Source organism: Hyaena hyaena, unplaced genomic scaffold (assembly GCF_003009895.1).
Source record: "Hyaena hyaena isolate Hyena2069 unplaced genomic scaffold, ASM300989v1 scaffold_53, whole genome shotgun sequence".
Taxonomy (NCBI): domain Eukaryota; kingdom Metazoa; phylum Chordata; class Mammalia; order Carnivora; family Hyaenidae; genus Hyaena; species Hyaena hyaena.
Window position 1 is genome coordinate 1,714,275 of NW_024080686.1, and position 120,441 is coordinate 1,834,715.

Genomic DNA, 120,441 nt, shown 5'->3' on the forward strand with positions numbered 1-120,441 from the left:
AATTTTGAGCAAAAGAATGATGTGATCAAGCCTATGTCCTAGAAAGCCCACTTCGCCCTGGGGTGACCAGACTGCGCAGGGGAAGAGGCCTCATTAGGACTACTGTGCTGGTCCGGGCCAGGGAGGCCGTTGGGACTGCAGAGATTGTGGTGGAAGTGGTGGGAAGGGATTAGGTCCCGGGTACAGTTTAAGTATAAAATAATAAGCGTATCATGATAGCTTGGTTGTGGGTGTGTGAAATCAACAAAATACCCCAATTTTTTTCCCTGAGTAGCTAATTAAGGTATCATTTATCAAGATGGGGCTCCTTTAATTTCCTGCTATTCACCCTATTTGTGAGGGAAGTTAACCGCTGGGTTACAGGGTTGTGGACCTAGCCAGACACACAGTACCGGACGTGGAGTAGATGAGATTGACAGCACGATGTAGCTCACACCAGAGGGCCTAGGGGGTCACACTCAGGAACAGTGAACAACCAGGGACCGTGGGAGGCAGGCTCCGCAGTATCGGGGGAAGGAGTGACCCCTGGTCCCTGCAGGCGGCTGTGATTGGCTTATTTGAATAATCCGATGGGCAGCGGGGAACTCAGACCGGGTACTCCGCAGGCAGCAGCGCCTCGGTCCTCTTAATAAGGTGTTTGGGGGCGCCTGGGCACCCCAGTCGGTTAAGCATCCGACTTCGGCTCAGGTTATGATCTCACAGTTTGTGAGTTCGAGCCCCACATCAGCCTCTGTGCTGACAGCTCAGAGCCTGGAGCCTGCTTTGGATTCTGTGTGTGTGTGTCTCTCTCTCTCTGCCCCTCCCCTGCTCATGCTGTCTCTTTCTCTCTCTCTCTCTCAGAAATAAATAAAACATTAAAAAAAAAAATTAAGGTGTGTTTGGTTAGGGGACCCAATCCGTGGGAGCAGAGTGGGGTGGGGAAGTCGCAGTCAGGCCCCTTGGGGCCCTCCCAGTTTCACTATATGTCCGGACACCGCATGGTGTTTCAGGCCGCGTACCACAGGAGAACTCAGGAGAGTGCGGGTTGGGAAATCCGTTCTGTCTGGAGCATGTTGGGCTTGTTAGACATGGGAGGCATGTCAAAGTATGAGGTTGGGGGGCGGTCTGTAGTTCAGAAGTCTGGGGTCATGTAAATGTAGGAAACATCAGAATCTAAGTAATATTTAAAAATTGAGGCCAGGTGGGATCTCCGAGAGGGCTTGTATAGATAGACAAGCTCTCCATGGATGCTGTCTTCAGTCCAACGAGTTCCCTTCTACTCCTAGATTGCGGAGGTGGTGGGTTTGTTTTTTTTTTTTAAATCAGGAATTAATGTTGGTCGGTTTTTTTCAGATGCTTTTCCTGCATCTATGAGATAATGGTACATTTTCTCTTTTTTTTTTATTCTTGTTTTTTTTTGTCTACTTGATTCTTTTTTTTTTTCTTTTAGTTTTATTTGTTGGGGGATGGTGGGAGAGAGAGAGAGAGAGAGAGAGAGAGAGAATCCCAAGCAGGCTCCACACTGTAAGCACAGAGCCTGATATGGAGCTTGAACCCACCAACTATGAGATCATGACCTGAGCCAAAGTTGGACGCTTAACCAACTGAGCCCCCCAGGCGTCTCCACGTTCTTTCTTAGCCAGTTGATGTGGTTTAATGTTTGAAATTCAATTGAGTTTCAAATGTGAAACCAACCTTGCATTCCCAGGATAAACCCCACTTGGTCATGATCTATCATCCGTTTTACACTATTGTTAAACTTATTTTGCTAAAATATTCCGAGTTTTTGCATCTGTGTTCATAAGAAATGCTGTTCAGTAGCTTTCTTTTCTCCACTGCCAGGAGGAAGATTTGCGGCAATTTCAGTAAATTTATTTCAATAAAAATGTCTTTGATTATCTACCACAGTGGTTCTCAAAGTGGGATCCTTGGACCAACAACATTGACGTCACCTGGAAACTTACTAGAAATGCAGAATTCCCTATCCCTGACCTGCCGATTTGGACACTCAGCATGGGGCTCGGCCATCCATGGCTCAGCAAGCCCTCCAGGTGATTCTGTGCACACTAATGTGAGAACCACGGGTGTATCACATATCAGTCAAGCTCAGAAATAAATGACATGGAATGGGAGGTAGCAAATGCTTTTAAGCTGCAATTAACAAAAACCGTAACTATTAAATCAGAGGTTATTTTATTTTTTTTACACATCACGAAAGCTCTGGAAGTAAGTCATTCGAGATTTGGTTCAGGGGCCCAGCAATCCAATCAGGGACCCACCCAGACTGTTTTCACCCTGTGGTTCGAAGCATGTTGGCCTTTGGTCCTTCAGCTTGCTACTTCAGGGTCACAAGATGGACACTACAATTCCACACAGACGAATCTTGGTACAAAAAGCAAATATGACTAATCACTTTCTCAAGAGTCTCTCTGGGGAGAAAACCTTTTCTAGAAGCCTGCTGGTAGAGTGTTCTTTTTTTCTTTTTTTCTTTTTTATTTATTTATTTTTTTCTATTTTTATTTATTTCTAGGAGAGAGAGAGAGACAGCATGAGCAGCGGAGGGTCAGAGAGAGAGGGAGACACAGACTCTGAAACAGGCTCCAGGCTCTGAGCTGGCAGTCAGCACGGAGCCCGACGTGGGGCTCGAACCCACAACCGCGAGATCATGACCTAAGCGAAAGTCGGACGCTTAACCGACTAAGCCACCCAGGCGCCCCGGTAGAGTGTTCTTTACATCCAGACCGCACCATAGCTAGCAAAGGGGAACAGGATTACCATGACTGGTTTAGATTAGCATGATGCATTCCTACCTTCCCTAGGATTAAAGGGCTTTCTCTAATATTTGAGCAAAATTAGGGTACTAGTCACAGGGAAAGCGGGGGGGGGAGGGGGAGATTGTCTGTTGACAGGCAATGAGCAATATCTCATTGGGGTATTTTCTCTCAAGTTCAAAGTCTTCACTTCTTATATGTGCAAACTATGACACTAGGGTATTATGAGTAAACTAATTCCTAACATCTGTTGATCATCTACCACCAGGACATTCTGTGAGATACTTTATAACTATTGGCATCCGGCTTTGTTCTAGTCTTACGGAATGATGTAGTAGTAAATGCTTGCATAATGTCGAGCATGTGCCACACATTGTTCTAAGTGCTCCGTATTTTTATCATTTATATTAATGGGGTTAAATTAATAAATGAGTTATTAATTTATCCTCACAACAACTGCATGATGTAAGTACTATTATTCCATTTTACAGATGGGGAACCTAAGACATGGGGGGGGGGGTTGAACACCTGCCCAAAGCCACACAGCCAGTCCAAGAGCAAATCGCTGAACTACACTGTCTCTCCTGAGCTTTTTTTCCCAAAAAGCTTACAGCATTAGCAGAGTCTGATTTTTTTTTTTTTTAAGATTTTTAGTATTAAGTCATCTCTATGCCCAACATGGAACTCGAAGTCACCACCCTGAGATGAAAAGTTGCGTGCCCCACCGACTGAGACAGCCAGACGCCCCAGCAGAGTCCAAGTGTATTTGGTCACATCCAGTATACAAAAATTATGCCACTTGATTTTATTATCTGTAACTTTCCCCTTGTCTCCATCCTGTTGGGTAGGGGTGGAGGGCAGCAAAGATACTGCTTTGAACCTTTAATCTGACCAATTAAAGAAATCTTAGTCTCTTCAGGGTTAAAACAGCCACTTTGGAATAAATATTTAGTAAAGTGAAAGTTCAGCTCCCTATTAGGGCTGTTTTACCAATCTGTCTCCTTCCCCAAATGGCTTCTGGGTTCAAGGGTGAGATGGAGAAAGAGCCCCCGCCCTGCACGTGTCCTCAAGGTCCTTGCCAGGCTCCCTGATGCAGATGGCCGTGGGTGCTGATCGCTCCACTCGGCTCCCCCAGACCCGGGTTGTCCATTCCTTCTCTGCTGTAGTCACCCCGCCAGGGCCCCGGACACCCTGCAAGTGGACTCCTCGAGGCCTCGCCCTGTTTGAATACTCGCCTTATCTATTTCTAAACTAAAACGGTACGCGGTTATGAAATGAGGCAGACGTAGGGGACGTGACATTATGGACGTACAAATACAGTCCAGGAGGGGCGTAGAGGGGGGAGAGGGAAGTCACAGGGCAGGGGTGGCGAGGAGGAGCTGGCTTCCCGGGGAGGTGCACCCAGTTCCCAGGACCCCTGCCCGGAGCAGGAGTCAGATTTTCCGTCTCCTTTGTGGGGAAGCAATAAAGTATTTGCCAGGTGACAGACTTGTGATATTTGTTGATTTTGGTGGAAGCTCTTCTATGAACAAAACTTATTTTATGGTTTTTTTAAAAATTAAATACCTTACCACTATAGTGAACTATAATTTTGCAAGTCAGGTGACCACCCTAAAGGGAAATAAAACCAAGTAATATTTCACGTGGTCTCAGCTCCAGTAACTATGGCGATAGTGTGATATCAGATACTTCCAGGGGGTGAAAACAGAATGCAATAGGTTCTTCTAGAAAAAAAAAAAGTCTTTAAATTGTTTCATCTGTCAGTGATCAGTCTAAGCTCATAGCCATGCAAATATAGCACATATGTGCTGGAGTGGAGGGAATTTCATGTTCTTCGTTGCCTTAGCATCAAATATGGGTCCTCAGAACATCATGGAAAACAGCTGTGAAATATATTTATTCCTCACCTAGCTACCTATTGAACATTTAACCTGTTTTCTCATTTACTATGTCTAGATAAACCTGTCTATCCATATCTGTGGCAATTAAGAGTCTGCTCATAGTAGATGAACATAAAACCTCTAAGTTTTTTTATTTAAAAAATTAAATCAGGGAGGTACAATGAGAATCTTTTCTCCTGAGAATATAGAACATTGACCTAACTATTTTGTTAACCTACAAGGATATCATAAATTTTGGATATACATTTTTGGTTTGGGTATTTAAAAAAATTTTTTTTAATGTTTATTTAATTTTGAGAGAGAGAGTGCTAGCAAGGGCAGGGCAGAGAGAGACACACACACACACACACACACACACACACACATATAGAATCCGAAGCAGGCTCCAGGCTCCAAGCTGTGAGCACAGAGCTCGACGGAGGGGCTCAAACCCATGAACCGTGAGATCATGACCTGAGCTGAAGTCAGAGGCTTAAACGACTGAGCTACCCAGGTGCCCCAGGGGGTTTTTTGGGGTGCGGTTTTTTTTTAAACCTTTCAATAAATGTGGATTTCTTCAGGCAATTTGAGGTTCTGGGCTAGACTTGAAAGGAGAAGGGGACTCTTCCCAGCTGCCAGCTCTGGCCCCTCTTACATTGGGTAAATCGACATCATCATGGGAAAGTAATGTTGTTTAACAGGGTGAAGAGCTGCTATGTGCTTCATCTCACCAAAGGGTAGTATTTCTGGGGGGGGGGGGTGGATGGGGGGGAGCCACAACAGGTGTGTCAGTGCCACACAGACGTGGATGGAGCCTCCTATAGCCCGGAGGAAGGAAGGGGGAGAGCCCAGGGCCAGGGCAGCAGGGGCGGCGCATGTACCCAGAGAGTGTCTGTACTTCTTTGTTAGCTCTTCGGATTTTGTTTTTTTTTCTTCCCTCCACTGGCACAAAGCCTGGGGGGGGGGGGAAAGCACTATTAATTCAACCCTGTATTTACACAGAAAGCTCTATTGCTTAGGGGAGAAGGCACATTATTTCCAAGACTTAAGGACAACTTTGAGTAGAATTTCCAACGTTCTGTGAATTATTATATACGGCAGCGAGTTAAAAGTGTGTGTTTTTATGTTGGGCATATAGCCAGTGACTTTTTTTTTTTTTCCATCTAAAATGCCTCTGTATTCTTGAAAGCTGAGAAAGTTCACACAGTGTGAAGTCTCTTGCAGAATGTTTTCAAGAAGCTCTCAGTGTACATTCCCTTGTTCAGTGTCCTTGTGAAGTATTTCAGCATAAAGTGATGTTAGTGCCAGACTTCCCTGATAATACGCTATGGCTTGAGAAGGACTTACCAAAGAGCACTTTTATTGACTTTATAAATTAAGAACCTGGTATTTTTCAGCTCACTTGGCCTTTTGCCCTTCTGCTACAATTATTTCCTTCTGGAACAATTAGTACATGTTTTATGGATATTTGCGTTGAACTGGGTGACTCACAGATATTTCCAAAAAGAATTTTTAAGTTAGAATTCCACTTAAATGTAATCACCCTCTGTCACCATTGTTGTCTGCATTCGTTCAGATTAAGTGACGAAGTTAAACATTACCTAAAATAAAAAAGGTGGTCTCAGAATTGAACTCAACGGCTAGAAAGTAGGAAGAACGTGTTCTTTACCATGTTGGAGGAGAAGAAAATATCACAAACATGTTCACTTAGTTTTACCTTTCTCTCCTTAGAGATTCGCACCAGGACAAAAGTCTCCCTGGAAAGGCCTCCTCCGCCTGGGGTCCCTCGTCACCTTACTTGGATCCTCTCTCCCCCGATTCAGTGCTTGGCATGCTGCCAATGGTGTGCACACATCAACCCCTTTCCACGCCACGCTGTCTTTCCACCGAGTTGGTCCAAGGGCAGCCCGGGGATCTGCACCTGATCATGGTGGTGCTTGTGGGGGCCCCTCCTGACTCCCCTGCCTGCCCCCCTCCTCGCTACAGCCTGAGGGTCAGAGCAGATGGCGTGGCCCCAGAGCCTGCATTTCACCACCTGGCACCCCCTCCCCCCCCGCCCGCTCCCACGCGCCCGGCAATTCTGCTGTCTGTTCTCCCACCTGGTCCCCGCCTCCCAGCCACCCCCCTTCGCTCTGCCCCTCAGACTGACTTCTTCCTCCCTCCATCTGAAAGGGCCCTCAGGTCCTTCCACAGCATCAGGGAGAGGGACTGCTGTTCCCCAGCACCCACAGCCCATCCTACGTGTGAAACTTACTTCTGCACGTGTCCCGTTGTCCTAGCCAGGCGGCAAGCCTCGGGGACGGGGGGGCCGTTCCTCGTGCTCCGTGCGGAACCCCACATTCCACAGCTGCTCACTGATGCGAGTGGTGATGGTGGAAAGGGAAGAGATTGCGAAAACCTTCCTACTTTCTTATCAGCTCTGCGCTGCAAGGATCGCTGCCTGACGATTGCCCCCGGTTGCCTGCCTTGCACATGTCGGCTTGGAATCAAACTGAAGTGTCTTCATTTTTTATTTTTTTAGAAGTTTAGTTATTTATTTTGAGAGAGAGAGAGAGAGCACAGGAGGGGCAGAGAGAGAGAGGGAGAGAATCCCAAGCAGAGCCCAACACGGGGCTCAAACCCATGAACCCTGAGATCATAACCTGAGCCGAAATCAAGAGTCTGACCCTTAGCCACCCAGGCGCCCCTGAAGCATTTTGAAAACAGAAAGGGGAAAAATGGGCATCTCTTTTGCACAAGATATAGGTGTGGCAATACCACAGATAGCGCCTCTTTCTGGAGTGCTTGGAATACGCCTGTGGTCTCAGCAATTTACACGGACCACCTCTTCTAATCCCCCGACCAATCCCACGATGCAGGACTGTGTTATTCGACAAATAAGGACATTGAGAATTTGTTTTGCTTTTTAATATTTATTCATTTTTGAGAGAGAGAGAGAGAGAGACCCAGCATGAGTGGGGGAGGGGCAGAGAGAGAGGGAGACACAGAACTCAAAGCAGGCTCCAGTCTCTGAGCTGTCATCACAGAGCCCAACACGGGGCTCGAACCCATGAACCGTGAGATCATGACCTGAGCCGAAGTCTGACACTTAACCAACCGAGCCACTCAGGCGCCCCAAAGTCATCGAGAAGTTCTGATGCCAGGCACTCTAGCTCCAGAATCGGTGGGCTTCTCCAACTTCCAGCCCTGCCTCGCCAAGCTCCAAGCCCTGGTGATGTCAGTGTGGAATCAGAGCGGCCCAAGTGCTACCACGAAGACGAAAACATTAGTTTATGACTGGTGTTTCCTCACCACCCCCTCTTCCAAACCTCCGCCCCAAACCTGTTTGGCGTCCATGCTCCCCGGCTCAGTGACAGCACCACTCACCTAATCACGGAAGCTATACATCGCCGACCCCTCCCAGTCTGTCACCCAACATCTCTGTCACTCAGCCCTGGTGGTTTCACCACCAAGGACGTCCCTGGCCAGTCTCCAACCCTCTGACGACATAGTCACTGCCCAGCCCAGGCCCTCATCATCACCCTCCTCCTGGTGAGCGCAAAACCACTCTCCTTTCCAAGCACCTGGCCTGGCCTGGCCAGTTATTTCTGCCCAAGCAGATCTAATGACACCCTGAGACTCAGCGCCCTTCGATGGCTTCTTGTTGCCAACAGCCCAATAGCTTGGGCCCGGAGGGCCGGGAGAGTGTGGCGCCCTCCACTGCAGGAGAGGGGTCCCCAAGCGGCCATGACACCCCCCACCTCAGGGCCTTTGCCCGTGCTGTGTTCCCTATCAGAAATGCCCTCCCTTGTCTCAGAAGACCCCTTATTCTTCCTTTAGGACCCTGCTCAAACGCCACAGCCTCGCCTCTCCCCACCTCAGCTCTCCCAGGCAGAGCCCACCATCCCCCAAAGCGGACGGCCGTTTGCAGCATCTGTGCTGGCCTGCCGGGGTCTGCAGATGGAGCGACCCGGGCACCCGACCGCGAGTGGGCCGTGCGCACAGGCACCCGCGGGCGGGGCAGGAGACGGACGGTAAGAAACTACGGCTCTCGCGGGACGGGTAGAGTCACAAGGATTGAAATCTACAGGCGACGCGCCAAAGGAGCCGCGCTTAGGAGACTTCGCGCTTCTGATGTGTGACCTCCACTCGCCTCCCCCGGAAACTCGGTAGGACCGCATTTCTTCGGCGTTTGCAGTGCGGTGCCAGTCCGTTTGTTTTGCTTCATTAAGGATCGCGTGCCTTTTAAGAAGCCCTTTTTGTGCTTCGCTCGCTCCGTGTATGTGTTAAAAGCCAGCCCTCGGATTTCCCGTCTCAGAGTTAGCGTCCCCATCCGCTGATCCCCACGATGGCCCCAGAGTAGGGCCACTTGGGGGGTTTGTGATGCCCGGAGGAGCTTTCCCGAGAGCAGAGGATGGAGGAAGGGACGCCCGCGGGGTAACGCCCACGGCCGCCCGATCCCAGAGTGACGTGACCAGCGCCGTGCTCACAGCGTTCAGACCCAGCACACGCAGCCCGGTCGCTTCTCGAAAAGCCATCCCGCAGCTCCAGACCCCACTGCCGCGCCCTTTCTCCTTCCTGACGCCTGTCGCGCCATTCTCCGATTTTCTTCCTCTTCCCTTCTTCATCCCCTAGTTCTGCCTTTATTCTAACGCTCACCATCCAGAGCAACTCAACGTTCCAGATCCTGGAATTGGCGGGGTCAGGGTTTAGGAAAGATATTCAAAAGTCAGCCGCAAAATACTCGAATTCCAAGTCAAAGAAAAGGAAAGAATTTCCGGGGGAAGAATTCCTGGAAAAATCTGAGCTGACGAAACGTCAGCTTTGGGCAAGGAACTTAATTCCTTCTTTCCGTGCCATCGAGGGAGGACAATCTTTCTCTTGCATCAGAAGGTAGTGAGATGCTACCATTTTAAAAGGATGGTTTATGAGGAAGACGTTTTACCACTGATGACCTTTTCTTCAGAGAGTAAAGTATGCATATGTGAGCAGGCAAGCCGAGCCCGGGCCTTCCACTCCCGAGCCTGGAGCGCTTTCTGGAGAAGGCCGCAAAGCATGATGGCCCCCGCCCCCCCAACCCTCAGCATTAGTCACAGCAAGGGAGGTTTACCGAAAGGGAAGGCCAGTGCTTCTAAGCCGACGGCTTTCTGGCAGCTGTGTTGCAACGTCAAGCCTTCACTGGAATGATCGATCTCCATGAAGCCATAGGAAAAGAATGTGAGATATCTGGGTTCCAGATGCCAGCAAGAGGGTGACACCCAACTTGACATAGTTCTTCTGCCTCCATTCAGAAATGGGGTGAGAGTCTGGATCCAGTCCCAGGTATTTACCGAGACTCACCTGAGACTGCAGTCACCCTGGCACACCAGGCAGGCATGGAAGGGAAGGGGCGAAACCTCCTTGAACAAGCACGTTGAGGACGATGTCACTAAGGACCTCTGAAATCAGAGCGTCGGATACCGAAAAATGGAGAGAGAGTTCCGTGAGTCACCATGTTGTCTTAAGTTTGAGAATCAATTTAGGGAATTATCAAACCCCATCCTGAAAGCCAGAGGCTGTCACCAGAAGCCCCAGCCATGGCTCTGCCGCCTTTCAAGTGTCCAGACTGCTTTATAGTGGGGCCACGGGCTGCACCCAGACTACACGGCAGAAGTACTCTCACACTGGCACCACCTGGAAGGGAAAGTGCGGGATTTGGAAACAAGGGTCTGGGTTCGAGTCCCAAATTTCCTGACTAGGAGACTCTGAAAACATCATTTGATCTCTCTGGACCTTGTTTCTCCATCGACAAGGTGGGCGTAACCCTGTCTACCTCAAAGGCGTCTCTTAAGAGTGAAAGGAGCTCAGGTGTGCGATCTCTGATCAATGAGTACTCCCCCAAAGAAGGCTAACGTCATCACCATCCTGAATAACAATTATCGACACTATATAATATGCTTATTGCTCTGCTAGATGATGAGGTTTTTAAAATATATGAGATATAGTTGTGTCCATTAAGCAGCTTATACGATACAGTGAGGGAAAATGGGAAGTTGTAACTTTTAGTATTTATTGAATTCCAAAAGGTCTGGCATTGTTTGAGACACTTTTCACAAAACAAACAAATCCCTAGGTGATAGGAATTAGAATCTCCTATTCCCCAGTTGTGGAAACTGAGGCTCAGGGTCAAGTAAGTTTCCAAAGTCCCAGAGCTGGGAGGCAAAGGGTGGGGATTCCATTCTCTCCCTTCCATACCCCCACCTCCAAAGTGGAAGACGTTCATCTCACAGCAGACACACAATGGCTCGGCGACACTGGGCGGGACTAACGCCCGGAAGCCAGGCACGAAGGCCCTTCCATTGCAACTACCTGAGATGTCTCTTCAATATGGGCCGTTTCATCAGAGCGAGGACCCTGCAAATGGCTCGTCAGGAGACGGTGAGGTGCGGCACAGCCAACAAGCACCTGCAGGAACTAGACTAGGCTCCTGACCACCTCATCTCTAAAGAAGACGGAGGCCCGCTGCCAGGTGTCTTTACTCCGGACATTGTGTGAGATTCTTTACCTACGTGATGTTGCTTAACTCCACAGAGCTTGATATCGTCTTCATCGTTTTGCAGATGAGAAAACTGAGGACTGGCAGGGAGATAGGCTGCTGAAGGTAAAACTATGAAGCAGATCTGAGATTCGAACCCAGATCTGACTGGCTTGAAGCCATTCTCTCGACCTCATGCAGAGCTGAATTAACCGAAAGGCAGAGTAGCTGTGATGAGCCGTGTAACAAAGGGACAGCGGAGGCCCTGCAGGAGTAGTTGCAGTAGGATGGGCAGGATGCTTGAAGGAGATGGCATTGGAGGTGGCCTTGAAAACAGAGGTAGGGTGGGGGAAGTGAGGTAGAGAGAAAGAAAGACCTAGCAGGGGCAACCAAGGGCCTGAAATTGCAGGACATATTCAGGGAACACGGCGACAGGGTTCAGGTCAGGGGGCTCTTAGCTGGGACAAGATTTAGAATGTATGTCGGGGCCAGATGGATAAGGAATTGAAATGCCAGGCTACGAGGTTTGGACTGCAGTTCTGTAAACTGTCGGTAGCTAAGATCAGAACTCTTAGCAACCGTTCTTCCGGTCATGAGCCCCTGGCGCTGGAAGGGGCCAGATGACCAGCCCAACCTCTTCCTTGTTCTGAGGCCCAGAAGGCAGGAACTCCACTGAGCTTAGTAGAGCCTGGGCTAGAACTCTCCTTACCTCCACAACTACTCGGAAGCCCACGACTTGAGAAAGTGACTTCTCTTAAAAAAAAAAAAAAAAAACCCATCCGTTAGCTAAAAACAAATGATTGCCAAACAAATAAAAAGATGCTAAACCTCACTCGTACTTTTAAAAAATGCAAATCAAAACAGTGGGATGCTATTTTTCATCTAACAGAACTGGCAAAGCTAAGTTTGATAATGCCGCCCATCGTCGTTGGTGAGGGTGTGGCTCTTCAGGCTGTCCTGATAACCCATTGGTTGGAGTCTAACTGGGCCAACCTTTTGGAAAACAATTTGGGAAGGTCCGTAAAGATCGCAACTGTGCGAATGCCTTTTTCATAGAAGCCCAATTCTAAGGATTCAGCCTAAGCTAAATGGGAAGGGGGGTGGGGGAGACAGACACAAACAGAAAATCGAGTATTACAGACAGGATGTGGTAAACGTGGTAACGAGGAGATACAGAAGGGACTGTGGGTATGCACAGGACACTTAGCCCAGCCTAGGTCAGGGAAGCCCCTCCCCACCCCTGGAGCAATGTGGAGTCCTGGCTGAGTCTGGAAGGTTCGGTGAAGTTGGTCAAGTAGGAAGCAGAGGGGCAGGGAATTGGGGGCAGGAGGTGGCTCTTTACTGAGCAACATTGTGAGAAGCAGAATAGCCAATGGTCGGATTGAGCTATTCATCTACACTCCCTGCTAAGGAGTTTGAACTTATCTGGAGTGTACTCAAGTGACTTGACACACTCAAATGTGTGCTTGATAAGGTTCACTCTGGCCACCTCTGGAAACGCAGCAGAGGAAGAAAAGTTGAGGCAGAGGCAATTCCCACTTTGAGTTCCTTCAAGCAGTACAACTCTGACGATTTCCACCCATACCGCTTTTCCTTGATATTTTTCTTAAATTGGCTCATTAAAAAAAAATACAGTTTATTTAAACAGGAGGCTCGTGAGGAAGTAGAAAGGACAGGCTCCAAGATCTGGTGTTGTACCCAGGATTAGGGGATGGAAACGGAAAATGGCGGAAAGGGGACAGGGAGGAGTGTCTGTGGATGCTGATTTACTTATTTTTAATGTTTATTTATTTTTGAGAGAGAGAGAGAGAGAGAGAGAGAGAGAGCACGAGCAAGGTAGGAACAGAGAGAGAGAGAGGGAGACACAGAATCTGAAGCAGTCTCCAGGCTCGGAGCGGTCAGCACAGAGCCTGACGCGGGGCTCGAACTCACGAACTGTGAGATCATGACCTGAGCTGAAGAAGGAAGCTTAACCGACTGAGCCACCCAGGCGCCCCTGTGGATGCTGATTTGGGGCCCGTGGGGTCTGGAGAACAGGGAGAAGGAAAGTGGTGGGAACAGACGCCGGACAGCTGGTGCTAAAGACCCGGGCAGCCTCCATGTTTCTCAGTCTTCATTGCTCGTGGCCTCCTGGCAGCACTTGACCCAGTTGGCCACACCTTCCTCCTGTCTCACTTTCTGCACCCAGTCCCCATGCGTCCGTTTCCCTCCCCCCTCAGTGATCTCCCTCTTCCACCCCACCCCCCACCCCCTACCCCGTGTCAGTCCTGTTCTGTCCTCACTCACTGCAGTGGAGATTCGTCTCCTCCGCAGGCTTTCAAGCCCATCTCTCGGCTGATGACTCCGAGATGTCCACTCAGCCCCTTCTTCCCCGGACCCGCACTCCCATCCAACCTACTCATACATCTGTCTGCGTCTCTAATAAAAGTCTTGAATTTGTGTCTGAAACGGGACTCCTGACCTACCCCAGCGTTATGCGCACAGTCTTCCCCATTCTCGGCGAGGGATCCCTTCCGGCCTCTACCTGAAAACCTTCTAGTGTCTTCGACTCTCTTTTTCTCATACTTTACATCCGGTTTTCAGGGAATCCTGCTCGTTCGACCTTCGGAAGAGATCCAGGCACTTTCCCGCCCCTCCGCTCTCCCACCCAGATTAAAGACATGAGTGAGAGCAGGTCACTGCTCGGCTGCGAGGCCTCTGTCTTACTCAGTGAGAGCCGCCGTCCACACGAGCCCAAGCCTCCCCCGCCTGCTGCTTTGCCCCTCTGGATGTACCGGTGCCGATGTCCACGGTCCGCACCTTTTGCAAAGCTGTGCCTGAGTCTGGACCGCTCCTCCTCCACTTCCCGGAAGGCCTTTCCTCCGCGCGCCTTGCGACCTCAGCTCCGCCCCATGCCCTCCAGCTGCCTGCTTTTTCTCCCACAGAACCTGCCAGTCTCACGAGCAGGGCTTCCAACACACCTTGCTCGTACTGTTTATTGTCTGTTCCCCCCTAGATGCCGAGGGAAGGCAGGGAAATGTACTGTCTGCCGCATCTAGAACAATGCCTGGCATACAGTTGTCCCTGTATGAGCGGACCCTGGAGGAGAAGGGAGCTTCGGCTCCGGACGACTGGGCTGGGGCAGGGGCGGACATGCCGGAAACGGTGGAAAGGTCAGCAGTGGGTTAGGGACGGGGCCCCACGAAGGCGCTCAGCGGGGAGGGGAATGAAGGAGGAAGTGGCTGAAGCCCCGATGAGGGTTCTGAGAGGGCTCAGGGGTGCGCAGGGACTGGAGGTGAGAGGGGCCCGCAGTGAGGTGGGGGCGCAGGGGAGGGGGAGGGGCGGGCCCTTGGCACCAGGCGGCTCGGATGAGGCCGATGCCACCGCTCAGCAGGTCCTCACCCAGGCCTCGTGTGGGGAAACCATTAGGAGACTGGCAGCTGCCCAGCGACGGTCACCTAGAAGAGGGACAATAGAAGACGGATGCACGAGACGCATGCGCAGGAGGTCCGAAAGCCAGGCGGCCGCCGTGGGCACGACGAGGCCGGAGCCCTCGGACCTTTCTCGGGCCAAACCCACAGGCCTCAGAAACCAGTGACCGCGGACTGAGAGGCGGCACGACGGCGGGGCGCTTCACAGACCCGGAGAGGGAAGGGGCCGCGGCAGGCGAGGCGGACCGCCGGCGGGGAGGCTCCATCACTGCAGCCGCGGGGGGCTTCGGTGGCCCAGCGGGGAAGCGAAGACCCCCAGGCCCGAGATGGCGTTGCCAAGGCTCGGCCGCGCCCTCCGGTGAGCCGCCGAGGGCGGCGACCTAGGCGCCGGGCGGTGGGCGCGCGGAGGGCCGCGGGGGGTCGGGAGGTGCGCGCCTGGGGCCGCGCGGCCACGCCAGTCCCCTGCCGCCGGCAGGCCGAGAGCGCGGGGCGCGCCGCACCTACGCGGCCACGCGGAGCGGCGGCCCCCCCCCCCCCGCCCCGGCGGCCCGCGCGCTGGCCAATCAGGCGGCGCCGCCGGCCGCCCGGCCCCGAGGCCCCGCCCCGTGCGGGCGCGCCGCCAGCCAATGGGCGGTCGAGCCCGGGCGCCCAGAGCGCGCAGCCCGCGCGGAGCCGGCTCAGAGCGAGAAAAGCGAACCCAACCCGTCGGGGCCGCCGCTCCGGACCCGCCGCCGCCGCCGCCGCCGCCGCCTCCTCCCCCCGTATCGGGTGTACTGTCCCAACCCGAAAGTCCAGTTCGGCGGCCCGGCAGCGGCGAGCAAGCGCGATGACACAGGAGTACGATAAGTAAGTGAGGCGCCGGCGCGCGAGTCCGGCCGTGCGGCTCCAGGCCGCCGCCGCCGCCGCCGCCCGTCCGGCCGGCCGGCCGGCCGCACCTGCCGCGGGGCCCGGCGAGGCGACGCGAGGCCGGCGGGGCAGCGGCCGGATGGGGGGGGGGGCGAGGCCCCGCGGGCGGGGGCGCGAAGCCGGGCGGGCGGGGGGCGCGTCTCGCCGTCCGCTTTCGTCTCCGCCGCGGCCTCTGCCCTCAGCCCCCCCTCCCCCGCGCCTTTGTTCCACCGAAGCCCCCGGGGAGACCCTTGCCTTGGGGACTCGATTCCGGAGACGCGACCTCCGCCCGCGGCTCCCCCTCCGCCTCGGCGGCACCGCCCGGCGGGCGCGCCCGCATCTGCGCTCGGCTGGTGGCCCGGGTGCGGGGAGGGAGATTCGGGGCGCGGCGCCTCGCGGGCTGTGGCCGCGGCGCGTGGACGCCCCCGTACCTCGCCCCCCCGCCCCCACCAGGGTCGCGTTTGCCCCGTGGAGCCAGCGGAGCTCTTTGGGACTCGCTCCCCCGCTGAACGGTAGATGTCCCGGGTAATCGATCCCCAGTGGCCCGGCCCAGCCGCGTCCCGCAGTCCGCCTGCCAGAACTTCCGAAAGGAGAGATTTAGGGAAAAGTGGAAGTGCTCTGATGTCCTGGCATTTTTCTTCCCCTTGGCCGGCTGTGTGAGTGAGAAAATTGTAGGAGTTATTTTGCCACTTGCATCACTGATGGTAATTACAGATTGCTGTAATTAAAAATCCTCAGAAAAGAAATCAGGCGGACGAAATCTTCGAAATCAAGGGGATACACAGAAACTGCTGTACTAATGTGCCTTTTGGAGTTTGTGGTGAAAGAAATTATCGTTGAGTGATGTAAGGTGGTGCAATGTAAAGATGTGAACACCGAGGGACACCGGGTGAGGGAGATTTCTGTATTTTCTTTGCAGCTTTTGTGTACATATAAAATTGTTCCGGAATTTTTTAAAAAAATTATTAGGAAAAAAAGTGAGTCGCACCAAACGAATAAGTATATTTCAGGTCAGTAAGTCCAGATCAGACGTCTGCCTTCCGGTTTTCCCTTCAGTGCCGCCTTTTTCTGGTTGAGAGGGTTGGATATCGTGTCTGGGGCATCTTGAATGGATTAACCTGGGGTCCATGAAACGATCACTTGAAAAAGATTTCAGAAGCCTTGGCGAGATTACTGGCGAGGGGTTGAAGACTCACCCCGAGGCAGAGATGGGCCTTTAGGGACCAGCGCCTGGCCCCACTGTGCTAGGGGGAAGTAGATGGAGGCGGCCACTGGTTACTGTTTATTTCTCGACTTAGGGTTTAGATAAGGCAAATTTCCAAAGCTAAAATTTTGGCCTCCGGCGCACCTTGGAAACGTAAGGCACCTTCAGGGTGATCAGAGAAAACCATTTGCAAAGAAATATTTTCTATTGCCTGTACACATTTGGGATGGGGGAGGCGGGTGAAGAAGGGAAGCTGAAAAACTAGCATTACGGGAATTGAATGAGCCAAGCGCTGTCATAATCTTCTGTGAGTAGCTATTATGCTATTAATAATAGCTTCACAGGGCACCGGTTAAACACCTCAGGAGAGCCCTGATTCAGGAGCCCTTCCACTCAGCTCCAAAGGGTGTAGGGAGTGCCCTTATTTATTTACTGTGAATGTGGGATATATATACACACGCTTTCGTTTCTAAGTGGACTGCCTCATCAAGTTTGATTCGTGTTAAAATAGTACCCCACCTCAAGACTTCTTTCCCTACGGAATGTGAGCTCCTTGGATTTTATGCTGAGCCCGTGAGTTTAAACCATTGACTTTGACATAAGACCTAATTGTGAGGATACGTGAAGCTGTTGGGCCATGTCCCCACCCCTTTCCAAAGATGTGCTCCTTTTTAAAAATCCATATCTGCTTTTAAAGGGCCTGGGTGACTGCCAAACCCTAACCTTTGCTGATTACTTGAGAAGATAATCAGTCTTTCTACATTCACTTTTAGAGTAGATAGGTCACCTTTAGGCCATTTACATATTTCATTTGTGTGTTGCAATGAGAGCTGATCCTTAAATTTGCTTGTTAGAATAGTGATAATTCAGAGTCGTTTTGAACATTAACAGGTTTTTTGTTCCCCCCTTAAACTTCATTTTGCTGGAGTGACTGTTCCGTTTTCTCTCTTTATTGACTTACTAAATAGCACCAATTGAACAGTGTGGAGACTATTTACATTTCGGGGTTTTGGAATCAGTAGTGTTTGTTTTCATCTTTAAAATGAACTCTCCTGTAAGACTTTACCAAGATCTCCGTTGATTTTTCTGGATTTGTCCCACCAAACTGCAGTGTTCCAATGAAACCATTTTTGCTCAGTGTGAAAAACTAGGAAACGTTTTTAAAAACGAGATTTCCCACCTGTTTTTTTCCTTTAAAAAGCTCTTTTTGTTCAGTGGTTTTATTTATTGTTGTAGATTCTTAAGTGTTTATCTCTAAGATAAACAGTTAACTCCCATGCCAGAAAATTATGCCTCCTTATTGATTTACAGTCCCCTTTGGCCACATTCCAGGCTCAATCTGCTGGTAATCAGTAGAATATTCTAACTCTCTCATATACCCCGGAGGATTAAACCAAGTATCCCTTTTTCTTTCCGCCCCCTCCTCCTCTCCCCCTCATCTGTGGGTAGGAAAGTTTTTAAGGCCTGGTGTCAACAGAAGGAGGGAAATAACATGTAGCAGCACGATGATTGAACCATGTATATACTCCCCCTAAGAGGGGACAGCCCTGATTGGAGACGTCTGAAGAGAATGAATGTTCTGTTTTGCCTTACTCTGTCCTTGTGTTCATTTACTTAAGTGCTTGAATAGCCCGGCATTTTCTTAGAGTATCTTTTTGTTTTGTTTTGTTTTGTTTTGCCAAATACTGTATCCTGCCTTACATGTATAGGTACACCATAGGCCCCCTGGCTGCCCAAATGCCTTACGCCTTGCGGGGTGACCCATTGGTGTGCATTTCGATGGTTTGTCTCCTGGTCTTGTCTTGATTTTCTTTGCCAGGGCGGTTCGTTGATGAAACAATAAAAAAGCTATTTTATTGGAACATCAAGGAATCGGTTATTTGGTTCTTAAAAAAAAAAAAATGAGTGCCTTGCGGTAAAAAGTGTGATATACATATGTGTGTTTTTAATTTTCTCCAAAGCAAACGGCCGGTGTTGGTTCTTCAGAACGAAGCGCTTTATCCGCAGCGGCGCTCCTACACGAGCGAGGATGAAGCCTGGAAATCCTTCCTGGAAAACCCTCTCACCGCGGCCACCAAAGCCATGATGAGCATCAACGGGGATGAAGACAGTGCGGCCGCGCTGGGCCTGCTCTATGACTATTACAAGGTGGATTTGCCTCCTCTTTTACAAACCTAACAACAGTCCAAGATGCACTTGACTCCACAGCGTATAAAACAGTAATTTGCTGGTAGAGTGTAATGCAAGTTGCTTCTTTAGTGACTATAAATAGTGTAATGAGTACTTTGACTTAACTGTGGTTCAAAGCTGAAAATGTACCATCATAGGATCAAAGGGTTGTTTTTAAAGTACATGAAGTAGCCAGCTGTCCTAGCTCGGTCTGAAAGATGGAGCTCCCGTAGCAGAAAATGGTAAGATGTGTCTTCGCGAGACTGAACATTTTACCGAAGGTGCTTCTTCGCGCGCTCAGGAAGGGACAGTGGTTCGTTTTCTGCGCTCCCGCCTTCCTGCCGAGGTGGTCAGAGCGATGGCCTTCTCCCTACACGATATTACAGAGCTTTTGATGCGACGGTAGAATTCATGAAGGAACAAAAGCTGTTTTCTAGTCTCGGACTTTCTTGTTCTAAGATCAGGATGTAGTCTGTTGCCTTTTTCTGTCGAATGATCCTAACTCAGTATCACTTCTTCTCCGCCGGGACTTTTATGTGGCCTTCCTGTCTGGAGACGTGTGTCCTCCTCCCTGTCCCAGTGACGCTGGCCTCCGCTTGCTGATTGCCTGTGGCCTGCCAGACGGCACGTGCCTTATTTCCGGCCCCTCCAGAAAGCCTGCACAATATGCGGTATCGTCCCTGTTTTGCAGATGGGAAAAATATAGTTCTCAGGTCGCACGGCTAGGATGGGCGGCAGCCAGGATTTCAGGCCCGGTCTGGGCTGTGCCCGAGTCACCCCCTTCAGGGTGCCGTCTCCTCTGGGACTTGCTTTGCTTCCTGTATTTACTTTGGCTTCCTTTTCTCTGCCCAGTGATGGTATGTGGAGACGCCTGTATACCGCAGTCTGCTTGTGCCATATTTTTTGTTTTTAAAACTTCCAGACCCATAGAAAACTTGCATTTAATCGGACAAGTAACACCCAGATACTTCCACCTAGATCCACCAGTTGCTTGCCTTCTCTTCCCTCTGGCACTGTACTCTTTCCCGAATACAAGCAATGTGGAAGGGGACAAAAAGCGAAGAAGAGAGTTGGGTGATGGTTCCCAAATAGGGTGGCGCCTAAATAAAGATTTAAGGATTTTCCAATGTGAGGCTGTATACCCGGCATGTTGTGTTTGAGAGGCTGAGGTAAGTTTTGTTTTCCTTTGAATATGAAGGGAAACTTGTACCTCATGATGCTGGAAGATTCCTTTGCCTATAGCCGAAGAGTGCCTTTGAAGCGGAGCTTATGATATATCTGTTCTCCTTACGGCTGTTTTATTGTCTCGATCAGTATAAAAATTAGAAGTTCCTAAGTATTAATTACGAAGTTTGAGATTACATATTTAAAAATTTTTTTTTTAATTTATCTTGAGAGAGAGAGTGCACGCACACGCGAGTGGGGGAGGTGTAGAGAGAGAAGGAGTATAAAAATTAGAAGTTCCTGAGTATTAATTATGAAGTTTGAGATTACATATTTTTTAATTCCTTTAAAATTTATTTTGAGGTAGAGAGCACGCACGCGAGTGGGGGAGATGTAGAGAGAGAGGGAGAAAGAACACCAAGCAGGCTCCGCACTGTCAGCACAGAGCCCCATGTGGGACTTGATCTAACAAACCATGAGATCATGACCTGAGCTGACACCAAGAGTCAAACGCTTAACTGACTGACCCACCCAGGCGCCCCACGAGGTTACGTATTTTTAACTGAAGTTTTGAGAATGGGAGAAAACTAACAAGTTTAGTGCCAGGAAGACTGATGTAATAATACTGATTGCAGTGCTTGTATATGTGTAAGCTTTCAATGTAAGGTCCTGAAAGTATTTTACATCTTAGGGGGAGATAAGTCATCACCTCTGTCCGTTAAGGGTGACAATCTTCACGCTTAAGATGTCATACTTCTTACGATAGGTGTAGGGAGATTTTCTTTTGTACATGACCTGATTTGTTTGAGGTCTCTGGATATAACCTTCCGTCATTTTTACATAGTAACTTCATTGACGCTTTTAAAGCACGTTGTTAACACATGAAACAATTTAATTTGTGTTTAAAAGTAATTATACTCCTAGGCTCACACTGAAAAGCGCTTTCAAACATGTAGCAGGTTTGGAGCGCAGGTTTGGAATGATGGCTGCAGCGCACCTGTAGTGTTAGCCTGCTTTCACCTCCTTTGTAAAGAAGAGCAGAATCAAAAAGGCATAGCATAAACTGAGTTCGATTCGTCCCTTGGGTACCAGTGTGAATCCCAGAGTATCTAAAGAAACTTACCACTTGAAGCCAGCGTTTGGATCTTGGACATGGCCTGTTAGCGGGCCGATCGTTTCGATTTTGCGTTTGATCTAAAAGGAAGGGCGGTGGGAGGGGGCGGCGCCGGCACCCGGAGCCCAGTTGCGTTCTCTGTTGCTTCTTTATTCCGTAACGTGGATAAATGCGTAAAACCGAGCCAGAGGCGTTTGTTTAAGAGATCAACGCAAACTCAGTGACCGGGTAAATTTGGGATGCCCTGAGTTTATTTGGCAACTGAAGAATCGTTTGGTTTTTGCCTCTCAACCTGGCGAGCAGAATGTAAGCTCCTGAGGGCAGACGCTGGCATTCGGCGGGCCGGGCAGGTAGATCTGTGAATGGATGAACCGAGCTGGAAAATAAAACGCTGTGTCTGTACTCCGCGAAGTGAGAACTAAAGTGTCGTCTTGTGTGTTACCGCCCAAGGTTCCGAGAGAGAGGAGGTCCTCGACAGCGAAGCCGGATGCCGAGCCCCCGGAGCCCGAGCACAGCAAGAGGTAAGGTCTAATAGCATGAAGTCGTCCTCTTGAAAAAGGCCAGGTTTCTGTCAAAATAAAATGGGAGTTGGTTTACGTGAGAAAGCTCTGGTGGAAGAGAGAGGTGGTAATTCTGATTGGTTGCTCTGAAAAGTTACCAGTCTCTTTAGACAGAGTTGCCTTTTCTGGAAAACAAAGCATTAACTTTCTTGCTCTGTGGAGCAGCAATGTTCTTAGTAATAATGTAAGGCAAGTGTTTGCTTCAGGTCTTTGAGGTTCTCTTACAAAGGGTGTGGCTTAATGCAACTGCAGGACTCTTTTTAAAAACATGAAGTACCCAGTGATCTTAATAATTGCCTAATAAGTAAAACTTAATGAAGTAGCTGTTTTCCCAATTCCTGTTGGAGTTATTTTTAAAATATTTTAGGTTAAAACTTCCAGAAAATTAAGGCTTCACTACAGCCATGAAGGAAAAATTTACATATGCTTTTTACATTTCCCTGTATTCTATTAGTAATAGAGGAGTAAACATTTCTTTAAACTTTTTAATGTTTTTGTTCATTTTCGAGACCGAGACAGAGCATGAGCGGGGGAGGGGCAGAGAGCTAGGGAGACACAGAATTGGAAGCAGGCTCCGGGCTCTGAGCTGTCAGCACAGAGCCTAATGCGGGCCCCAAACCCACTAACTGTGAGGTCCTGACCTGAGCTGAAGTCAGACGCTTTACCGACTGAGCCACCCAGGTGCCCCAGGAGTAAAATAGTTTTAAAGGAAGAATGATCACTCCGAATCCCACACTCCGAATCCCACCATCTTGAGGATTTTTGTAATTTGCTATTTGGGTGTGGGTGGGTGTGCACATTTTATGTGGTTGTGATTGTATTCACAGATCGGGTTTGATAGTTTGTGTTCTACCTAATCCCTTCCACATTGCGTTCTCCACGTTGCTGTGTTAATCTGCATAATTACCCTTTGGAGAAGGGCTTATGGCTTTTGTTATGTTACTTTTTATTATGGGCATTTTCAAACAACAGAAGTAGAGAAATAATATAAACCCAGATACAACATTCCTAGCTTCAGCAGTTGCTCAGATGATTCCTCCTGTTTGATCTACTCTTCCCTCTTCTCCAGCTTTTCAGTAAACTTTGTATTTTATGTATTTTTGCTGTAGTATTTTAAAGCAAAACTTAGTATCCTAACATTCAGTCCCCATCTAATTTTTTTACTACTACAAAGCCTTACTGAACAACTTTCTAGGGGACTTTTTCCTTTTTTCTCTCTTTAGGATAAATTCTTGGGAGTGGATTCATAGTTCAAGGTTTGCACGTTTCATTGATCGTGCCCTTTTCCGTAAAGGTCCGCCTATACTGTTTGAGGGGGCCTTGAAAATTCATTAACTGTCCCCTGGACTAGAAATCATCTTCTGTTGCCCAGGATAGTTATTAAACCAAAAAGTAATTTTATGCAAGTGTATCTACCTGTACAGTGTAACCAGAGGTTTCTGTCTGATGGCAGAGAAGGCCACACAAGGGGAGGCACTAGGGAAAGTGGTGGCCGAGTAGGGACAGTTCATACTGGCCGAGCCCTTGTCCCCCAGGCATTATTACACCTGACCTGGTGTGCCGCCTCATCTCACCCGCCACAACCCTGTGAGGGTCGATGCCGTGACTATCCCAGCTTCGTGGGTGAGCATGCAGTTAACTAGGAGGTGAAACCACTTGCTAAAGGTCATGGACTTTGAGCCACGGCGGTCTGACTCTCGAATCTGTACTTGAACCGCCGTCTTCTAGGTTTGTAGCTTCAGGCTTCTAATGAAATAAGATCATTTTATTAGGATTATTGAAAATAAAGAGAACTGTGAGTTCTCCGTATTTCAAAGGAAATTCTACTTAATACTTTTGGATTTTACTTGACTGATAACTATAAAGTCTTTTTTCCTTTTCAATGGATTATCATTGGCGTTTTCCATTCATGTGGTTCCTCCCAAGTGTATTATTATTATTATTATTATTATTATTATTATTACATAGGACCCACTGCCATTAGGAGAATAAAAATTGTCAAAGAACTGTATCAGCGTTGAATTTGAAAACACAGTTTTCTTTTCTTTTCTTAAAGAAACAGCATGCCAAATGTGACCGAGCAGTCCCTGGTTTCTGCTGGAGAAAACAGAGTGCAAGTACTGAAAAATGTGCCATTTAACATTGTCCTTCCCCATGGCAACCAACTGGGCGTTGATAAGCGAGGCCATCTGACAGCTCCCGATACAACAGTCACTGTCTCCATAGCAACAATGCCTACCCACTCCATCAAGACAGAAACCCAGCCCCATTGCTTTGCTGTGGGAATCTCTCCAGCAGTGTACCATCCTGAGCCCACTGAGCGGGTGGTGGTTTTCGACCGGAACCTTAATGCTGACCAGTTCAGCTCTGGTGCTCAACCCCCAAATGCTCAAAGGCGAACTCCAGACTCTACCTTCTCAGAGACCTTCAAGGAAGGCGTTCAGGAGGTACAGGAAATGAAAGCATCTTCCTAAGACATTTGTGTGTTTGTATAAGTATTGAGTTCCACCTCTTCCTTGTTATGTAAGCTTGAAACTCAGCCTGAAATGAATGGATTAGGAACAAAAGATTTTTTTTTTTTTTTACAAGAAAAGGCCCATGAGTGTAATTTGTAAACCAAACCTACAAAACCAGAAATTATTATCAAGGGCACATGGCTAATCTTACCAGCATTTGAGTTAACAATTATGATTGCAGCTAAGTGATTTGTCGGAGAAAGAGAACCCCATGCGTAATCTTCCATCGACAACAGAGATCTCCACATAGGTCTCTTTTCAGCTTTTGTCTAGACCAAAACAAGATTCCTGCAGTTGCTCTTAATGGAAAATGATTTATCATGTACTTGCTTGGTCTCTCTTGGTTGGTGGTAATAGTCAGGGACGCAGTGGATCTTGATGACCCACGCGATGTGTGAAATTTACAAATTAACTCCAAATGCTTCTGGGGGATTTTGTGGCGATGAACATCTTTCAGGTAAAAGTTAGGGACTGAAGATGTTTGAAGCCATCTTTAAAGTCTCATGGGGGAAAGGAGCATCTATCTATGTGCTGATGGAGTTAAGGAGTAGAATAGTAGCCTTTTCAGAGAAAATGCACCTATCCATGCAGCCACGGTACAGACTTGAGACTGTATCTTCGCTTAGTATGACGATTCCTAAAAGTCACGAGATTTGGGTTGCAGATTCTAGAGTTTGAACAGAAAAAGTGGGAAAGGGAATAATGCAGCACGCTGGGGGAGGTACCCACGGAGACCGTCTTTGTTGAATTGAGTGGCATATAAAATGGGTGTTTTTCTTTCTTCTTAATTTTCTTTTTTACATTTTTTTGGTAGAGTTACAATTTTTATTTTAAAATGAATATTGAATGAGCAGTGGGTTGCTGTAAGCCACATACTTCTGTGCTGTACCAGATATAGGTCTTTAGTAAGCCTGATAACCAGTTAAATAGTTGTGGCTTATTGCATTGATATTTCAGGTTTTCTTCCCCTCGGATCTCAATCTACGGATGCCTGGCATGAATTCAGAGGACTATGTTTTTGACAGTGTTTCTGGGTAATAGTTGTCTTTTAATTTGATTTTTAACTTTCAGCTCTTACGACTTTTTTGTTAATTTGATACTGGAAAATCAGAGGTGGCTTTGGTGGGCTTTCACCTGTATCTCAACTAAAGTTACTATGGTGTTACCTTTGCTAGAGGCCATGTGCTTTAGTCCGTTTAACTTTGAAATCTGTACTGTGTTTCATGTTTCCTTAATTCTTGGTGTTGGTGCTTTTTCTTTCCTTCAGTTTCTTTATGGGATGGCTGTAAAATGGAATCTAAAAGAAGAAATGAGGGGATTAAATTAGATCTCCGAGCTCCCTGCTGTTTGCAAAAGTGTGTACTTCTGTGAGAATTTAGGAATAGCATCAGGTGGATGAAGGCTTTCATTTTTTATTAGACTCGCTGGCGGTGAAATAAACGAAGTCAGCTTTTCTCTAACCCGACAGCCTCGTCTTTTAAAACCGCAAGATTGTATCACACACTGGGAATAGGAGTATCTTCCAAGTGAATTATCAAAATGTATAAACACCTCCAGATGGTTTTTAAAAGAGTTTAGAATTTCATTTTATAATTTGGTTCTTGGCATTTCTTTTTGGTATGTTATATTTTGAAGCAAAAGCTGTTTATTGTAAAGTGTAGGATTTTGTGGGAATTGAGACTTCCCTTGAAGACCTGCCCCAAGGAGCAGGAGTCACAGGCTCTAGTACCCTGAGGATCTCAGATAGGAGTGACCACACTCTTTCTGTAAAGAATCAGATAGTATGTGGGCCTTCCAGCCTCTGGTGCAGCTGCCTAGCTCTGCCTCTCCAGCACAAAAGCAGCTATAGATAACATGTGAAGAAAGGGTGCGGTTGTGTTCCAGTAAAACTTTATTTATAAGAATAGGTGTAATTTTCGACATCCGGCCCAGGAATTTATTTAAAATTATTTAAATTGTTATTTAGAGTTGCTAACCTCAGGGAGACGCATGCGTGTTACTTTAAGGTGGTGATAAACGTAGAGAACTGTGGAATGCCCATCTAGACATTTAAATTACAAGCAGAAACAACAAAAAAGGGCTGTGCAGACCACATCGAATTTAATCCAAGGACTACACAGCCACCTGTTCGCAACCTTTGCTGGGCAGATACAAGATTGACAGCATGTCTCAGGAGATTTCCTTCCAGAATCCTTTGTGGTTATGAATATCTTTAATATCCTTTGCTTCCAAACTCTGAATTTTTAGCATTACTTCATAGAATTTCTAGGAGGCATTTTGTAGCCCCACAGCCCCACATATGAGAGATTCAAGGATTTCCATGTCGCTTGAGATTACACTTCTTGTGGAAGAAGTAGCAAAGGCTCTTTAGAACATGACACAGTCAGCTGTTTCCTGGGAGTTGCCTGTTGGCGTACATCCACCCTGAAGCATTTCAGGATTGAGCTAACGCATAAAGCAGGCTTCCCAAAGAGTAGATGAGAGATCTGTGACTTCTGTTTTATTCTTTAGGAACAACTTTGAATATACCCTAGAAGCCTCAAAATCGCTTCGACAGAAGCCAGGAGATAGCACCATGACATACCTAAACAAGGGCCAGTTCTACCCTGTCACCTTGAAGGAGGTGACCAGCAGCGAGGGGATCCACCGGCCCATCAGCAAAGTCCGAGTGAGTTCTGCTCTCAGTTCTGTCCTCTGGGGGAGCCAGGCAGACCTTACCATACCCGAGTCCAAAGAGCAGCGAAATGAAGCTCTAAAGTTGCGGCTTTGGGGCGCCTGGGTGGCTCAGATCATGACCTGATCTCACGGTTTGTGGGTTCGAGCTCCATGTCGGGCTCTGTGCCAACAGCTAGCTCAGAGCCCAGACCCTGTTTCGGATTCTGTGTCTCCATCTCTCTCTAACCTTCCCCTGCTCACGCGCTCTCTCTCTCTCAGAAATAAATAAAAACATTTAAAAAAATTAAAATAAATAAAATTGCCGCTTTAAGCCTTACCTGTAAAATACAACACTGAGTTTTCCGAAAGATACTCACCCTTTCGTGTCTTCATATTATGATGCGTTCTCTTTCATAGAGTGTGATCATGGTGGTTTTTGCAGAAGACAAAAGCAGAGAAGATCAGTTAAGGCATTGGAAATACTGGCACTCCCGGCAGCACACAGCTAAACAAAGATGCATTGACATCGGTAAGTAGCTCCGGAGCCTCCTTTTATTCCCAGAGGTGCACGCATCCAGCTTTCTGATTCCAGTTATTTTTGGCAGTGATCAGCTTCCTGCCGAAAGCATTTGAATTTTTATGCCAGCTGCTGATCAGTTCCAAAGCTTGTCCTCGGCCTCCCAGAATAAGTGCTCTTAACCTTACTTCCTTCATGAGGACATGTGGCCCATGCGGTGGCTTTCCATATGACCCTGGAACCAGACGCAACATAGCTTGCACACATAAGAGTACCCTGCTCTTTAGTCTGTAGATTTTTTGAACTGAAATGTCTTCTTTAAGAGATTCTGATTACTTACAGATGATAGCAAGGTGGACCAAAAAAACTAAACGACTAAAAGGAAATACCGCTAGCGTGCACTTGCATAACAGTCTCCCCTGGTCACATGTGGAAATGCACTGCTAGACGCTTCTGTCTTCAGAGAGACCCCGAATGCGTCACCTGGGGTATAACAGCAGACCTGTGCCAATCCACATTTAATGAAGTGGCTTTATGAGAATGCCTGTTCTCTTGCTGTGTATATAATTTTTGTATCAAACCATTCTCTGTATCACAAGATGGCTCTTAACCTTAGCATTATGTTTTTTTGGTCTTTTGTCTTTTGTAACTTTTGTGGTCTCTGTTCAGAACAGTTAAAAGAATTGAGTTCTAATCTTGGTTCCCTGGGGTAGTTTTGTGACCTTGGGACAGTTACTTAAACATTATAGTCCTAAGTATCTTAATTTGACATAAGGGGAAAAAATGAAATGCTATGTCTAAACTTAGCGCTAATTTAAGAACTCTGATTTTTTTCTTCATTTTTTGAAACTTTTTCAACCCAACAGAATGTTAATTTAAGTTTTTCAGAGGTGATAATACAAAAAACCAAATCTTACTTTGAACTGCTATAATCTCATTTTGGAACCAGAAATCACAAATTTCTCTTTTTCATCACTTATATAGCTGACTATAAAGAAAGCTTCAATACCATCAGTAACATTGAGGAGATTGCGTATAACGCCATTTCCTTCACTTGGGACATTAATGATGAAGCAAAGGTAGGTAATGGAGTCCAGCTCTGTTTCCAGCTTTGTGAGGAAAAGTAGGAGGAGCTTAATGATTTGACAGCTGATTGTTTTTCCTCTTTTTTATGGTCTTAGATGTTTTCATTCCTTTTTTTTTTTTTTTTTTTAAGTTTATTTACTTTGAGAGAGAGACAGACAGACAGACAGTATATGCATGCATGCACACACAGGGCAGAGAAAGAGAGAGACTCCCAAGCAAGCTCCACGCTGTCAGTGTGGAGTCCAGCACAGGACTCGATCTCATGAACCATGAAATCATGACCTGTGATGAAATCAGGAGTCAGATGCTTAACCAGCTCAGCCCCCCAGAGTCCCTTCATGTTTTCATTCTTTTGCTCAAGAATAGAGAGGACAAGCTGGGCTAACAAGATCGGTTCTAGCCATTAAGTCATGACGTGCATGAAAACGAGAGGACTTGGGGAGAAGAGCTAGCCATTGTCTCATGAGCTGTGCCCTTTCCTCCGATTGGTCAGAGTCCGCTGGATTGTTGACTTTCTCTTTGCAGTATTTTACATTTTGCAAAGTACAACTTCTTCCCAGATGCTGTGAAACTGTCCTTGTCCCTTCTCCTTCCTCCGAAAAGGACAATTTTTGTTGACGTGCTTTGCACCCATGGCACAGCTCGGAAGCCCACGGGGTGGGTGGGAGCCTGCCCTGCACGCTGTGCGCTGTGGAGCCTGACAACTCATTCTCTGTGCTTCGTCTCCTCGTTCGCAGAGTTCATACCTGCCTCCTCTCTCCTTCGGGCACGTCGTGTGGGTTATTCAGATGGTGCCTGTGAAGCTATTGGAGTTTCTTCAGAAAGGCCCTTAAGAACAAGTTGCTAGCAGTGCTCTCATACCGTTGCTTTCAGATCCAACTCATGTAAGGTTCTCCTCTCTCGGCGTTTTAAAGGGAAGAATTGCCTCCAATTCACAGAGTCGTTTGGAACTTTTTTTTTGATGTTTATTCATTTTTGAGAGAGAGAGCGCAAGCCAGGGAGGGGCAGAGAGGGAGACAGAATCCAAAACAGGCTCCAGGCTCTGAGCTGTCAGCACAGGGGCTCGAACCCACGAACTACAAGATCGTGACCTGAGCCAAAGTCGGGTGCTTAACTGGCTGAGCCGCCCAGACGCCCCTGGATCATTCTAATTGGAGTTTTTGGCCCTTTTAAGAAAAACTAAACATATTGTTAGTCATTTCTGCCCTCCCCACAGCATTCTTTTAGTATAATCCCTCTTTCACTAAATTATTAGAGTTTGGGTATTTGTTTTTTTTCTTTGAGTTAGTTTAAAAATTGGGAGCTGAGGCAACACAAGAGAAACATAGAATTTTTGGGCAGTTAGTGTAAATCTGACCTTTTAGTGTTTGTTGCACTTTCCTACATCAAGGTCCAGGTGTAAAGTGAGGATAACTTTCCTGTCCTTCTCAACCTTTTTTTGTTTTTGTTTTTAATTTATTCAATGAGAATTTTAGCCATTATGGAATCAGTCTGCATGAGATACTAATTATTGCAGAATTTAATTTTTTCCTGCTTACGTTTGCTTTGAAAAAATCGTAACGACTGAATTCTTGAGGACCACGTTAACGGTGTAGTAGAATTGCTTTCCTTTCTTACCATGGGGCGTCCTGTCCGAGGCAAAAGCGTGTCCTTAGTGGAGGACGTGGTGAGTTGGGTCTGCCAGTCTCGAAGGAAGTGTGGGTGATTGTAGTTGCACTGAGACCTCCCTGCTGACCACCTTGATTCTGTACAAGTGTCCTCAGGTTGCTTAGTCCAGAGTTTGGTGCTTGATTAAACCACGAAATCACTATAGCAGAACTGTTAGAAGGAAAAGTCGTCAGCTTTTCACTTCACATCATTGTTGTTCTAGTTATTTTGAAACTAAGTATGGTAGTAAGACTCCGCAGCCTATAGCAACGGTTGGCTCTGGGTGCCTCTGTTATAAAAGCAAACCAGAGATAACGCTTCCCATTCGCCGTGAGGGACTAATTGAGAAATTGTGGAAGAGGTGATTTGAGAACGTCTAAGTCTGGAGTCCACTTTCCTGACTTATCTGTGGCCTTGGATTTAGTCCCTTAGTTCACTTGCTCAGTTTTCTCCCCTTTATCCCCCTAGGAAAATAGAAAGGCTAGAGTGGCCAACTCTTATTCATTGGCACGTCATCAAGATTAATAAGCACCTGGTGCACCTGGGTGGCTCAGTCAGTTGAGTTTCTGACTTCGGCTCAAGTCATGATCTCACCGCTCGTGGGTTCGAGCCCCGTGTCGGGCTCTGTGCTGACAGCTCAGAGCTTCGGAGTCTGTGACTCCCCCTCTCTCTGCCCCTCCCCTGCTCATGTTCTGTGTGTGTCTCTCTCTCTCTCTTTCTCTATAGTAAATAAATGTTAACAACCAATAAAAAAAGATTAATAAGCACTTGTCAGAGTGCATGGAGAGCTGGGCGGAAAGCCCTGCATATGGGCAGGGTGCTTTGTTTGATGTGTTACTCTTCAGGATGGAACTGATGGAAGCCAAGGTGACGGGTTGGGATAATGGCTGCTTTTACTCCAAAGACCTTCAGCATAGTTGTATTAAAGAGAAATATTGTTGGAGGTGGGTCTTAAGCCGTCTTCATAGCTACCTGTTAATTGGCATAGGTAAGTTCGGTTTCATTTCCCCCCTTTAGACCCCCAGCGCCGACTTGATTTTTAAGCTTTTGCCTGCCATCGGAAGGGGTTCCTGCCATTTCTTAATGAGGCCGTTACCTTTTGATGCTGATATCAGACATCAGCTTCAAGCGTTTGTTGGGATTCAGTATCTAGATTTTTTTGGTTTCCCTGGCCAAGTTGATGTTTTTTGTTTTTACACTTAAAGTAATTGATGCCCCAGGGCAGCTAGAGTGAACAAGTAAGCATGCAGAATCTTGTAGAGAGTTTTTTTAGCTTCTTTTTCAAAAGCATCCACTTTCTTTGCCCACTTTCCTGTTCTAAGTTAGAATACATTCGTTGACTCTTAATTCTAGGTCCTTCTCTCCCATACACATAAGGGTTTATTGTGTATGTGTTATTATATACGTACCATATATTTAGTACACATATAATATACATGTAGTGTGTGTGTGTGTGTGTGTGTGTATATATATATATATATATATATATATATATATATGGCATTCTCCTTGTCCCTGACACATCTTTAAGACAATCTGATGCATCCTTACGGCCGTGCCAGAATGAATGAAATCAGAATTCTGGCCCAGTGTTGACATCTGATCTTCCCTGTAGCTTCTGCAGGTCGCTTTGGAGGTGACCATGTTTTTAGGACATATCAGGTCAAATCTTGAACACCTTGGCTTGTGTTCCATTTGGGGAAAAACACTGCCCCAACTAGACTCGTCTCATACTGTCCCTGTATGTACTCCATCCATCAGCGTTATCATATACCTGCTGTTACTCTAGGAATTTGAAGAAGTTATGAAACTTGTCAAAAATCATGAGTTTTCAAAGAGGCGGGTAGCAGGAAGCTGCTTTGAAAAGCCGAAATAGCATAGAAACAGTCCCCCAGGTGGCTCTGCCCTCTCTCTCTGTTGTACGGACCTGTTTATTCATTTTCCTGTCCTCCACACAGACTTACACTTGTCTGGGTAGGCAGGGATCTTTTAAAGAGGCACAAATCTCTGGACAAGGTAGACTTCCAGAAGCCATTCATATTCCCTTGTGGAATAACTTTTATCAGCTTTCTTCCCATCAGACTATGGCTGAGATCAGCTGCTTGAGGTCATCGTGGCAGAGAGAAGCCCTTACCTTTGAAACACCAAAAGGTGTATCTCTGGCGAGGCGCCCAAGTTTAGAATTGGTGGGTTCTGAGGTCACTGGTCACATGGGTCAGAGAGGACTCAGAAGTGAGGAGGGCACATGAGGAAGGTGGCGTAAGACGGGCACCTTCTTGGGATGTAGAAAGATTTTTTTTTTTTAATTTGTAATGTTTATTTGTTTTTGAGAGACAGAGAGAGACAGAGCATGAGTAGGGGAGGAGCAGAGAGAGAGAGAGAGAGAGAGACACACAGATTTGAAGCAGGCTCCAGGCTCTGAGCTGTCAACACAGAGCCTGATGTGGGGCTCGAACTCATGAGCAAGATCATGACCTGAGTTGAAGTCAGACACCCAACCGACTGAGCCACCCAGGCGCCCCGGGATGTAGAAAGATTTTACCCAGAGCCAGCAGTGTACCTCCCCCATCCCAGGGACTCGTGACGTCAGTAAGTACCCTGTGCCTGCTAGGGCCAGGGCACCGCGAGAGACCCAGGCTGATGACGCCAGCACGTGGTGGGGGAGATCGGCTTCTGCACGGTAGCCTGAGACCTGAAGTACAGCATTAAAATTTCTAAGAGAGAGGGTGGTGGTGTGTGTTGTTCATACCACGTTACAAACGGACTCTGGAGACCCAGATAAGTTATAGGTTGGGACTATATGTTTTATTCCTCAGTTGCAGTATTTCCAAAACTCAGTAGTTGATTCTGGAGAGGCGGCACATCTTGGCCTCAAGTTTTCCCTCTTGCTTGGATTGTGAATCTAAGAGTTTATAAGAGCATTGAGGTCTGGTTAGTGATAGGAGATAAGGGCCTCTCAAAGCCTGAAGATCTAAAATAAATAGAGGAAAAAGAAGTTAGGGAGAGAGAATTAACTTCTTTGAATGTCTGTTTTATGCTGGACACTGCTAGGTGCCTTATGTTCGCACTTAATGAGGCAGCCGGAGCTGCTCGGCACCAAAAAAACACACTTAGTCCTCTAGATGAGCATGTTTGCTACTTGGTTGTCACAGGGAGGCCGTCTGAGGAGGTGAGAATCTAGACCTTGAAATGGACAGAAAGTGTTTTTGATGGGGAAGACTGTTTAAAATTGCAGGGCACGTGGGGCGCCTGGGTAGCTCAGTCGGTTGAGCATTTGACTTTGATTCAGGTCGTGATCTCACAGTTCGTGGGTTCGAGCCCTGCACTGGGTTCTGTGCTGACAGCTCAGAGCCTGGAGCCTGCTTCAGATTCCGTGTCTCGCTCTGTGTCTCTCTGCCTCTCCCCCTGCTCACCCTTTGCCTGCCCCCCCTCAAAAATAGACATTTTAAAAATTAAAAAAATAATAATAATTAAAAATAAATAAGTAAAATAAAACTGTAGGGGCAGCCAGCTGGCTCAGTCGGTGAAGCGTGTGACTGTTGATCTTAGGGTCATAGGTTTGAGCCCCACATTGGGGGCAGAGAGTACATTAAAAAAAAAAAAAGAATAAAATCTTTGAAAGTGTAATAATTCTCATTAATTTTGGAGCATTATGGATTCACTAGTATAAATCCCTGTGGTGGAAGAACACTTTGCTAACAGGAGATGATTTATGTTGATTGTTGGATAAGTGATGTTTAACTGCAGAGTGATAGAAACGATAGCTGTGTTGGAATCCAGCAGCCATCGGGCCAGCCATCTCGGAGGGGGCCCTGCGACCCAGGGGAACGCTGATTGGAAGGGACCGTTGGTGACAGTATAGGAACATACCAGGCTGTAGTGACCCAGACAGTATGGCAAACGGAACAGCTATGGTGCAAAGCAAAGCTCAAGATTTCTCTGATCATCTGTACGTAGCTGTGACCCCCATGAATATTAAGCAGACCTTTTAAAGATGTGGGGCCCCAGGGAGACCAACTATCGGGCAGCTTTCTTTTCCAGCCGTGACGTCTAAGTCTCTGCGCCAGAAGGTGCGTTGGCGGCCTAGCTCCCATTCACAGGTTTCACTTTTAAACTATTAACAGCGAAGAACTTCCTGTCAGACAAGCATCAGGCTCCCGTTAGAGGAAGTCATGCCGGGGAGAGTTCGTCAAGGAGCCTGAGGGGCGTTACTGTGGTGTGCGTCCGTGGCCCCCAGCAGCCTGGGACACGGACCTTTGTCCTGCGGTGCCGTCGCGGAGCCGCATTGCTGCTTCACGTCTTCGTTTGACCTTCGGGAGGTAGCACCCCGTTTTCCATCTGTGATCGGGGTTTCTGCAGACAGATGGGACTGTGTCTTTTCCTTGGTGGCATGACCTTAATCTGCAGGGGTGACAGAACCAGTCTCTTCCCACATCTTGTTGCTTCGTGATCCGTGAGGAGGGAACGAGGGAGCGGTCCGAGATAGGTAGAACCGGAGCATCCCACCCTCTAGAAGGGAAACGCCAATCTGCGGGAGCGCTTTGTGCTTTTTACTTTTAATCTCTGGGCTCTGAGAAGGACCGAGGCCTTCTGAAGGATCTCCTCCAGAGCCAAATGCGTGGAGAGGCTTGTGTTACAGAAGAGGATTAGAGTCGAATGCACAGCCCCCCTCGGGGCCTAGAGCCCTGAGCAGCTTTACCTCGAGGGGCCTGTGTTTGGACACCGTACTTGGTTGTCTTTGCCTTTTGTCTTGTCTCAGCAGACATGGGTGGCGTTCTTGGGGAGGGGTTCGTGAGGCCTGCAGAGTTGTTCTGGCAGAGGGGTGGAGCCGTTCTGGTAACCTGAACTTCAGACTTTTTGTAGGTGCTTGTGGGATCCAGGTTTATGAGTTTAATAACAGTTTGTTGTTTTGTCTAAGCATAATATTTGGAATTCATTGTGAGAGTAACTTTTAATTTGTTTGCACTGAGCGTATTGCATACATTTACAGGGATGCCATTCTAGTGAAGCATCAATTAAATGCCCCATTAAAGGAAGGTGTTGCCATGTTTGGTTGCATTAGGCAGGGACAGACTTGGTTTGTTTCACAACTTGAAATTTCCAGTGAGAACGGGAAGGAGGAGGGAGAGAAGTGAGTCAAATATCTTACTTGCAATTGCAATTAAACGTAGGCAGGTGACTTAAAACAAAAGTGTATACTCGCTGGCCTAAATAGGAGTCAGGAAGCGTTGCTACTTTTAAAACGAAGGGTAAGAGACTGAGTGTTTAGGCAGCTGCAGGGCTGACTCCATGGACCGGGCTCCTGCCCACGTTCTGTCCCCGGAGCTCCAGGGAGATGGGCTGGGGCCCCGTGCGGCAGCCGGCTGCGCAGCCTTCTGCAGTGTCCTGCGCTTGACTCCAGGGCTTTCCTTATATGCAGGTGGAAAGTACATATTTATCAAAGTGAAAAATAAACTTTTTTGGTGCCAAGAAGATAGTCCTCTTCCTCTCTAGGGAATGAATAGTCTTTCGGGTTTTCCTTTGATGGGTTTCGGAAGTGGCGAGAAGTTTTTCTTGATTGAAACTTGCGGAGGATGCCTTCAGTTCGCTGATACGGATTAACTTCTCAGCAGTTGGAAGGTGTGCTTCGGAGAAACTGTCCTGGGTCTGACTGTGAGGAAGGCTCCTCTCTGAAACTTTCGTTTCCTTTTGTCGACTCTGGCTTGAAAGTATTTCACGTGGTGTATCCTCTTGCATCGAAGCCAGGGGCTCGTCCAAATGGAACGTCACATGCATTGGACCCTGGTGGAAATTCAGAATCCTCAGGTAACAATAGCACACATTTATTGTAGCACACGCCTGAGGGTAAGAGCCAAGTGCGTGATGTTTTTGATTGGACAAGGGAGACACTTGGCAGCTGAAGAAAGCTTTAGCTGGGCAGTGAAACCCGGACCTTGTGAAACAGGTTTGGAGCGCCATGTCTATTTAGCCACCATTTGTGCCGCCACTTGGATTTGTTTTTCATCGTGTGTGGGGTTTTTTTGTTTTTTTTTTTTTTTTGGTCCACTTTCGCCCTTTCCACCCCCCCGCCACTGTCAGGAGGCCCTGGGCGCCTCTGCAGAACTTTTCTTCTTTGACAGCTTGTCGCCTCAACCCTCCTGCGTCTTTCTTGGAAATTCCATGGTTTTATAAATCTGCCATTCAGCCAGTTTTGCTACTTGTAACTGAATCAGAGGGCTTTGACTCCGGCCGGACCTGATCAGTAGTAACTGAATTCACCTGAACCAGATTTCAAGGCCGTCAGGGGGCCCCGGACTTGGGGTTTCTCTCATCTAGCAGATCTTCACGCCAGACTCCAAATCCTTTAGTAACTATCGGTGAGCTCTCTATGTGAGTTATTCATTTAGGGACTTTAGCTTTAGCCGTTTCTGACATGGAAAATCTGATTAGGATTTTGATTGGAAGCCCGCTTGCCTGCCGAGTCTGCTCCGAGCACACACATGCCTCCCTGTCCTGTTCTGACCCCAGACGCCGGGATGCGGCCTTTGTTAGCCCTGTGTCACACCTGCATCCAGCTCTGCGTATTTCACAACAAACGTCCTACTTATTTGGGACAGCAGGTGCCAAAACACTGTGCCTGCCAAGTGTCCTTAAGTTCACCAGCTCCTGCCTAAAGGATATGACAGAGGGAGGTTCATAGGTGGGTAATGTGTGCTTAATATCTGGAATGTCTCTGTGTGTCTCTCTTCCTGTCTCCTTCTCTTCTTTCTCTGCCTCTCTTTCTCCATCTCTCTCTCTCTCTCTCCCCTCCTTTTCTCTTTGTCTTTGTGACTTTTTCCCCTCGCTCTTTACTGTCTGTGCAGAAACAAGCTGCCGCGTGGGCGGCGTGGGAAGGCAGAACTGAGGCCATAGACAGGGTGGCCTCGTGTTTTCTTCAGGGAAACACCCCACGTAGAGGTAAGAAGATTTTAGGTTAGTGTCCTGTTATTCCCAGATCCCTCTCCTCCCAACCCTCAGCCTTCCAGTTCTTTGTCTTATCTCTTGATGGTCATTTGATAGTCCGAGAACCAATGCAAATACCGGTCGCACACTGGAAGCTTATAGTACCGCGTAGAGATGTTTTAATCACCTCACACCATCAGACTAGTGGGCAAGTAGGACTTGGCTAGGCTGAGCCAGTGAGTCAGTGGCGGAACTGGATTCTGCTTCTGAGTTTCTGACTCCGCCTTTGATACCTGCTTGGGCTTCATCAATCAGGCGGCACATACGGAGTAAGTGGAGGGGCTACAAGGCAGGGCAAAGACAGCCCGGGCTTTTGGTTTTGTTTGTTTGTTCTTGGTTGGATCAGAGGGATAGCAATCAGGATTACGAGTCTGCTGCATAATGCTCAATAAATGTTCCTGTGGATGCATACTTCAGCCACGAGTTGGATCTTGATTTCTTAGTTTACACCGTTTTCCCACTCCCATTGGCTTCAGGTGACATTTATAACTTCATATCCGCGTACTGGGAAAATGGTGATTTTATTCTCATTAATTAGTGTTGTTGGCTTTAGGGTGAGAATGAACTTTGTTTTTATGGGGCGCCTGGCTGTCTCAGTCATTTGAGTGTCCAACTCCGGCTTAGGTCATGATTTCACGGTTTGTGGGTTTGAGCCCCGAGTCGGGCTCTGTGCTGACAGCTCAGAGCCTGGAGCCTGCTTTGGATTCTGTGTCTCCTCTCTCTCTCTGTCTCTCTCCCTGCTCACACCCTGTTTCTCTTGATCTCTCAAAAAATGAATAAAACCGTTAAAAAACAAAAAAATATTTAAAAAAAAATAAAAAAGTTTTTAAGTCCTCTCTACACCCAGTGTGGGCCTCAATCTCACGACCCCAAAATCAAGAGTCACATGCATGCTTTTCCGACTTGAGCCAGCCAGGAGAGCCAGGAGTAAATGCTGCCTTCACATTGTAATTTCATATGTCAGGAGGTTTCTAACTGAGAAGAGCTGGCTTTGGTATGTTCTTGGCTTTCCTGACTGATGTCGAAAAGAGTTACGTTAAAATTTGTTCTGAGGTTTCTACTTTCAATTTTGTAGATTGGTTACATTCTAGGAATAAAATTACACACGTTACATCCCTATTTGACTAAGTTGAATTTTAGTACTAGACTGGGTTAAAGTGATAAAGACTCCCAGAGGCGATGGGGACTGTACCAAGGTGGCTGTGTCTGTCACTAAGGGGACCACATTACCAACTAAATCTTGTGACCTATATGAAGTCAGTAGGAAGGTGGCACAGAGACTCCCTTTGATTTGAAATCTAGGGACCTTTAATTTCATGCCTCATGATCCAAAAACAACCTGTGCTCACAGCCACCTGGGGGTCACTTTTCCCTGTGTTTCTTCTTCCCCGGACAGTTTTTCCGTTAGATTCTTCTTCTGCCTTCTGCGCATCATTGTGGTTTCTGCCACTGTGGTTTCAAGAGCACAGAGTTTGGTCCTGGCCAGGTCTCTGTTCTCTCCCTCCTGTGTGTCTTTTAGACTCTGTATCTTCAGAACCTGAGCCTCCACCACAGCTAAACGCTGTGTCTCCTGAGTTAAGTGGCATTGAGTAGCCAGACTCCGCACCGTATAATGCTCACACTAAAGGTAAATGTTCTTAGGGTATATGACAAATAGATAAGTACATCTTTGGAACCTAAAACATTTTCCATTGTTAGTTCTTTTGATGCATCTTCCAGAGATGAATCAATCTACTTTTTTTCTTTTCTTTTCTTCTAACAGGTCTTTTCTTGCTTGTGATTGCCAGACAGTTGAAACTCACTTGAACTGTGTGCATCATAATGGACAGTATAAGATATTGACATAGATAATCAGGTTATCCGTATGCCGATACTTTTCCAAAAGTCTGCTGTGTGGAATCTGGTTTGCAGGAGCAAATAACCGTTCTGACATGAAGGATTTTTTTTGCAAGGTTTATTTATTTTGAGAGGGAGAGAGTTCATGCACGCCTGCACACGTGGGAGAGGGTCAGAGAGAGAGAGAGAGAGAAGGAATCCCAAGCAGGCTTTGCGCTCTGTTTTCAGGGCTCGATTTCATGAACCGTGAGATCATGACCTGAGCCGAAATCAAGAGTCTGAAGTTTAACCAACTAAGTCACCCAGGCGCCCCAGGATTTTTTTTATTTCAGTCATTTTTGACCAATTTATTTTTCCAACATCCTTCTAGAAAATCTGTGCAAAGTAATTAATCTGTTGCTACCGTGTGGAAGAACTGGCTTATGAAGTCACGTTGCAGGGAATTGACTTTGTTAACTATACATTCATTCATCCAGCAAATTATTTATTGTACTTTTCTACACGGGAACTGTGAGGAAATAAAGGATTCAAGCATAGAGTCTCTCCTCAAGAGATTACACTCTCTATGTAATGGCACAGGTTGTTAAGTGAGGTTAGAAAAACTGAAGATTTCTAGGGAAAAAAAAAAGAGTACTTTCAGCTAAGGGGACGGCTTTATGGAAGACAGTGTCATCGATGTGACTCTTTGAAAGCATGGACCTACAGAATATTTTTGCAGTCTATTTGATCGGACTTTTTTTTCTTTTTCCTTATTCTTTTCCCCCTCACAGATTAGCTGTTGTGACTTTCAGTGGTAATGAGGCAGCTGGAACAGTTTAGTCTCAGAGGTGCTTTGACGTATTGAGGCCCAGACATCGTGCCGTGTAGAAAACGGCATCGGGGGCTTGTCTCCTCCAACACTGGGGGCGGGGAAAGTGTAGGCAGTGCCACGCCCATCAGGATGGCGTGCAGCCTCAGGTGGACGAGTGACATAGTTATCAGAGGCAGAATTGTTAGGTGCCCGCAGTTTCCATAATGGAAAGATGGTCACCGCAGATAACATCAAGTATAAATGTGGATAGAAAATCACCTCACAGCTCGTTATGCGGCTTTATCTCTACCCTAGAATTTACCTTCTCTTTCTCTCTCCATCTCTCTCTATAGATAGAGATGTAGATACAGATACATGTCAGCGAGACACAAAATACCATAATCTTTTCCAGTCTAATTGAGGGGATGTATATAGTCGCTTTAATTATCCACTGAACAAATACTTATTTGATGTCCAGTGTGTATAGAAAGGTGTTTGGCATTCTGCTCTCTTCCAAGATGACCTAGGTGTTGAGGTCGACTTGGAGGAAAGTTATGAACATAAATAACCTGTGAACTTGGGCAACGTGTTTCTAACCTCTAAGCCTCAATTTCCTTATCTGTGAAATAGGGTCAGAATAGTACCAATTGCATGTGTTCTTTTGAGGGCCAGAGTTGGGTACGTTGTGAGAATGCACTGAATGCAGCTCAGATATCATGGCAGCGTGTAGTTTTATTTGGCTGGGGGTTAGGAAGCCGGGGTCATTCATTTAGTGAACACGTAGTTCTTATGGGCCAGGTTGTGCCAGGATGCTTTGAGAACATAGAGTCGAGTAAGATCTGATCCAGGCCTCAGAAAACTCAAAACTTAGTGGAGGAGATTGCCACCCGTGAGTCCATCGACAGAAGTAAACAGAAAGCACTAGAACTTCCCTCAGACTGGGAGGGTCAGTAGAGGCTGGTTCAGACAGCACCACTCTCGAAAGGATACTAGGGACTGGCCAGGCATTCAGAGCCCCAGATGGGCTGGCGGCCTTGGCAGGTAGGAGTACAGAACTGAGACCCCTGGACTTTGACTGAGGTGTGAGGCAAGGGGTGGGGGTGGGGTAGGGGCGTGGGGGCAGATCCCAAAGGCCCTGGTACGCCCCTGCAAGACCGGGGACTGCACCCTGTAAATGAGTTGGTATCAATATCTTGGGGTCTGTTGGCCAAGTATCCTGAGGTTAGAATTTCTTTGAGATTTTTAATACTGTGCTTTCAGTTCAGCAGTAAGATTTTTTTTTAAATCATAAGTATATGTAAAGCCATAAAGAATATATTGCCACCAGGAAGTGTCAGTGCCAGTGTTTGTGCTTGGGTGCTGGGGTTGGCCCAGAAAAAGACCAAATGGGTTCTCAGGGTGCCCTGTGATCAAGCATCTTGCAGCTGTTCGAATGAGCAGTATTTCTCAAATGAAGATGTGGATATATTTTTAGGGGTTAAGAAACTTTTCTTTCTCTTTTAAAGAGGATACACAGAGGCGCCTGGGTGGCTCAGTTGGTTGAGCGTCTGACTGCGGCTCAGGTCATGATCTCGCGGTTCAGGAGTTCAAGCCCCACATCGGGCTCTCTGCTGTCGGCGCAGAGCCTGCTTCTAATCCTCTGGCTCTGTCTGTCTCTGCCCCTGCCCCACTTGCAAGCTCTCAAAACTAAAACATTTGGAAAGGAAAGGGATACATCTATTACTGACATATGAGAAGTAGTGCAGTGGGTAATAGAAAACACGGCTGCAGAGGTCGATCACCGTCATGTCTGGCACCGTGAACTTGGAGGAGCTTAGCTGCTATTACGTAGATGGTGGTGAGCTGTAGAAAAGTTCTTAGAGTAACCATATTCAGCGATTGCCTAACGTCAATGAAGCAGTCTCTTTTTTCATTCAGGACTTGATCGGTGGCCAGTCCAAGGGTCCTCTACTAGGGAGTGGGAGAAGGGGTTAGTTTGTGTAAATTGATATTAGTTCTTTTTTATTGAGTGTTTTGGGGTTTTTTTGTTTTTTTTTTTTTTGAGGAGCACTGTTGTGTGCATTTAAAGTTTTGTGGGGATTTGAAAGTTTGCTAAATGAAGATGTGGAGATAGTGTGTTGCTTTTTGCAGACCCCTGTTTTTTCTGTCATTACCAGCCTTTAATTCAGTACCATTGTGTAAGAGGCTTTGGGAGAAATACAAAAAATGTACTAAATGCTGGAAAACATTTTGAAATATTGGGGCGGGGGAGGCACGCAAAGGGGAGGGGCTGAGGGAAGGGGAGACAGAATCCATCCCAAGCGGTCTCCATGCTGTCAACGCAGAGCCAAACACAGGGCTCAAACTCATGAACTGTAAGATCGTGACCTGAGCCGAAACCAAGAGTCCGACACTCAACTGACTGAGCCCCCCGCGTGCCCCAGACACTGGAAAACATTTTTTTTTTTTTTTTTTTTTTTTTTTTATTTCTGAGAGAGACAGCATGAGCAGGGGAGGGTCAGAGAGAGAGGGAGACACAGAATCTGAAACAGGCTCCAGGCTCTGAGCTAGCCGCCAGCACAGAGCCCGACACGGGGCTCGAACCCACTAACCGTGAGATCATGACCTGAGCCGAAGTCGGACGCTCAACCGACTGAGCCACCCAGGCGCCCCGACACTGGAAAACATCTTAAGCCTGTGTAATAATTCTGCCGTCAAGGGTCTCAGAGCACAGACACTTCTGGTGTGGCAGAGCGACCCAAGTGTTAAATAGAGGTGGCATGTTCAGGGCATCTGCTTGTTCCTTCTTCTCACCTAGGTGACGAGGGTGTAGAGAGAGATGTGACTCTTTAACCCAGACGAAAGCTCCAAGTCTGGTCTCGGGAGGGGAGCCGAACTACTCAGTACAACTTGCTAGGTAGGGGAGCCGAACTACTTAGTACAACTTGCTAGGTAGGGGAGCCGAACTACTCAGTACAACTTGCTAGGTAGGGGAGCCGAACTACTCAGTACAACTTGCTAGGTAGTAAAACGGGGCTGTAATCCTCTTTGGGTCATTAGGGAATGCTTCTCGGAGCACTTCTGTTAATTGATGCTGCCTCTTTATCGATGGGCCATGTCAGTAGAGAATGAGGTGTGAAGCTAGGGTGGGACTTTGGAGCTAGATTTTGGACGGCATTGATTGTTTGGAATGTCAGAGGGAAGTGAACCACTGAAGGTGTTGATGATTTTTCTAGCGTCTTTCATTTTCAGGGCCATCAAGGTGCTGTGACACGGATGAGTTCCTGTGACCTCTCATGTAATGAGCCTAACTCTGTGTATGATTATTTTAGTTTAAAAATCAGACCTCTTATGGGCACCTGGGAGGCTCAGTCGGTTAAGCGTCCAACGTCCGCTCAGGTCGTGATCTCGTGGTTCATGGGTTCGAGCCCCGCGTCAGGCTCTGCTGACAGCTCGGAACCCGTAGCCTGATTCAGATTCTGTGTCTCCCTCTCTCTCTGTCCCTCCCCCACTCATGCTCTGTCTCTCTCTTTCTCTCCCTCTCTCTTTCTCTCCCTCTCTCAAAAATAAACATTAAAAAAATTTTTTTTAATAACAAAAATCAGAACTCTTAAAAAGAAAACCTTATCCCAGCTGTTATAAGGGTGGTTCATATTCTTAACGAATTTAAAGGTTTACTCTTTTATTCCACTCATTGAATAAACCAAATTATAAAAGAAAATTATTTTCACAATTTAAACAGCAATGCCATAAAAATCTGCAAAATTCTACCCAAATCTCTTAGTGGGGAAAAAATTAAGAATAGATTATTTGGATGTCAGGTTCTTGTACATGAATAATAATAAATAATGAGTATTAGTGTTGTGGTAAATTTTCTAAAAGGAACAGCCTTTTTGTTCATTCATGAGAAAGAGCCTAATATAGTGTGCTTAAGTTGGCCAGTTCCATTATTTAGCTCCTGATTCAACTACTTACAATTTTTGTAACTTTTGACTGATGAATTTCAAGTGCTTTGTTAACACTTTCTATGAAATTATATTTCTGTAACCTCTCCCCACAAATTTCTCTTGTGAAAGCTCACATGTCTGAGCACTGTCTGCACACTGGACAGTCCACTTGTTCTACCAGACTTGGGCCTGGTTTATTGTGCTGATCAAGCCCAAGAAGTGAGTAGGGGGGTTTTAAACTCTGTTCTCTGCTGCTTTCACTCGGCTGGCTGGCAGTGAACCTCCACAGGCAGCCTGTGTTTCGAGCTCCCTGTTTCCGAGGATCTCTCTCTCCCCTCACCTTTTCCCTCCTGAGGGGTAAGCAGAAGCAGCAGCCAGCTCCGCGGGCAGCAGTGTGCAGCTGCCATAACGCTTCTGGAAAAATCACCGTAAATTAGTTCGAGATCTGATCTCTTGCTGGTTCTGCGGTTGTAAGCGTTTGGAGTGAACCATGGATACAAGTGAGTCCTTTGGTGATAGAAACTCTTGTTTTCTTATTTCCCTCATATTTTCAGCTGAGGTTTGAAAACAAAATTAGATCTTCAGAAAAGTCCTCAGTGAGTGAATTCTCCTCCAGGAATGAGGAACCACGTTAGAAAAACAGGCTGGACGTGCGAGAAGGAACCTTGCAGAGCATCCTTGACCTGTTTGGCAGTTTGTTTTTGTGGCTGGTTTCTTCTTTCTTCTAGTGATTTCGGTTGGGCCCTTAGATGCTTGTCCTCTAAGATTTATGTTTCATTTGTTTGAATAAAGTGGAACTTTTCCTCAAAATCAGTGACAAGGAAGTAGGAAAAGAGAGGAGAGGTTATCACGTATCCCATGGAGGAGGTGAACGTGTAACAATCCCCTTTCTTTGAACCCCTCTCCCAGCCTCTGGAGAAGATACTGCAGCTCCTCTGTAACCACGTCTTAGAAAGTATTTCTCTCCGCACAGTGACGGTGGCCTGACCATTGGCTTTATCCAGCTCTGGGTGACCTGGCCTGTTGTCCTACCTATCTGGGGTGTCGCGGGTGAGGTAGGGCCCACCCGGTGTTCGCGCCGGGAGGAACAGCCCCTCGGGCCCTGGGTGCGGGCTCTGCCCTGCGTTTCTGCACCTGCCCTCTGACCCGCTCCGGGTGCTGCTGGTTAAGGTTTGTCCCCTTCCTACGTAAGATTCCTGGAAACCACTTCTCCCTTAAAATTACACTCGTCCCTTCCGTGGGCGCGGGTTGCGTTGATAAAGAACGTGGCTCCCTGGATGAGTGACACGTCAGCAGGAGGTCCTGCTCAGGAAGTCACTTCCATAGAAAGGGAAGATGGCAAATCACACTTCCCTGCTGTTCCCTGCACCGTGATGTGAGGGAAGGGCGAATTACTGTTCGAGCGCCTTAGAGCTCGGTTTATTTGGATGAGGGCTCAGCAAACTGCGGCTCTCTGCAAACCCTGGCCAGCCAGCTGCTGTTTCTATAAATAAAGTTTTATTGAAAACAAGACCACCGCATCCACCTGTTCACTGAAATGTCTATGGCTGCTTCGCCCCGTTCCCGGGGGTCGCTGTGCTGTGTGTCACCCACAAAGGCTGAAACGCCGTGCAGCCCTTTCACACAAAGACCCCAGCTGCGCACTGGTTTGCAGAAGTAGGTGCTAGCTGTCTTTCATGTCTGCACTGGGCTCCACATTCACCCCGTGTACTCGCTGCTGCCCCTGCAGCTTCTTCTGTGGTTAAAAACATACGTGTTGCTAAGCATGTGCGGTGCGCCAGGCGCCAGAAGCATAGGGGCCGGCCCAGCACGGTCCCTGTCTCCAGGGCCTGGCGGCTCCGTGGGAATGACCCCGCAGACGTCCCCCACCTGTGAAAATCGAATGTCACTTGAGGAATAAACAGAAGCGGAGTTTGATGGATTTTTTTAAGTTTATTTCTTTATTTTGAGAGAGACAGTGAGAGGTCAAGTGGGGGAGGGGCAGACAGAGATGGGGGGGAGAGAATCCCAAGCGGGCTCCACGCTGTCCGCTCACCACCAGACATAGGGCTCAAACTCTCAAACCTGAGATCATGACCTGAGCCACAATCAAGAGCCGGACGCTTAGCCGACTGGGCCGACTAGGAGATCCAGGTTTGATAGATTTTTAATAGGTTTTTATCTGGTTACTGTTTTGTGAACTATGAGTTTTTAGGATTTGTACAACCTTCCTGGTTAGTAAGTTTAAGCAGATGCTTTAATCTTTATCTTTACATTGGTGAAATGAATATTATTATTCGATAGGGTTATACCTCTGTTAAAAAAATACTTTCAGTCCAAAAGAAAGCTTGATGGGACTCTATAAATACATGTAAGACTCTCTGAACTCTTTAAAGAGAAGAAACCCCATGTTGGGGCTTGTTTTAACCACCTCAGAGTTTTGGAGCCAGAGGAGACCTTTGGTGGATCAAAGCGTTAAGTATATAGACGATTAATCACCTGACGGTAGTGGCTTTTCTCCTGAGTGATCACTGGAATTACCTGGGGAGCACCTGAAAAAGGCCTTGAGTGGAACCCACCCCAGGCCAGTGACTGCGGAACCCCTGGCTGTGGACTCCCGTCTCCAGGAAGGGTTGACGCGCACCAGGTGATCCGGGCTGAGTCAAGGCCCTGAAGCCTCCGGGGCCCCAGGCTGTGCTCGCACCCCTGGCGCCGAGCATTATGAACCTGTGCTTCATAAGATTCTTTTTTTTTTTTTAATGTTTTATTTCTAGGAGAGAGAGAGAGAGAGACAGCATGAGGAGGGGAGGGTCAGAGAGAGAGGGAGTCACAGACTGAAACAGGCTCCAGGCTCCCAGCTGGCAGTCAGCACAGAGCCCGACGCGGGACTCGAACCCACGAACCGCGAGATCATGACCTAAGCAAAAGTCGGACGCTTAACCGACTAAGCCACCCAGGCGCCCCCTTCATAAGATTCTTAATTCTGTACGACTAGTCCATATAATTACTTGAAAAGGCAACTTTACATGGTACTTTTGAAATAATATGATTTGTAAAACACTGATAAACGTATTACACAAAAGTATTGTCACTAATAAATACATAGTAGAGAAAGTATTCATAATCTTTCAATATAAATATAATCATAGGACTCAAGAAAAGGGACCTAGACATGGGGCGCCCAGGAGGCTCAGGTGGTTAAGCGTCCGACTCTGGATTTCAGTTCAGGCCATGAGATCGCTGTTCAGGAGTTTGAGCCCTGCTTCGAGCTCTGTGCTGACCGTGCGGGTCCTGCTTGAGATTCTTCTCTCTCCCTCTGCCCCTCCCCTCCTCTCTTGCTCTCTTTCAAAATACATTAAAAAACTTGAAAAGAAGAAAAAAAGTGATCCAAACATCATCTAACTGAACCTGCACTTGGCAGGCAAGGACCTTGCCCATGGTCACAGCACTAATTCGGGAAGGAGCTAAAACTCCGATGTTTTCATTTTCCGGCCAGAAGCTTTCCTGTTGCCCCCGGTGCCCCTTGCTAGAGCATACATAGTCGTCTCACGCTCTGGCCAAGTTTTGGTTGAGGCTTAGGCAGAGCACATGTGTCCCCTTTGGCGGCGGCAGCATGTACCCAGGACGGCCCTGTTCCTTGCTCGGAGCCAGCTACAGGAGGCCCCACACACACCGCCCCCCTTTCCTGAAGGTCTTCAGCCCGTCGCCCTTCTCATACCTCACGTCCCTGGCCTGGACAGCGTTCACTGCACGTCGTGCTCGCTGTTTACCGGTGTGTTTCCGTACTTGTCTAGACAAGGTGGTGTTTTTGAATGCTGAGCTTGGAATGCCGTAGACTTTTCTTTGTTGCATTTAGAAACACTGCCAAGGTTGGAAAGAACTGATTTTAAACCTAGAAGAATGTGCGTAAGAAAGCAGTTGCCAGTAATCCCGAGTAAAAAGGGTAATGTCTCTCTGAAGGCTCCATGTTCATGCTGATCCTAGGATTTGGTTCCTGCTTATTTTTGCTTTGAATAGAAACTTGACACTGGGAAGCCAGGGGAGGTTAGGTTTTAGGTTGGATTACTGTGAAATCCTCTTGTAAATGGAATATCACTTTGGGTCAGAGCCTTCCTGGAATTGTGGAGGGTTAAGTGTAACTTTCCCAGGCTGCTGTTTTTGAGTCCTAAATTGAGCCATGTGGCTTTGAATGATAGAGAGAAATTTAGACTTTCCATTTGGTTATAAAATGAAAAAATACGGCGATTTGGTTACTCGATGGACTCAGCTGTTTGCAGGGACCATTGTCTGTCTGTCTCTTTGTCTGCCTTTCAGTTTTGTCTTTCCATAGCCTGTCTCCTCAGCTCAGATTTATAAATTGTATATGAAGGCTTTTTTAACAGCGTACAGTCGGCCATTGAACAGCAACACAGATTCCAACCGCGCAGGCCCACTTGTGTGTCCGTTTTTTCCAGTAAATATATTGGAAACGTTTTTTGAGATTTGCAACAATTTGAAAAACCTTACGATGAACTGCAGAGCCTAGAAATAACATGTACATGTACAAAATACGTGTTAATTGTTGATGTTATCAGGAAGGCTTCTGGTCAACTTTAGGCTCTTACGCAGTTAAGTTTTGGGGGAGTCAGAAGTTACACGTGGGTTTTCGACTGTTGGTAGCGGGGGGAGGTTGGCACCCCGAACCCCTGTGTTGTCCAAGGGTCAGAGACCAAGTCAAAGCACTAGGTTTCTGTAATGGATATGAAATTCACATGTACTGCTTTTTGCCTGTGTATCTAGATTTAGGAATTTTTTTTTTTTTTTTAATGAAAGCCTTTTGCTTATTTACTGAAAAGGAGTTGAATGGAAAGCAAAATCATAGCAGGCTAGAAAAGGCAACCCTAGACCAGGCACTGTGCTCCTACTGAAGTATTGAGGAAGCCGCCACGTAGAGAGTGCGGGCCTAGCCTGCTGTGTTATCTGCGGTACGTGTAAAAATGGCAGACCGTTCCAGGTAGTGAAGAAAAGCCAGGTGATTAGGGTACAAAGTTGATTTGGGAAAGCGAGGTCACAGGGTATAAAGGGGGGAGCCATGAATATGAATTCTAGTCCTTTGCTTTCCCCCTTGGGGATATACATACATACATGAATTACATATATGTATGCACATATATATGTATATATGTATGTATATATATGTGTGTATGTATATATGTGTGTATATATGTGTGTGTGTGTATATGTGTGTGTGTGTATATGTGTGTGTGTGTGTGTGTATGGGCCTCACCTGGAAAAGAAGGATTAACTGTCGCTCGGGGTCGTGAAATGCGATCGTGTGTATAAAGCAAGTGCCCCACGCAGGTTTGGGAACGTTAGGTGCTCACTGCCGTGGGCCCCGCGATACAGGTCAGGGTGAGTGGCGGCAGTCTCTGGAGGAGTCACTGGAGCCTGCAGATGTGGAGACGCGGGGAGGGGCTGTGGAGGTGGCTCAGACTGGGACTGAAGGACATAGGAGGAGGAGGGGAGACAGGGCCAGGCATGTGAGGCAAGAATAGATGTTCGAGGTGGATTTTAGGGACAGTAAATAACCTGGTCTGAGTGGAGAGCTAACAGAGGGACAGAACAAGAGACGACTCTTCAGTCTGTTAATGTGGACAAGTTCTTGGTCTTTTTCAGGTGTTTTGGTCTTTTCCTTCTTGAAAATAATGTATAGATTAGAGCAAGAATAAAACCCCTGTTCAGCATTGCAGACCTTCTAGAGAGCAGTCTTCGTCGTTACGGTTACAGTCTTCTTTCTCCTTACCCTCTCCACTCCCTTCTCTTTTGTCTGAATTCTTAGAGGCTCCCCCGCCCCCATTGTTAAACTGCTCCGTGTCTGGGTCTCCGTTCAGCCAGTGGCACCCTGAACTGCTTTTGGGAGATCCGCTCCTGGGTGTTATCAGGGCCAGGGGGTTGTTGGCCCCTGGGCTGGAAGGAGTCCAGCCCAACAGACTTGGGTCTTTGAAAGGCATGGATTTTTAAAACTGTAATTCCAGGAGTATCCACTGTGTGGTGCTCATGCATCAGAAAGTTCTGAAACTAAATGGTTGAAAGGGAGCTCGACCACCTTGTGTCCCTGTATGAGAGGTTTAAACCCGTAATCACACACAAGAGGGAAATGGAGCGTGTTCTTTTGGTGTCCACAGGTTCACTTGGGTGTCTCCTAAGTAACAGCCTCCAGTGTCACTTTAATAACGTGACTCACGGATCTCCTAAGTTCCCAAATACTAGGACATGCGTAGGGAACTACAGGCTGTCAGAGGTGGTGTAGACACAAACACGACCAGAGTTGGTACTGAGCTACAAAACAGCTGCCTAGAGAACGTGTGCCCTCGGTAATATTTAAACATGGCATCAAGAGACACATCCAGACTCTTGCACAGTGCGATGCTCGACAAATGCCTGGAAGCGAAGATTGATGGAGGTTCGGTGCTGTTTTCTCCCCTAGCGTCTGCCATTCCTCTGACCAAAAGCAGTTTTAAAATAAACCTTTTATTTTAAAAAGTTTCTTTTGAGTGAGGAGCTGGGCTCTCATCTAGAGCATATTTAAGTAATTTCAGTAATGTTAGTGTAGTTACAGGCTGTGCTAAGGTTGACTGTTGGTGCTGCTGCTTACGATACCTTTTTTGCCCTCGCAGGTTTTCATCTCTGTGAACTGCTTAAGCACGGATTTCTCTTCTCAGAAAGGCGTGAAGGGGTTGCCTCTTAACATTCAAATTGACACCTACAGTTATAACAGCCGTAGCAACAAGCCTGTGCACCGGGCGTACTGCCAGATAAAAGTCTTCTGTGACAAGGTGAGATTGTCAGATCGGGTGGGGCACTTAGAATAAAGCGTGTGACTTCTGCTCTCTCTCCCAGAAAATGACCGAGGTCTTTGTAATATTTAAGGCTGAGGCACACGTATGGCTAGTCATACTAAACAGCTTAGTTTAAAGGAGAGATTACTGTTGTAGCCATGCAAAGACACATCATGTAGGGGAGGGGGAAAATCCCCTTTTGACTGAACAACTAGAGGGCCCGGTGAGTACGTTTCGCGGAGCCGGTTGTAGAGTCGTGCGGTGCGCAGAGGACACACGTGCTCGGTCGTAGGCGGCGCCCGCTTACTGGGACCTGTCAGCAGCGGCTGCCGTGTTGCAGCTCTTGAGGCTTCGTGTCCGTGGCCTCCGTGTGGGTGACCGGAAAGGCTGTGCTTCAGCTGGCTCACCCCCTCCAGGCCCTTCGGTAAGTTGCCAGCCAGCTCGGTGAACGAGGGAAGAGGAGGTTCAGGTTCATCTCTACAGCATCAGGGAGGCAAAAAGAGAAAGCTTGGGCCTAAGTGATTTCAGCATCATTTCTTTTCTCTGGAGAGGAAATGATCACTTTTGCCAGGCGCGGAGCCGGGGCTCGGCTGGGTGAAGTCGGTGAAGTCCGGAGAGCCGCTGCGGGGCCCGCTGTGGGTTGGAGGTTGCCGATGGTGCCGTCCCCGAGAACTGGGCGGCGGCCGCAGAGAAGAGAGCGCTCCATCGGCCTAGATGACGACGACTTTGACTTTTCCCTCTCAGAAAATATCAGGCCATAGTTTTTGCCAGTCCCCTTTCTAGCCTGTAAACAAACAAACACACTCTTTCTGTTACTAAGATTTTTTAGAAGGTGGGTGCCTGGGGGGCTCAGTCAGTTGAGCGTCCGACTCTTGATTTGGCTCAGGCCGTGATCCCAGGGTCGTGGGATCGACCCCTGTGTCAGGCTCCACACTGAGCATGGAGGTTGTTCAAGATTTTCTCTCTCGCTCACGCTCTCTCTCTCAAAAAATGAAAGATTTTTAGACGGCACTTGAAAACTGGAAGTATATTTTGTTGTCAGAGGTCTGCTGTCTCGATTTTTTTAAATGTTTATTTATGTATTTTGAGAGGGAGCGGGGAGAGAGATCTCAAGCAGGGGAGGGGCAGAGGGAGAGAGAGAGAATCCCAAGCAGGCTCCCGGTTCAGTATGGAGCCTGACATGGGGCTCAATCTCATGACCATGAGATCATGACCTGAGCCGAAATCAGGAGTTAGACCCTTACCTAAGCCACCTAGGCGCCCCTGCCGTCCTGACTTTTACACTTGAGGACCAGAGCACAGCATCTGGCTGTGGTAAAGCAGCCTCAGACCCTCCAAGTTCACAGAACTTTCTCAAACACCCAGATTCAGTAACATTTATTGAGTACCTACAATGTGCCTCATAATATGCTAGGTTGTATTAGGTTTCTTTTGTTGCTGTTAACAAATTATCACAATCTTAGTGGCTCAAACAACACACATTTATGTATTTATTTATTTACTTCCTTACTTAAAGTTCATTTATTTAGTTTGAGAGATACAGCGTGAGCAGGGGAGGGGCAGAGAGAGAGGGAAAGAGAGAACCCCAAGCAGGGGCTCAACTTCACAACCAAGAGATCAGGACCTGAGCTGATATCAAGAGTCGGACCTTAACCAGCTGAGCCACCCAGGCGCCCTCGGCACACATTTGTGGTTTCATGGTTTTGTAGGCCAGAAGCCTGATGCCGATCTGGCTGGGCAAAAATTGAGCTATTAGAAGGTCGCCTCTCTTTCCGGAGCCTCTTGGGGTGAATCTGTTTCTTTGCCTTTCTGTCTTCTAGAGGCACCCGCATTCCTTGGCTGGTGGCCCCTTCCCCCTTTCAAGCCAGGAGCCTCACGTCACATCCCTCTGCCACTACTTTTGTTATCACATTTCCTTGTCTGGTTCTTCCGCTCTTAAGGACTCCCTGTAATTATACTGGGGACCCTGTGATCATGTTGGGGACCTGTGATCTTGCTGGGGACCCTGTGATCTTTCTGGGGACCCTGTGATTATGCTGGGCTGACACAGATGGCCCTGTCTCAGTATCAGCTGATTAGCAACCTGATGTCTCCTCTGCTGTGTCAGCTGACATGTCCACAGGGTCTGAGGATTTGGGTGTGGATGTCTTTGAGGAGCTGTGAGCCTACCCCCAATACCCCTTTCACACGTGCTCCATTTTACAAATGACGGGTCACATCAAGGTGGAGCTGCGATTTGTGACCCAAAGTCAAATTTCCTCCCTTCACACTATGTTCTTTTTTTTTTTTTTTTTTTTTTCTAGGAGAGAGAGAGAGAGAGCGTGAGGAGGGGAGGGTCAGAGAGAGAGGGAGTCACAGACTGAAACAGGCTCCAGGCTCTGAGCTGGCAGTCAGCAGAGAGCCCGACGCGGGGCTCGAACCCACGAACCGTGAGATCATGACCTAAGCAAAAGTCAGACGCTTAACTGACTAAGCCACCCAGGCGCCCCCACACTGTGTTCCTTTTATGAGGCGAAAGAAAACCTAAAGAGGTGTCCAAAGCCATACAGACTGTAAGCCCCAATTTTTTGTCATTTGATTCAACAGACACAAAATTATTCTGATTGTTTCCCAAGTGCTCACTCTGTTTCTGATGTATCTTTCTGGGGCTACACAGTTTGTGGACTTACCTGGGTCCGTGGGTCACACTTAGAATTTCAGCTGTGTTAGGTGATGTCAGCAGGAGTTAGTATGAGCTCGAGTTTTCCATGTTGGATGGTAAAAACATGAGTGGTTTTACAGAGAAGGAACAGTATTGATTGATGATCTTAAATGAATTTAGAGGGTTTTTTTGTTTTGTTTTTGTTTTTTCTTCCCAAAATTTTATTTAAAGTCAAGTTAGAGGCACGTGGGTGGCTCAGTTGGTTAAGCATCTGACTGGATCTCAGCTCAGATCTTGATCTCACGGTCATGAATTCAAGCATCACATTGGGCTCTGTGCTGGGTAGGAAACCCACTTAAAAAAAAAAATTCACCTCAAGTTAGTTAACATCTAGTGTAGTGTTGGTTTCAGGAGTAGAATTTAGTGGTTCATCACTTAATAGAACACCTGGAGCTCATCCCAGGGAGTACCCTCCTTATGCCTAGCACCCATGTGGCCCCTCCCCCCACCCTCTTCTCTCCAGCACCCCTCAGTTCGTTCTTTATAGTTAAGAGTCTCTTAGGGGCGCCTGGGTGGCTCAGTCGGTTAAGTGTCCGACTTTGGCTCAGGTCATGATCTCACGGTTCATGGGTTCGAGCCCTGCATCTGACTCTGTGCTGACAGAGCCTGGAGCCTGTTTCGGATTCTGTGTCTCACTCTCTCTCTGCCCCTCCCCTGCTCACTCTCTCTCTCTCTCTCTCTCTCAAAATTAAATAAATAAAGAGTCTCTTATGGCTTGCCTCCCTCTTTTTTTAAAAAAAGTTTATTTATTTTGAGAGAGAGAAAGTGAGCAAAGGAAAGTCAAAGAGAGAGGGAGAGAGAAGCTGAAGCACGCTCCATGCTGTCAGTGCAGAGCTTGACGTGGGCCGTTATCCCACCAACATGAGATTTTGACCTGAGCAGAAATCAAGGGCTGGATATTTAACCAACTGAGCCACCCAGGCTCTCTGTTTTTTATCTTATTTTCTTTTTCCTTCTCTTCCCCTGTGTTCCATCTGTTTTGTTTGCTAAATTCCCCATATGAGAGAAATCATATGGAATTTGTCTTTGACGATTTACTTTGCATATCATAATACATTCTAGTTCTATCCACGTCATTAGAAATGGCAGGATTTCATTCTTTTTGATGGCTGAGTAATATTCCTGTGTGTGTGTGTGTGTGTGTGTGTGTGTGTGTGTGTTTATGCTACATCTTCCATTCATCAGTCGTTGGACATTTGAGCTCATTCCATAGTTTGGCTATTGTTGATAACACTGCTATAAATATCGGGGTGCGCGTGCCCTTTCAAATCTGTATTTTGTATCCTGTGGGTGAATACCTAATAGTGCAATTGCTGGGTCATAGGATAGTTCTATCTTTAACTTTCTGAGGCACCTCCACACTGTTTTCCAGAGCAGCTGCACCAGTTTGCATTCCCACCAGCAGTGTAAGAGGGTGCCCCTTTCTTTGCATCCTTGCCAACTTCTGTTGTCTCCTAAGTTGTTAATTTTAGGCACTCTGACAGGTGTGAGGTGGTATCTCATTGTGGGCTTGATTTGTATTTCCCTGGTGATATGTGATATGGAGCATTTTTTCATGTGTCTGTTAGCCCTTTGTATGTATGTCTTCTTTGGAAAAAATGTCTGTTCATGTCTTCTGCCCATTTCTTAACTTTATTTATTTATTGGGTGTTGAGTTTGATAAGTTCTTTATATATTTTGGATACTAGCCCTTTATCAGAGGTGTCATTTGCAAATACCTTCTCCCATTCCATAGGTTGCCAAATTTTTAGTTTTCTTGATTGTTTCCTTTGATGTGCAGAAGCTTTTTCTCTCTGTCTTTTTTGTGTGTGTGAGAGAAAGAGATAGCAAGAGCAGAGGACGGGGCAGAGAGAGAGAGAGAATCTTAAGCAGGCTCTAAGCTGAGCATGGAGGGGCTTAGAGGGGCTTAGTCTCATGAACTGTGAGATCATGACCTGAGATCATGATGCTCAACTGATGGAGCCACCCAGGCGCCCACGTCTGCTGTTCCACGTGGTCTCATGCCGCCTCCTCTCTCTGGAATATCCCCCCTGCCTCCTCGATAACCTCCTTTCTGAGATTTTACTCACCTTTTATTTGGTGCCTGTGAATTCATTTTTCTCTGCTGGCTCTTAAAGCTCTCACATCCTATGAATCTGGTCTACATCTGCAGCGAGAAACTACAAATCAGATCCGTTTCGGTGTTCTGCAGAGGCGTTTACATTGTTTTTCTCCCCTAAGAAGAAGGTTTTATTAGTACCCTATTATGAATTGCTCAGCTGGTTTGATAAATGGAATTTTCTCTTATTTCAGAAGCAGCTGCAATGTTTTTCAGACAAAACAGGAACAGGAATTGGATCTCTAACCAGTGGAAATTTGGCGTTTTCTCTTTGTATAAGCTTGTATATATCCGTGGTTCGTCCCTATAGAGAAAAATGTCATTGACATTTATTTTCTGCAGATAGTTTTCTTCATCAGAGTGATACTCACCATAGCCATAACCGGGAACAGATGTCATAAATTAACTTTTTGGGTCATGGCCTGAGGTGATCGCCCAAGATTGGTCTCTTCAGTTGCCGTGTGAGAGAGGGAAGCAGCGTGAACTTACGTGGTTTTCTGTAGCACCATAGGACTTCCGTTAACGTTTCTTGCAGAGCGTATGTGATGAATTTCTCCAGCTTTTGTACATATGAAATGTGTTTCAGCTCTGATTTTTATTTTTCGAGAGAGACAGAGGGTGTGTGTGAGCAAGGACAGAGAGAGAGAATCCCACGCTGGCTCCACACTGCCAGCACAGAGCCCAAAGTGGGGCTTGAGCTCAAAAATCATGAGATTGTGTGGGGCGCCTGGGTGGCTTAGTCGGTTGGGTGTCCGACTTTCGCTTAGGTCATGATCTCGCGGTTCGTGGGTTCGAGCCCCGCGTCGGGCTCTGTGCTGACTGCCGGCTCAGAGCCTGGAGCCTGTTTCAGTCTGTGACTCCCTCCCTCTCTGACCCTCCTCTGCTCATGCTGTCTCTCTCTCTCTCTCCTAGAAATAAATAAAACATTTAAAAAAAAAAAATCATGAGATTGTGACCTGAGGGGAGGTCAGATGTTTAACCAACTGAGCCATGCAGGCGCCCCTCACCTCCGATTTTTTTTAATGTTTATTTAATTTTTGAGAGAGAGCGTGAACAGGGAAGGGGCAGAGAGAGAGAGGGAGACACAGAATCCAAAGCAGGCTCCAGGCTCTGAGCTGTCAGCACAGAGCCCAATGTGGGGCTTGAACTCACAAACTGTGAGATCACGACCTGAGCTGAAGTCAAAGGCTTAATCGACTGAGCCACGCAGGCAGCCCTGTGATTCATTTTCCGAATTCCTGGGCTGATACCCTAAGTAAAGCCCATCACCTGTGCCTGAGCCTTGTGTGAACTGCTCCAAATCCCATCCAGTGCGTTTTTCATTTTAAGACATTGTAGTTATCATCTCTGGAAGATGAGCTTGGATCGGTTTTAGATCTTTTGTGTCCCAATATGTTGTTTTTTCACGGACTTTTTGGACATGAGGAAGGCAGTTATAATAACCGTGTTCGTGTCCTTGCCCGAATTCTGTGTCCCTTCTGGGTGCTGTCCTCACACGGTGTGTCCCCCGCTGCCTCTCGTGCCCGGCAATCCTCCTGCGCACTAGACGTGGTGCGTGTTACGTTGCCGGGTGTGCACGGAGTTGGAAGCCTCGGGGTCCCCTCGAGCTTCGTCCTGAGGGCACGTGCAGTTGCCTGGAAACGCTTTGCTCCCTGCAGGCCTCACCGTTGTGGTTTGTGTCAGGCGCTCACCGTCAGCCGATTATTTCCTGACGGTTCTCCCCACCACCCTGTGAATCTTAAGTTTCTCCAGTCTGCTGGGTGGCAGAGGCGCGGTTTTCAGTGAGTTTCGGGCGCTGGTTTCTAGTCTGTACTGAGGGCCTCCCCCCGCCTCCGGTAGCTTTCTCCCGCCTGCCTATGTCAGAACTCTGCTGACTACTTGAGGGGACCCGCCACACATCCCTGGGGCTCCTCCTGGTGTAACCCTTCCTCCTTCACCGCTTTGTCCTGCTGCCTTGATCCGTGTGGCTTTTCAGCTCTGTCTCAACCCAGGGAACCCGGACGGGGCCGACCTGTGGCCGGGCCTCCCTGCGCCGCCGCCCGGGAGCCCGGGAGGTGTGAAGACAGTCCGCGCCTGGGGACGCGTCTCACTTGCTTCCGGTCTCTCAGGGAGCCCTGCTCTTTGCCGACCGGTGGCCCAGGCCTTACACGCCCTTGCTCGTGCAGCCAGCCGGCTTTTCCCTTCAGGGCGGGGGTACATCTGGCCTATGAGGCGCCCGCCCCGAGCGGGAGCAGAAGTCCCATATTCTTTTTTTTTTAATGTTCTATTTATTTCTAGGAGAGAGAGAGACAGCGTGAGCTGGGGAGGGTCAGAGAGAGAGGGAGTCACAGACTGAAACAGGCTCCAGTTTAAAGGTAGTTTAAAACTACCTTTTGGGAAGTGTGATTTATCATCAGAAAGGAGCTATTGTTAGACTGCTGGAAGGGACGGAGAGACACCCCCCCAACCCTGTACAGCGGCGGAGGGGGGAGGGGGGAGAGCGGCTCCTTACCTGTGTGTCTGCGTCCAGAAGGTGGTGCTTGATGAGCAGCGCATAGCAATGTTCATAAACCCCGATTGTGTGTTTACCACTGTGTTAGCGTGTTAACACCTTCTAGAAGTGTCAGGAGGTGGTTTGTGTTCTTTAAGTGTGGTTTAATTATATAATAGTGCCACGATCTGTGGGGTGATTTTTATTTCCTCTGTTTGCTGTTAGAGAATTTATTTTCAGAAAAATAAGCTGCTTGTTCATGTTTAACTCAGTAACTTTGTAAAGAAACGTGTACCACCCAGAAATAAATGCTACCAGATGAAGTAAAATGGTTCATTCGTAGTTACGTTTTTATTATACTTGCTTAATTTCAGGTCATGTTTGTTATCAATACAGTGTTTTATTTTTGTGGGTTCAGTTGCATGGCACTGCCATTCATGTAATTGATACACACCGTGTACCTGTGCCCTCTCTATAGTCCAGGGAGTCCACCTTTTTCTTGTAAGTGGTGACACAGACTTCTAGTTAAATCCTTGCTCTTGTGAGTTCTAGTTGGTCAGCTCTGTCACCTGGTTGACGCCAGATCCTCAGAAGACAGAATCCCAGCTTTCATTGCGACTGTTGCCCGCTTAGGGAGGTACGCTTGAATCAGAGTCAGCGTCTCTACCACGCAGTGGGGACAGTCACTGATGTTTATGAAGGCGGTTGGTCCATTAGCATATTTTCTCAGCGTTTCATTTGACATGACCAAATCCATTATTGAGGGAATTTTGCTTTTTTTTTTTTTTTTTTTTTTACCGGTTTCTTAAGTAAATATTGCTTCCCCGTGGTTTCACATAGTTAAACATAGTTTTGAGAATAGGCCTTTTAGAGGAAACTGCTGTAAGCTCCATGAGTATAATAAGTAACGGAGTTCATCTCAAGAGATTTTTTTCCCCCCGTTAGCCAGAGAAGAGTACAGCATTTAAAAGAGGATCAGATAAACAGAATCCTGCCTTGTCTTCTCTTGCCCTGCAGGGAGCTGAACGGAAAATCAGGGATGAAGAACGAAAGCAAAGCAAGAGAAAAGGCAAGTGTCCTGACCCCAGCTCCCAGTTGAATGCCTGTAAGTAGCAATGTTTCCGCCAAGTGTTTCAGACCTTTTCCGTTCAGAACCGTGGCTCTTTTTTCAAGCAGAAAATGCAGTCGTGGGTACTTAGCACTGTGAAGTGGTAGCATTGCTTCAGAATCAGCTACAGAATCAGCTGATTGGCTGAACTAAGGAATTTTCGTGGGGAACCACAGGAAAGGATTCTTAAGTTTTTCCAGACTTCGGACTGTTTTGGCTGTTAGTTTTAGTTCGGGTTGCTGATTCCAGTCCTGAAAAATAACACAAATTCTATCTGAATAGCTGATGATAAAATTGGGACTTGTCCAGAGTTTGAAGAAGAAGAATGCCCTTGAGAATTCAGGATGCCTTACTCCTAAGTGAGTGTGGTTCTCCTACGTGCGGTTTTCTAACATTTCAGAACCTGCAGGGCTGCTGTTTGGACAATTTCACCAGAAAGGCTTTGTTTCTTCCCTCCCCTCCCCTCCCCTTCCCGTAACCAAAATTCATAGTCATAAAATCCTGTATCTCTCAACCACGAGGGGAAACGCAGTATGGCAGTAGCGTTGCGCCTGTGGCACACCGGCCACGAGCACCTGGCCTGCAAACAGCCTGTGTCGCTCAGCAGACGCTGGCCCCGCAGCGCACCGGCCGGGCTCCCTGGCCGGCATCCAAGCACGGGCTCCCAGCAGAGCTGGTCACTGCGTGCCTCAGGGAGGACGGCAGGGGGAGATGGAGTCTATAATTTAATAAATAAAAAAACCTCGACACAAATATCATATGTGTGCACGTATAGGAGGACTAGGAGGAACTTAACAGAGGACCAACCGGGAGAAGAAGGGGGGAAATGGTGGGGGAAAGGGAGAGAGGCAAACCATGAGAGACTCTTGAATGCTGACAAAAACTGAGGACTGATGGATGTGGGGGGGGGGGGGGGATGGGCATGGAGGAGGGCACTTGTGGGGATGAGCACTGGGTGTTATGTGAAAACTAATTTGACAATAAACTATTTGTAAAAAATAAATAAATAAATAAATAAATAAATAAAAAAAAAAAAAAACCTCGACAGTCGTACTTACTCTAAACCTCTCGAAGGTGCAGTTCTGAGGTCAGGTCGGAGGTGTAAAGGTGTGGGTTCTGAGGGGACAGAGGACGTTGCTGTCTGAGTGTCAGCTGTTGAATCGGGAGAGCTAAGGCGAAGTAGCTTCCGAATTCTGCGTGTGCAGTCTTAAGTTTTAGCCTTTCAGACAAAAATTAAATGTGCTGCTTCTGATTTTCTGCGTGCGTGTGTCTCCATATATTTAAAAGTAGCATTTTCTGATTTGGTAAGACGTTCAGTTGATTTTAGTATAAATATAAGCAACATATTTCTTTGCTTGAACTGTGATTTTCTTTGTTCAGGCAATGTGTACCTTATACAGTGCTGCAATTTAAGTTTCTTAAATCTGAGCAAAGTGCTCTGTGGCCTAGATCCAGTCCATGTATATACGCTGCTGACCGGGGCGTCCCCGGTGTTTTGTTTTGTTTTTTCCAGTTTCTGATGTCAAAGTGCCGCTGCTCCCCTCTCACAAACGGATGGATATCACGGTTTTCAAACCCTTTATTGATCTTGACACTCAGCCTGTCCTCTTCATTCCTGACGCGCACTTTGCCAGCCTGCAGCGGGGCACTCACGTGGGTAGCTGGGGTCCCGGGGCGGCTGCGGGGGCTGAGACTCAACATGGAGGAAGCCTTTGGCATTCGTTGTAGATAGAGGCCAAAACGTAGTGAGGTTTGCCCGGTGTCACAGTCTCTGGAATATTCAGCCAACGCGGTGTCCTTGCAATAAAGGGTGTGCACGCACTGGTGGCAGAAATACAGGGCCAGGCCCGTCAGCCCCACTCCATGTGCGCGTGCGCGTTTGTATCTTAGTTCACTTAAAGATGCTGGGATAGCAACGCAATTTGGAGTCTGAGTCTGTGATCTCGTGGAGTTAACGCGTGTGGTTCTGGGCAGGAGGGAGAAGCCAGGGGAGTCCCTAGGGTAGTAACCACACGGGCAGAAAGAATGGCCAAGGCTCTTTTCATGGTTTTGGGTACTGAATCACGGCTGGCACCCAGATAGCCGTGTCGTGGCAACTAATGTGAAACTAGCCACACCCTGCTTTGAGCAGGAGCTTAGTAGAGATAGCAGCTTGCATTGCGTGGAGCCTGCTTTCTATACAGAGCTCAAAAAACATGAAGAAGATAATCTGCCATGCGCTTTGGCCAGATTTCTATGGGCTCGTGACTTTTTAAGAGTTCTTGGCCAGGCCTGGTGGGGGGGTGGCGGGGGGGGCGGCATTGGAAGTGTCTCCAGTTTCTAATGAGAAGCTTCTTTTTTTGTTTTTTCTTAAAATCTTTTTTTAATGTTTTATTTATTTCTGAGAGAGAGAGAGAGATAGCGTGAGTAAGGGAGGGTTAGAGAGAGAGGGAGACACAGAATCTGAAGCAGGCTCCAGGCTCTGAGCTGGCTGTCAACACAGCCCGACACGGGGCTTGAACCCATGGACTGTGAGCTCATGACCTGAACTGAAATCAGACGCTTAACCAACTGAACCACCCAGGCGCCCCTCTAATGAGAAGCTTCCAGTGAGCAGGGGTCAGCAGATTTTTCCTGTAAAGACTCGAATAGTAAATATTGCAGGCTTTTGGGGTCACACAGTGTCTGATGTGACTCTCCAGCTCTGCATTGTAGTGCCAAAGCAGCCATAAACAACACGCCAATGACTGAGCGTGGCTGTGTCCCACGATGTACTTTATTTATGTTAACAGGCATTGGGACAGACTCAGCCTGTGGGCCATAGTTTCCCAACCCCCGGGTTAGAGGAGTTCAAGATGCCTATAAGAATCTGGTTATTGAAAAATAAGGCTAAAGGATTGTGTACTAGATTGGTCGCGTTCAAAATTAGTTTCATTTTAGGAATAAGTCACTTATGGTCTAAAATATTTTGAGCATACGCTTGAAAAGCCATCTACTTTTTTGGTTTTAGGTCCTTCCTCTTGCCTCAGAAGAATTGGAGGGTGAAGGGTAAGGTTTATGTTCTGTTTTGTCTTGTTTAAATGTTTATTTTTGAGAGAGAGAGAGAGCATGAGCAGGGGAGGGACAGAGACGGGGCGACGGGGACCCAAAGCGGGCTCTGCGCTGCACGCCTTGAACTGACAAACCGTGAGATCGGGACCTGAGCTAGAGACGGATGCTTAATCAACTGAGACACCCAGGCACCCCTGTTTTGTTTGCTTCAATAAATTCTTTTGATTTTTAAACAATCTCAAACTTAGAGAAAAATTGCAGGTATAATACAAAGAACTAAATTTTTCCTGAGCCCTCTGAAAGTAAGCTGCAGACTCCGTTACCCATCGTTCCTAACCACGTGACTGTATTTCCTGTGAACAAGGAGGGTCTCCCACGTAAGAGAGTCAGGATATTAGCCAGACGGGAGCCCCAGCCAGTGCTCTTTCCCCAGTCAAGCTTTACCAGTTGTTCCAATAATGTCCTCTAGCAAAAAGGGATCCAATTCAGACACTGTGTATTCAGTTGTCTCTTTAACCTCCTTCAGCCTCGAACTGTCCAGTCTCTCCTTGACTTTCCTGACCTAATACTTCTGAAGCTTAGAAGCCCGTTGCTTAGGTTGGGTTTGTTCGTCATTTTGTCATGATCAGATTCAAGTAATTATGCATCATGGCAGGAATTTTCTACACACAATGCTGTGTCCTCAGTGCGTCTGGTCAGGTGGCATCATTTCCACGTGTCCCCTGCTGATGCTGTGCACTCTGACCACCTGATCAAGGTGGTGACTGCCAGGCCCCTCTGCCGTGAAGCTTTTTTGTAGTAAGTGTTTTGTGCGGAGGTGCTTTGTGGCTCTTAAAAATCTCATTCCTCATCAGACTTTGAATCTGTTCATTTTTTTCTTTCTATCGGTATGGACTCAGTTTCCAACTTTATTCAACAAGTTGCACATCATTTACTTGCCCACATTGTCCCAGTAGGTCAGGACTCCTTCAAGGGGCTCCTGAGACCCCTGACATGACCCCCTCCCCCGCTGCCCCGGCTCCTTGAGCACGTCCTCACTTTCAGACACGATGTCTTCCAGGCGCTGGTGTTTCCCCTTCCCGGCCTGCGAACCCGCCTCTTCTCTAGGAAGGAGGCCGGCCCTGGGTGTGCTCCTGACCTTGCCTGTTGCTGCCCTCCCTCCCCAGGACGTGGGCGCCCTTCTCGGCCCACTTGGGCCTTGACTGCCCACGCCGGCAGACCCCTCCTCAGTGCTCTACCATGTTGAGGCGCCGGCCCCCTCTGCTGGGCACCCCCTTCAGACCCGTGTTGCCTACAGAGCCTGCACGTGCTCCCAGGGGAGCCCCGGGACGCGCCAGAAACTGGGACAGACACACTGAGTATTTTGGGCCCAATCCCCATCACTGCAGTGTCATTCTACTCAAAACCAAGCGCTCACTCTCTTCGTTTGCAGTTTGCAGTTTTCGTACCGTTTTCTCACTCACACCCACCAAACTCCCTCACAGTGTAGAGCTTGCACCCTGTGAGCTGAGCCTTGGAGCCAGTCACTCCTCAGCAGTGTCTCTTTTCCCTCTTTCTTTGCACAGACACTGCTGTGTTCTGGCCCTTCCTAATTCCCCTACCAGGTTCTTCTGCCTGCGGGTCCCAGAGTTGCCTCCGGTCTTTACCACACATACCCTTTGAGGACAGCATTCTTGTTTCACGAAACTTTGAAAGATTTCCTAAATGCCTGCAACATAAAGTCTGAAATTCCTCATCGCCAGCCGATCGAGGTATTCCATAGTAGAGTCCAGGCTTCGGGATTTGCCTTCCTGCAGAGCGTTTTGTTTTAGCCAGCCTGGCCCTGTGGCCACACTTCTCCCCTTTGTTGACACGTTGTCTCCTGTTACCACCTTTATGTGTGTATCTCCAGTCCTGCCTCCTCCATAAGATGTTTTCTGTAACGAAGCCCTCCGCTCCTGAGAAGGCAGCTTGAGCCAGGGTAGCAGCAGGGGAGGGCATCTGGCTGGGGACCCGAGGAGGTCCCAGCTCTGACATTAAATTGCATGAGCTGGTTCAGTGAGCATCTTCCCTTGGGCGTCAGGTTTTCATCCACAAATGAAGGAAGCTGGACCAGGTAAAGAGCCAAGGTCATTTTAAATCTAAACTCCAGTGATGTGCCCTGAAACTCTTTTTCATACCCGCAAGTGATGTTTTAAGTTGGAGTCGCTAATTGCATCGTTTGGATTGCCTGCAGATCTAACTTGAAAAGGGGTCCGTATGGATCAGAGGAAGATTTTGCCATTCCGACCCCTGCTAAGCTGACTCGGGTAGAAGAACCAAAAAGAGGTGCGTTGGGTCCCATTTCTTGTGGGAGTTTTTCAGTTGGAAGTGAATTCTGACTGTCAAAAGCATGAGTTGCTCAAACAAATCCTGTCTGGCTTGACTTTCTTGAGCATTCTTCCATCAGACCAGCTCTTGGCTTGAAGCGTGGACTTACAGCAGAAGCTGAGAGCTGTACTCCTCAAGATGGAGTTGATTTTGGTTCATGTTTACCGTTCCTGATGCGGGTGTCTCCATTTATTTTAACCACTATCCAGGATCTCCATTTTGCTTGTGTGAATAACCGCGTCCTTTCTCTCTCCCCCTTCTGTGCTCCTGGCTGGGAAGCAGTGCTGCTGTATGTGCGGAAGGAGTCAGAGGAAGTCTTTGATGCCCTGATGCTTAAGACTCCGTCTTTGAAAGGCTTGATGGAGGCTGTAAGTAGTAGAAACTTGGAAACCCTCTTCGGAAAGTGAAGCCCACTTAAGTAGAAGCTTTATCTGAAACAAATTTTATCACACTTTCCAGATTCCTTGTTATACTGAAATCTCTGAAGCCCGTACTGTGTGGCACTGCCCACATTTCACCCGGCCTCGTGTGGCCCTGAGTTGTCTGCAGGGCCGCCCCTCTGGGTCTCACACCAGTGCACCCAGCGTCCCAGTTGGTAGATAATAACCTCTGAGCGATGTCCAGTCAACTGAATTGAGTGCTTTTGTTTTTTGTGGGTTTTTTCTTAAATGTTTTATTTATTTTGGGGAGAGAGAGCAGAAGCTGGGGAGAGGTGGGGGGGGTGGGTTACAGACAGAGAAGCCCAAGCAGGCTCTGTCTGCACTGACAGCAGTGAGCCTGACGGGGGACTTGAACTCATGAACCGTGAGATCATGATGTGAGCCGAAGTCGGATGCTCAACCTGCTAAGCTACCCAGGCGCCCCCTGAATCGCATGCTTTTGTGATGGTCTGTGCAACAGTTTTTCTCTGTTCATTTTTTTAAAACATTCTACTCTTTTTTAGGTTTATTTATTTATTTTAAGAGATAACACAAGTGGGAGAAGGAGCAGAGAGAGAGAGAGAGAGAGAATCCGAAGCACAGAGCCTGACATGGGGCTCAGGCTCACTAACTGTGAGATCATGAGCTGAGCAGAAGATGGACTCTTAGCCAACTGAGCCCCCCAGCCTCCCTGATCTGTGCCGCAGTTTGTTACATACTTGGTTAAAGGGAGAGAGCCATTTAACAAACCGCTTAGAGACTAACAAAAACTATTTTTGAATAGAGATCTTAAAATTTCATACATAAAAACAGTGGCTCCTCAGTCGACCTTTCAAACTCCTGATCCTGGGGAGGGGCCAAGCTTATGTCAAGTCCTCACCCAAAGCCTATTTGGGAAAACGTAGACGTGCAGCGATGATAACCCCAAGTCCTTCTCACAAGACCTTGGCACCAAATACACTTACCCCAGCCGGCCTCCCGGGACTTGAGCGAGAGACGGCATGAGAAGGAGCCCGCTTGGGCTTTGCTCCAGGATAGAATTTAAGGAGTCTACACTGCACCCTGATACTCGTCACCTCCCTGTAGATGCAGGCATCTTTGAGCTCAGAGCACGTGCGTCAGCGGGCTGGAAGCCTGTCCCCGGTGGCTCCCCAGACAACTGCTGTGTGTTGAGTTCAGTTAACAAGTATTTGTTAAGCGTCTGCTGTATGCCCGAGACTGTTCTGGCCACTAGGGTTACAAGAGTAAGGGACATATTGCCAAATGGAGTTTAGATGCTGGTTAGGAGTGGGGACAGTAAAATGGCAAAGGGGCGCCTGGGCGGCTCAGCACGTTGAGTGTCTGACTCTTGATCTTGGCTCAGGTTGTCATCCCAGGGTCAGGGGAGTGAGCCCTTAGCATGGAGCCTGCTTAAGCTTCTCTCTCTCTCCCTGGCTCCCATGCACTCGCTCGCGCACACTCCCTCTCTCTATCAAAATAAAAAAAGTTTTTTAAACAGGCAGAGAAACTAATAAGTAATTTTCCAGGCACTGATAAATGCAATGAAGAAAAAGAAAGCAGGGCACAGGGTCAGCAGACTGGGGGAGCCTCGGCCTCTCGGGGTCCCTGAGCTCACAGGCATGTCTCCCCCATGTTCCCTCCCCCCCGGCACCCCCCCCCCCCATGTCCCCCCCCCCCCGGCCCCCCCCCCCCCCCCGCCAGCGCCACCAGCAGCCTCTGCTTTGTGTTGGTTTCAGCTCCCTGCGGTTTCTCCTGGGTCACCCTTTCCTACCTTGTCCTCTGGTGGCCCTTCCTCGTTTAGAGCCGCGCAAACGGCTGGTTATGGAGAGAGAACAGATGAAAACGGCTGAGGCTTCACTGTGCGCGTACAACCTGCTCACAGCCCCTGGAGAATCTGTCATTGTCACTTGCCTCTTGGGGCTGGGCTTTCCTGGTGGACGTCCCGCAAACACGAGGACTTGTCACCCAGTGGTACAGGAAAGCAGCAGATTTGTTGCGGGCACCTGGGGGGCTTGGGCGGTTTAGCCTCCGTCTTCGGCTCAGGTCACAGTCTCAGGGTTCGTGAGTTTGAGCCCCGCGCTGGGCCCTGTGCTGGCGGGCGGAGCCTGTTTGGGACCTTCTCTCGCCCTCCCTCTCTCTTTGCCCCTCCCTGCTCATGCATTGACTCTCTTGCTCTCTCGAAATAAATAAACTCTTAAAAAAATCATAAAAAAAAAACCTGATCATTTAAATAAAAAGCGGATTTGTTTGTACGCTGAGAGCTTGGATTTGGTCTGAAAGGCGTGTTTTGTGAGCCTGAAAGCAGTGGGAGGCGCCTCTCTCCGTGCTGCCTCGGGCTTTGCCCTTCGGACGGAGGCTCAGCTGCGCCCCTGGCTCGGGGCGGCCTGCTCAGTCCTAAGTACAGCGTTGGGTCCAGGCGGAGCCAGCTCGTCCTTGGAGGGATTCATCCTCTCTCTTTAAAGACGGCCTCTGGGCGCTCGTAGGAGACCTGCAGACGTCACCCTGTACTGATGTCCCTGCTCCGTGTGGGCCCTCACTGATCGCAGAAAGGCGGTGGAGAGGCTGGGGCTCAGCAGGGGCGGAGGGCCCCCCCATCCCCCCAGCGTGCAGCCGCAGGAGCCACAACCCTGGCGGTTTTGTGCAAGTCTGTGCTCCTTCCTCGCCTGCCACCAGGGACTTTGAGGTTTCTTGTGGGCTGTGGGACGTTGAGACGTTTGTCCCCTTCGGGAAGCTAACTCCTGCTTCGTGCCTAACACACGTCCGTCCTCACCGCAGCCCCGAGGAGCTCAAAGTGCGGGTCTCCACTGCGGAGGACGGTCACTTGTGTTGATTTACACACGTGATCACAGTACCCGTGACGGTGTGGCTGCGTGCCCTTACACGCTCCTCAAAATCCGTCGAGTGTGACCCTCGTGTGAACTGCGGACGCTAGTTCACGGTGCTGGAGCGACGTTGGCTCCTCGCGGATGATGAAGGCACCACACTGATGTGAGGCCGTGGCACCGGCGTCTGTGGTGGGCACGCAGCTGTGGGCTTCTGCTCCGCTGTTTATAAACCTCGAGCTCTATAAAGTGCTCCTTTTTTTAAAAGGATGACCATACAGTACACTTAGGACGTCAGTAAACTGGGGGGGGGGGGGGGCGACAAGCACCTGATTGCAGCCCCTCCGAAGGCAGGTAACCCCCGCCCCGCCCGGAATATGCGTGGTTTCGTGTACAGCTTTGCACGTGCATTTTTGAAAGACAGAAAGCTGAGTGACCGGGCAGTGTTAATATTTATAGTTTGTGTTTTAAAGCCATGAGGTTAGCATTTTGTAATTATTTTTCTTGGTTCTTCTAGATCTCAGACAAATATGATGTGCCCCATGACAAGATTGGGAAAATATTCAAGAAATGTAAAAAAGGGTAAGCATTAACTGGCCTGTCTCCTACGTCTAAATAATGTTATACGACGTCACGTGAACCCTATTCACACGTGTTTGTGCCCAGTCTAGGAGGAGTCATACAAACATGAATGCAAGGATGTATTTTTTCTTAAGTTCTCCACACGAAATTGATCTACCTTTCTAAGATGATGTGGATTTTTTTTCAAGTTAAATGTTTATTTGCTCTTCCCTTGCTTGGCAGCAGTGAAATGGCTCCAAATCCCAGAGCGCAGTGTGCGATTTAGTCAGGATAAGCTCAGTCGTTGCCCCATTTACCGAGCTCTCCTCGTGAGTCAGGTGCCGGACCAGGCACTTCGCATTTTAAGCTCCGCTCTGAGCTGGTGTGATGTCCAGGAGTTCGGGAGTTCACACGCAAGGCAGCTGAGGTGCAGAGAGCCTGAGCCATGTCCACGATCAGGTAGCAGGTCAGCACTGAGGTCCTGGTTCTGATTGAGTCTCTGTTCCTTCTGGTGTATTCTCCTGTCCTGGATCATGTTTTCAGTCATAGAGCGTTGCTGCTTTGTCCAGAAATTAGCATTTTTAGTGCTATTTCGCTTAAGCATCTAGGCTGTTTGATGTGGGTAAGCTGAGCGCGGCAGAATTTTTTGGCTTAAATCTAAAGCAGATCCTGATTGGAATTTTCTAGATGGGCCTAGCCGGGAGGGTTGGACTTAGTAGTAGCTCAGTTAAACTTTGAAGATATGTTGTGAGGGAAGATGATTTGTCAGGGAGCTGTGGCTTCAGATCCCTGAGGTTAATTTTACCGATACACTTTCTAAAGCCGGCCCGACGCGGGGCTGCTTCTGCAGACATGGTTCGTGCACTGCGACGGCGCCTGCGTGTCGAGTCGTGACCACGTGCGGAAGTAGTGACCATGAAGAAGCTGGTGTGGCCTGTTTTATCCCAGGCCCTACCCTATTATAAGAGCTTTACTTGAGCCCCTCGAGATGGGCACTGTGGCCACCCCCATTCCACAGATGAGGGGATCGAGGCCTAGGGAGGCAGCCCGACTGTGGAATCTAGTCCGGCTCCAGGCAGCAGGAATGAGTAGAGGGGCCTCGCTTCTCTTCCAGGATCCTGGTGAACATGGACGACAACATCGTGAAGCATTACTCCAACGAGGACACCTTCCAGCTGCAGATGGAGGAGGTCGGGGGGTCTTACAGACTCACCCTCACTGAGATCTGAGGGCACACAGGCCCCCCACTCCCAGCGAGGTCGCGAAGGTCTCGCGTAGGTCTTCCCGATGGGAAGCAGGTACATCGCAGGTGTGGGCAGATGCCGGCGGGAAGCACTCCTGTGCTTGCATCGCTGCCCTGGGCTTGCGGGTGGTGTGGGGCGCACCGCGGCGGCGCTCCTCGGGCGGCAGGGAGATCCATGTGCCGTTCTGTCTGAATTTTCTGAGACAGATACTTAGGGTTAGAAGTGAAAACTCTGTCCTGAGATTTAATAGACTCTCTGGGAACCTTTAGAATATCTGCCACGTTATTTATATAAAAATATTGGGATGTTCGTCTCTTCAGTGTCACTGGGCCTGCTCACTAGTGCAGGTCAGAGAAGGCAACGGGTTTGGCTTCGAGAATGTCGCGCCCCGGCCCGAGCTCGGCCGCACTCTGCCTGCCTCTGGGGCGCGGGAGCGGCACCCGCTGAGGGCAGGATGTGCCCTTTCTCCCTCAGCCCCTCCTCCTCCCCGAAAACGTTTACTCGAATAGGGCGTGTTACCAGAATCCCCCTGGGCGACCTTCTCGAACGTGTCACCTGCCTGGCTTATGAAGAACTTACATGGGTTACAGTTAAGCTAACGCTGCGTTGTACGTAAGTGCAATACATGTTTGAAGGCCTCTGTCTGTAAATGTGTATATACGTGTCTTATACAGATAGATAATATATAAACACGGTGTGTGTACATAGAGTGAAGCAATGCAGTTAAGGTCTACCTTGCAGACTTTCCCTGGATGAAAGGCTTAAGTTATTTTTGGCAACGTATTCCCAGCAGATGGAGTACTGTGCTCAGCGGAACCCCCTCAAACGCCTGTGTGTGTTTTCCCGAACAGCAGCCATCCCAGAGCATAGCAAAGCCTTTGCAAAGGGCAGAGATTCCGTTTGCCCTCGAGAAGGTCGTCATTCGGATCTCTGCACCGTCTAACAAATGAAGTAAAGGAGAACCATGAGTGCGATTCCCATCTGCTGTGGACGCTGATCCCAGGCGTGTGTACCCAGAGCGGGACCACGCAGTGATCAGAACACACACTGCGCTTGTTGCGTCCTGGGCGATACGACCCCACAGGCAGTGCTTCCTCATCTGCCTGTTACAGGAAGTGATTCCTCCTTTACCAGGTTTCCGAGCCCTCAGGCTTTGATGGTCTTGTGTGCTGACCGTTCTGGAAGGCATTCATGAGCTCATGAGACTGTATTAACCACGGCAGGAGACATTTGTACACACGTTTAAATATATAAATGTACTGAAAAGTATAATTTTATAACAAGTAAAATCACGGGTATCCAGGTTCAGGGAGCTAGAGTAGGTCATTTGTGTAAGTAGGACTGATAGTTACATTTTTACGTTAAGCCATTCTAATGAAGTATGTGAACTAAATTGCTGGTTTTCTAAGATAAGATATGGGACACGGGTCATAACTGTTTTATATTTTGTTTTATGAGATTAATTTTCGTCTTGTTTGCTGTTTTTAATTGTATCACCGAAGATGCATTTTAAACCAAAGGGATTAAATTTTGTATATCTATTTCATAAGATGTCATTTCCTGTCTCTGCGTTTGACTTTCCCCTTCCGTTTCTCGGCAATGCACAGTGTGAGATGGGAACCGGGGGGAGCTGCGAAGGCTCCCCTTAGCACATTCTCCTCGGGCCCCGAATGGACACTCCTGGCTGTTCCTTCGTCTTAGTTTTCCCTCACAGGTGTCTGAAATGACCCGCGTAACTGTTAAATAAGGGAGCCCTGAACGATTTTTCAGTTATTACCAAAATGTAACCACTAAAGCTGAAGAAGGTAAGCGCTTTGAGACCTAAAATCATAAGCGTTCTTAGTTTTTAAAGCCTAACAGAAAATAATTGGTTTAAAAAAAATCTACCAGTAACACTGCAGTCCATCAGACTTTCTAAATCAGACAGCTGTCGTGTGCTTACTCGGGTGACCCAAGGCCCCCAGTGTGAGAGATGCTGAAATAAATCTCTAATGACTGCACGATCAGATTAATGACACGAACTCCCCACTGGATGTCCTGTGGTATCTGTTCATTTTTCACTTTAGTCCTTGGGCCGCAGGTCAAGAATCTAGGGGCCGGCCCCGCCCCTGTCCCCCAGCGGTTCCAGAGCCTGGCTCAGAGCCTCTCGCGGGACTCCGCGTTTCCCAGGCTCCAGGAGCCCCGCGGGTCCCCTCCCGCTCCCTGACCCTCCCGCATTCAGCGGCGTTCCTTTCCCCCTTTGTCACTTAGCAGAGAGACTGTTGACAGGTGAGAAGCTCACAGGTGAGTCCGGGCTAGACCAGCAGCCACAGGGCAGGTGTGGTTCCCGGGGCCGCGCGGTAAAGCGGGAGTCCGTGAGCGCGCCCGGAGAGGGGGCTCCGTGAGGCTGATCTGACTTGGTCGGGAACAAGCCCCCAGAGAAGGCAGATGTGGGACCGTGTCCTGCTAGGGCCCTGCAGAGAGCACTCGTGCGCCTGGTGTCTGTCCGTCTGTTTACTCGGGGAAGGAAGCAGTATAGTCATGTCATCCAGCGTGGGCAGCATCGGCCTCTCACCTGCAGCTGGTGGTCGCCAGCGCGTGGCACATCTGGGCCACCCAGGCCGTACGCGGCGTAGGCAGACCTTACACCCACGGCCAAGGGCTGGGCCGGCCCGCCGGGTGCGGAGTCACGACAGGCACACGGGTGGTTCCTCTCCGTTCCCGTGTCTTCTGTCTCACGCACGCTTGGCCGTGAACTTCTTTAGCCATCGCCCCCTTCAAATCCTTGAGCCGAATCCTGTCTGAACCCTCTTACTGTAACTGTAACACAGGCTACGGTAAAGCAGAACATAAGCCATTGGAGTGAATGTTGAGCTCCATGAGAAGATTTCTCTGAGAGAGACATTTCCTACCTCCCCCCCCCCACCAGAGATACCCGTGCCTCATGTCTCCATGGCCGCGCAGGCCTCCCTCAGGCAAATGGAAGCTACTCTTCAGACTGGTGTACAAACAGTGTACGGGTTTTTCTTTTTTCTTGCAAATGCTTTCATTTATCACCATCCTTTGGATGTGGTTCCTGACTGCATGGGACTCTCTGACCACCGGGGTCATCCGGGATCTGAGCCCAGACCAGGTTCTGCCATCACAGACGGTGCTGCCGGGGACAGGCCGCCACGTGTGCGCTCACGTTCTTGGCACCAGGGCGCTGCGTCAGAGACCACGCTCCGCAACATGTCGTAGGCGCTGCCAGGTGGCCCTCCTCGGCGAAGCCATTTCGCGTTCCTACCCCCCGAGTCTGGGAGTCTGTTTCCTGACATCTCCCCACTTGGATTCGCCCTTCTGTGTCAGAGGGAAGTCGAGCATCAGTTTGTGTTCAGAGGCCATTCGTGCTTGCAAACTGCGTGCGTGTGTCCTGGAAATACTCCGTCCGTTGTCCCGCTTTCTCATGTCCTGTGCCCTTCAGTGCAGCCCGCGTCCGTCCCTGCCGTACCCTTCGTCTGCCTGTGCCAGACCCTTGACAGTGCCCTTGAATCCCCACAGGATCTAATAAAAGGGGCACGTAGCCCCCCCGCCCAGCTGAAAGGGTGAGGGGGCGACACTGCTCGCAAGAGATAGACGCCCGTCTGACTCCAGGCCTCCACTTCCTTCCGCCGTCACGTGGCCTTTCCCCGGGAAGCGCCCTTTCCCAGCTCACCGGTGACCTGATGGCTTGTTTTCTCTGAGGGCCACCGGCCGTTAAAGAACCGTTCACATTCCTTTGGCTTTCGTGACGGGTGTCCCGGCAGGGTTCTGGTGGCGAGTGTCGGAAACACTCCAAGCTGGTTCGACGATAAAGCAAATACCGCTTTCGGAGAAGTGGAAGAGCGGTGAAGCTGGAGCCTGGAGTCACCAGCAGTCCAATCTCTTCCCCTTGGGGGCCTCATCCTAGGTCTGGCGCTCCTCGTGTGGTCCCCGGCTGGTTGCCGGCGGCTCCTGAAACGACGTGTCTCTTGGTTCAAGTCCAGAAGAGGGGGGAATCTCAGGCACAGGAATCCCAGCAAAAGCCCTGGGTTTCCCTCCGATCGGATCACGCCCGCTTACGTGTCCACTGGTGAACCCTCATGGCCCTGGGACGCAAGCCTTCTCTCAAACCCGGCTTCCCAAATAGAAATCAGGGCTTTGGGGAAACCGAAAGGGGTCAGCGAGGCAGAGGAGGGACAGGGGGTGTTCACCAGGCAGCAGACCCTCTGGTGCTCCTACTTCTCGCTGCCCCTTTCCTGACCCCAGCCCCGCTGCTCAGGAAGTGTCACTGTCCCCAGGGGCCAGCCTGCGGTCTCTCCTCCGTCCTCTGATCCCGGGCCCTTGAACGGCAGCACCTCCCAGGTTCCCCCCAGTCCAGAGCTCTCCCCTCAGCCCTGGATCCAACCCCCTCCCGGACATTCGCCACCAGGCCCTTGAACTTGGCACATCCCAAACCGGACTCTTCCTTCTCTATCGTGCGCCGTCTCTGGGGGCTCCTGCCGTGTCGGCCCCCAAGCTAGAAAGGGGCATCCCCTTTGGCCCGCCCTTTCTCTGCAGTCGGACCTTCCAGCCTGGCGTACCTTCTTCTAGGCCTTTCCAGCTCTCGGCCATCTTGGGCTTATCCTGGCAGACTAAACCGCATGCGGCGCATCCTGACCGCCTCCCGTGTCCGTGGGTGCCCCCACCCCCGAGGGCATGTTCCCCCGAGAAGCCTGCTCACAAGTCCCCGACCTTGGAAGTCCCGCTCTTCGCACTCCACTGGCTTTTGCCCTTGTCTTTCTCGCTTCCTCAAGACGCCTCTCGGTTCTGGCTGGAGAACTCGCTTCCGTTCTTTGCGACTCTGCTCACCCATCGCCAGCTTGAGAGCTTTGCTGGGCACTCTCCTCTCTGCACCCTCAGACAAAGGCTGACACCCCCCCCCCAGGTGCCTCGATAGTGTCATGTCATCATGTCATTACCTGCCTACACGTCCAGCTGTCCTCTCCACCCCTCCCCCAGACCGCGAGCCTCCAGGGCAGGTGCCAGGCCCGTCTCGTCGGCCCCCACCCGACATGGCCTGGGCACAGAGAGGGCCACCAGCAAAATGGCCATGTTCATCCCGTGCTTCGGTTGCCCAGAACAGAAAGCTTGGAGCCTTTCCCACCATCCCTTTGTCTATGTCCTGCCCCCACCCTCCTAAGAAAAGCCTGCTGCTCCGCTCTCGAAAACATCCAGAAGCCCGCCATTGCTCACCGCCATCTCTCGCCTGGACTTAGTCAACCACCCAGCTGGACTCAGTATCCGCCCCCCCCCAGGGCCCCTTCATTTATTCTCAACCTAGCTGTCACAGCGGCCCTCCTAAAATGTACATCAGCGGTGCCCGGGGGTCTCCTTTGGTTAAGCATCTGATTCTTGGTTTCAGCTCAGGTCATGATCTCATAGTTTGTGAGTTCGAGCCCCACACTGAGCCTGCTTGGGATTCTCTCTCTCCCTCTCCCTCTGCGCCACGCCCCCCCCCCAATAAATCAAATAAATAAGCTTTTAAAAATGTAAATCAGATTAAGTCAAAACCCTACGGTCAGTGGCTCTCTATTTCACTCAGAAGAAACGCCAAAATCATTCTAATGCCACTCACCCTCCTGACCTCACCCCTGACCACTCCCCAGCCTCTGCTTCGTCCGCCATTCTGGCTGGTTTTGACCTTCTGTTTATATCATCAGCCTCGTCCCCTGAGGTTACATGATGTGGACAGCAGATGTCGGCGTACAGGCAATAAAAGCCACTCGCACTGGCCGTCAGTTTTTCTCTGCAGAAAGTCACATTGTAGCTGTCTGTCCGTCACCTGTCACATGACCAGGACGAAGGAGGCACATGCTATGAGCCGGGGATGTTGGTGGCATTAAGAAAAAGATGAGTAAAAGGCCGAGTCTTCAGCTCACCCTTCTTGGCAAATATATTTCTCTGGAAAGACCATCAGAGGCCATTGGCCTGCAGCTCTCAGGGCCACAGTTACACCCCTTCTGGCAGCCCGGGCCTCTCCTGACCCCCCAGCCCGAGTCAGCCTCGTCTGCAGGGCCTTGGCTTCCTTTACACCCACAGGACATGGAGTCGGTCCACCATGGATGAGGCTGTGCTCAGGCGGGCGGGAAATAGCAACCTCTCCAGACACTTAGGAAGTACCTGTGTGCAGAGGGGAGAACACAGGTCGCAAGAGCTCAGGGGTCCGGCCCCAGCCTCCCTCCTCCACCCCTGCCCCATGCCCCTAGGCCCCCTTAACCTCTATTTTTTCCCGTAGCTCATCACTTTCTAGCCTACTGTATGTTTCAGTAGGTTATTTCGCTGTTTGCCTCCTTTGCTGGAATGTTCCCTCCAGCAGAATAAGGGGTTTTGTCTGACTTGCTCACTGTTGAGTCCCGAATCCCTACAGAAGTGGCTGGTACCTTGTAGGCAGTTGGGTGGGTATGTTGTGTCGGCCACATTCCATCTTGGTAAACACTCCCTCCCATGGTATGTACGCGATGAATCACGGGAATCTGCCCCCCAAACCAAGAGCACGCTGTATATACACTGTTAGCCAACAATAAATTATATTTAAAAAAATTTTTTTAAATAAAAAGATACACTCCCTCCTTAAGGAGGCACCTGGGTGGCTCAGTCGGCCAAGCGTCTGACCCTTGGCTTCAGCTCAGATCTCGCAGTTTGTGAGTTCAAGCCCCGCAGTGGGCTCCATGCTGCCAGAGCGGATTCTCTTTCCCTCTCCCTGCACCTCCCCTGCGCACTCTCTCTCTATCTCTCTCTTGAAATAAACATTTTAAAAAAGCCAAATACTCCCTCCTTGAATTATGATGTTTTGAGCACGTCATCTGATTCCCACTGAGGGGCTAGTGGGTGTGATGATCGGTAGATTTTCACTGACCGAGCAGTCCAGCGTTTGCGAGATGAATGACTAGTCAGCAGCCCCTGGAAGATCACTTGTTCTTTCTGGAACGTTCTCTCATACATTGCTGCAAAAGAGGAACTCTACCACTCTCTTTTCCAAGTTCTAGAATTCTGAGGAAGGGGAGGGAATCTGGTGGGTGGGTTTTCTTTCAGCGATTGGGAGAGAAGGTGGGACTTGCTTTCCCTCAAGCAAACCATCCCCAGGCGTGCACCCAAGTTCAGGTTTCAGTGCTGTTCATATGCTAGCAGGAGGGTCGTTTCCGTGATTGGAGTGGAGTTTGACTTCTGGACTCTACTCCTTTCCGTGCCTGATTCCCCTGTCATTCTTTACAGAAAATTAAGCCCACGGCCCAGGGAAACCGCCTCCCACATGAGCGCAGGGACCTTCCGAGGACAGCCAGCAAGTACACAGTCCTGTCGTGTACTTGCTCTCTAGCTATTTCTCGCATGACCTGGTTTGTTTGCCCTCCTGAAGAAAAGCACACTTTCCTTAATTTGGGGGAAAATCTTAAGTGGTAAAAACTAAAAAGTGCAAGATGATTGTTTTTTACTTAATTTTTCTGTTGAGAACCTTCCTTTTTTTCCTCTTTCTCTTTCTCTTTTTCTTTTCCTTTTTTTCTCTTTCTTTCTTTTTCTTTTCCTTTTTTCTTTCTCTTTCTCTTTTCCTTTTTCTTTTCCTTTTTTCTTTCTCTTTCTCTTTTCCTTTTTCTTTTCCTTTTTTCTTTCTCTTTCTCTTTACCTTTTCCTTTCTCTTTTTCTTTTCCTTTCTCTTTCTCTTTCTCTTTCCTCCCTTTCTGTCTCAGCATATGTCAAGACCTCCACCGCCGATCAGGGAAATTCTGGGATGCAAAGAGGCCTGAGGACTCCAGCTGGCCCGTTACCGCGTCTGGGTCTGTGAACAACCATCTGCAGGAGGGGCCGTGATTCCTTCTGGTCTCAGAAGTTTAAAACTCACCAGGGAGTTTATCACGCAGATGGCTCCGGCAAGGCCACCGTAAAGGAGGGCGGGAACAGAAAGTGCCAGTGGGCTCACATGTTACCCTCTGGAATGGATACAGAGCTTTCCGCCCAAATGAATCTAGACACAGCCTTTACCACTGTCACAAAAATTAACTCACAGTGGATCACAGGCCTAGACGTAAAGTACAAAACTATAAAACTAGCAGATAGCACAAGAGGAAACCTAGATGCCGTTGGGTGCGGCAAGGACTTCTAAGATACAACACCAAAGCACAGTCCACGCAAGAAGGAATTGACAAGCCGGACTTGACTAAAATCACAGAGGTCTCCTCTGTGAAAGGCAAGGTCAAGAGAACGAGAAGACGAGCCACAGCCTGGGAGAAAACAGTTGCGGATCAACATCCAATGAAGGACTGTTACTCAAAATATACAAAGAACTCTTCATACTCCACAATAAGAAAACAAACTACCTGATTAAAAAATAGGCCAAAGACCTGAAATAGACACCTCACCAAAGAAGGTAGACCGATGGCAAGGAAGAATGTGGAAAGATGCCCCACGTCAGATGATCTCGAGGAGAAGCAAATTAGAGCCACAGGGAGCTACCACTGCACACTTACTAGAAGCTCACTGGCGGGAGTGCAAATGTCACACACTCAGACAGCTGGGTGGCCCCTTAAAACTCTTACCATGTGATCCAGGGGTCGCGCTCTGTGGTGCTGAAACTTAGCGAGCTGAAAACTTAGCTCCACACAAAAGACTGCACACAGATGTTCGTGGTCGCTTTATTCCTAATTGCCAAAACTTGGGAACACCCCAGATGTGCTTGGGTAGGTGAGCGGATAAACAAACCGTGGTCCGTCAGACCGCAGAACATTTTCAAAGCTAAAAAGCAATGCGCCACAAGTCATGAAATGACATGGAGGAGGAAAGCTCAAGGCATGTTTTTAGGTGAAAGAAGCCAATCGGAAGAGACCATGTGCTGCGTGATTCCAACCATAGGACTTTCCGGAAAAAGTGAAGCGATGTAGACTGAAAAGATTAGGGGTTGCCAGGGTGTGTGGGGAACAGATGAATACGTAGAATACAGGGGCACCTGGGTGGCTCAGTCAGTTGGGCGTCCGACTGTGGCTCGGGTCGTAATCTCACAGTCATTGAGTTCGAGCCCCGCGTCGGGCTCTGTGCTGACAGCTCAGAGCCTGGAGAGCCTGCTTCAGATTCTGTGTCTCCCTCTCTCTCTGACCATTTACCCCCCCACCCCCCGTACTCTGTCTCTCTCTCAAAAGTAGATAAACATTTTAAAAAGTATAGGTAGAACACAAAAGATTTTCAGAGCAGTGAGAACAGTTTTTTAAAAATCTTTGTTGGGGGGGTTGATTAATGTTTATGTTTGAGTCAGGGAGGAGAGGCTGAGAGAGTGGGGAGACAAGATCTGATGTGGGCACTGCGCTGACAGCAGAGCCCGATGTGGGGCTCTATCTCACAAAACATGAGATCAGGGCCTGAGCTCAAGTCGGACGCTTAACTGACTGAGCCACCCCAGGCACCCCATGGAGCAGTGAAAATATTACAATGGTGGCTACCTGTCCACACCTCATTACACAGTCGTCCAAACGCATAGAATGTACAACACCAAGAACAAGCCCTAATGTCAGCTGTGGAGCTTGGGTGATAAAGGTGTGTCGTGTGGGTTCAACAGGTGTGGCAATTATACCCTCTGGTGGGGGAGGCTGTGCAGGTGCAGGGAGGAGGCTGTGTGGGAGACCTTCCCAATTTTGCTGTGAACCTAAAACTGCTCAATTTTTTTAATGTTTATTTTTGAGAGACAGAGTGCGAGTAGGGGAGGCGCAGAGAGAGAGAGGAGACACAGAATCTGAAGCAGCTCCAGGCTCTGAGCTGTCAGCACAGAGCCCGACGCGGGGCTCGAACCCAGAACTGCGAGATCATGACCTGAGCCGAAGTCGGACGCTCAACCGACTGAGCCACCCAGGCGCCCCTAAAACTGCTCTAAAAATATAAATTCCTAATGAAACATTTTGTGTTCCCACACAAATGCACACGCCTGCTCCCTTTCAGGCCTGAGGTCCCTGGGAAGAAGCCGAGGGCCCAGGAGAACCCAGCAGCCCTCCTCTTCTGACTAAACCCAAGGTCAAGGAGTTGGGAGGTGTGCAGGCCCCCTGTCCCAGCTCCTCACCCCTGAGCCCAAGGTGGGCACTGCGGGCAACCTGTGTGAGGGGGGCAGCCAGCGGGCCAGCTGCGCAGGGAGGGGGTGCAGGCGGCCACGGCGCTCCCGGCCCCCTGGGACTTGAGGCCAGCCCGCTCTGTCTCCCGCAGTTCCCCGGCTCTCAGAAGTGGGAGGCTCCCGTGTCCCACTGGGTCACACGGAGCAGCAGATGTCATGTCCCGTGGCTGCAGACGGAGCCCGAGGGGAGCCTGGTGGCCCACGTGATGGCCCAGTCGCCAGGTGCCAACACGGGGCACTTTGTCTCTGTTTGCCTGCTGGTTGTGATAAGAGTAAGCAAGTGCCCTGCAGGCCGCGCGCCGGGCACTGTGGCTCCAGGGGGCAAAGGTGCCCCGGAGACAGTGGCCCCCCCAGAAGGGCGCCAGGGAGAGGAGGAACTGCTCCGGGTTGTTCTATCGGCTCGACTCAAGGCCAGGCAACGCCGTGAGGTGCGAGTGCAGAGGTCGTTATAGCCACTTCACAAAGAAGCACACAGGCTCAGAGAGAGTCGGCGGCCTGCCCCCGCGTCACACAGCAGGGGCTGAGCCTGCGGGCTCGCAGCCCCCCCCAGCGCCGCATGGCATTGGCTCTCGGAAGACAGCAGTGCCCGTGCTGTGTCCATCCCACTCCCAACAGCTGGATTTTTCATTTTTATTATTTTTTTACATTTATTTATTTTTGAGAGACAGAGAGAGATAGAGCATGAGCGGAGGAAGGGCAGAGAGAGGAGGCTCAGAATCCGAAGCAGGCTCCAGGCTCCGAGCAAACGGTCAGCACAGAGCCTGATGCAGGGCTCGAACCCACGAACTGTGAGCTCATGACCTGAGCCGAAGTCAGATGCTCAACCCACGGAACCACCCAGGCACCCCTCATTTTTATTCTTTGGCATCTGTCCTCAGAGCAGGCTGTGGCCTGGCGTGCACGGGCCTGGCTGAGGGAGGAAACCCCGCAACAGCGAGCACCCGGGTCCCCTCTCCATTCTGTCCCTGCCTCTCCTCTGACAGCCTCTGCCCGCAGGTGCGGAGGACCGACAGTTAGTGGGCAGCCCCCCAGGAGCCTCACACCCCCTCTGCCTGCCCCCTGCTCCCGCCCGCGGCCCCGGCTCCAGGACCCCTCCCGCAGACGGCTGGGCAGGGGGGCGGCTGCAGGGAGGCCTCCTCCCACGGCCTCCCCGCCCCCCCCCCGCCCCCGCCTGGGAGGCCAGATGCTGGCCAGGCCTGTGTGAGGTTGGCGCAGCCTTCCCGGGTGGCTGTCGGCCAGCAGGGGCCGCCTGTGGGTGTCTGGCCCGGCTGGACACCGGCTGCCTTTCCCGCTGGCCCTGGCGCGTGGCCCATAGCTGGCGCGACGCTGAGACCTTTCCCCCACTTCCAGCTCGGGCCTCCAGATGATTCCAGGCCCCTAAAGTTTACAGGAGTCACATGTTGCTGGCACAGGGCTTCCTGGGCCATTCCTGCCGCCCCCCCCCCCCCGCCCCCTTGCTTGGGCCTGAAGGCCACACTAGCAAACAGGGAAGGGAACTGGTCCCCGAGGAGGTCCATCGCCGGGACCAGCCTGCAGCGGGATGGGGGTGGGGGACACCCTCTGTGCACTGAGGCCCCCAGCAGCTGCTCCGAGTCAGCACAGTGCCCACCCTGCCCACCCTCAGCTCCCTTCCCAGCCCCCCAAGGTCGCTGGTGGGCATTAGCCCTGACATGGGGGCCTCAGTGACCCACTTTCTCCCAGTCTTCGTCATGGGAGCCTCTCTGTGTCCCCAGCCTCTGCTGTCTGCTTCTAAACCCCCCAACCTCAATGCTCCCGGCTTCACTGCCCCGTGGGGCTCCCCGACCCCTCACACCCCAGGCACCTTCCTCAAGACAGGGTGACAACATGGGCTTCCCCCAAAGAGCCGCAGCGGGGGACGCAGGGCCCAGATATGACTGCAGGTCCTCCCACTCCTGAGCCCAAGGCATGGATGGAGAAACCGAGGCACAGAGGCAGGCGGGGGCCAGACAAACTGTGCCCTGGTGACCCCCAGCCCCAACCCCAGGTCCTGCCTGGACCCTGGAGCAAAGAGCTGGCTTTGCAGCAGGGGGCTAGGGGCTCCCACCTCCTCACACCCGCCTGAGGGGCAGGAAAAGCCACTTTCCCAGAGGGCGGGGGGACCAGGCGATCGTGCCTCTGCAGCTCCCTGAGCAGAGAGGTGGAGATAAGTAGGGAGGCCGCCTTGGCTGCCCCTCCCCCAGCCTCTCGGGGACCCCCATGAAGAGGAAAGCCTGCAGATACCAGATGTTTCCCCCTCCCCCCCACACCCTCGCACCCCCATAAAGTGCCTGCAGTCTTATCAGACCCAGCAATAGAACTGTCCCCATGCTTGGGGACCGTAGGACAGAGCAGAGACAGTGGCCTGGGTAAGCAGTGGGGACTTATTAGCAAGCAAGGCAGGCGGTGGCGTCCCTGTCCCCGGGCCACCCACAGAGTCCTGGCCTTCCTTCCAGGCTCCTCGCCCTTCCCAGGCCAGGCTCTGCAGCTCCGCGCCCTGGCAAGCGCCGCTCCGCCTGCCCCCCCCTCCCCCCCGCCCCCTCCTGGACAGGCTGCTCCCTTCCTATCCCCACGTGGACAGCGCAGGGACAGCTCCGGGCTCTCGGGCTCTGGGGCAGGGGCGTGGTGACTGCAGCCCTTATCCAGAGCTTCAAAGGACTTCATACCCGGTGAGGAGGGCCCAGAGCTTGGGGGCCAGGGGCAGGGGCCCGCTGCCGGTGACGGGGCGGTCACCACGCCTTTCCCGAGCTTCGGGTTTTGCAGTTTGAAAACAGAGTAGTGATAAAACCCGGCGCGTGCTTGCACGAGGACGAAGATGGGGTGTGTAAGGTGCTAAGCGCTGTGTGAGCGCTCAGTGCGAGCGCGGACTGTGAGTAGAACTTGCCGGCACAGAGCGGCTGCCCTCCACCTTCTATGAAGAAATAGCAGCTCTGGGGCGCCGGGGGGCTCAGTCGGGTGGGCATCTGACTTCGGCTCAGGCCATGATCCCACAGCTTGTGAGTCAGAGCCCCGCGTCGGGCTCTGGGCTGACGGCTCGGAGCCTGGAGCTGCTTCAGACTCTGTCTCCCTCTCTCTCTGCCCCTCCCCCGCTCACGCTCTGTTCCTCTCTGTTTCTCAACAATAAATAAATGTTTAAAAAAACATTTTTAAGAAATAGCAGCACTAAAAAACAAAAACAAACCAAATAGCAGCTCCTCCCCTGCCCCCCCTCCGTCCACTTCACTTCCTTCCCTGACCAATTAGGTTCAAGGCCCTTAGGTGAGGCGGCCAAGGTAGGTGTCTGTGTCCGGCTGGTGGACCCACAGCACGGCCAGGAGGGTGCCGCCCAGCCTGAGAGCGGTGACGAGGCGGCCGCGGGGTGGGGGTGGGGGGACGGCCGGGCACATGGTCGGCCCCGGGCAGTGAGGCAGATCCCGGCCGAGGACATGGGGGTGCTGCCCAGTGTGGGCGCGGCTCCGGGGCGGGTGAGGGCCGCATCCAGGTGGGGACTGAGCGGGGAGGGGGTCCCATAGTGGGGGCTGGCGTGAGATGAGGGGAGCGGACATCTACACGGGAGTGGCATTGTGGCACGTGCCCGCTGGGGGGGGGGCGCCTGGCAGGTGGTTGGGGGGTGGCCGTGGGAGACCAGTTCCCTGGGTGGTGTGAGAGGTGACTGGTGGCGGAAGCCGGCTTTCTCCCCGCCGGAGACGAGCTGGAAAACCGCGGAAAAGGAGAGGACTGGGGCGCACCTGCGCCGCTGGTTGGAACTGGAGATGCTCCTCTGGGAGCTCAAGTTTCCAATGTTTACAGATACAGGAGTAAACATCAATATGCGTGTGTGCGCCATGCGTGTGTGTGTGTACACGTGTGCAGATGTGTGTGCGTGCACATGCATGCACTTGTGCGTACGTGAACATGTGCGCGCGCGGGGGTATTGCATGCATGGGTGTATGCGTGTGGGTGCATGCGTGTGTGCGCGCGCGTGTGCGTGTGTGTGCACGGGTTCGTGCGTGTGCACACTTGTGCTTCGTGAACATGTGCGTGTGTGGTGCATGTACATGTGTGCATATGCATGTGCACGCTTTGCAGGTATATGTGTGTGCACGTGTGTGTAGCTGCTGTCCCAGGGCGGCTGAGAGGGCCTGGGAGCTGGGACCCCATTACAACAGTGGGCACACTCGGGGCCCGAACCTGGGCATCTCAGGCTCCTTCTCCACCAGAAGGAACCCCGGCTCCTTGCAGAGAGGCCGATCCCAGGAGTGGGGGTGGGGGTGGGGCAGAGCACAAGATGAGCACAGAGCACATGGTTGCGAAGAAAGCAAGAACGTGCTCGAGGACAGGGACACGGCAGACGGGCCCGAGTGCCAGCTCAACGGGGCTCCCCAAATCTAGGACAACCCGGGGTTCAGAATAAGTGACTGTCACAGAACAGAACAGAAGATCGTAGTCCCTCACGGACATGAACTAACACAGCATACATCAAACTTTTAATAAAGAGTCAGACACCAGCAGCCTTTCAGAGGACCATCCCTCAGAACATCCATGAATCACAGGATAAACGAGCAGAGCGTCCACAGCGGGGCCGTCCCCTAGGCCACACGATCCCAACGAACACTACCAGTAATACGAGAGCTCGGGTCTAGACTCGGCGACGGCCGCCCCGAAAGAGCACAGATCTTCCTGCCAAAGATGCCTCCCTTAATTCTAACTGGTGAGTAGAGTTCAGGGAGTTCGGGGCCGGACGGAGGCCCCGAGTGGGAATCCTCCCTCCCAGGGACACTCTCTGGCCCCACAATTTCCCAAAACATAGTCCGAACTCAGGGGCTTCTCCATCCAGGGTCCCTGTTTCCTCCGAGCAGTGTAGTAAAGGCCTGCCATGTAGACAACGCCCAGGGCACTGGAGAGGGTTTGGTAGGGAGCACCTGCCCACAGACACTGCCAGACTGTGGCCTGAGAGCCGGGGGTGGGCTGGGGGAGGGGCAGAGGGCAGAACCTCATGACAACAGGGAGGTGTTTGGCCCCAGGGAGCGGAAGGGGATGAGCGGTGGGCGGGCAGGGAAACAGATCTGGCTCCAGCGTAGAGAACCCTGGAAAGGGGTGCTCAGGCGAGGGCACACCCTGAGATCTCGGTGCCGACAGGGGGCACAGCACTGGGTAATGCAGGGTCTCACGTGGCGCTTGCCCAGATGAGCAACAGCAGCGACAGGTGCGTGTACACACATGCCTGTGTGTGCACATGGTGGGGGGGCGTAGGTCAACCTGATGGGTTTCCAGTCGCCTGGCCTTCTGGGAAGGGGGCTGCAGGGAAGGGGCTGTCTGAGCCTGGCGCCAAGTCCCTGGGAAGTTATACACAGTCTGCTTCCTGAGACACTGCTTCTCCGTTCTGTTTCTGCCCCAGGGAAATCCGCCATCAGGTGGGGCATCGGCCTGGGGACAGAGGGCTGCCTTCGAGGGCAAAGAGGAAGCGGAGAAGCTAACCTTTCCCGGGCTCGAAGCTGGGTGCTGTGCCCGGGGGGGGGGGGGGGGGGGGGGGGGGGGGGGGGGGGGGGGGGGGGGGGGGGGGGGGGGGGGGGGGGGGGGGGGGGGGGGGGGGNGGGGGGGGGGGGGGGGGGGGGGGGGGGGGGGGGGGGGGGGGGGGGGGGGGGGGGGGGGGGGGGGGGGGGGGGGGGGGGGGGGGGGGGGGGGCCGGGATTCTGCTGGCTTGCGGGCTCCTGGCTGCAGAGAAAACTCTGACTGAGGCAGAAAGCTGGGAAAGCAACATGAGGAAATAGGCAGGAGCCATGGCCGAGGCCGTGCCCCGGAAGTGGGTCACACCCGTGGCTGCCCAGGGTGCGTCTTCCATCCTCCCTGTCACCGGGGGATGCAGGGCTCCCCACCAGGCCTCCTGGGCCCCCCTCTAGGTGTCGCTCAGGGCGGAGGCTTGGCTGAGGTCCCCGGAAGGGTGAGGAGGACTAACCCGGGGCTTCTGCAGAAGGAGACAAGGCCGCCTCCCTCTAAGACTTCCTAACCGGGGTTTCCCAGAGATAAGAAGGGCCCGGCGGCCGCATGTGCACACACACACACACACCCCCACACACACCCTGTGTCTCAAGGACTCTCAGAAAGGTGAACACCATCTAGATAGAGTGCCAGGGGCGACACAGAGAGGCCTCGGGGGTTGTGGTCTGGGAAGCCTTCCTGGAGGAGGTGACGGTGATGCTGGACAGGATGACTGGCAGGCTGAAAACACGGAAAGCCTGGGAACCTGCTTCAAAGTGGGCCTGGCTTCGATGCAGGGACCAAGAGCAGGGACTCGGGCTGGAGACACAGAGAAAGTGTTCTTTCAGAGCCATCTGCCTCCTTCAAAGGTCTTCAAGGATCTCCTTCCCCAGAAAGGGGCGGGATCCCCTCCCATTGCGTCTCCCCGCTGAGCTGGGGCGCCCTTCCCGGTCCTTCCCTGGACCCCTGCGGGACACAGCTGTGGGTGCAGCCCCAGGCCTGGGACTCTGGATTTCTCACTCCTGGAGGGTGGGTGGGTGGAGCCACCCAGGGGCCTTGAACGGGGAAGTTCAGGACCGGAAGATTCTGGCTCCAGCTGGACCAGGGACAGGTGACATCAGAAGGCAGGGGACTCCTGAGAAGGCCGGGGTAGAAATCCAGATGCAAATGAGGTGGGGTGGGGAGGGGGACAGGCAGAGGGGGCGCCTCGAGCAGGGGTGACGTGGAAGCTACTGACCCAGCTTGGTGGCCGTTTACACGCAGAGCGAAGGGGGATCTCGGCTTCCCCTGAACGAGCCCTCCCGTGGATGTTCGCCCCCCTCACCTGCTGTCCCCTGGCCCGTCCTGGCACCGCCACCAGGTCCCGCCACAGACGTCTCCTCCCCCAGAGCGGGGGCCTGCGCAGCGGGCTCGGAGCCAGGTGGCCTTCTGGGAAGGGGGCTCTGGTTTCCTGGAGGAGCCAAAGCAGCAAACACGCGGCATTTCTCTGGGCTTCCGGCTGCGCCCGGGCTCGGCTCCGGGAGATAAGGCTGCGTACACAGCGGCCCGGGGCCACGGCGCACCTCCTCCCCTGCAGCTGCTGAGGGCGGAGGGGGGGAGACGCGGGGGTCTGAGGGCCCGGAGACGCAGGAGCTGGGCTGTCCCCTCCCACGGGGGGGGGGGCACCTGCCACAGGGGTCCCCAGCCGGAGGCCACAGCGCACTGCCACGTAAGTGAGATCTGTGAGCATGCAGGGCACGCTCTGAAGGCTGCGTGCACGTGTGTGTGCGTGCACGTGTGTGTGCTGCACGACTCCTTTGTCTGCTCAACACACATCCATGCAAACGTTCCAGGCCCGGGGCGTGGGAGGAGGATGTAGCAGGGACCAAGGCGGTGGCCCCTGTCCTCCTAGACGCCTCAGAGGTCACACCCTCAAACGGGAGACACACAGCTGTTGCCGGGTGAGTAGGGGCGCGCGTGGTGGGGGACGGTCAGTGTTCTGCCTGGGGGGGCGGGGGGGGCGCAAGCGTGGGACATTCTGGGAATCTTCCCTGGACCCATAGGACGTGTGGGGGTGCACCGGTGAGAAAGAACAGGAACCCGGGGTCTGAATTTAAGGAGGACTCCCTGTGACCCCCCCCGCCCCCGTAGCCATGGGAGGGCAACAGCTGTGAGACTTAGCTTGCCGCGGTAAGTTCCTAGAAAACGGGGCTGGTTCTATGAAACGCTGGGAGGCACAGGCCGGGCCTCGGTTCCCAGAGAGAGTCAACTTGGGGGCAGCGCCCGCTTGCCGCCCCGGAGGCAGCCCAGGGGCTTCCGAAACCCCAGCCCGCGGAGCTGATCTAGTGTTTGCTGATTTCTGTGCTGTAAATGTTCCCACCGCGGCAGGCTGCAAGCTACCCATGTGGCATCGCGGCAAACAGAACTGAGGAACTGCGTGCCATCAGCCCTCGCGAGCGGGGTGCAGCGTGTGACAACCTCAGACACCGGGGAGCAGCGGCTCAGATACGGTGATGGAGCTCCAGGCGGGCAGCGTGCGGGGTAGAAGCAGGGTTCGGGGCACGGCCTTAACCTTCAGGGCAGCCGTCCGGGTGGGACGCCCTCGGGGCCAAGCACCACAGCCCGTGTTCTATTCTCTTCCTTTCGAGCAGCAGAGGCCGGGCCTGGGCTTGAGAACTGCCGCGGCTTCCCCACGTGCGGGCAGACAGGGCGCTGCTCGTAAGGCCCGGTGCCAGCGCCGCTCAGCAGAGAGGGGGTCCGAGAACCCACTGTTAGCTCAGCCCCTGGGCTTGATCAGAAGTCCTTCCCCCGAGGCCTGGGCCGTGCACACACCTGGGGGAAGCCCCGGGGACAGGGTAGCCTGCTCTGTAACCCCGGGCCTCCCCTACACACACACACACACACACACACACACACACACACACACACACACACACACTTGTATACCCATGTGTCTCTGTAAACACACACACACACACTGCTTCTGCTTCTCTGGAGGAAACCTTCCTGACACACGAAGCATGCCCAGAACCCTGTGTCACGAGTGTGGACCTCAGGAGAAAAGGCCCCGTTCCAGGCCCTCAGCCAAGGTGGGGCACCTTTTCTTGCTCAAGGACTGAAGGAGGCAGACACACCCGGGACTGTGTCACAGATGGTGCTGGGGGGAAAGCCTTATCTGAATCCTTTTCACTCCCTCAAGGGAGAGCTTAGGCTTTTGGAATCCACAGTTGGGGAAAAGGCTCGTGAGCTAATTCTGTGTACTGTCCTATCTGGTTCTCCCTCAAGGCAACGGCCCAGAGCCACCATCTTGAATGGGGAGCAGGAAGGTGGAAAGAATAGAGGGAAGAAAGAGGGAGCCCGGGAGGGAAATGCAAGTGGCTGGCTGCCCCGTACTAGCTCCTGGGTGTGGGTCGTGTGCTTGCCTCTAGAGAGGGCCTGTGGCCAGAACCGCAGGCAGCCTTTGGGAGCTAAGCTGACAGCTGGTTGGCAGACTGGCCCTCAGCCGTGCAGCACCAAGGGGAAGAAGTCAGCCAACAGCCTGAGAGAGCACAGAACAAGAGTCTTCCCCAGTCGAACCTCCAGATAAGAACACGGCCCAACTGCCACCTGCATTGTAGATTAATGAGGCCAAAGACCCCGCTAAGCCACACCCAGATTCCTCCTTTATTATCTCATGGAAGCAGATCATAAATGTGTGTTGTTTTAAGCCTCTCAGTTTGTGATAATTTGTCACACAGCGCGGAAAACTGATTCACTCCCATTTTTTCTCTGGTGCCTGCAGGGTGGTCCCCGCCCCCAGCCCTGTATTGTACCCCTCCCCACACTGTGGGCAGAAGCATGGCTCTGAAATGCGAATGTGACTGCCTTTTCCCCTCGAGGAGCCCCACCAGTGCCTGCTCTTGGTGGTCATAATTTAAAAAAATAAAAAAGGCCCTCGATAATCCAGTCTTATAAATGGGCCTGTTGTCCAACTCCCACTTACCTGTGGGGAGCGGGGAGGGGTGCAAACCAATCCCTCCCAGCCTCTCATACTCCAGGTCTTCACGATCTTCTCACTTTCCTCTGGCTTTCTGCACCCCCGACTGCAACACACACACACACACACACACACACACACACCCCTACCTTTTCCTGTCCCTGCCATTTTAAAAAGTTTACGTATTTATTTTGAGAGAGAGAGAGAGAGAGCAAGCAGTGGAGGGCCAGAGAGGAGAGAGAGAATCCCAGGATGGTTCTGCGCTGTCAGCACAGAGCCCAACACGGGGCTTGAACTCAGGAGCCTGAGCCGAAATCAGGAGTCAGATGCTCAACCCACTGAGCCACCCAGACACCCCTCCCCTTCCTCTCTGAGGCTCAGCTCAAACGTGGCCAGGAGGATCAAGTGCCTGTCTTCCTCAGGTCCCTCCCACTTCACTTAGGTCCTCTGGTCCCATCCCCAAAGCCGGGTCACCTGCGTGTCCCCCACCCACCCCCCATCCTCAGACTGTGTGTGTACTCTGTGGGGACAGCCAAAGCTTGCTGTCTCAGGCCATCAGCTGAGATGAATTAACGGATGGGGGTGGGGGTCATTTAACCTGTTCATGCCCCCTAAATGAAGACGAGGGGTGGGGACACGTGAATGGGGCCGTCTGGAGAACAAAGGCTCCCGCTCCCCGCTCCCCGAGCCTGGAGCCCAGACATGTGCTGGAACCCAGAGAGGCTGGTCGAAGCCCACGTGAGCTGTTTTGTCCGAATTTCTGCCAGCCCTTTGCACCACACTAACAATGTCCTCTGATAGCCAAAAGGGGAAACTGAGTCTGGGGCAGAGAGGAGCCGGCCTCCCCATGACCACTCCCCACCTCCTCCCGCCTGGCTGCTGAGGCCATCAGCGTGGGTGTGTCCCCCTGCAGGGGAAGTGGTGGCCAGGCCCACCCACACGCTGGGAGGGATTTTCCCAGGGTGGGGAGTTTCCTGCTCCCACGGACCAGACAAAGCCCTCAGTGGGACCTTGTGGGACAGGGAGCTTCCAGCACCCCTTCCGGCCAGCCTCCACCCAGAAGAATGCCCTGGGCCTGTGAGACCCTGTCCCCTCCCTTCCTTCCCCACCCAGAGCTGTGTGAGCCCAGGAACCCCGGGGGCTGGGAACTTGAATGGTCTCCAAGCCCTGTGCTGAAGCATCTGAGCAACAAAGTGCACGAGAAGGGGTCCGAAAATGCTCCAGGGCCTGGCTCTAGGGCAGTGTGCGCCCCAAGGGCTCCCTGGGACCACCCAGCCCGGGGGCCGGCCCGCCAACCTGGGGGTGCAAAATCAGTGGCCTCATCTCCTACACCTGAGCTCTGGAGCCTCCTCCCCACCAGTGGGACTCCAGGCCTGGCCCCTGCTGGGGTTTCCGGGGGCGGGGGGTCCACATGCAGAGCCCTCAGGGGCCCACGGAGTGAGGTGGCCAGCTGTCCCCTCCTCCCCCAAGTCCACATTGCACTCAAACGGTCAGAAAGCAGGGGAAGGTCAGGCCCAGTGAAACCAAAACAATAACCTGCCCCGGGTGGGGGGGGAGCGATTTGATTTCTCTAAGGCAACAAAACCTCTAATTCTTAAAACAACTCAGCTAGGGAAGCATTATTACTCCCACTTATTCATTTATTTTAATTTTTTTAACGTTTATTTTTGAGAAAAAGAGACAGAGACAGAGCGTGAGTGGGGAAGGAACAGAGAGAGAGAGGGGGACACAGAATCTGAAACAAGCTCCAGGCTCTGAGTCATCAGCACAGAGCCCAACACGGGGCTCGAACCCACGAACTACGAGATCACAACCTGAGCCCAAGCCGGATGCTTAACCGACTGAGCCACCCAGGCGCCCAATTACTTGAATTTTAATTGAGACTGAGGATTTGGGATTTGGGGTGTTAAGTGGGCTCCTGAGGGTCCATAAAACAAAAGAGTGAGGGCTCCCAGTGTGGGGCTGGACAGAAGACGTCCAGGACGGAAAGAGAACTGCAGGTGAAACGTACCTCACTGGATGGACGCATGACATCCAAAAGCCAAACCCAAACTAAAGAAAACGTGTGTGTGTGTGTGTGTGTGTGTGTGTGTGTGTGTTTACATTTGGAAAAAAGGCTGGTGCTGCTGACCCGCCGTTGGAGGCCGACTAGAAGGGAAAAGGGGGGAGACTTTCACTGTTTCTCCATGTGATGAGAGAGGAAGGGGAGGCAGAGGAGAGGCAGAGAGGGAGAGAGAGAAGAGAAAATGTTTCTTTTCTTTTTTTTTTAATTTTCATTTCTTTTGAGAGAGAGAGAGAGAGAGAGAGAGAGAGGAAAGGAGGGAGAGAGATAGAGGATTCCAAAGCAACTCTGCTCTATCAGCGCAAGCCCGATGTGGGACTCGAACTCACGAACCGTGAGATCACAACCTGAGCAGAAACCAAGAGTTGGATGCTTAACTGACTGAGCCACTCAGGAACCGCCTTACTTTCTTTGCATGTACTTTTCTGTATCTCTCTGTTTTCTATCCTGAGGATGGTTACTTTTCCAATGATAATATTAACAATTTATTTGAATTATTCTGTAAAATTATTAAAATACATCTTCAATTGGACCAGCCGCAGGAATGTTGTTTAAGGAGTTTCCAGACCGCGGCACAGGATGGCCCGCGGGCAAGGCCAGGGGCAAAGGGCAGAGCTTGCACCCCGCCCCCCACCACCAACCAGCTGTATGATCTGGACTCGTCCCCTAACCTCCCCGTCCTCAGATCCCCCTCTGAGAGATGGGGGCCATTTGTGCCTACGATGGAAAGTCCGCATAAAAATGAAACGAGGTCATGGGAAAACCGTGTGCCGACAGTGACTGGCACACCGCGTGTGATAAATAGTGGCAAATACGATTAACCGCTCGTTTACTTCACATCAATACGCACGCTGTTCCCACTCCTCATAACAGGAGTGAGAAACCGGGAGCGCTTGGCATGAACTTAAAGCATTTTGTTAACAAATCCCAAAGCTTTCTCAGCGTTCACATGCAAGTTGATCCTTGACACACTTTTTATGCTACAAACTTCCCAGTGACGTTTCTCTGGATTACCTTAAGGCCCCACCTTGTGCTGATGGAGAAGACCTGCCCTGTGACTTAAGGAGCAGTTAGCTGGTGTGCCCTCGGCCGGCGCCCTTGTCCACGCGCCCAAGGGAACAGAGGTGGCCTGGACTCACGTGGGAGCCACGTGCCACAGCTGGTCGCCTGTTGTGTCTGCGCGGGTAGCACAGTGGATGCCCCTAGAAGGGCAGACTTCGCGTGGCCACTTGGCGACCTTGCCCCGCCACCCTCCAGGACGCCCCCGGGCCCCCATGCCCCCCGAGTCAGCCTGGCACGGCGGACCAGTCCACATGCCTCAGGTGACCTGGCCGAGTCAGCGGCAGCCTGGCCCGGCCCAGGCTCTACATCCCCTTCCAGGCCCTCTTCTGCGCGCCCTGTGCCCAGCCCCATGCCCCTCCTCCACGACTCAGCCCCCGGCTGCATTTTGGAACAGCAGGCCAGGTGCATTCACCTGGTGCCCACCCTGAGGGGCATCCGGCCGGCTTCCCCGGGAGTTGGGGCGTCAGCTCTGGCCGGCCCGGCACACCCCCTTTCCTGGCAGCCCGAGCTCCTCACTGCGGCTTAGCAGAGCCTTCGCCCCTAGCCGCCCTGCCTGTCTCCCAGGACCCCCTCACTCAGATCAGAGCCACTTTCACTGTTTCTCCACGTGACAGAGAGGAAGGGGAGGCGGAGGAGAGGCAGAGGTGAGCAGAGAGGGGGAGGGAGAAGAGAAAAATGTGAAGCACCAGGCTTCAGGGGGAAATGCTTGCTTTGCAGCAAAACCCCAGGCTGTCGTCTTGATGACTGCGTGGATCCAGTGCCCCCTGCCCCCCGCCCAGGGTCTGGGGGCTCTCGTGGTGACCAGCTGCACCAGCAGGGGTGTCACCGCCCTCCAGAGTCTCCCCTGGCAGGAGGCAGACAGAAAGGCGCGCCCCAACCCGGGCGCACGGAGCCCTTGCTCCCCCTGCTCTGTGGACTTCCGAGAGCGCCCCAAAGGGACATTCAGGAAGGGGCTCAGGACCAGTCGGGGCAGGCGGCTCCCCAGCTTCCCAGGGAGGGCAGAGCCCAGCCAACGGCCTGCCCGCGGTCAGAGCCATTGCCGCTCCTCCTCCAGGGTGGGAAGTGGGGGTTCTGACAAATGCGGGTGAACAGACCACAGGGGGCAGCGAGGAGGCGCTGGACTGCAGCCTGCGCTGGGGACTTCCGGGCAGAGGGGGGTCCACAGCCCACGGTGCCCTCCGCCCAGCAGTGCCCTGGCGCCCTGGGAAGCAGGTTCGCTGTCCTCTGCCTGAGCCCGGGGGGCCTGCACGGACGGGGCACCTCCTGCGGGGGGGGAGTTGAAATGTGCCCCCCCCACCCCCGCTGAGTCAGGGGGCTGGCCAGCCTGGGGCCGCAGGAGCAGGGCGGCCCAACGGAGGCTGGGGCTGGCACTGCCCCCCCACCCCTGCCCCCAGCAGGCATGAAGAACAGGGACAGATCCAGGCTCAGGCCCCTGCAGGGCCCATACAAGCCCCGCTGTGAGCTGCTCCTGCACGGGCCGCGGGCCTGCTGCCCTGAACTGCTGCCCGGCTGGACGGCTGCAGAAACCAGGCTGGCGGCCTCCCCGGCTGCAGGCGGACGGCCAGGCAGACGGGCCGGGTGGCCACGGGGACGCTTGGAGGGCTGCCCTCCCAGGCCAGCAGGTAGGCCAGCGCCACACTGGCCTCCGTAGGTTTCTTTGGGGGCTGTTCCCAGGACAGCAGCCCTGGGGCATCCATCCAGGGAGGCACCGAGCTGGGAGTCCGTTTGGAGGTGTGGGTTCCAGTAGGTTCTCCGTGCACGCTCAGAGGGGGATTTCGACAAGTGGCTTCTGTTCCCCGGGGCCGCTTCTCCTCTCACACAACGAGGGAGCGGGACGCAGCCAGTGGCTCTCACGGCACGGTCCCTGGACCGGTGGTGTCAACGACATCTGGGAACTTGTTAGAAACACAAATCGTCAGACCCACCGGAGACCCACCGGGCCCAGCAGCCTGCGGGCTAACACTCCCTCCAGGGAATTCTGGTGCCGCTCGGGGTGAGAACCGCCCGCCTGGATCCTTTCACAAGTCTTTTTCCAGAGGCTCCCTCGCTCTCGGGCACCCACTGCGTATGCAACGCGGAGGTGGTGTGTGTAAATGAGTGGGTTTCTCGCATGATGCACGCCCCAGCCACCCCTACGAGCCCCCAGTGCCAGGGCCCCCCGCAGGGGCGGGGGTAGGGGCTCTAAGGTGTTAGGCGTGGCCATGGCAGATGCCCACGGTTGTTGGGGGATCGATCACCCAACGAGTGGGAGAATGGTGGGTTGGTGATTCATTAACGCCTCCCCGAGTCAGTCAGGGATTAAGTAGGTCATCTCGCCAGCCAGCCCACAGTCAACAGGCTGGTCAGTTTGCAGCACATTCTGGTGCTTGCGTGGTTTCCAGCCAGCGAGCTCAACCCAGGGGGAAAGAGGGGAAGGATGGGACCCAGGCCCCATGGGGAGCCAGCTCTCCCCTCACACCTACTCTGCCTGCCCCCTGCGCTGCTCCTTCCTCGCCTGGCCCCCTCCCCCGCAGCCTGCTTTGCTTTGCGGCTCCTGGTTCCTCAGCTGGGCTCTGGCCAAGGCCAAAGCACTGGCAATGCCTGGGACTGCCAGTCAGTGACCCAGGAGATGGGTACTGAGGGTCAGGAGGAGGAGCACGTCAGCCTGTTGGAGGGGGGAAGGGGGGCGGCGCAGGGGGCAGGCCAGAGTGCGGGGAATGTCAGCTCCACCCACCTGCTTCCTCCGGCTGAGGCTTTGAAGTCAGCCCCTCCAGCCAAGCATGGAGGCCAGTCCAGGCAGCCCTTGGACAATCACGGTTATCAGAGATGGAATGGACTAGAAAACATCTAGCCCAGAGATCCCCAGATTTGGGCATTTCACTGACCACAAACTTTCAGAACAAATTTGGGGGCCAGTGTTTTGTCCTCACAGGTTAGGGCGTGCGGTCCTAAAGCACAGACATTCTAACCAGGAAACGTGAAGAGGATATCACTTCTGAATAAATGATCGTCCTTAAGTGGTACTTAACTACATGAAAACAACAAAACCATCACGATGAACTTGATCATAGTCCAGGACTGATTAGAATCACGGAGCTAATCTACCTCCATTTTGCAAGTCAGAGAGCTGAGGCTCACAGATGAGAAAGGCCCATCCTAGGTGACCCAGCACGGCCACACCAGGAGCCAGGGCAGCAGCCGAATTCCTGGGCCAGGGTCACTCCAACATTATGACTGGGACCTCAGCGCGGAGGGCAATCGCTGTCACTGTCCCTGGCCAGGTCTGTTCCAAATCTCAGCCCCTCCCCACCCCCACCCCGTAGATGACTCCCATATCATCAAGAAGGTGGATCAAATGTAAACACCCTGGCCTTCTCTCCTCTCCACTCCAGAGTCTTCCTGGATCTCCAGCCATTTTCTCTCCCTTCCCCTGGTCTCCCATGAGGCAAGTCCTTCTTCCTGCACAAAGCCGGCACCTCTATTGTGTGCCCCTGGCCCTCCCCAACGCGTACTTCCCCACCCCCTTCTGCCGCCAACCTCTCTCTTCCTCTCTCTCTCTCTCTTACTCTCCCCATCATTATTAATTTTTCTCCACTGGCCCCTTGTCTCCAGCATTTAAACATGTTCAAGTTTCTCTACCATCATTTAAAAATCCTTCTGGGGCACCCCGGTGACTCAGTCGATTGAGGGTCCGACTTCGGCTCAGGTCATGATCTCACTGTTCGTGAGTTCGAGCCCTGTGTTGGGCTCTGAGCCCAGAGCCTACTTCGGATTCTGTGTCTCCCTCTCCCTCTGGCCCTCCTCAGCTCGTGCTCTGTCTCTCTTTCTCAAAAAATAAACATTAAAAAATTTTTAAGTAAATAAAATAAAATAAAATTCTTCCCAGAGTTCACAGAAAATGAAATCAAGATGGCTTTTAAATACAGGAAAAACTCTGAAGGAAACGCCACCAAAGAAATACAATATAACATGATGAGTTCTCATTTTTTTTTTCCACTGAGCTTGCTAAGGGTCAGAAAGTTTGAGAAGGCCCAGCATTAGTGAAGAAATAGGGGACTGGCTTTGCGGCCCATTGCTGGTGGGATAAATAGGCATGAGTTTGTGTCTGGAGGAACATTTGACAATCTTTCTAAATTTAAAATACACACACTCATGTAGCAAAATCTTAACTGCAGCTTTATTCATGGCAGCCCCAGACTGGAAACGATTGTGATGGCCATCCACAGAATGGGCCAATGCGTCATGGTGTGCTCTACAGCAGCAAGAATACATGAAGTCCAACTACGTGCAGCTACATACCAGGCCCAGAAGAGAGCCCACTGAAGGGTTTTCTTTGTACAAGTTTCAATTCAGTATGCCATGGTGTTAGAGGCCATGATGGGGGGGGCGCCTGGGTGGCTCAGTGGGTCAAGCTTCCCATTCTTTTTTTTTTTTAATGTTTATTTATTTTTGAGAGAGAGAGAGAGTGCACACGCAGGGGAGAGACAGAGAGAGGGAGACAGAATATCAAGCTTCCAGCTCTTTTTTTTTAAAGGAATTATTATTTTTATTTTTTAATGTTTTTTTTAAATTTATTTCTGAGAGAGAGAGAGACAGTGTGAGCAGGGGAGGGTCAGAGAGAGGGGGAGACACAGACTCTGAAACAGGCTCCAGGCTCTGAGCTGGCTGTCAGCACACAGCCCGACGCGGGGCTTGAACCCACGAACCGTGAGATCATGACCTGAGCTGAAGTCAGATGCTTAACCGACTGAACCACCCAGGTGCCCCCAAGCGTCCAACTGTTGATTTTGGCTCAGGTTATAAATCTCACAGTTCATGGGTTTGAGCCCCACGTCGAGCTTTGCACTGACAGCGTGGAGCCTGCTTGGGATTCTCTCTCCTCTCTCTCTGCCCCTCCTGCACTCTCACACACACTCTCTCTCTCTCTCAAAATAAAGAAAGAAAAGAAAAGAAAAAGAAACCACGATAGGGATTATCCCGGGTGGGGTCAGGGTGGGGTTTCTAGGATTTGGCCGATAATTCTGTTTCTTGCCCTCGGTGCCCGTGACAGAAGCGGGTGCTTTGTGAAGATTCAGGAAACCCTTCGGTTTTCACGTTTTCCTGTGTCTGTACTGCGCTTCCATAACATTTACCCAAAGGCCAAAGGACAGAAAGGAAAGAGAAGAGCAGGTGGCCTAGCAGTTCCAGCTGGAGGAGGTGATCTGGTGGGTCTCCTTGCCTGTGGGCACATGACGCTTGGACACCATGTCCCAGCAAGCTGGAAACAACCTAGGCACCCTAGGGGTGACTTAACCGGGAGTGCTTCAATAACCGCTGTCACGTTCCTATAGTGTAATATTATTTCACCCGTACAAAGCACGAGACTGATCTCCGGGAACCGATGGGGAATCTGCTCGAAGACCAGCAAGCAAGGTCCGGGAGGCGGACGCCACGCTGCCGTGTGTGTGTAAAAGCACGTGCGCAGCTGCTGGCAGTCTGCTCAGTGGTGTCGTGTCCACATAGACACAGCATAGGGGTTGTCTGTGTCCACGTGCAGGCTGTCCACACTCCGTCTGAGGGTCTGTGGGGCCTGGAAGCGACGAGGGGGCTCGGTCATGGCTCCAAGTGAATGCTTTGTTAAGTGTCTTTGGTTTGGAAACAGTCAGTGCTCCTTGGACTACGGGCAGGGCCAGTACCCGGGTCTGGCAGCAGCCGCAGCCCGGCGTGTGTGTCTGCGTGTGAAGAAAGGCTTCATGGAGAAGCGGTATCTGGGTCGAGGTGAGGGAGGAATCAGGGGGGACCAGCATGAGCAAAGCGCCGTCTGGCTGGGACACGGGCTAGACAAGGCAGGGATAGGGCCTTGTTCTGGAAGAGTCTGAGCCAGCCCACCGTCTGAGCCTCTAGGGCTCCCTACTGCCCCGGGAGTCGGCACAGGACCCGATGTGGCTCCAGGCTCATGGCGAGCAGCTGGGGCCCCTCACTCTACACAGACACAGCCAGCCACCTGACTTAGCCACACTGGCACAGCGGGGAACCGGATCCAAGTCTGACTCCAAAACCCTGCACTGAGGGGCGCCTGGGGGGTTCCGTCGGTTGAGCGTCCGACTTCGGCTCAGGTCATGATCTCGGGGTTCATGAGTTCAAGGCCCATGTCAGGCTCTGTGCTGACAGCTCAGAGCCTGGAGCTGCTTCGGATTCTGTGTCTCCCTCTCTCTCTGCCCCCCTCCCACCCTGCCCTGCTCACTCTCTGCCTCTCTCTCCTTCAAAAATAAATACACATTAAAAGAAAAAACCCAAAACACCCTGCACTTAGCTTTCTGCCGAGTTGTCCTGCTGTATGGGAACCAGGAAGGCCTTCAGCGGGGAGTCACCAGTGTCACAGAGCCAAGGTGGAGAAGGGGTGGGGTGCTGATGCGGAAGGCATGCCATGTGCAAAGCAGGAGAGAGTGACACGACCTGATGTGGGTGGCGGGGGCGTGGGGGGCAGCGCTCTGTATCGGGGCAGTAGAGGCGGGACAGCAAGAGAGAAAGGGGTGGGGGGAACTGGTCAGCGGGGCGCAGGAACCGCTGGCCTGGTCCCGTTATACAGTCACAGACTCTGGCCTGACGAGCCAGGTTCAGTCCAGTAGCCACGTGGACGCCTGCTGAGAGTGTGCACGCTACTTAGGTACCAACGCTCCTTCCAGATCATCCCAGCAGTGAGCTGAAGAGCAGACCGTACGCGACGGGCGGGAGGCAGCGAGACATGCTGGGAGGCAGTGGCCAGAATTCAGGAGAGGCAGGGCGGTGGCCGGGCTGGGGCGCGAGTGGGGGATGAAGAGAAGCCAGTAATTTGAGAGATACTTGGCGGGAGAAGGGCAGGCAGGAGGTAATTGGCGAAAGGAGGCAAGTGCAGGGAAGGGAAGGGGCCAAAGTGGCTCTGGTTTCTGGGTGGAAGTATCGGGGTGATGGGTGATGCGCTTCCCAGGGGTGCGCAATCCAGACTTGGGCAGAATGTGAGTTCAACATCAAGGACTCGAATTAGAGGTGTCTGCCTCCCCGGGGAGGTGCGGGGGTGGGGCAGCAGGTGATCATCTTTATTGGCTCATTCAACCAACGGGAGTCTGTGTGTCTGCAGGGAGCCAGGCACTGGGAGGCCGCACCCCATCAGACAAGCTCCCCAACCCAGGGAGGCTTCCTTCTGGTGGGGAGACAAGTAAATAACAGGAAGAAATGGAGAGAAGGCGGCCAGCTTATCCCGCTCCTACCCAAACAGGTCTGTGAGGCAGAAGCAGTGGTCAGATCCCCGGGCCTCCCCAGTATAAGGGGGAGGTCCTGCCCGCCCCTGTGGCCTGTCCCTTGGGCCCAGGGCTTCTCTCGCTCAGAGCACAGGGACCCTCTACCCTGCCCTGCCCTTGGCTTTCAGGGCCGAGGACTCTTCACTGTGGCCTCTGCCTCTTAGCGGTGCCCACCCACCTCCGAGCCCAGCAAAGGTGGCAGCGCAAGGGGGTGAAAGGCTGTCCCACGCTGAGCTGCGCGCGGTAGGGGTTCAAAGGCACACAGACTGGTCCCCGATCTTCAAGACCTTCAAGAACGTAGAGCTGCAGAAGTGGCTAAGCCACACCCAGAGCATGGTCAACCCAAGTCCAGGGAAAAAGAAAGATGTCAATGGACATCTCTCTCATTCAGGCCTGAGGACTTCCTAGAGGAGGTGATGCTCACACCGGGTCTGGGAAGAACGGGTGGGTTTCTCCGGCCCCCACTTAAGAGTGGAAACTGCGGCCCAAAGCTGCCTGGGGAAGGGACGGCAAAGGCAGACTCAGGCCTAGAAGCTCGGGCTCTGGGGCGCTGCTGAAAGGAGCCTCGGATGCAGGACTCTCACCTGGAGCCAGCCTGCTTTCAGATCCCTTCCCGGGCAGGGAGGCACGCCGAGGAGCCGACGACAGATTAAGAAAAATTACAAACGAGCAAGCAAAACGCGGGGGTTCCTCCTGCGGGTCCAATTCGCTCCACGGGTCCTGCGCTTGGGCAGGCTGCGGGCGGTACCCCTTTAAGCGCCGTGGCACTGCCCAGCCAGCCCTCTGCCAGGGGACTTCCCCGGCACCAGCTGCACCGCCCCTCAGACCCGCCGCAGCCGCCGCGGCCGCCGGGACCTTTCCCCTACTTTCCGGGTCCTCAGGCCCCGCCCCTCACTCGGACCAAAACACGTGCCGCTGCCCGCCCTGCCAGATCACGCCTCGGCCAGGCTCCGATCACGCGGCTCCCCGCGGCGCCCATTGGCCGGCGGCGCAAGCGCCCGGCGCGGATTGGCTGCCGGGCGCCCGGCCCCGCCCCGATGGGGGCGCGGTGTATTTTGGTTTGCCTTCGCGCCACGCCCCCACGGCCGCTCCCTCCGCGGCCGCCCCGCCCCTCCCGCACGGCGAGGGCCGCGCCGGGGCAGAGCGGCGCGGGCGGGCGGAGGCTCGCGCCGGCCGCAGGAGCTCCGGGTCGCCGCCACCCGCGGCGCACGTGCGGCCGCTGCCGTGCGCTGAGCTCCCGCCCCGCGGCTGCTTTGTTGCCTGCGGGCCGCCGGCACCATGCAGACGCCGGGCTCTGTGGGATCGGGCGACGCGCAGGCGGTGAGTGAGCGCCCATCCGGGCGAGCGGCGAGGCGGGGACGTGCCGCCTGTGCGGGGCCGGGGCGTGGAGGAGGGCGGGGACGCATGGGGCCTAGCCGCGGCCCCACGGTTAGGGGCCAGCGCGGGCTCAGGCGCTGGGAGGGGCGGCAGCGGTGCAGGGACGCGCTGGGTGGCACGGGGGCGTGTGCCCCGCGCCGCCCTACGCGTAGCTTTGTCTGGAGTACCCGCAGCGAACCCCGCTTTGCCGGGTCCCAGCGCGGGGCTATTTCCAGCCATGACGTCACCAGGCCGTATGAGGAGGCGGCCGTTGGGCGGGGCGCGGCTGGCGGGAACGCGACAGGCGGGCGGCGGGGTCCGGCAGGCGGATGGTGGAAAGGGAGAGGGGGGCGGGCAAAAGCCGGCGGGAAGGTGGCACGCGGCGGGTGGGGCGGGCGGGGTTGGGGGGGTGGGACAAAGGTTGGCGGGAAGCCGGCAGGCGGTGGGCGACGCGGGGGGCGGGGTAAAGCTGGCGGGAAGGTGGGGCCGGGGAGGGGCAAAGCTGGAAGGAAGGTGGTACGTGGGGGGCGGGGCAAGACTGCGAGGAAGGCGGTACGTAGGGGGCGGGGCAAAGCTGGCCTGAAGACCACTGGTGTTGGGTGGAGGCACGGGGAGGGGCAAAGCTGATGGGAGGGCGGTACGTAGGGGGCGGGGCAAATTCGCATGAGGACCCCATGCAGTGGTTGGGGGTAGGGGGCGGGGCAGAGCTGACGGGAAGGCGGGACGGGGGCGGGGCAAAGCTGGCCTGAAGACCACATGCGGTGGGCGGGGCAGAGCTGGACGGAAGGCGGGACGTAGGGGGCGGGGCAAAACTGGTCTGAAGACTACCCGGGGTGGGTTGGGTAGAGGGCGGGGCAAAGCTGATGAAAGGTGGGGCGGGGGTGGGGCAAAGCTGGCCCGAAGACCACATGCGGTGGGCGGGGCAAAGCTGGCACGATGACCACATACGGTGGGTGGGAGACAGAGGGCGGAAGAAGGCGGGGTGGGGGAGGGGAAGTGGGTTGCTTCCTTCCTGAGCCTTGGCCGCCTCGTGTTCGGGCTTGAAGGCGGCTAGAACCTTGGTCGTCGAGACTCGAGGACCCTGGGGGCCCGAGAGAGGTCAGGGTGTGCTGTGCCCCTCCGTTCCTGCCGCCCTCAGCCCCATGTCTGTGATCTCACGGTTCTGGGGACCCAGCGGTCAGAAGCTGGGCCAGAGGCGGTCGCGCCCCTGGCGTGCTCTGGGGGGACCTGGCTGGACAAAAGGATTTGATGCTTAGGCGAGCTGAGTGCAGACGTGTGTCATTGTAGATTTAAAGGGTCTTTGGGAAGGGATTAGTTGATTCCAGTTGCTTCTGTCCCCCCTTCCTGCTTTGAAAGACCAGTGTGACCTGCAGGAAAGATGTCCATCGCCTGGGTTGCAGTAGATTTTTAAAATTCTTCCTATCTCCTGCCTAGCCTTGTGGTGTTAAGGAGTGGCTGAGTGTTCCTGCGTCTGGGGAACAGGGCTCCCCCAGCATGGGCTCCACCTTGCTGGCACACATGGCGTTCAGCCCCCGGCAAGTCCTGTGTGTGGTGATGCCCTGACTTTAGAAGGCTGCGCTCAGGGCTTTAGAGAGTTGCAGAAACGCACCTGCAGGGACCCCCTTCGGGTGGCTCTGACAACCCGGAAGACCCGAGCCTGTGCCAGTTTCTCCCTCGGGGCTTACACCTGAGCAATTAAAGGCTTACTGGTCATTTCCTGCAGGAAAACGTGAACGTAACTTTTTTTTTTTTTTTTTAAGAATCAGGGTTTTCAGTGGAAAATGCTTGCCAGCCAAGCCCAGTCGTCTTCACTTGTCAGAACGCTGGCTTCAGTGAAATTGGCATGAATGTTCCGTTGGCATATTTTGTACAGAAACGGGGTTTGTGTGTGGAGTCTCGTGTGTGTGTTACGTGCATAGTGCGCACACTTGGTGTGCGTATCCTCGCACCCATCAGGGTTGCCCTCTCAGTTTCCCCCAGACTGAGAAACCACTGTGTTGTGTCGCCTTTAGGTTGACATCATGGACATATGTGAGTCGATCCTGGAGAGGAAGCGGCACGATAGTGAAAGGTCTACGTGCAGCGTCTTGGAGCAGAATGACATCGAAGCGGTTGAGGCGCTTGTTTGCATGAGCGCCTGGGGTCAAAGATCCCAGAAAGGGGAACTGTTAAAGATAAGACCCCTCACACCTGTCTCTGACTCTGGGGATGTCACTGCCACGGTGCATGTTGACACAGCCGCACCTGAGCTACCAAAGGACTTCGATTCTTTATCGACTCTGGTAAGAAGTGGGGAGAAGAGCGTCTTATGTAGTGACTAGGCCATGTTAAATAAATGTGTTGAAGAACTAGTGGGAGATTCATTGGGATGCTGGTAGTCAAGGGCAGGACCTCTGGGTCCTCAGGATGAAAGCTCTCATCCCTGGAAAATACGCTCTTTCCATTAATAGATCCCAGCTTGCAGCCACAGGGCTACAACATTCATAAGATGAAACCTACAGATGGATGTGAGGAAGTAAAACGTACTCGCTTCCCTGGGGATTTCCAGGGTGGGACCCAGTCTGGGATCAGGAAATACGGGTGGAGACAGCCTGTGTTTGGCCCCAGCCTTCATTAGCTGGGTTCCCACTCTGGCCTCTGCCTCCCCAGAGCAACCCATTTCTTACCTGTAGGGGTTGGGTGCGGTCAGGCAAGGTTTTGGTTTGTGTTTCCTTACCTTGCTGGAGCCACGGAATTGCTGGGAGAGATTGCTTCTCGGCTTGTAAAGTTGAGAACGGCCAGTTGCTGACAGAGGTGAAGGACCAGAATCTCGGGGTGCTGCGCTGGAAGCTCGCTGGAAGGAGAGCGTGGCAGGCAGACCTGGGAGAGGGAGGGGAAGGGACTCGTGGGCAGTGGGAGAATTCCCCAAAGAGTGAGCCAGAGCCCCCTCGCGGAGTCGCTGGCACCGGGCCCTGCCGCCGGGAGGCCGACCGGGAGTGGGAAGTGCCGGGCGCTGCGAGAGGGGCGTCGTTCAGGCAGGGCCACTGGTGAGAGCGTGGCTTCGGGGGGCCGTTCCAGCAGACTTTTACCTCGCGTCTAATAGTGTGTGCAATGGCTCACGCTGGGGTGTGTGCAATGGCTCACGCTGGGGTGGTGGTTTTTAATTGAGAATCAGAAATCATTGTGAAAAGCTCTTATTTTGAATATAAATTTGTTTTCTCATCTGTGGGCCTAATAGTTAATGGCTCGTTGCAGTTGCCATGCAAGGCCAGGAGTGGCACTGATGTTATTAAAACTAAGCACATTGACTGGTTTGGGCGAGGTCAGGAAAGGGGGAGGAGCCTGGAAAGTGACCTAGCTCAGCGAGCCTTGCAAGCCGTGATGTGATGCCGGTGAGCAGGCTTCCGTGAGGCTTTTGTAGATACTTTTTAAAGGCCCTGGGGGCAGCGTGACCCAAATTAAGTCCCCTTGAAACTGTAACCAAGACCACCTTTTCACACAGTACTTTTTTTTTTAAGTGCATGACTCCTCCTCAGAGCCCTGACCTCGTGGAGCCATCGACAGGGACACTTGTTCCTTCCCAAGTAACTGATTCCAAAGCATGCATGGTCACGGCCATGCCCCCAGCCTCTGCTGGCGCAGCCCAAGTGCTGAGCGGGAAGGCGGAGAGGGCGCTTCCTGCTTCGCAGCCAGAGTCCCCGGAGCCAGCCCGCAGCCCCTCCTGCAGGCCCGTGGTGACAAGTGTCATCCGCCACACGGCGGGGAGTCCAGTTCCTGGCCACGTTCCTGCCGCCCAGATTCAAGAGCGCCAGCTTTCCGTCAGCGGAGGAGAAGCACCGTCTCTGGGACGGCTGGAAGCTTTGCTGGCCACACGGCTCACAGACCGCCCGCTGGCCGCGGACTCCTCATCCGGCCAGCCTTGCTCGCACAAGGCCGGTGGCCTGGTCCCCGCCGACAAAGGCCAGCAGGCTGGGTGGCCTGTCGCGATTCAAACCTGCTCACCAAAGAATTATGAAAGTGACTTGTCGAGGAAAGCCATCCCTGTGATCTCTGTCCCCGTCCCCAGTTCCCCTGTCTTTTGCCAAATGATCCCTGTGACTGGACAGAGTGGCACGTTTTCAGCTGTTTTGAAGCCCCCTCCCCAGGCGTGTGCGGGGACGGCGAAGCCCATCCTCCCCCACGCTGCTGCGGTGGCCCGGCCTGTGTTCGTGGGGCCGCCTGTGCCTCAGGGGGCCGTGATGCTGGTCCTGCCGCAGGGGGCCCTGCCCCCGCCTGCGGCCTCGTCACCCGGCGGGGTGGCTGGGGGCAGCACCAGGCTCCTGCCCCTGGCCCCCGCTCCAGTGTTCATCACCTCCGGCCAGAACTGTGCCCCTCAGGTAGACTTTTCCCGAAGGAGAAACTATGTTTGCAACGTCCCGGGCTGCCGCAAAACCTACTTCAAAAGTTCCCACCTCAAGGCCCATCTCCGCACTCACACAGGTGAGTCCCGAGCGGTAGGTGCGAGAACACCGGGTCCTGGGCTCGGGGGACGCGGAGCCTTCCTCCAGTGGGAGGGGCTCGTGAAAACCACTGGGAAAGGGGGAAATCTGGCCTCCTTCCCTCCGGTCCTGAAAAACCCTCACAGTCTTGTAGGGATTGGGGGTTACTGGTAGTATAACCATCATTGGTTTTTCTAGAACATGCCATGTGCTCATCCCCGTAGGTAGAATGTATGGTTCCGGGATCGCGGCTCTTTGATAGGTTTTTAAGGTGATGCTCGTACCGCTCCTCTATCTCCATATCACAGGAGACGCCTCAGTCTGTCTGGCAGCATTTTAGAAAACGCGGATTTCACATTCAGTAAATACCAGCGTAACCTACTTTAGTTCACTCTGGGGAAAGGTCTGTCTAAAGTATGGAAAAGCTTGAATTCAAAAATCTGTGAATTTGAAGGGAGTGTAGTTTTCTTATTTGAGGAAATACATAGTTTTTCATTCAGAAAAGTGACTGTAATTATTTAGTGACCTCTTTATTATCGCGCCAGCTCGGTCCCGTAGAATTTTTGGCAACGAGGGAAGTGTTCTTTGTCCCATTAAGGTAGCCACTAGCCATATGCGCTTGAAATATGGACAGTGTGACCAAGGAAGTACATTTGTCCTTAAGTTTATACTCACACAGCCGTGTGGGCTGGTGGCCGCACGGCTCGCTGGGGTCGGGGAGCCGCTGGGAGAGCTGCTGCTTCAGCAGGTTACGTTAGCGCGGCGCTGTCGTTCCGTGGCGCTCTTGTTCCTCGCGTCACTGTTCTCCTGTTGCGTTTATAAGGCTGCTGTGGTTAAATAGTCTGCTCGTTAAACTCCCCTTTCAGACGGTCACACTCTCCATAACCGTAAGCGCAGTCACCGGTCACGCAGGGTCCGCAGCGCAACGGACATACTCTAGATCAGGGACCGCCCTTCCGCCGGAACGTCTGCTGACGGCCTGTGGGACCGCACGAGTTGGGGGATGCAGCGCAGGCGGGGCCGCAGTGCGCTTCGGGCGGGCGGTTTCTAGTTCGCACACCAGAGCTTGCATGTGGCAGCTCGCACTGGCACAGCGAAGCAGAGTCCAGGATTCAGGCCTGACGGTCACGGCTGCATCGGAGGGAGTGGATGCCTCTGAGGGGCTCTGCTTTTCAGGGAAGGAATTCTTTCAAGAATTTCCCCCTACCCCAAGCTATAACAATGAAAGATTTATTTTTATTTCAAAGAATCTTTGGGGGCTTCTGGGTGGCTCAGTTGCTTGAGCTTCTGACTCTCCATTTCAAGCTCAGGTTATGCGATCATGGTTTATGGGTTCAAGCCCCACCGCAGACTCACGCTGCTGACAGTGCGGAGCCTGCTTGGGATTCTCTCTCCCTCTCTCTCTGCCTCTCCCGCCCTTCTCCCTCCCTCTCTCTCTCTCTCAAAATAAATAAGCTTTAAAAAAAATATATCTTTAGAACTGTGAGATTAGTTTGACATCTTTGGGCCCTGGCATACGTGTTATGTTTTTGGGGTGTGGCAGAAAGAAATGCATCTTGGAGGATTTCTTGTCATTTGAGTAGCTCAGTGCCAGGGCAGCTCAGCTGGTCAAGCTTCCGACTTCAGCTCAGGTCACGATCTCACAGTTCTGGTTCAAGCCCCGCGTTGGGCTCTGCGCTGACGGCTCAGAGCCTGGAGCCTGCTTCCCATTCTGTCTCCCTCTCCCTCTGTCCCTCCCCTGCTCGTGCTCTGTCTCTTTCTGTCTCAAAAATAAAGTTACAAAAGATTTAAAAAAAAAAGAATAACTCAATACCAGAATAATCAGATACTACTTTCTTAAATTTCGATGAATAGAATTTAAAAATGACATGTGTTGACCTGTCCAATAAGGTGCTGAGCACTTACATTTTCTTTCATGCGCATCTTCCTGCCTCTTAGGCGAGAAGCCTTTCAGCTGCAACTGGGATGGCTGTGATAAAAAGTTTGCTCGTTCCGATGAACTTTCTCGCCACCGCAGAACTCACACCGGGGAGAAGAAGTTTGTGTGCCCCGCGTGTGAGCGGCGTTTCATGCGCAGCGACCACCTGACGAAGCATGCGCGGCGCCACATGACGGCCAGGAAGGCGCCCGGCTGGCAGGCAGAGGTTGGCAAACTGAACAGAATCGCCTCCGCAGAGAAATGTGGGGGCCCCCTGGCGACCCCGCCGGCCTCCGCCTGAAAGGTCAGCCGAGCATCCGCCCGCAGGAACCTTCCGAAGCAGCTTTCAGGAATGGAACTGATGACTTTCTCTTCCAAAAAAAAAAAAAAAAGGTCTTGGGGGGCTCGGAGAAAGTGGGGAGTTGGTTCTGATGAAAGTATATTAACTTTACTTTTTTTGTTTGGGACCCTGTTCAATATCTTTTGTAGTTTCAGAAGTTGTTGTTTTTTTTTCTTTCTTTCTTTTTTTTTTGAGGAAATGGAAGAAAATTTGAGCATCTGAATCACCAGCATTCAAATAGACATTTTGGCAATAAAGTTTACACAATCTGGGGTTTTACAGCCTTTCTATTCACGTTTTGTAGAAATGAGACAGGGTACTGACTTTTATACTGTTTTTTATTAAAATATTTATATTGTTGGTGTTCAAATCACCACTTTCTAGATAGGTGATTTTCGGTCTTCTTTTCGGTGTTCCACAGTGTTTTTCGTAATAACTCTTTTAGTAAATTTGGCATATTATTCAGCGACAAAAAGAAAGAAATTGCCAGTCTACAACAGGCCCTTCAGATCTAAGAATTGTTACGAATCAGAACTAGTTGAATGGGGGCTTCTTAAATGGGGGGGGGGGGGGACTTGCATTCAGCTTTTCGTAGCATTTTCAAGGGGAATTCCAGGCAACCATTCCTTTAAGGCTGTAGCCCAAGGAATTAAAATTTTGGTTAAGTAGAACGAGTCATTTATCTATGTCCATGGTGTGACTTGTGAAGGCTGTATCCCAGAGAATAATTTAAAATTCCTGATAGCTACACGGTGACCAGGGAGCTGCTGTTGGATCTGAGTGCCTGTGGTTTTGGGGGCCATTGCTCTGCCGAGAGCAAACTACTTAGTTGCCTGTTTGTACCTCAAACACCAAAAAAAGGTAATGTTATAAGCACTCACACCCAGCCCCTTCATTAATGGTCAGTTGACTTCTTTTGCTGTGGCCTTATTCATAGTGTTAGAGTAACTTCTACTCTAGAGTAGGTAGAGTAGAAGTAACTTCTTAGAGAAGAAGAAAACGTCCTTATTGGCTGGAGGAACTTTCCACCAAAGTACAGTTTATCTGAGGTAAAGTGTACACGCAAACAGCCCAGCTCCAATATTCCAATTCCTTTAATTCTTAAGAACTATAGGAAACGCAAGTTACACCAAACAGCAGTACTACTACCGGCTTCTCTTTCGTTCATTTCATTTGAAGGAAATTGATCAAACGGAATTACTCGGATGGGGTGTTGTGCAGTCCACCTAGAGAATGAGACCCCTGGCAGCACCCGGAATCCGTGTGATCACAAGTCCTAATTATACGGACACCACGACCCGGGTGTTCGGGAAGCCACGGGTACTGCTTTTGTTGGACGGCGTTGGGAATCCAGGCAACATGGGGCGCGCAAGGGACGGACGAATGCGGCCCCGCGTCATGAGCCTGGAGTGGGCTTTATTGTGCTGCGCGTGCTTAGATCTTGCCTTTGCGTCTTATATTGGCATTTACTTTCATCAAAATGATGGTAAGGTGAAATATGAAATAAATATAATTAGGTTTTCTGTTCAGGTCCCTTTAATATGGTAACCATCACCTGGTCATTCACTGTATGTTTACTTGATAGCCCGTAAATCGCCCTTTAGCGTCAGCTGCTAACTGGCATACGAGTCTGAGCCCTGGCTGTTCCATTCAGACGGCTTTCCCGTTTTTGTTCACCTCCGTGCTGAGTATTCCTACCGGTTGCAAGAGAACCATAATTAAATGTATTGTAGCTCGTGTTTCCCCACCCTGAGCCTTTTCTCTCTTCCGCCTACATCTTAAATCAGCATAAACGTTTCTGACTGTATGTCGTAAATGGCATTAAATTTGTATATTCTTCTTAATTATGCAAAGTAACGGAAGTCCTAGTGCTGAGAATACGAGGTCATTGAGAATTGGGTCGCTCGTCGCATTAAACTTCATTCTCTAGGCAGCGCGGTTTCTAAAGAATAGAGATGTTAAAATTTGATTTCTACTTCCATTTCCTGATTAGATTTAGAAATACCTTCTATAAACTTTCCTCTCTCTGTTTGTTGACTGAAAGACTATAAATTAGGAGAGTTTCCAGTTGGAAAATCCTGTCCTGAGAACCAGAGCCTTGTGTTACCTCTGCCGGAAGTGGAGCTTGTGTGGCGGCCCCCCCTCCCCCCCCGCCCCATGCACTTTATTGCCTGAGCAATTTTGCTTGATCTTTTTTGACTTTGAGCCTTTTGTAGTTTCAATAATAAAATTTTAAATGTTTCAGAATTATGCTTTATGTAACAGACTTTGACTTATTTAAATGAACATGTGTGATGTAGCTTTTTTCTTTGAATCGTATAAAACGTTTTTGATTTGCAAAACTGGACTTGTGTCCTGTGTCATTTAGCTGCACCAGGAGATACCCAGGATCTTCTCGGGAAAGAACCTACAGAATTCACAGTGTGTCGGCCCCGCCTAAGCTGCTGTTGGCTCGGGTTCTGCTCTGCACCCAGGGCACCCTGCGGATTCCTTGGAGGCTTCTTTACAAAGGACATGAGCAAAGAGGCTGCGTCTGCGCGCCCCCGGTCATGCTGCTCTTGTTCTGGCAGGTGAGCCTGTGAGAGCCACGGAGCCCGTGACAAGGTGGGACGAGAGGGCGCGCCTCCCTCCTCCCCCTCCCCTCCTCCAGCCCAGATCTATGAGTGTATCGCAGAGCCACGGTCTTCGCTCCTGCTCTCGCGGTGTGTTGTGTCTTAAACCCACTCCAGCCGGGCTCGCGTCCACACCTCACTAGAGGAGCAGAGACCTCCCCGAGCTCGGGCCTCAGTCTTCATGCTGGTCAGCCCCATGGTCCCTGCCCCCCAAGGCCGCACCCCTGTTTCCCTCGTGCTGCACTGTCTGCTCCTCCGCCCGCAGCCCCCTCTCCCTGACCCCCTCTCCACCTCCCTCCCAAAACCATGTGATCTCTTCCAGTCTCATGACTCGGAAATAACGTCTCCACCGTAGAGACACCCGTGTGTGTCTCTGCCCCCCGCACCTCTCGCCTGAGCATCAGGACCCCCTCTCCCGCTGTCTACACGATGTGCGTTCGAGCAACGTCTCCACACCCGCCTTACTCCCCGCCGACCCCACGGTCTTTACAGAGAGCGAGTCCGTCCTTCGGGCGTCCCGGTGCAAACCCTTGGCGTCGCCTGGCCTCCTTTCTCACTGCACACGCCGTCTTCACAGGCCTGTGGACTCACTGCCTTCCAAAGCCGGCCACCCTGGCATGCGATTCAGTGGGCCACACTGCTCCTGTGCGTGTGTGCGCTTGTGTGCGCGTGTGTGCACGTGCAGGTGAGGGGTTGGCAGCGGGGGATCAAAGATGATAATGGGCCTTGTACCTAGCAATTCCGCAGTCCGCCTAGGAAAGTCTCTCCGACTCTGAACGCCTTTGTTTCCAGGGGACAGTCTGTGGCTTTGTACCTGCTGTCCTCTGTGGTCACCAGGGTTCTGCTTTCGGGCTCTCACATCCACCGTGCCTCATGTTCCAACCTGCCTTTGTTCAGGGACTTTTACATGAGGAACTTGAGAATGTTCCTAATAGCTGGGCCCCCTCTTGGGAGAAAGCCCAGGCACCAGGACCCCCCCACTCGGGTGAGACACAGCCCCCTCTGAGGGAGGGAGGTTTGTTCCCTAAGGCCTCAGCCACTCACTCAGGAGTCCGTGGGTCCCCGGGCTGTCCTGAGCTGGCCCTGCCAACAGCTGCTGCTCCCCAGCACGTCGGGCTGAGCTCAGGGGACACCCTGGCCAACAAGCATAGCGGTAAGATGCCGCAGGCCCAGTGCTGGGCAGGGGTGCACGTGTGCAGTGGAGACGACAGTCCTCCAGAGCAGGAGCCCTGAGTGTTCATGCTTCCTCAGCTCTCGGCACCCAGTTCTGATGGCGACCTCTGGGGAGCCTTCCCAGGGCCCCTCTTTTCTGGACTTAGGACTAGAGTTTCTGCCAGGGGCCCCTGGGTGGCTCAGTCAGTTAAGTGTCCAACTTTGGCTCAGGCCATGATCTCATGGTCCATGAGTTCGAGCCCTGCATCGGGCTCTATGCTGACAGCTCAGAGCCTGGAGCCTGCTTCGGGTTCTGTGTCTCCCTCTCTCTCTGCCCCTCCCCTACTTGTGCTCTGTCTCTCAAAAATAAGCATTTTTTAAGAAAGGCTAGAGATTCTGTCTTTAAGACTAAAATCTGTCATGTTGAATTTTACTGCAAGTCTAATCTGCCTGCTGAAATGTAAGCTCCTCCTTGACAGGGATCATATCACATCCGCCTACCCCCCTCCATCCATCCACCCACCCACCCTCCCATCCACTCACCCCTCACCCATCCATCTACTCCCCATCCATCCATTATCCACCATCCAGCAGCATTTAATGAACTCTGTGTTGGGGGCAGAAACCCAGAGATGACCCATTGTAGTTTCTGCCCCTGAAGAGCTCATAGTCCCGTAGGTAAGACGTGAAAGCACGTGAGGAACGTTTTGAGCAGCAAACAGGGTACAAGCATAGAGGGTCAGGGAGCGCTGTGCAGTGAGGGGCTGATGTGCTTCTGGAGAAATCTCCTGGGGGGGACATCTGAACTAAAGGTGAGGGGAAGGTTTTCCAGGCCCCGGACAGGACAGCAGAACAAAGATGCCGACATACACCCCAGGCTGCAGGTGCCAGGGGTGCGGTGTGAGGGCCCCAGTGGCAGGGTGGGCGGGGGTTGGTGGGGAGGTGGCCTGGTGTCTTCCCTGAGGGCCAGGCAAGCATCGCTGAGGGTTCCGTGGGGGTTCCCCTGGGGCGGAAATAGGGAAGCAGCCACACTTGCTCCAGACTCCCCAGGATCCTGGTGAGGGATTTGGGGAGGCTGCGGTCTTTGCCCCTTCTCCCCCTTTCCTCAACTTCCCTTTCATGCCCACACCTCACCGCCTCTCCTGGCCAAATTAACTGCCCAGCCTTCTTTCAGGGACCTGTCCTTGTAATCACACCCCTGCGTTCACCTGTTTGTCCCCTTCCATAGACTGTGCGTCCCCTGAGGACAGGGGTGACAGCCCCTCCTTGTGGCTTGTCTGTGTCCCTAAACCCTAGCATCTTACAAGGCTCCGGAACTCCCTCAGTGTTTGTTAAGTGTTGGGGGAGGGAGATTCTTGCTCAGGTCGGATCGCTCTGGCTGCAGGGACTGGAGGGGTGAGGCTGGGCCAGGAGTTGTTAGGAGATGCTGGCCAGCAGAGAGAAGGGAGCGTGCTAAGAAATAATGGGCTCTGGGGCGCCTGGGTGGCTCTGTCAGTTGAGCGTCTGACTCTGGCTCAGATCATGAACTGACAGTTCGTGGGTTCGAGCCCCACATTGGGCTCTGTGCTGACAGCTCAGAGCCTGGAGCCTGCTTCAGATTCTGTATCTCCCTCCCTCTCTCTCTGCCCCTCCCACTTGTACTCTCCCTCCCTCTCAAAAATAAACATTTAAAAAAAATTATTTTTAAGAAATAGATGGTGTCTGAGAGGCAAAGGCTGTGAGGTCTTGATAGGAAAAGCGGGGAGGTGGGCAGTCCTGTCTCCCCCAGCGGTCCCGTCCAAGGGCGCGTGCGGAGGGACGGATGGCCCGGCGCAGAGGCGGCGGGGAAGAGGGCGGCCTTCCATCCCACTGCGACGTCCACCAGGCCCTGGCCTCCTGGCCGGCAGGGATTTGGTGGGCGGCACTGACGTGGCCCGAGGCAGGCCAACCATGCAGCCACGTGTTGCCGGAAGACACCCTACCTTTCTGAACTTTAATTTCCTCATGTATGAAATGAGGGCCAAGTAAAGACCAGAGACCACACGCCTGTCTCCGTGTCTGGCATTTTCATTTCCCGTGTGGAAGAAAACCTGAGTTGTTTCCTACCCCGGGGAGCCAGGGCCCCTTGAAGGGTAGCTGTTTGGGGCCCACAGATCCAGAACGGGCTTACGTCGTATTCTTGCATCGCCAGCTGCCTTCGAGAGTGGCAGGGACTGTGCTAAAGAGCAAAGAAGCCACTCAGAGGGACGGCCACGGGCCAAGTTGTGGCAGCGTGAACATTAAAGTAATAGAAATATGGATCCCATTCCTGCCCAAGAAGGAATAGTAAGAACCGAACACCCCCCTCACATCTGAAAGAGCGAGGGCACGATAGTGTTTCCACGGAACTGGACCTCTGGGCCATGAGAGACAGTCACCCCTGAGAGACAGGAGATCAGTGGGCTGAACACTACAGCTGCCCCCAGTTTGCTGCCTTGAGGAAATTTCCAGGCTGCGGTGGAGGGAGGGGAAACCAGGCGGGACCCAGAGGGGTCCCTGGGTTGAGACGGCACTGACGGTCCAGGGACACGAAGGTGGTGAGGCATCAAAGGACAGAGCGCCGAAGAAGACAGGACAGACAATCCTGGAGACCCACCAAGGTATCCCTGAGCAGACCTCGCGTGCACAGACCTCGGGGCGTCAATGCCCTGAAACCAGAGACAACGGTGTACACACGGGCATGGGTCCATCTTATGTCTATTTATTTTTGAGAGAGAGAGAGAGTATGTGTGTGTGTGAGTGGGTAGGGGGCAGAGAGAGGGAGGCACAGGATCCGAAGCAGGCTCCAGGCTCTGAGCTGTCAGCACAGAGCCCGATGCAGGGCTTGAACTCACGGACTGAGAGATCATGACCTGAGCCAAAGTCGGACACTTAACCGACTGAGCCCCCCAGGCGCCCCTAGGGGGACCATCACTTTTATCAGCTTCTCAAAGGGCGACTCGACATAGAGATGTGCTCTTGAGGCTAAGGCTCCTCAGAGGAGCCACAAAGGGGACTCATGAGGGGACAGGACATTGGCCGGGCCAGCCCCATGCCCACCGGGCTCCATGTTCAAACCCAGGGAGATGGCTGTGCGTGTAAATCCAGGGAGCCGTGACACAAGGTGCCCAGGCCGTGTCGCTGTGGGATGCCACTACCAAAGTATCACAGAGGGGGTGGCGTGCCCTTGCCCTCCCCAAAAAGACTCTGAGATGTTGGCTTTGGCAATGGCCGGGACCCTGAAGCAGCTGTGTTTATTCACAGACCCAGAGCCTGTGGTTGGGCGCCGGGGGGCACCACTGAGCACGGGCTCCCCAGGCCAGTGAGCACGAGGCTGGGGGCACCTCTCAAACATAATACGGGGATGCCAGAAAATGCAGAATTCTTCTGCTAAATGGAGGGGGGCTCGAGGTCACGGGGCCTCGTGTAGCCGCCGGAGCATCCCCGAGAAAGCTGTGCCCTCTTGGTAGACCAGACCCCAGCTGGCCTCCTGCGGAGCACAGACCAGCTCCTCCACCTACGCCGAGGGTCCCCCTCCTCACAACCAGGCCCCCACTTCTTACCTAAATGGGCTTTACAGTGACAGGGCTCCCAGCCAGCCGTTTGTCATTCAGGCTTCCCGGTAACCGTGGGCGGCAGGATGGACAGACGGCCTCTGCCCGCTGCAAAAGTGAGGAAGCTGCGATCCCTAGATCACTGGAAAGTGAGGCCAAGACCAGAGCCCGGGCCTCCCCAGGGAGCCTGGCTACTTCCAACCCCACGTTTTCCAAGGTCGCATGAGCCGTGTGGCCGGCAGGGTGCAGACCACAGCGGCCCCTGAGCCTGCTCGCCCTCTCCTGTCACATCTGTGTCTTGTGCTCCTGGGCCCGCCTCGCACAGACCCTGGTGGGGAGCGCGCCCTCTTCAAGTACTTGTACAAATTGCACACTCACACTCACACGCACACACTCACACACTGCTTCTGTGGCCTGTGCTTCGCTCACGTAAGGTGCTACTTCTAAGGTTGTATTATTTTTATTTGCCACTCAGATTCTCTCCTGCCAGAGTGGTAGGAAACAGCCCTGCCCTCTGCACTTTCTCCGCTTCGCCTACACCGTGGCCCTCTTGGGGCTTAGCCAGCCCACGTCAGGAGCGACACTGCCGCAGCGGTTCTTGTTGCCAAGCGGTGTCGCTGTTGCCAGCAGGCCACAGGCCCCCGACACTGGGAAGGGCAGCCCCGTGCCCCTGCTTGGCGCCACACGAAACCACGCGCTCCTTCAGCCCCCTGGGTACCCGCACCCCCAGGCACCCGCTCCACGGGGTGTCCAGTGGGCCTTACACTAAGTGTCACCTTTCCTTCCCGGCGTCCACACCCCACAGAGAAAGCAGCTTCTCCTCTCCGGCCCTGGAAACTGAAGATCTCAGCACGTCAGAAAACAAGAGTCCTGCCCACTTGTCATGGTCGGATCTCTCCCCAGGGGGTCCAGATGTCCCCACACCAAAGCTCTGATTCCGTGCTGTCTCCTTCCTGGAGGAGGGCACCGACCTTCAGAGCCTCAGAGGTGGTTTAGCCTCCTGACACCCGAGAAGGCCTTTCTTCTGCCTAATTATCGCCAGAACAGAACGTCCACCCACACGGACTAGCCCTTCGGTGGGGCGTCGACTTTACCTTCTCCAGAGTGAATGTGTGTTTATGGGTGTCCCGGCCCCACACACAGCACGTCCTCCCGGACAGAGACCAGACCCAGCTCACGCACGGACCCGCCACCGAGCGGAGGGGCCAGGCCCACAGTGGCAGGGGGCTCAGGAGACGTGGCCCCGGGCAGCATTGAGCAGGACCTCCAGCGGGCCACAGCCCACGAAAGGCAGCCCAGGGTGAAGTGGCTCTAAGACTCTGGACCATCGGGGGCTCCTGGGGGGCTCAGTCAGGTAAGCATCAGACTTCGGCTCAGGTCATGATCTCACGGTTCGTGGGTTCGAGCCCTGTGTCGGGCTCTGTGCTGACAGCTCAGAGCCTGGAGCTGCTGCGGATTCTGTGTCTCGCTCTCTCTCTGACCCTCCGCCACTGTGCTCTGTCTCTCTCTGTCTCAAAAATAAATAGATATTTTTGTGGGGATGAGCACTGAGTGTTATGTGGAAACTAATTTGACAATAAACTATTTGTAAAAAAATAAAAAATAAATAAATAGATATTTAAAAATTAAAAAAAAAGACACTTTTCTGCATTCGGGATATTAAAAAAAAAAAAAGACCTAAGAATGACTGCTTTGCTTTGATTACATGCATTCACCTTGACTTCCACACAGACTGCAGTAACCATGTAAGGAATTTTATTTTCTTCACACTTTCATCTTCTTAAGGGTTGTGGGAGGTTTCCACCAGACAAGGCAGGGGTGTAGCGTCCTTCTCTCGGAAACGGCCTGAATCTTTTCCATTTTAACAAAATAACAATGTAAAATTGTAAACACTTTACGTCGTTAAATTCAAGGCCTAGTCTGTCTGGGGGTGAGAAATAACATCCTAACTTCTTTTAGAAGAAGTATTTTGTATGATTCGAATCGTAATGGCTCTCATCTTTGATCCAAAGAAATGATTTGGGCTTGGATGGGGCGCCACTGCCACTCGGGCAAGGTTCGGAGTCGATGTGTGAGGGCAGCTGCTGGAAGGTTCCGTCGGCTGGCCTCTGGCTCCCAGCCACGGAACACCCCATCAAAGTCTCTCTTGTCAAGTAATAAAAGTTCATGCCAACACCCGGCAGCCAATGACGGCAGCAGGCCTGTGGGTCTGGGGACAGTGCCAGGGGGCCCTTCGTCAGCTCCCGAGATGCTCTTGCATCTTGCCAGGGAGGCTGCTGTGTGGCTGGTAAAATGCAACCGGCTGAGACCTATTCTGGCTTCGGCAAAAGCTGGCGCCGCCCCCACACGCCCCTTTGTTCCGACGCCTTCCCAGCTGCTCTGGAGGGACCTGCCACCTGGCCTCCGACGCATGCCACCCAGAGCCTTCCACGACCACCCACGCCTGGGCCCCCTTCCAGAAGGTCAGTCCGGGGTGCCCTGGCCCTGCCGCGGTTCACAGGCATCCTTGGCCAATCAGCTTGCTCGCTGGTCAGATGGGAGCACTCACAGGCTCTCTGGCCTCCCAGGCGGTGGGAAGGGAGTAGAACAGTCCCGTCAGGCCCTGGTCTGCTGAGAGCGGGCGGCCCTCAAGCCCTGCAGGTGCTTCGGGGGCGGGGGGCTCACCGTCAGCAGCAGGGGGCAGTTCTGGGCCCCGGCGCGCGGCGGGACAGCAGGGATCACGGAAGCCCGGCATCATCTAACTCCAGGCTGTCAGGGCCAGAATGCCTGGAAGAGCCTCCAAGACTCACTTTCTGGAGGGGGAAACTGAGGCTCACAGGGTGAAAGTGGCTGCAAGTGAGTGCAACAGGGAGGGTCAGAACTGGGGGCTACAGCACCCAGCCCTGCGCTCCCTCCCCCCCCCGCTCCCCCCCACCCCTCCCCCCCCCGCACCCTCCAGGGGAGCAGGGCATGTCTTCAGGGATGGCTGTGGGCTGTGGCTCTGAGCCGGCCCAGTGTCTCAGGGTTCTAACGCTTCGGCTCAATCCCTCCTCCCCCGAGGGGGGGGGGGAGGGGGGGAGGGCCAGGAGCCAGGGTCTCACCCGGAGCTGGTTAGAAATGCAGACTCTAGACCCCACCCTGGCCCATAGAAGGCAGCGTCGGAGGAGCCGTGGTGAGCCGATCAGCTGTCCCCAGCCCAGGCAGAGAGGGCCATCGGAGAAGGCCAGGACCTTGTAGACAAGCCCTCCCCAGGGACCGAGAGGAGCCTCAGGGAGACCCCCGGCCCCGCACCTGTGGGCCAGCCCCTGCGCCTTCCTCCAGGCTTGGGTCCGTCCAGCTGAGCCCTGGAGCCAGCTTGCTGGAAGCCGGGTGTTTTGAAAGAGACGGGAGTAACTTCGTGGTAGAGGGGGCTCAGCTGCAGCCAGAGCCTGGGCGGCGGGAGGTGATGTGTGACCCGGGTCCAGTCAGATGGGGCCAGTGGCCGAGGAGCGGTGTGGACGGGCTGGGGCCAGGCCGCCTGCAAGGCTGCTGTGGTGGCCTCAGCGACAGTATTCCCGCTCGATGCTGGCCATCAGCTGCTCCTCCGAGTAGTCATACGAGATGGCAGAGATGTCCGACTGCCTGTCTGGCATCCTGTGGCTGCTGTCTGGGGCTCTGCGGGCCGGAGACATGGACAGGGGTGTCAAGAGAGAGGGCGTCACCTTTCAAACTCGCCATCTCTACAATGGCCCCTTCATGGACTCCTCATCCATCCCCAAACCGAAACTGAAAACCTTTCGGCGTGGGGTGCTGTCTTCATCTCTTATGCGAGCTGGCCTCTGCCTGTTTCTCTGGCTTCGCTGCCTGTGACATCATCTGCCAAGACCTTCCTTACCGCCAGCACCTGGGGAGTTTAAGGGTCCAGGCCCTCAGGGTGGAAAAAAGACCGGGGTTCAAATCCCAGCTCTGCCACTTACTAGCTCTGGGACCCTGGACAAGGCCTTTGCACCTCTGAGCATTAGGGTTTTTTTCTTCTAAAATGAAGCTGGTTCCAAGTTCATTCTAGGGCATACATAAGTCCATGCACGGGTGACCTGTGACACTGGATCTTGCATGCTGCACAGTGCCTAGCAAGCGTGAAGGCAGGTACCCACTGCCTGACTGATGCACTGGGCCTGCGCCCTCGGGGGACACACCCAAGCTGCTGCATTAGGACAGGACCGGGCACGGGGAGGGGACCACCATCGGACCCCTGTTCCTGCTACCTGGGCTCCAGAAAGTGCTTCCCACCAGCCTGCACCGGATGGTCCACCCCCTTTCTGACTTTCTGGACTTTGTAGGGACCTTTGGGGGGGTGCCCTGTACCCCAAACTTCACCTTTCTTTCCTGCTGCTCCCTGGTCATGTTGCCCCGCACTGTGCCCCCCCTCCGAGAACCTTGGACAGCAGGGGGGTGGTGCAGGGGCAGGCTGTATGCAGCCTGGAGGGGGTGTGAGGTCTGCAGCCCAGAGTCACCCGCTGCACGTGTGGGACAGCGACCTTACTGCGGTGCCAGAGATCGAGCCCACCCGGCCCGTCAGACAGCTGGGGCGCCTCCCCACTTCCCGGCCTGTTTCCGCACCTGCGAACGCAGGGGGCTGGCCTGGGTGACCTTCAGCGGCTGGTGCAGACAGAAGCCACCAGAATCGCCAGGCCTCCCCTCCCGGGGCCCCAGCTTCTGTGGCCCAGTCCCCAGAGACCTCAGGTCAGGCCAGCCCTGTCCTCAAAGCCAGCCTGACCAGCTCAGCCCTACTGCATCCACGTCTCGCCGCCCTTGTCCCTCAGGAGAGGGACGCAGATGTCGTCAAGGGTGATCAGGGCTCCGGGGTCAAAGGTTTTCAGTTTTGGTCAAGGCCCATGAGGCCCAGGTTCACACCAAACGCTCCTTTCAGTAAGCGGCTGGGAGACGCCTGCTACGTGCCGGGTGCTGTGAGGGGCCAGGGATGAGTCCAGCCTTCCCAAGGCTGCGCGAGGGCGTGAGCCGGGCTGTCCTGTGTGGCTGCGACTTTCCAGGTCCCGGGCGTGGAGGCTGGGTGCCCACAGAGGAGGGAGAGACGCCAGCTTGATGAGCACCGAGGGGAGGGAGTTTGGGGGGGGAGATATCTTAACTGGGCTTTGAAGGATTATTCTCATCAACATTTTATTGCAAAGACTTCCAAGGGTACAGAAAGGTTGAAATTGTAGATTCAGTGATTAAGTAAATACTTTTTTTTTCTTTCGCCGTATTTACTTTCTCACACATCTGCTTCATGTGATTCCTGGAGGTATTTCAAAGCAAACTGCAGATGTTAGGATATTTCTCCCCAAAATGCCGCTCTGGCGGGTTCTGACAGCAGAGCTGGGGGTGGGGGAGGAGGCAGCGAAGTGAGGGCTGCATGGGGGGGGCCCAGGGACACCGGGAGCCACAGCAGATGTGGGACAGGAGACCTGCTGCTCGCTCCCTGAGGGGCTCCGTCCTGGGGACCTGGGGACATGCCTGCCTGTGGGCCCTGAGGAATGAACGGCCCACGGCTCAGTCCTGGCGGAGTAGTTCCAGGGATTTGAAAGAGAATTCGCGTGACTTTCGCCAGTCGCCATCAACCTGAGGGATTCAGAAGGGTTAATTCCCCCAAGAATGAGTTCGCTCTTCCTTCTTCGTTTTGAGTGAAGGGGCCACACTCCAGGACGCCCCTCAGCCTCCCTTACCCCCCTCGCCGCGAGTCCCCGTACTCACTGGCCCGCCCTGGCGCCTCGGGACGGACAGGGTCACGGAGGGAAGTGGATTTGGAATCAGTAATAAAAACCACTGTTAAGCCCCAAGTTTTACGCCTGTTCACACCCCTGGTCCTGAATGCCACAGTCACCCGCGTGCCAGGGGCAGGGAGGATCACGCTCTTCCCACTGGAGGTGAGGAAGCCAGGAGGGGGGGGGGGCTGGGGAGGGGAATAGGCCAGGGGCCCAAAGCCACCGCCCCTGCTGGGCTGCCCCTCCCCGCGGCCCAGAGCCAGGCAGCCAGGCGGGGGGGGGGGGG

General features: G+C 52.0%; 3 protein-coding genes across 9 annotated transcripts in view; 2 read left to right on the forward strand and 1 right to left on the reverse strand.

The window, feature by feature from the left end:
• Positions 1 to 15,239: 15,239 nt before the first annotated feature.
• GRHL1 (grainyhead like transcription factor 1) lies at positions 15,240 to 69,450 on the forward strand. Of its 4 annotated transcripts, none has more exons than XM_039231081.1 (16): positions 15,240 to 15,379; positions 18,584 to 18,770; positions 21,520 to 21,590; positions 23,686 to 24,076; positions 25,103 to 25,179; positions 26,657 to 26,813; positions 27,218 to 27,329; positions 28,302 to 28,396; positions 50,219 to 50,377; positions 58,667 to 58,754; positions 60,271 to 60,410; positions 61,747 to 61,784; positions 64,003 to 64,094; positions 64,419 to 64,504; positions 67,895 to 67,959; positions 69,053 to 69,450. In XM_039231081.1, the coding sequence occupies exons 1-16, from the start codon at positions 15,360 to 15,362 to the stop codon at positions 69,165 to 69,167; spliced, it is 1,893 nt and encodes a 630-aa protein (XP_039087012.1). In that variant the 5' UTR covers positions 15,240 to 15,359; the 3' UTR covers positions 69,168 to 69,450. The 4 variants fall into 4 exon arrangements, with proteins under 4 accessions (XP_039087012.1, XP_039087013.1, XP_039087014.1 ...); XM_039231082.1 differs by having other exon boundaries at positions 58,667 to 58,718; XM_039231083.1 differs by lacking the exon at positions 18,584 to 18,770.
• A 30,761-nt stretch (positions 69,451 to 100,211) lies between these two features.
• KLF11 (Kruppel like factor 11) lies at positions 100,212 to 109,370 on the forward strand. Of its 2 annotated transcripts, none has more exons than XM_039231085.1 (4): positions 100,212 to 100,369; positions 102,418 to 102,687; positions 103,903 to 104,863; positions 106,801 to 109,370. In XM_039231085.1, exons 1-4 carry the CDS (start codon positions 100,328 to 100,330, stop codon positions 107,079 to 107,081), a joined length of 1,554 nt encoding a protein of 517 aa, XP_039087016.1. In that variant the 5' UTR covers positions 100,212 to 100,327; the 3' UTR covers positions 107,082 to 109,370. The 2 variants fall into 2 exon arrangements, with proteins under 2 accessions (XP_039087016.1, XP_039087017.1); XM_039231086.1 differs by lacking the exon at positions 100,212 to 100,369 and adding an exon at positions 102,132 to 102,140.
• A 6,798-nt stretch (positions 109,371 to 116,168) lies between these two features.
• CYS1 (cystin 1) overlaps positions 116,169 to 120,441 on the reverse strand; it is a 20,703-nt gene continuing 16,430 nt past the window's right edge. Inside the window, exons 3-4 of one of the 3 annotated variants that reach the window (XR_005528268.1) lie at positions 117,706 to 118,068; positions 116,169 to 117,264 (exon numbers count right to left, since the gene is read on the reverse strand). Coding sequence is in view for 2 of the 3 variants with exons in the window: in XM_039231039.1 (XP_039086970.1) it covers positions 119,679 to 120,012 (334 nt within the window). In the remaining variant the exon portion in view is untranslated. Of the gene's footprint in view, positions 118,069 to 119,565; positions 120,013 to 120,441 lie in introns of those variants that run through there. The other 2 variants (XM_039231040.1, XM_039231039.1) reach the window with 2 other exon arrangements.

Excerpts from the sequence above, each read along its gene's own strand:
- GRHL1 (XM_039231081.1), top strand. The coding sequence starts at position 15,360 with ATGACACAGGAGTACGATAA. Across the intron at positions 28,397-50,218 it reads ACATTAATGATGAAGCAAAG|GTTTTCATCTCTGTGAACTG; the intron begins GTAGGTAATGGA and ends TTGCCCTCGCAG. Across the intron at positions 58,755-60,270 it reads CAGCTCCCAGTTGAATGCCT|TTTCTGATGTCAAAGTGCCG; the intron begins GTAAGTAGCAAT and ends TGTTTTTTCCAG.
- KLF11 (XM_039231085.1), top strand. The coding sequence starts at position 100,328 with ATGCAGACGCCGGGCTCTGTGGGATCGGGCGACGCGCAGGCG. Across the intron at positions 100,370-102,417 it reads GATCGGGCGACGCGCAGGCG|GTTGACATCATGGACATATG; the intron begins GTGAGTGAGCGC and ends TGTCGCCTTTAG. Across the intron at positions 102,688-103,902 it reads TCGATTCTTTATCGACTCTG|TGCATGACTCCTCCTCAGAG; the intron begins GTAAGAAGTGGG and ends TTTTTTTTTAAG.